The 121840-nt window shown below is 39.2% G+C and overlaps 2 protein-coding genes and 3 pseudogenes across 5 annotated transcripts; 2 read left to right on the plus strand and 3 right to left on the minus strand.

Annotated features, from left to right (window-relative positions):
* Positions 1-21687: 21687 nt before the first annotated feature.
* LOC114053575 lies at positions 21688-26377 on the minus strand (annotated as a pseudogene).
* LOC114053576 lies at positions 26376-30425 on the plus strand (annotated as a pseudogene).
* A 6143-nt stretch (positions 30426-36568) lies between these two features.
* On the minus strand, positions 36569-41126 carry LOC114053577 (annotated as a pseudogene).
* Positions 41127-47983: 6857 nt separating this feature from the next.
* Positions 47984-65001, plus strand: LOC114053278 (antigen peptide transporter 2-like). The gene is given in 14 exon segments (XM_027876201.1): positions 47984-48128; positions 48131-48309; positions 48312-48398; positions 48400-48490; positions 48586-48700; positions 61313-61443; positions 61728-61933; positions 62157-62351; positions 62619-62747; positions 62907-63095; positions 63289-63462; positions 63646-63805; positions 64201-64337; positions 64785-65001. Coding segments are annotated over 14 exon segments (2127 nt in total). The 3' UTR covers positions 64974-65001.
* A 21254-nt stretch (positions 65002-86255) lies between these two features.
* LOC114053280 (BOLA class I histocompatibility antigen, alpha chain BL3-7-like) lies at positions 86256-107358 on the minus strand. 4 transcript variants are annotated; one of them, XM_027876202.1, is made up of 8 exons: positions 107277-107358; positions 106812-107081; positions 106285-106563; positions 105679-105954; positions 105409-105516; positions 104897-104929; positions 104677-104721; positions 86256-86329 (listed from the first exon to the last, which is right to left on the minus strand). In XM_027876202.1, exons 1-8 carry the CDS (start codon positions 107338-107340, stop codon positions 86301-86303), a joined length of 1104 nt encoding a protein of 367 aa, XP_027732003.1. In that variant the 5' UTR covers positions 107341-107358; the 3' UTR covers positions 86256-86300. The 4 variants fall into 4 exon arrangements, with proteins under 4 accessions (XP_027732003.1, XP_027732006.1, XP_027732004.1 ...); XM_027876203.1 differs by lacking the exon at positions 86256-86329 and adding an exon at positions 104087-104475; XM_027876205.1 differs by lacking the exon at positions 104897-104929.
* Positions 107359-121840: the final 14482 nt, after the last annotated feature.

The following is a 121840-nucleotide window of genomic DNA, read 5'->3' on the forward strand; positions in this document are numbered from 1 at the left end:
AGGTGTGATGTGGTACCTCAGAGTTGTTTTGATTTGCATTTCTCTAATCAATAGTGATTTAGAGCATTTTTTCATATGACTGTAGATGGCTTTAATTTCTTCTTCTGAGAATTGCCTGTTCATATCCTTTGACCATTTATCAGTTGAGGAATGGCTTGTATTCTTATAGATTTGACTTAATTCTCTATATATTTTAGAAATGAGGCCCTTATCAGAGAAACTGGTTGTAAAAATTCTTTCCCAATTTTCTACCTTCCTTCTAATCTTAGTTGCACTGGCTTTGTTTGTGCAAAAACTTTTCAATTTAATGTAATCAAAGTTATCCATTGTGTTTTTCATAATGTTCTCTATCTCCTGTTTGGTCATGAATTCTTCTGTTCTCCATAGATCTGATAGGTAAACTATTCCTTGCTCTTCCAGTTAGAAGCAAACACTTCTAAAGAGGGACAGGGTCAAAAGAGAGAATAGAATAAATGGGGGGTGTGATAGGATGAAGGGAAATATACTTAGTTTTTCACAACATGACTACTATGGAAGTGTTTTGCATGACTACACATGTATAAACTGTATCAAGTTGCTTGCCTCCTTAATGAGGGTGGGTGGGGAGGGAGAAAGGGAGAAAATTTAGAACTCAAAATTTTAAAAACAAAAGTAAAAAAAAATGTTTTCACATGCAACTGGGAAATAAGATATACAGAAAATGGATTATAGAAATCTATCCTGCCCTACAGGAAAACTGAAGGAGAAGGGGATAAGAGAAGGGTGGAGAGATAGAAGGGAGGGCAGATTAGGAGAAGGGGTACTCAGAATGCATGCCATCTTGGGGGGGGTAGGGAAGAGATGTGGAGAAAATTTGGAACTCAAAATCTTGTGGAAGTGAAAGTTGAAAATTAAAAATATATAAATTAATTTTTAAAAAAGAGGTAAGATGTGAACCCACATCTTATGCTCTACCACAGGGGTGGGGAACCTGCCACACATGTGGCCCTCTGGGTCCTCAAGTGTCACCCTTTGACTAATCCAAACTTCACAGAACAAATCTAAATCAGAAGAGGGGATGAATGTGAAAGAAGGTGTGGAAACCACAGTAACAAAAGGACATATTAAGTAGCATTTGTATAGCAGTTAAAGGATTACAAAGTGCTTTGCATGTGCTAATTCATAGTTAGATTTGAGACAGGGAGAAGGAAACATCAAAGGTAACACTCTGTTTACAAACGTGGGAGATGGTGGCAGTCCATACAAAGAGACTAAAGACAGAAAAAGGAGTAAGTATTGGAGAGGAAAAAGGAAAAAAAACAGCAGAGTGGGAAAAGCTTGAAGCTCAGAACAATGCCCCACTGCTGTCAAGAAATAGGCTGGAAAAATGAGCAAACAACAACAACCAAAAAAAAAAAACCACCTAGCCATAAAAGCATATTATGGCAAAAGGGAAGATCAAGACACAAATTCAGAAGAAGACAATGATGTAAAAAGCAGCTACAAGCAAAGCCTCAAAAAATACAGACCCAAAAGAATTCCTGGAGGAGCTAAAAAAAAGAAGAAGAAGAAGAAGAAGAAGAAATAAATTGCTTAGACAAAAAAAAAGAGTGGTAGAGGAAAAATTGGGAAAAGAAATGAGAGCAATACAAGAAAATTATGAAAAGAGAATCAACAGCTTGGTAAAAGAGGCACAAAAAATATACTGAAGAAAAGAATACCTTAAAATCAGAATTGGCTAAATGGCAAGAGAGGTTAAAAAAATTCACTGATAAAAACAACTCCTTAAAAAGCAGAATTGGCAAATGGAAAAAAAAAGGTATAAAAGTTCATTTTTTAAAATTCCTTAAAAATTAGAATTGGGCAAGTGGAATCTAATAACTCCGTGAGACATTAACACAATAGAGCAAAAACAAAAGCACAAGCAAATAGGAGAAAATACAAAATATGACTTTAGAAAAATAAGTGACTAGGAAAATAGATTGAGGACAGATGAATTATTTGACTCCCTGAAAGCCATGATAAAAGAAAAGAAAAAAACCAACATATCATATTCAAAGAAACTATAAAGGAAAACTGCCCCAATATTTTAAAACCAGAGGACAAAAGGGAAATTGAAAGTATCTACCAATCAATCACCTCCTAAAAGAGATCCCTAAATGGAAACTTTTAGGAAAATTCCAGAGCTCCCAGATCAAGAAGAAAATACTACAAACAGCCAGAGAGTAATCATTCAAATACAGTCAGGATGACACAAGATTTAGCCAACTACAATGTAAAAGAAGCAGAGGACTTGGAATATAATAATCCAAAAGGCAAGGGAGCTAGAATTACAAACAAGAATCATGTACCCAGCAAAATTTAACATACTCTTTCACGGGGAAAATGAATATTTAATGAAATAGAGGGTTTTCCAGCATTCCTGATGGAAAGACCAGAGCTGAGTAGAAAATTTGACATTCAAACACAAGACCCAAGAGAAGCGTAAAAAGGGAAATATGAAAAAAAAAACCATAAAGGACTTAATAATATTAAACTGTTTACATTCTTATATGGGAAGATGATAAATCTAACTCCTCAAAACTTTATCATTAGAAGGGCAGTTAGAAGACATCTATAGGCAGGAGGCCCAAGTATGAGTCAATTATGTTGGGATAATCTAAAAAAAAGGGAGTAAGAAAAAGAGGTGCACTAGGAGAAGGAAGAAGGGAAAAGAAGAAGAGGAAGAAGAAGAAGAAGAAGAAGAAGAGAGAAACAGAATGGAGAGAAATACCCAGTTAATAATCATAACTGTGAATGTAAATGGGATGAGTGCAACCACAAAATGGAAGCAGATATTAAAATGGATTAGAAACCAGAATCCAATACTGTGTTGTTTATAAGAGATACACTTACAACAGAAAGATACACATGGTGTTAAAATAAAGGGCCAGAGCAGAAGCTAATATGCTTCAACTGAACTAAAAGAGATAAGGGTAATCTCACGTAAACCAAAAGCAAAAATAGATCAAATATAAAAAATAATCAGAGAAACTACTTTATGGTAAAAGGCAATGAAGGGGGGCAGGTAGGTGGCACAGTGGATAGAGCACCAGCCCTGGACTCAGGAGGACCTGAGTTCAAATCCAGTCTCAAACACATAACACTTACGAGCTGTGTGACTCTGGGCAAGTCACTTAATCCCAACTGCCTTACCAATAATAATAATAATAATAATGGTAAAAGATAATGAAGTATGGTAAAAGACAATAAAATAATATAAAAAAATTTTGCAGTAAGTTTCTCTGATAAAGTCCTCATTTCTCAGATATACACTGAGTATAGAACTGAGTCAAATTTATAAAAATAAGACCCATTCCTCAATTGATGGATGGTCAAAGGCTAAAAACAGTTTTCAAAGAAGGAATCAAGGTCATTTATTATAGTCACATGGAAAAATATTCTAAATCAGTATTCATTAGAGAAAGGCAAATTGAAACAACTCTGAGGTACCACCTCACACCTATAAGAAATGACAAATGTTGGAGGGGGTGAGAGAAAAATAAGTACACTAATGAACTGTTGGTGGAGTCCCTGAAGAACAATTTGGAACTATGCCCAAAGGTCTATAAAATTATAAAACTGTGCATATCCTTTGATGCAGCAATACCATTACTTGGTCTGTATACCAAAGCAATCAAAGAAAAAGGAAAAGGACCAAAAGGTACAAAATTATTTATAGCAGCTCTTTTTGTGCCATAAGAAATGATGACGGGGATGGTTACACAAGAACATGGCAAGACTTATGTAACTGATGCAAAGTGAAGTGACAAGAACAAGGAAATCATTACTGTGTACAGTAACAGCAATGTTGTAATGATGATCAGCTGTGAAAGAGTTGGCTACTCTGAGCAATACAATGATCCAAAATGATTCTAAAGCACTCATGGTGAAAACCTATTCCAGAGAAGGAACTGATGAACTCTGAGTACAAATTGAAGTATAATTTTTTCACTTTCTTTATTTTTTGTTCTTTTTGTGATATGACTAATATGAAAATGTATTTTGTGTGATTTTGCATGTATAACTGATATTGTATTGCTTGCCTTCTCAGTGGATATGAAAAGGGGTGTGGAGGAAGGAGAGAATTTGGAACTCAAATTTTAAAAGAAAAGAACATTAAGGGAAAAAAAGTACACTGGGACTTCTGCTTCTAGGAGCCAAGATGGTGGAATAAAAAGGTAGTTGCTCTCACCCTCCCCTATCAACCTCTGAAAGCCCAGAGAATATCAACCCAGAAAAAAAAAATCCTGGAACAGCTGAACCAGAAGAAAGATGGGGAGCAGCAGTGCAGCAGCCCAGGTAGATTGAGGGCTTAATGGGAAAGGCCCCTCTTACCCTGGGGGAAGGGGAGCAGTATGGAATGGGAGGCATCCCAGCCAGCTAGTGGAAAGTCCCACTTTAGCATACCAAGAGGAGATGCTGGTGCCTTGGCATTCTACAGCAAACAGGTCTCCCAGTGCTTCAGCAAAAATAAGGGAAGCAGCACTACAAAGGGCCCCAGGTGGATAAACATCCTGCAGCAGTCATCTGAAATGAGCTGAAGAAAGCAACCTAGAGTTGCCTGAAAGTTCCAGCCTTGCTGATTCCAGCCCAACACCAGGTAAGCTGTCAGAACCCTACAGCCTCCAACTGCCAACCAGGAAGAGATCCTGATGCCCAGGTGGTAGAGCAGGCAAACACCAACACCTGGACCTCTGAGTGCCTCAGTGAGAGCAGGGGAACCCATGGAAAATAGCTCAGGAAACCACCAGGTGCCTTGGCATTCTACAGCAAAGGAGTTTCCCAGTGACTCAGCAGAACTAAGGGAGGTAGCACCGCAAGGGGCCCCAGGCAGATAAACACCCTGCAGCAACCATCTAAAAAGAGATGAAGAAAGTTAAAGGAAAGGAAAAGCAGGCAATCTAGAACTGCCTGAAAGTTCCAGCCTTGCTGATTCCAGCCCAACACCAGGTAAACTGCCAGAACCCTACAGCCTCCAATTGCCAGCATAAGAGGCCCCAGCACACAAAGCCAGTGACCAAGACCTAGGCTCCCAATACAAGAAGTTTGGGTCAGTGCCCTCTGCTCTCCAGTAGGAGAGCTCAATCTCTTTAAAGGCCAGGGAATAAAGAAACACCATGAGGAAAAAGAAACATACCATAGATTCATATAATGAGAAGAGTGAAGATCAAGACAGAAATTCTGAAGAGGACAACATTGTCAACAAACTCACATCTGCAACATCAAAAGGCAATATGAACTGGTCTGAAGCCCAAAAAGCTTTCTTAGAAGAACTCAAGAAGGATTTTAAAAGTCAAATGAGAGAGGTAGAAGAGTACTTAAAAAATACAATTGGCCAATTGAAAAAAAAAAGTACACTGAACAAACCAAGTCCCTAAAAAACACAATTGGCCAACTGGAAAAAAAGTATACTGGAGAAAACAAATCCCTTAAAAATGCAATTGACCAATTGGAGAAGGAAGTAAAAATCTAACAGAAGAAAACAATTTGTTAAAAATTAGAATTGGAAAAATGGAAACTAATGACTCTATGAGAGAGCAAGAATCAAGTCAAACAGAAACAAAAAAATGAAAAAACAGATGAAAACATGAAATACTTCATGGGTAAAACAACTGACCTGGAAAATCAATCCAGGAGAGAAAGTTTAAAAATTATCAGTCTACTGGAAAGTCATGATGAAAAACAGAGCCTGGACAGTATCTTTCAGGAAATCATAAAGGAAAACTGAAGTCCTAGAACCAGAAGGTAAAATAACCATAGAAAGAATCCACTGCTCACTGCCTGAAAGAGATCCCAAATTGAAAACACCAAGAATATAATAGCCAAATTCCAAAATTACCAGTTCAAAGAGAAAATACTGCAAGTAGCTAGAAAGAAGCAATTTAAATATCATGGAACCACAGTCAGGATTACACAGGACCTTGCAGATTCTACATTAAAAGACTGTAGGGCATGGAACATGATATTCCGTAAGGCAAAGGAGCTTGGATTGCAGCCAAGTATCAACTACCCAGAGAAAATAAGCATGATCTTTCAGGGGAGGAGATGGATATTCAATGAAATGGGGGACTTTCAAACCTTCCTGATAAAAAGACCAGAGCTCAACAAAAAATTTGATCTTCAAGTACAAGATTCAAGAGAGACTAAAAAGTAAATGGGATAGAAAGATACAATATGTTGTTAATAAGGGCAAACTGTTTACATCTCTATAAGGGAAGATGACATTTGCAACTCTTGAGAACTGTATTGTTATTACACCATGTTAAAGGAGTATACATAAAGGGGGTGGATATAAGCTGACTTTGATGTAATGATGAAAAAAAATCTAATCAAGTGGGTTAAATGGATCCAAGTAAGTGGATTATTCTGATCTCAGAAAATGTACTGAGAAAGGAGGAGGCAGACAAGGGTAAATCACATTACAAGAAAAGACACAAAAACCTATTAGAGCAGAGGTAAAAAGGGAGGGGGACGAGCATTGTTTGAACCTTACTCTCATCAGATTTGGCTCAAGAAGAGAATAACATAATCAGTTAGGTATAGAAATCTGACTTGCCCTATAAACAGTAGGAGGGAAAAGGGGAAAGAAAAGGGAGGGGGGATAGAAGGGAGGGAAGAAGCAGTAAGGGTAAAGGGGAAAAAAAAGGAAAGGGCTAATAGAAGGGAGGAGGGACTGAAGGAAGCAGTGGTCAAAAGCAAAACACTAGTGAGGGGAGGAAAGGAGAAAGGAGAAAGAAAAGCATAAACGGGGGGGGGGGGAAGGATGGAGAAAAAGACACAGATAGTAATCATAACTGTGAATGTGAATGGGATTAACTCTCCCATAAAATGGAAGTTGACATCAGAATGGATTAAAAACCATAATCCTACAATATGTTGTTTACAGGAAACACATCTGAAAAAGAGTGACACATACAGGATAAAGGTAAAAGGTTGGAACAGAATATATTTTGCTTCAGCTGAAGTAAAAAAAAAAGCAGGAGTGGCAATCCTGATCTCAGACAAAGCAAAAGCGAAAACAGATCTTATCAAAGAGGTAAGGAAGGAAACTACTTCCTGCTAAAAGGCACCATAGACAATGAAGTAATACCATTACTAAACATACGTGCACCGAATGGTATAGCATCCAAATTCTTAGAGGAGAAGTTCACAGAGTTACAGGAAGAAATAGACAGCAAAACTATACTAGTGGGAGACCTCAACCTCCCCCTCTATGAACTAGATAAATCTGACAACAAAATAAACCAAAAAGAAGTTAAGGAGGTGAATAGAACATTAGAAAAGTTAGGTATGATAGACCTCTGGAGAAAACTGAATGGGGATAGAAAGGAATATACTTTTTTCTAGGCAGTACATGGCACATACACAAAAACTGACCATGTACGAGGGCATAAAAACCTCACAATCCAATGCAGAATGGTAGAAATATTAAATGTATCCTTTTCAGATCATGATGCAATAAAAATTATATGTAATAAAGGGCCATGGAAAGATAGACTAAAAAATAATTGAAACTAAATAATATAATCGTAAAAAATGATTGGGTCAAACAACAAATCATAGAAACAATCAATAACTTCATTCAAGAGAATGACAATAATGAGATAACATACCAAAACTTATGGGATGCAGCAAAAGTAGTTCTTAGGGGAAGTTTTATATCTCTAAATGCTTACATAAATAAAATAGTAAAAGAGGAGATCAATGAATTGGGCATACAACCAAAAAAAGTAGAAAAAGAACAAATTAAAAATCCTCTATTAAACAGCAAATTAGAAATACTGAAAACCAAAGGAAAAATTAAGAAAATTGAAATTAAGAAAACAATTGATCTAAGAGCTGGTTTTATGAAAAAATCAATAAAATAGATAAACCTTTGATCAATTTAATTAAAAAAAAGAAAGAAGAAAACCAAATTACTAGTATCAAGAATGAAAAGGGTGAAGTCACGACCAAGGAAGAGTAAATTAAAACAATAATTAGGAATTATTTTGCCCAATTATATCCTAACAAATTTGACAATTTTAATGAAATGGATACATATTTACAAAATATAAATTGCCCAGATTAACAGAAGAGGAAGTCATATACTTAAATAACCCCATCTCAGAAAAAGAAATGGAACAAGCCATTGATGAACTCCCTAGGAAAAAATCTCCAGGGCCAGATGGATTTACATGCAAATTCTATCAAACATTTAAAGAACAATTAATTCCAATACTATATGGACTATTTGGGAAAATAGGTGAAGAAGGAGTCTTACCAAATTCTTTTTATGATACAAATATGGTGCTGATACCTAAACCAGGAAGAGTCAAGACAGAGAAAGAAAATTATAGACCAATTTCTCTAATGAATATAGATGCAAAAATTTTAAACAAAATATTAGCAAATACATTACAGCAACTTATCACAAGAATAATACACTATGACCAGGTAGGATTTATACCAGCAATGCAGGGCTGGTTTAATATTAGGAAAACTATCAGCATAATTGAGCATATCATAACCAAAACTAACAGAAACCACATGATCATCTCAATAGATGCTGAAAAAGTTTTTGACAAAATACAACACCCATTCCTATTAAAAACACTAGAGAGCATAGGTATAAATGGAGTCTTCCTTAAAATAATAAATAGCATCTATCTAAGACCTTCAGCAAGCATAATATGTAATGGGGACAAGCTAGAAGTATTTCCAATAAGATCGGGGGTGAAACAAGGATGTCCATTATCACCACCGTTATTCAATATCATACTGAAACGTTAGCTTTAGCAATATGAGAAGATAAATAAATTGAAGGTATTAGAATAGGCAAAGAAGAAACAAATCTATCACTCTTTTCAGATGACATGATGACATACTTAGAGAATCCTGGAGAATCAAGCAAAAAACTACTTGAAATAATAAACAACTTTAGCAAAGTTGCAGGCTATAAAATAAACCCACATAAATCATCAGCATTTCCATACATTACCAACAAAGCCCAACAGCAAGAGATAGAAAGAGAAATTCCATTTAAACTTACTGTAGACATTGTAAAATATTTAGGAGTCTACCTCCCAAAACAAACCCAGGAACTCTATGAACACAATTACAAAGCACTTTTCACACAAATAAAGTCAGATCTAAATAATTGGAAAAACATCAGTTGTTCATGGGTAGGCCAAGCTAACATAATAAAAATGATAATTCTACCTACGCTAATTTGTTCATTCAGTGCCATACCAGTCAAACTACCAAAAAATTATTTTATAGTTAGAAAAAATATTAAAAAGATTCATTTGGAAGAACAAAAGGTCCAGAATATCAAGGGAACTAATGAAAAGAAATGCGGGGGAAGGTGGCCTAGCAATTCTAGATCTAAAATTGTATTATAAAGCAGCAATTATCAAAACTGCTTTGTACTGGCTAAGAAATAGAATGGTGGATCAGTGGAATAGGTTAAATATGCAAGACACAGTAGTCAGTGGCTATAGTAATCTATTATTTGATAAACCCAAAGACCCCAGCTTCTGGGATAATAACCCACTCTTTGAAAAAAAAAACTACTGAGAAAACTGGAAAAGAGTATGGCAGAAACTAGGCATAGACCAAAATCTCATACCATATACCAAAATAAAGTTAAAATGGGTTCATGATTTAGATATAAAGACTGATATGATAAGCAAATATCGAGAGCAAGGAATAGTTTATCTGTCAGATCTATGGAGAACAGAAGAATTCCTGACCAAACAGGAGATAGAGAACATTACAAAAAGCAAAATGGATAATTTTGATTACGTTAAATTGAAAAGTTTTTGCACAAACAAAGCCAATGTAACCAAGGTTAGAAGGAAAGTAGAAAATTGGGAAAGAATTTTTACAACCAATCTCTCTGATAAGAGCCTCATTTCTAAAATATATAGAGAATTAAGTCAAATTTATAAGAATAGAAGTCATTCCCCAATTGATAAATGGTCAAAGGATATGAACAAACAGTTCTCAGAAGAAGAAATTAAAGCCATTTATAGTCACATGAAAAAATGCTCTAAATCACTATTGATTAGAGAAATGCAAATCAAAACAACTCTGACGTCCCACATCACACCTATCAGATTGGCCAACATGACAAAACAGGAAAATGATAAGTGTTGGAGAAGATATGGGAAAATTGGAACACTAATGCATTGTTGGTGGAGTTGTGAAATGATCCAACCTTTTTGGAGAGCAATTTGGAACTATGCCCAAAGGGCTATCAAAATGTGCATACCCTTTGACCCAGCAATAGCACTGCTAGGACTATATCTGAAAGAGATCATACAAATAGGAAAAGGACCCACATGTACAAAAATGTTCATAGCAGCTCTTTTTGTGGTGGCAAAGAATTGGAAATTGAGAGGATGCCCATCAATTGGGGAATGGTTGAACAAGTTGTGGTATATGAATGTAATGGAATACTATTGTGCTATAAGAAATGATGAACAAGTTGACTTCAGAAAAACCTGGAAAGACTTGTATGGTCTGATGCTGAGTGAAGTGAGCAGAACCAACAGAACATCGTATGCAATAACAGCAATGTTGTGCGATGACTAATATGATAAACTTAACCCTTCCCAGCAATACAAGGATCTAAGACATCTCCAGAGGCCTCATGATGGAAAATGCTATCCACATCCAAAGAAAGAACTATGCAGGTTTAATTGCTATTTTTTGTTCTCTTCTGTTGAGTTTTGTTTCCTCTTTCTGATGGTTCCTCCTATTGGTTTTAATTTTTACTTGCAACATCACTAATGTGAAAATATCTTTAATAGGAATGTAAATGTGTAGCCTATCTCAGATTGTGCACCATTTTGGGGAGGGTGGTGGAGAGGAAGGGGGAGAAAAATTTTAGACTCAAAAGCATATGGAAGTGATTATTGATAAATCAAAATAAATTAATAAAAAATAAAATAAATAATGTTTAAAATAAGTAATAAATTTAAATGTTTAAAAAAATGAACCTTTTTAAATGTGTTTTCCCAAAATCTAAGGTGCACGTCAAACTATGCCCAACTTTCTCCTCCTCTATCAAAAACCCTAGGAGGAAGTATTCATTCCCTCCCCCAATGCTTCCACCTTTTCCACTGAAGCAATGAGCCATTTTCTCTTAATGAGAATCAGATTCCAATAATCTCCCCCTTGTTGGTTCTTCTACTTTTCAAAGGACATTAACAATTTACTGTTCTTCTCTATCACATGGTTGTGGTCTGTCTGACTGACTTATAATCCAAGACTCCCTTCATTACTATATTATGGGATAGTCTTGTGATCTGTTTTATGGACTCCACCTCTTTTCACTTTTTGTCCAGTTGTTCTGTAGACTATTTTAAGGAACATCTTCCTTCTGTATATCCATCCATCAAACCTAACCCAAATGTTCTTAATTGTTTCTCCACTCTGGTTCTTATATTTCTTGACATAAGGATAAGTTCTCCAGAGCATTGCTTACTTACTCTTTCCTCCTCTTTAGCTATTCTGTTTGTTTTGAATAAAGTATAGAACACAGCATCACTCTTGGTCTGGTAGAAGCCTCGATCCCTCCCAGAATCCACTCTCTAGATTTGTTTATTAGATTAGGCTTCCTAAATACTTTCCTTAGTCCAAGTTATGTGGTTAACCTGCCCTACTACTAGCCAGATATCCTGACCCTTTGGGGCTCACCTTGATCCCAGACCTGCTAAATAAAGAAGGAACTTTCTTCCCCCTCCCTTTTTTTTTTAGCCATCAGAACACACACGACATTTATCAATTAAGTTCACTGTCATATGGACAGCATTTGTGGCACATCAAGGATTACTGATCCCAGATCTCCATAACAGATATGTTGATGATGATGATGATGATGATAGTAACCATAATAATAAAATTTGAAATATTGAAACCAAAATGTTACCAAAATATAACACAGAGGCACAATGTGAGCACACGTGGTTGGAATAATGGCATTGAAAGACTTGCTTCATGTAGGATTGCCACAAGCTTCCAATTTGTAAAAAAGTACAATACCTGAAAAGCACAATAAAGTGAAGCATGACAAAACAAGGTACACCTGTATGTAAAAAATACAACTTGTGATTTAAACATAGTTGCATAAAATCATTGGGGGGGGAAATCCCTAAATCAAAAAGAGTTGTGGTACTCTTATTTTATCCTTCTTTTTTACTTCCCCTCCCCCACTTAATAGTATTTCATTTTTTTCCAATTACATGTAAAGATTCAAAATTCACCTTTATAAGATTTTGAGAGGAACTTCCTTTCCACCTTGGTTCCCAAAGACTCTTCCTTATATTTCAGTTCTGAAAGATTTTTCCCTTTAATTTCAGGCCAAATTGAACTAACTGGTTAGTTGCTTCCTTGGACAATTTTAGAGATACCCAGAAGCACAAGCTTCAACTTATAACCCATTTTTTTCTTTGCTCAGTTTGGCTGGTCTATTTGTGCTAGCTATGTGTTAAGATTATAATTTTCCTTTAAATATTGGCTAGTGCTAAGATTGGGAGTGTATCACTAAAAGAGCAAAATGAAAGGCCAAGACTGAGGTTGAGGCTGGAGTTGGAAGATAAAATGCTTATTTTGCAATCTTGGCTAAGTAAGCCCTGTGGAGGATGACTACTTCCTAATAAAAATAGAAAGAATAGGAGGATTAGAATAGAGGATTACAAGTGAATACTGTGGGCATGATAAAATGGGGAAGGGAAACTCACATCCTTTCAAGTTACTTGCAAGTCTCTCAGATGTCAACTTTTCCCTGCCCTACTTCCCTTCCTTGTTATCTTCATTTGGGGAACTATATTTGCATCAACAATCCTCCCACACACTGCAGAACCAGTTATGACCAAAGCTTGAAACTACCTTTCTCTTCAAACAATTCCAATTTTTTTTAAAAAAGCATCTGTAACAGAGAATCCAAAGTTGAAATGAAGACATAAAAAATATCAAAAGGTAGAGTTTGCAGAACAATTTTTTTTTAATTTCCAGGAGCTAATTGAAGTGTACGACTCTGTTACAGACCTGAAGTGGCTAAACAAGGACATACCATAACATGAGGATGAGCAGAGGAACTACTGGCTTTAGGTTGAAATTGGTAAGGTGCTGATTTTTAGAAAAATCCTTTGATTTTAAAAATTTATTTATTTTCTTGAAGCAAGGAAATGGTGGTTGACAGAGACATTGAAATCCAAGAGACATAGATTCAGACTGCAAGAAGAAGTATAACACACAAAAAAATAACAAAAAAAAAAGAAGTATACACATGAAGGGCTATATCAAACATAACACAGGAAATAATACTTAGGAGTATTAGAGTCAGTCATATTTAGTCTAATACTTAGATGATTAGATCTGGAAATAATGTAAGTTGATGTGGAACTGATTGTAAATTATCAGGATTTTATTTTTATGTTAAGTCTGAATTTATGTACATTGAGCTTATAACAAGCAAACTACTTGTGTACCACCACTGCCACCATCAACAATCCCATCTTGTATTCAGAATTGTCTTTCTAATCCCTCATCCCATCTCACTTTCTATGGGCCAAAGTCAAGGTAGATCTTCTTCTCCCTCTCTCTCCCTTCTTCCCTCCCTCCATTCCTTATTCCTTCATTGTCCCTCTCTCCCCATCAACTCCATGCATAGACCATATCGATCTTAAAATAACATTTAGGATCTATAGGTAGATGAATTATCAAACAACTAAGGAATAGAATAAATTACACTAGCTAAAATAGATAATTTTGATTACACAAAATTGAAAGGCTTTTTGAACAAACAAAATTGATACAACTAGGATAAGAAAGGAAACCACTGACTGGGAAAAAGTCTACCAAATGTCTCTGATTAATATTTGATATACAAGATATATAGATGACTCCGAGAAATATGTAAAGCCAAAAACCTTTCCAATAAAGAGGTGGTTAAAGGATATGAACAATATTCAAATGAAGAATTGTGAACTATTAATGACCATATGAAAGAATGCTCCAAATCAGTAATAATCAGAGAAATATAAACCAAAGTAATCCTGGGGGTTAACCTGACACAACAATTTAGCAAAGATAATAAAGATAAAAAGATGCAAATTGGACACAAGGCCTACAAGAATTCCTAGAAGAGTTAAAAAAAGAAATGAAAATGGAGCAGCTAAGTGGCACAATGGATAGAGCTCCAGCCTTGGAGTCAGGAGGATCTGAGTTCAAATTTGGCCTCAGACACTTGACACTTACTAGCTGTGTGACCCTGGGCAAGTCACTTAACCCCATTGCCTAGCCAAAGAAAAAGAAAGAAATAAAAATAAAGCAAAAATGATTTTGAATGAAAAATAAATGAGAAGTATGCAAAAAAGTTATGAAAAGAGAAGTAACAGCTTGGTATAAGAGATAGAAAACATTTCTGAAGAAAATAACTCCTTAAAAATTATAACTGGCTGCATGGAAGTTAATGGCTGCATGAGAAATCATGAAATAATAAAACAAAGTCAAAAGACTGAAAAAACAGAAGACAATGTGCAATATCTTATAGGATATACAATAGACTGGAAAAATAGATGGAGGAAAGATAATTTAAGAAAAATTAGACTACCTGAAAGCCAAAAACAAACAAAGAAGAACTTAGACATCATACTTCAAGGAATTATAAAGAAATCTGACCAGATATCTTAGAACTGGAGGGCAAAGTAGAAATGAAAACAATCTACTGGTCACCACCTGGAAGAAATTCCAAAGTGAAAACTCCCAGGAATATCATAGCCAAAATCCAGAGCTAGATCAAAGAGAAAAATCCTGCAAGCAGCCAGAAAGAAATCATTCAAGTACCATGGAACCACAGAGAAGATCACACAAGATTTAGCAATTACTACTTTAAAGAAACAGAGGGCTTGGAATATAAAATTCCAGGAAGCAAAGGAGCCAAGATTGCAACCAAGAATAATGTAACAAAACTGAGTATAATCTTACGGGGGGAAAGTGAACATTTAATGACATAGAGGAGTTTCAAGCATTCCTGGTGAAAAGACCAGAGGTGAATAAAAAAGTTCACCTTCAAACACAGGATTTATAAGAAGCATAAAAAGGTAAACATGAGAGAGAAGTAAGAAGAGACTAAACATGGTTAAGAGGTTTATATTCTTATATGAGGGGATGATACATGTAACCATTCAGAAATTTATCATCACTAGGGGTTTTAGAGTGAGTCTAATTAGACAGAAGGTAGCTTGGGAATGATTTTATTGTGTATGAAAGATATCCAAAGAAGAAGAGGAGGGTGGGGAAGAGGAATGTCTGGAAGAGAGGAGAACAGAGAGGGAGAATGGAGAAAATTATCGCACATAAATAGGGCACACAAGAAAGAGTATACAGTATACAATGATTATACAGAGGAGGTAGTAGAAGGAGCAAGCAAGCCACACTTGAACCTCACTCTTATCTGAACTGGTTCAAGAAGGGAAGAATTTGTATACAGACAGTGAGGTACAAAAAATTCATCTTACCTAACAAAGAAGTTGAAGAAAAAGGTGTTAAGAAAAAAGGGGAGGGAATAAGAGGAAATGTAGATTAAGTGAGTCAGTAGTTTAAAGAGGGGCCAATGTGAAAAAGAGGGTAAGTATAAGAAAACAAGATGGATTAAAATTCACAGTTATCAATTATAACTGTGAATATGAATAGAATGAATTCATCTATAAAATGGAAGAGGATAGCAAAATGGATTAGAAACCAGAATCCAAAAATATATTGTTTGGAAGAAATATATTTGGAACAGGAAGATACATATAGAGTTAAAATAAGAAGCTGGAACAGGATCTACTATGCATCAGGTGAAATTTTTTTAAAAGGCAAGGACAGCAATCATAATCTCAGACAAAGCAAAAGCAAAAATAGTTCTAATTTTAAAAGTGAAATAAGGAAACTACATTTTCCTAAAAAAAAAATACTAAAGACAATGAATTAATATTACTACTGAATATATGTGTACCAAATGATATAACAGAAAGAAATAGACAGTAAAACTAGTGGAACCCCTCAATTTACCCTTCTTAGACCAAGATAAGTCTAGTCATAAAATAAACAAGAAGTAAAGGGGATTAATATAATTTTAGAAAAATTAAATATGATAGGCCTCAGGGAATATCAAATGGGAATAGAAGAGATTATACCTATTTTTTAACTTTCACAAAAATTGACAATGCAATTAATAAGACAGAAATATCAAAATCACTACCTGCAGATTGCAAAAAGGCCACATAACTCCTGAAACTTTCCAGAGCTAGATCAAAATGTAACTGGGAAATTTTTGACAAAATAAATAAAAATATAATACAGCATAGATAATGTTAATTTATGTTAATTTTCTAAGTCAATATGTGACCCACAGAGATTCATATCTACTTGAATTTGACATCACCATATTAGCACATTAAAAACTTCAAAAACAAATGCAGAACAGTAGATATATTAAATGCATCTGTTTCTTACCATGTTGCAATAAAAATTTCATTTAATTAAAGACCTTAGCAGCCTATTCAAAGACCTTCAAATTGAAAGAAAGGCAATTTGAATATTCCAGTATTATTACATATTCAGGAGAAATCAAAGAAGAGAGTGTATTTTAAAAAGCAGAAAAGTTCAAGGTGCACCCCAAGAGCACACATCATGCAAACCTGAGCTTTATTACCAGTTTAAAAAGAGTGATGTCCAACAGAGAGGCATTTGAGGCACTTTTACAAGAACAAAAACAAGAATGGAGATGAGTGGAATTTTTTCACTTGTCAATATCCTCCCAAACAACAAAAGCATCCTAATGATAAATACGCACAATAATCAAGAAGATACTAAATAATGAAACAAATTATCTTATGTCTATATGTGACTATTTGTCTTTAAAGAGACAAATATTGATGTTTGAGGTTTAAAAGAACAAAGTAGAAAGGGTTTGCTTTTTGTTTTTTTTTTTTGCCGATGGGGAAGGAAGGAGTGAAAATAAATGTTTTTCATTAAAAAAATGAAAATAAAGAACAAAAAAAGACCAGTAAAAGGTCAAAAAGAATGTAAGGTGCTAAAAATTTAGGGGGATTTTAAAGTCAGAAATGCAAGTTAAAGAAACTGGAAAGGGTGGATGAAAGTGTGCCACTAAAGAACATTCCCATGGAGGAGGAAGTATAGGTCTGCAGTTGGAGCTGGTAATCTTATAGTGGATTTAGTGTGTTGGAACTCTTTGTGAATGCTATGACTCCGTGGATAGTATTCACCCCAAAAGAGGGGAAGTGTGAGTTTCTAGTGGCCACTAACATGTAGAATTGTGGTAATGAGGGCATACAGAGCCAGAAATGTAATGGTAGTGCCTTAGGAAAGGAGACTGCCTATAGAGAAGCCAACTTATGGTATAGTCTTTGCATCATAAAATGACATTTGGAATATCTTGGTGGGAAATATAAATGGTTATGAAGTCAAAGAAAAGGAAAATTTTAAATAGAGCACAGTGAAAGAAAATGATTAAAAAGAGGACGGACAGGAGAAAGAGGGAAAATTCTGAACTTCTTGCTAAACTGTGGGAACAAGAGCAAGGACAAAAGAGAGAAAGAAATACATAACTAAATGAAAGATAAATGAACAATTTAAGTTAACTGAAAGATCCTGGGATAACATGGACAAATGGATTGAAGAAGGGGAGGAGAGCATCAAAGTAATAGTAGCTAAGCTAATAAGGAAAACATATTGGGACAATGAGGTGGTGCAGTAGCAGGCCTAGATTCAGGAGGACCTGAGTTCAAATTCAGCCTCAGCCACTTACTTGCTGTGTGACCCTAAGCAAGTCACTTAACCCTGTTATTCATCTATAAAATGAGCTGGAGAAGGAGATGTCAAAACACTCCAATATCATTGCCAAGAAAACTCCACGTGGGGTCACGGAGAGTCTGAAACAGCTCAACAAATTAATATCTTATATTTATATGAGGGTTAAAGTTTTGCAAAGAGCCCCCTGATCTCATAATTCCATTTAATCCTCACAACAACCCTGCTAGGTAGGTGCTACAGTAGAAAGTACAGTTAGGAGCCTGCAGACTTAAAAGAAGAAGAGAATAAAATATTGATAAAATGGAGAAAATCCAATTGCCTATTAGATATTTCAAACTGGATGTCCTACAGACATCTTAAAATCAACATATACAAACTGAACTCATATTTCCCTCCAAAACTTCCCCCTTTCCAAAATTCCTTTTAATGTTGAAGGCACCATCATCCTCCCAGTGTCCCACCTTTGTAACCTAGGTGTCATCTTCAACTCCTCACTATCTCTTACTCCCCATGTCCAATTTGTTGCCAAGGCCTGTCTATTTCACCTTTGCAACATCTCTTAAATATGCCCCCTTCTCTCTTCTGACACTGTCACCACTCTATTGCAGACCCTCATCACCTTGTGCCTGGACTACTGCAATAACGTGCTGGTTGGTCTGCCTGTGACAAGTCTCTCTCCATTCCAGTCCATCCTTAACTCAGCTGCCAATGTAATTTTCTTAAAGTACAAGTCTAGTCATTTCACTGTCACTACCATCTCCTCCTCAGTAAACTCCAGTGACTTCCTATTACCCCCAGGATCAAATATGCAATATTCTGTTTGGTGTTCAAAGACAATCGTGACCTAAGCTATTTTTCTGGACTTCTTAACCTTACACCTCCTTCACTGCCACCGTGTTCTTTTTGATTCAGTGACAATGTACTCCTTGCTGTTCCTTGGACGAGACACTAACTCTCGACACTGGACAGTTTCACTGGCTGTCTCACGTGCTTGGGTGTTTTCCCTCCTCATCTCTATCTCCTGGATTCCTTAACTTCCTGCAAGTCCCAGCTTAAATTCTAACTTTTATGAGAAACTTTCCAGATCCTCAATTCTAGTGTCTTTTCTCTATTGATTATTTTTAATTAATCCTATATGTGTATATATATATATACACATGCTATATATGTTTATATGTATATATATATATATATATATATCTGTCTTCTCTCTCTCTCTCCTTGTATGTCTGTATGTATTCAGTATGTAGTTGGTTGCATATTATCTCCACCATTAGATTGTGGGCTCCTTGAGGACAGGGACTATCTTTTGCCTTTCCTTGCATTCCTAGCACCTAGCACAGTGCCTGACACATAGGAGGCACTTAATAAATCTTTATTAACTGAGTGATTGAAAGGAGTGGGATGGATACAAGAGATATAATAGAGGTAACATTTATAAGACTGGTCAACTGACTGAATGTGAATATTAGTGAAGAGTTGAGGATGATTCTGAGACTGTGAACCTGATTGACTAGAAAAGTGATGGTATCCTCCTCCTCCTCACCCACCCCAGTAATAGAGAAATTTGGAAGGGAGGGGAAGATAATGAATTCTGGTTTAGACATATTGTGGTTGTGTTTGATCATTTGGTTGAACATCCAGAAGAGATTGAGAGGTTGGTAGCCACTTGGTGATAAAGAACTAGAGCTTAGGAGAAAGACTGTGGAAGAGTATAGAGATAGATAGATAGACAGACAGGTATACACATACATGCATATTGAGGAACCATTTACTTAGAAGTTATAATTGAACATATGCAATTATGTAAGATCACCAAGAAAGAGTATACAAAGAGATTAAAATAGGACCTGGAATGAAAACTAGGAAAGCACCTGTGGTTAGGGGATAGGACAAGGATGATGATTCAGAAAAGGAACTTGAGAAGAAGCAGAGATCTGGGTGGAGAACCAGGAAAACTCAGGGTAAAGGGAATATTCAAAAGGAGATGGTCAGTGGTATCAAATGCTACAGAGTAATAAAGAAAGATAAATACTAGGGGGAAAGTCATTATCTTTAGTAAAAAGGAAATTTGTGTACCTTTGGAAAGGCCAGCTTCAGTATAGCAGTAAGGTAAAAAGAGAGGAAGTGAAGACAATGAAAAATGTATATTTAAGAAGTTTGGCTACAAAGGGAAGAGAGAGATAGGGACTCCAAGGACAGGTAACATTTCAGATTATTTAAAGGAACAGTGGAGAGATGAGGTATGTTTGTAAGTAGCAGGGAAGGAGCCAGTACATAAGAAGAAAGGGAAGATAAAAGGAAAAGGTTCTCTTCTTAACTCAGTCATCAAACATCTTTGAAATAACCCCTCTCTCCCTTCATGGACACCAGTCAAGAAGACTGACAGGTGAAACTGCAGGAGATATTGAGGAATGGAGAAAAAAGACAAGAGTATAAGTGGCAAATACTAAGTAGAATAATGTCTTGTATGAGAGTGGAACAAAGGAGGAATGAGCAGGGGGTGGGGTAGGGTGGGAGGATGGGTATCACAATGGAAGAATGTAAATGATGGAGAAGCTAGGATTGAAATGAAGAATGTTCTGGAGCACATTTCAGCTCCCTCTGTTCACCAACATGATATTTCATTTAGATCATATCCAAGACTCATAATGATTCCTGTGTTCATTTATGTTTAATATTCCTCTTTTTACTCTCCTTAAGTCTCCCCATGCTAGAAATACAACAATTAAAAAAAAAAATCCTTCTCCTGACCCAACACGGCCCATAATCTCTCATCCTATAAAGAGCTTGTCATCTAGGAAAGGGCATACAGTTAAAGAAATGGCTATGGCATCAGGACCCACAAAAATAGGCTGCAGACAGCACTAGGATTTTGGACTGGAGGACTGACTTCCTGTAGAACAACTCCTGGGTCTTCCTGTAGCAAGGAGGCAAAGTATCCTGAGTGTCCAGAAGGCCAAGGCATTGCTTACTTCAAGAGAGAAAATATTGGGACATAATACTGACAGCAGAACTATCTGATCTAAGAAATCCTAGTAAAAATATCCCATAGAACTTTCCCAACTGCTTTCTCTATCTGATTGAACACTCCTTAGACTCAGGGCTAGAAAAATCATGTTTCCTTTTCCAATGCAACCAGAAATAATACCTGACAAGTAGGTCCCAGGATGACCTGGGAAAGAGAGAAAGCAAGAAAGAGAAAGAAATATGTAGCCTCAGTTGCGTTCTTTGCCTTTATAGGAAAGAAAGAAGAGTTGCTACCTTGGAAAGTTGGATCACCTCCCCTATCCCTGGATACCATTCAGTCTTGGCTCTCCTCAATAAAATGACCATTGAAGTCAATAACTATATGCCAGAAAGAGAAGTTGCTGTTCAATCAATTAGTTGTGTTTAACTCTTCATGACCCCATGGACCATAGATGTTCATGAGGTTTTCTTGGCAAAGATACTGGAGTAGTTGGCCATTTCCTTCTCCAATGGATCCAGTGGGTCCTTTTATCAGGCAATGGAAGAGTAAGTGACTTGCCCAGCGTCATGCACCTAGGAAGTATCTGAGGTTGGATTTGAACTCAGGTCTTCCTGACTCTAGGCCCAGTGCTTTATCCACTGAGTTAGCAGCTGCCTCAGAAAGGGAAGAGAAGCAAATAAAAATTGAGGTTCTTACTAAGGAAAGGTATCAGCTGGAGGACAGGGAGGTTATATATCCATATCTGGCCTAGAGTTCCAGCAAAAGGTCTCACCTTTACCTCTAGGACTGTCTCTATATTGAGATTGAAAAAAATACCAATTTCCCCTGTGTCCTGAGGTTTGACTGTCCCAGTTATGTTCTCACAGTGAGGTCAGAGTTAAGGCTCAGTGCCCAAATACATCTCCTGAATGAATAAAGGTCTTGGGGAACCTCAACCACCTCCTCAGAGGATAATTACTTTTTTGACTCCTGAGATGGGCAATGAGCCCTAACCCAAGGAAGAACAGTCCCAGGGTGAAGCCCCCAAATCCACAAAGCCTCTTCCTCTGGGCAGATTCTGACTGAGCCCCTGGGAAAACACGTGCAAAGAATTAATATTTTCCCTTCCCACAATGCCCCTCCCTGACTTCTATACTCAACCCAAACATACTGAAATGTGAAAGATGAGAGACTAAGAAGGAACTGAATCTCTGAGGTAGAGGTTAACATGGAAATGACTCCTCAGAACCCCAGCTCAAGAGATGAATGTTCTTCTGGCTCACTTCTGTCTATACCTTCATAGATCCATTTTGAAAACCCATAAGGATTACTCCTAAAGGTCAAATGAACAGGCTCAGATAGCAATCTAGCCCTAGTTTAGAGGCCAGCCAAGAAGGTTCCTAGGTCCTCATAAAGAGTACTTGGAGATTGGACTTCCCAGATCTTCCTTACTCTAGGATAGGAATATCTCAAGAACTTCAGTTCTCTGTGGTTCTCACTCAGTTCAATAATGTCATGAAGGGAGAAGGGGTATATGGCCTTAGGAAAGGAGGAAAGGAGATACTGGACACACTGAGGCATTCCCAGATGCTGTGATTGGGGGAAGGAGAGGTGAAGGCATGACAAGAGGATGCCTCTCACTCCACTCCACTATGATGGGACTCAGAAGGCTTGCAAGTTTCACTTGACAGGTGTAGACATCTCTCTGCTGGAGGATTATTTCCAGCATGACCAGAATCTGGCATGTCCAGTTGCCTTTCTGTATGAGTTCTGAGGACATAAGCCCATATGTTTCCTCTTTCCCATTCCAGAACCACCTGACTTTAATCTTGCCAGGATAGAAACCTGTCACTGAGCAGGTAAGCAGGTTGTGATGTTGCAAGGGCTGTGATTTTCTAGGAGAGATGGACACTTTGGGCCTAACTTGAGGAAGAAATGAACACAGAAGAACAATAAATATAGGATAGTGAAACAAGTCTTTTCTTTCTTATAGTTCCCAGTTAGGTATTTTTTTCTTCTCATAAATATTTAGTGAAATAAAGAACATCAGGCAACCCTGGCTTAAAGCCTTTAGTGAATGCCCTGAAGCCAGGCTTCATTTGTATTCCTCCTGGCTATCATGGTAATATTCCTCTTTCTATCACAGTTGCATCCCATAATTTTGGCTGTGACCTTCACAATGGGGGAGTAATTTTCTTCAAACTGTGTTCCATAACACCACGGGGTTCAAGGAGGCAGTCCAATACATGGTTATGAAGAAAGGAACTTTAATGATAAAATAGAAAATGAAACAAATTCCTCTTCTTTGTCATCTGTGATAAGCTAAGTTAATTCAGAAAACCCTCAAAGATCTGTCAAGATCATGGAACTGAAAAGTTGGGAGAAAATCATAACTTTCCTTTGGCCACAGTAAGGGCTTTTCCCTTCTAACTCTTTTCTTTTAAATTTCCATTACAACTTATAATTTTTCTATTATATTTGTATTCAAAAGATGTCTCTTTACTATGCTAAGAGTTATCCTTCCACTTTCCCAGGAGTTTCACATACCAGTCAAACAACATGTATTCATTGAACACCTAGTATTAAGCAGATACTGTGTTACATGATGAGCTCACAGATAAAAAAATAAAAGAATTTCTGCCCCTAAGGAGCTTATATTCTTTTTTTCTTTTTTTAAATTAATTTATTTTGATTTATCAACAATCACTTCCATAAGCTTTTGAGTTTTAAATTTTTCTCCCCTTCCCTCCCCACCTCCCCCCCAAGACAGCATGCAATCTGATATAGGCTATACATATACATTCCTATTAAACATATTTTTACATTAGTGATGTGGTAAGGAAGAATTAGAATTAATAGAAGGAACCACCAGAAAGAGGAAACAAAACACAACTGAAGAAAAAAATAGCAAATAGAATGTTTTGATCTGCATTCAAACTCCATAGTTCTTTCTCTGGATGTGGATAGCATTTCCATCATGAGGTCTTTGGAGATGTCTTTAATCCTTGCATTGCTGATAAGGGTTAAGTCTATCAATATTAGTCATTTCACAATGTGGCTGTTACTGTATATAATGTTCTCCTGGTTCTGCTCACTTTACTTAACATCAGACCATACAAGTCTTTCCGGGTTTTTCTGAAGTCTGCTTGTTTATCATTTCTTATAACACAATAGTATTCCATTACATTCATATACCACAACTTGTTCAGCCATTCCCCAATTGATGGGCATCCTCTCAATTTCCAATTCTTTGCCACCACAGAAGAACTGCCATAAATATTTTTGTACATGTGGGTCCTTTTCCCATTTGTATGATCTCTTTGGGATACAGCCCTAGAAGTGCTTGTGCTGGCTAAAAGGGCATGTACATTTTTAGAGCATTTGGGCATAGTTCCAAATTACTCTCCAAAATGGTTGGATTGTTTCACAGCTCCACCAACAATGCATTAGTGTTCCAGTTTTCCCACATCTTCTCCAACATTTATCATCTTCCTGTTTTGTCATGTTGGCCAATCTGATAGGTATGATGTGGTACCTCAGAGTAGTTTTGATTTGCATTTCTCTAATCAATAGTGATTTAGAGCATTTTTTTTTCATTTGACTATAGATGGCTTTAATTTCTTCATCTGAGAACTCCCTGTTCATATCCTTTGACCATTTATCAATTGGAGAATGACTTGTATTCTTATAAATTTGACTTAATTCTCTACATAATTTAGAAATGAGGCCCTTATCAGAGACACTGGTTGTAAAATTTCTTTCCCTATTTTCTACTTTCCTTCTAATCTTAGTTGCATTGGCTTTGTTTGTGCAAAAACTCTTCAATTTAATGTAATCAAAGTTATCCATTTTGCATTTTGTAATGTTCTCTATCTCCCGTTTGGTCATGAATTCTTCTGTTCTCCGTAAATCTGAGAGGTAAACTATTCCTTGCTCTCCAGTTTGTTTACAGTATCAGCCTTTATATCTAAATCATGAACACATTTTGACTTTATTTTGGTATAGGTTGTGAGATTTTGGTCTATGCCTAGTTTCTGCCACACTCATTTCCAGTTTAAGGAGCTTATATTCTGATGGGGCAGGGAGAACAATTTATTTCATAGTGGGGAGGGAAAGCACTGGATTTGGAATTAGGAGACCTGGGTTCAAGTCCTATGTCTGCTTCTTGCTACCTATATGATCTTGAGCAATAATTTTACTTATCTGGATCTCAGTTTCCTTTTCTGTAAAATGAGGGGGTCAGACTAGATGACTCCCAAAATTGCTTCCAACTCTAAATCTATGATTCTCTCATCCTTTGACTTGTCCAGGGTCCCAATGCTACTAAGCAGCAGAACTGGGTCTATGACTCAGGTCTCCTGGTTCTATAAAGTATTCTTTCCACTTGTAACAGGTGGTTCCTCTGATATCAAAAGACTTTGTTCTCTTTTCTTTATTGGTATTTACAGGATTGTAGTGTAACATGCCCTTCTCAACTACCTCCCCAGGTCACGATTACATTCGTACGTTAGATTGTTGTTCTTTGTCCTTTGTTTTTGAAGAGGACCAATTTTATTACAGGTAATGTCTTGACTTGAGCATGAATTGTATCTAAATGAAGGTGAAGTCTTCAACCTCATTCTCTCTTCTAGAGGCATGCTGATGATCTTGCCTTCTCACATAAATTTAATTATTGTTCAATTTCATTTGCATGCCACTTAGAGAGATTATTGGGAATAGAGATGATTTTTATAGCTCCAGTCATAAAACACAGAGAAAATTTGTAGGAGTATTTACCTCATATTTTCTTGGTGCAGAGAGCACATAACTTTTTCTTGATATTTTATTGTTATGCTATTTGACTAAATGTTTCTTGTTTGAACTAATGTGTTCTCTGGAGGGCAAGTAAACATAGACATACTGGTGGGTGTTGATGAGGTATGTTTTCTTATGCATTTGGATGCAAAGAGTGCCTCAAAAATAGACCAGCTTTCTGGGGTTACACATATGAGAAGAGCATCTTAGGTTCTATGGATAGATTTTTATCATATGTGCAGAGGCAATATGGTGTAGTGACAGAACACTGGCCTTTGAGTCAATGTGATATCAAGAGAGGTCCCTGCTTCTCTCTTTGCTGAACCGTAAAGGTGTCAATCAACTTGTAGTTGTGTCTGCACTGGGTCTATGTAGCCTGAGTACTGCTCCAGGAGATTATTTTGATTATTCCAGTTCTTTGGTGATTGACTGACCCAGCTTCCTCACCACTAAAATCCCCCACATCACTGTCAAAGTGGAGAATCTCCTCCTGGTTATAGAGGAATCTGGTCACATGGCATAACTGATCTGTCCCATTGATGAAGTAACACAAACTCTGGATCTGGAGCATGAAATCCTCTGCAGGGAGAGAGCTCACGATGAGGGCTAGGACAGTGGTGACAAAAGGCTATGTGACACATTCCAGGTATTAAGCAACTCTGATGCTTTGATTATTTTCCTTATTCACTTTACCAAGCACCACAGGATTATCGAAATAGCACTCCTTTGAACAGACTCTTGTATGTGGACATTCACCCATGCACCTGTACACAGTTAGGGACCATCTGGGTCCAGTGGCATGACGTAGGCTGTTGTTGCTGTTTTCCCTCCTGTATGGTCTAGACTAGGTCCTTTCCCACTCTGAGATCCTGTGATTCTATGTAGGAGCTATGTACACTCCAGTATGGGCAAAGCCAGTTGCCTCTTTCTTGGCTCCCTGCTTAGTACTTGTATCTGCACGCTTTCTTGGCTTCCTGACTCTGCTTCTGTTCCAGGCTTTATTACTGTTTATACTCCTTAGATACTATTTATCACATCAGTTTGTGATTTGTTTGCTGCCTACCATTTCAAGACTTTGCTACATGTTTGAGTTTCTAGTTATATGGTAGCGTCCCAGATTACGCAGCCCATGTCTTCTTTTGCAGGGGCAGCTGAGTGCTGCAGTGGATAGAGCCTTGGGCCTGGAGTCAAGAAGACTTATCTTCCTGAGTTCTAATCTGGTCTCAGACACTTACTAGCTGTGTGACCCTGGGCAAGTCACTTAACTGTGATTGCCTCAGTTTCTTTATCTATAAAATGGGTTTGAGAAGGAAATGGCAAACTGCTCTAGTATCTCTGCCAAGAAAACTCCAAATGGAGTCAAGAGGAGTCACACACAATGGAAAACAACTGAGCAACAAAAATCTTCTCTTCCCGCATGGTTGGGTATGCTTGTGTATAGCTTGTTAAATGAATAGCCACTAGTAAAGTCTGACAAGTTCTTGCCATTTCATTCCAAATGTAGTGTTAAAAAAGGTCACTTGAGAGTGACTCCCGCTTCTGGAAGCCAAGATGGTGGAATAAGAGATGAGTTGCTCTTACCCTCCCTTATTAACCTCTGGAAGCCCAGAAAACATCACCCCAGGAAAAACTCTGGAACAGCTAAACCAGAAGAAAGATGGGGTGCAGCAGTCCAGTAGCCCAGGTAGCTTTATGGATTAATGGGAAAGGCCCCTCTTATCCTGGGGGAAGGGGAGTAGTACAGAACAGGAGGTATCCCAGCAAGCTAGCAGAAAACCCCACCTCAGCATACCAGGAAGAGATCCTGAAGCCCAGGTGGTAGAACAGGCAAACACCAATACCTGGACCCCCGAGTGCCTCACTGAGGGCAGGGGAACCAGTGGAAACCAGCTTGGAAAACCACCAGGGAACCAGGCATTCTACAGTGAGAATGTTGTACACAGTAACAGCCACATTGTGCAATGACTAATATTGATAGGCTTAACCCTTCTCAGCAATACAAGAATCTAAGACATCTCCAAAGGCCTCCTGGTGGAAAATGCTATCCACATCCAAAGAAAGAACTGTGGAGTTTGAATGCAGATCAAAGCATACTATTTGCTATTTTTTCTTCTGTTGTGTTTTGTTTCCACTTTCTGGTGGTTCCTCCTACTAGTTCTAATTCTTCCTTACAACATCACTAATGTGAAAATATGTTTAATAGGAAAATATGTATAGCTGATATCAGATTGCATGCCATGTTGGAGAGGGAGGTACAGAGGAAGGGGGAGAAAAATTTAAAACTCAAAAGCTTATGGAAGTGATTGTTGATAAATCAAAATAAACTAATTTAAAAAATAAAATGGTCACTTGAGATCCACTATCTAGGATAGCTGAAGTCAACATCCTCAAGGTTCACCCTCATATTTGAGGGTCTTATAAATCCAGAGAGATGTATGAATTCAGCCATCCTAAACTCACAGCTCAAATGCCTGACAACCCTTTTATATTTCAGGTGTATATAAAGTCCAGATCTCTCTTGAGTCTTCCCCAGGAGAACAAGTCTTTTCCCAAGAAGATTCCTAACTTGGATCTACCACATCCCTCTGCAATCCAGAATCATCTCTAGCCACAGAAAAGATTTCTCTTTCTCCTGTAGAACTTCTAGCTTTGACCCTCACCATGGGTGAGACTACTTTTTCTGCCACAGTGGATCTAGTTTAGGTTCTTTTCATAGATGAGGTTTTCCTTTCTGGTGCAGGGGACTTCATTTTGGTCTTGCCCATAGGTAAGCTTTTTCTTCCTGGTAAAAGTACTAGGGGAAGGGGGGCTTTTTAAAGTCTCTATAGTCAACTTTGTGGCTCAGGGGATAGAGGGCTGGGCCTGGAGTCAGGAGACCTGAATTCAAATGTGACATCAGTGTGACCTTGGGTAAGTCACTCTGTGCCGGTCGGGCCGTGCACTCTCCTTCTGACAGCAGCAGGCTACCAGGGTCATACTTACCAGTCCTCGGAGCCCACCCGGATGAACACAGAGACGAGCCGATCAGGAGGTGCAAGAACTCGAACTTTATACAGAGGCCATCACAGCAAGGCCAAGCAGGAAAGCAAGAGCAGGAGCAAGAGCAAGAGAGAGCGAGCTCCGTCCCCTACCGCCCCTTATATACCTTCCTAGCCCCTCCTCCTCAGCCCACCTACTAGTCATTGATTGTAGGATCAGATACCGGAAGGGGATGTCTGGGGTTAGCACTGCACCAAGGCAGAGGATGTGACAAAGGAAGCTAGGCCCAGATGCCAGAAGGAGGCATCTGGGGTTAGCGCTGCACCTAGGGAGAGGACTAGACAAAGGGAGCTCGTTCTCTGCCGTCCCACTCCCACGTGGCACAGCCCCCTGCGTCAGGAGCCCGTGCTTCGGCTACTTGCTTGTATCCTGTTCCTTCCCCAGTTCATCACAACTCCACATGGCACCTCCCCCTGCCTCGGGAGCGTGAGCTCCGGTTACTTCCTAATATCTTGTCCCTGCCCCATCCTGCCATAACCCCCACGTGGCACGTAGCCAACATCAGACAATCTCCCACATCACTCAATCTCTGTTGGTCCTACTTGCCTCAAATATAAAATGGAGATAGTAATAGCAACTACCTCCCAGAGTTATTGTAAGGATCAAATAAGATAACATTTGTAAAGCACTTTGCACAGTGCCTGGAACATAATGTTGTTGTTGTTGATGATGATGATGTTAATCTGTACTGTCAAGCCTCATTTACTCATTAAGGCCTACTCTCCTTTAAGACCTACTAACTTCTCCTACCCAGGAGGGACTTTGGAGAGTGATTCCTGGGTGCTGTTTCCTACCCTCAGTAGATTTGGTATTTTGAATGATCACAAATATTGTGACATGTGAGTAGTTTTTCTAATCCTTACCTTATCGTGAATTACCTTGCAATTCCTCAATGCTTTCACCTTCATTTTTAATGTATTTATTTTTAATCTGTGAGTCTATTTTCAAAATCACAAAAATCATCTAAATTTCCCTATCAAAAATATCACAATATATTCTAAGTTATACCCCATTTGTTCAATAGATTTATCCCTGGTGACAATATTTAACAAATCAGTAATGCTGAATTAATTGCTAAACTTGCAAAACTATACCATAGAAAAAGCAAAGCAACTCCAGGTCTCTTTCTGCAGCCATCTTGGATCTGTGTTCCTCTCACAAAATACCTGGGCGAAGAGACGGAAACCATCCCAGCCACAGAGCAAGAGTTGCCACAGCCCCAGGCTGAGACAGGGTCTGGAACAGAATCTGACAGTGATGAATCAGTACCAGAGCCTGAGGAACAGGATTCTACACAGGCAACCACGCAACAGGCCCAGCTGGCAGAAGCTGCTGAGATCAATGAGGAACCAGTCAGTAAAGCAAAACAGAGTCAGAGTGAAAAGAAAGCACGAAAGGCTAAGTCCAAACTGGCACTTTGACAAGTGACAGGGGTTACTAGAGCCACCATCCAGAAATCTAAGAATATCTTCTTTGTAATCACAAAGCCAGATGTCTACAAGAGTCTAGCCTCAGATATGTACGTCGTCTTTGGGGAAGCCAAGATTGAGGATCTCTCTCAGTAGGCACAGCTAACTGCCGCTGAAAAATTCAAAGTACAGGGTGAAGCTGTTTCAAACATACAGGAAAGCACACAAACTCCAACTGTACAAGAAGAAAGTGAAGAAGAGGAGGTTGATGAAATAGGTGTGGAAGTTAAGGACAGAGAAATGGTCACGTCCAAGCAAATGTATCCAGAGCAAAGGCTGTCCGAGCACTAAAGAACAACAGTAATGATATTGTAAATGCTATTACAGAATTAATAATGTGACAATTTGGAGAAAAATACTTTTTCAGTGTTTCAGAGAAGATTAAATGCAACCTGATTTGAAATTTTTACTGTTTCTATCAATAAAGTTGTGGCTTCTTGTTGGATGAAAAAAAAAAGCAAAGCAAGTGATACTTAAAATAGATAAACAATAAAGCAAATTTTGTTATTCAGTTGTGTCTGACTCTGTGACCTAATCTGAGGTTTTCTTGGCAAAAATACTGAAGTGGTTTGCCATTTCCTTCTCCAGCTCCTTTTGCAATGAGGAAACTGAGGTAAACAGGGTTAAGTGACTTGTCTAGGGTCACACAGCTAGTAAGTGTCTAAAGCCAGATTTGAACTCAAGTCTTCCTGACCCCAGGCCCAGTGCTCTATTCACTTTACCACCTAGCTGGCCCCTAGTAAAGTAAATACTAAAACTATTAATAAAATAACAGCAACAGGAACTTTTTAATAAGAAAATAAATAAATAGATGGCATATCCACTCAATCAAAACTATTGCACATACCATTACTATTAGCAAAACATATGCTTGATGCAACCCTGAGCATTATTGAAATAGGTGCTTTGCATGATAAGCAATTTATATGATTTAAGCAAATTATGAGAGAGAAACAGAGACAAAAAGACTGAAACAGAGAGACACAGAGACAGAAGGAAAGAAACAGAGAGGGGGGAGAATAAAAGAGGAGAGAAGAGAGTAAGAGAGAGAAAGAGAGAAACTTAGGTGAGAATTAATAAAACATAAAACAAAATCAAAACTAGTATCCAAAATATCAAAAATGAGAAAAATTGAAACAAAATTAAACAAAATATAGAAAGCTGACGTGTTCATAAAATTTAGGAATAAAAGAAAGATTCAGTGACTAAACACAAAATTAACATATAAACAAATGAAAATAAAAGATAAAAAGGAGAAAAACTATTTCCAAAAAATGTCTAGAAACTCTGGACTAATGATATAGTGAAATTTGAAAGAAAAAAAAACCCAAATTTTTGACAAAATAAGGTATACTCAATTTGCCCCTGCACAAGTCTTCCTAACATAAGGTAACCTGGAGGGGAAAGATCTTCATACTTCTAAACTCAGCTCCCACATATAATGACCAGGTGAGCTGAGTGCCTGAGGGACTGACCATGAATGTCTGGGAAACTATTCCCTTCAATTCCCTCCCTTTAGAGGAATAGGTGGAGCTTCTCTGGCAACTCACTTCTCTTCTGGAGCATGTTTTTGTTTTTAAAATCATCTTGATTTGCCTTCTAGAGTAAAGGAAAATGTCTAAAGTTTACCAGCTTCATGTTTATTAAAAGTAGCTTGTACGGGCATTCTTTGCTTGGCATGTAGAATCTTTGCTCTATGTCAGAACTTAGATTAACTCCTGTTGAACAAATAACTTCCCATCTTTGACCCCAACCCCCAGCACTTATCTTCAGATCAAATGTGTCACATTTAGTGTTTTAGATGTGAAACTGACCATTTAGAACAGGGAAGTGAACAGCATGTCTCTGTCCCTTGTCTTGGCCTGTACCTGATCATCAGTGCAGATTTCACCCAGAATATAGTTCAAACTCCTTACTATCCATGTACCTTCAAGGTCTCATTACAACTGCTAATGATAGTGAGATCTCTGCAATTCACTCTCTAGGGCTCCTCCCTCATATCAGCATCATCTTTCTTGTGATGGTGTCCTCCTGTTCATATCTGCCTGACTTTTTGTTGCTTCTCCCCATAATCCTACTTAACCAGCACCCCCTCCAAGGACAGAGTCATTGACTATTTAGCAGATGAATTTCTTCTCCTGAGTCTTTTTGCCCTCTGAGGTCATGACCAAATATGGAGTTATGTGATAAATTCTCTCCATAACCATAACTATGAAGAATACATCCTTCCATTCTCCATCATCCTCCTCCCCATGCAATGATGTGGCCTTTTGTACATGAGTCACATCTATTTGGTGATTGTGGTGTAAAATATAAGATTCTGTGAAAATATTTTCTGTTAAACTACTTTCCTATTTTCCCAACAATTCTTGTTCACCTAAAAGTTGCATTTGTACAGGACTTCACTGCTGTATCTTAATATGCGGTACTAATAGTTTCTACAATATGAAGTTGGTAATACTAGCTGTGCAACTTTGGGCAAATCACTTTATTTCTCTGTGCTTTGAGTTCAAGAATGAGGATATGGAAGAGGAAGTTAATTTCTAAAGTTCTTCCCACTGCTAATGTTCAATGGTTCTATGAATATATATGTATATATGTACACACATATATACATATATGTTGAAATAATTTATTCATATTTCAGGGAGGGGAGGATTTTTAATACATGATCAAATTCATTTTAGTTCTGAATGACTCTTAAACTTGTCTCCTCTCCCTCCTGTCATCATCAGCCTGTTACTCCATCAGAATAAGGGCTATGTTTTTTCCCTTTTTTCATTACACCTCACAGGACCTAGCAAAGGAGCTTTTTCCAAGCCTGGAACCATTCCCCTCCCCCCTCTTCTACTTTGTGAAATTAGGGACTGTGACTGGAAGCAACAAAAAAGAAAGGAACGGGCTGGTGTTTCGTTATAGAAAAAAAAATCTCCCTCAGCATTCCCAGGCTCATAGAGTATTGGAGCTGGAAGGCACCTTAGAGATCATCAAATCCACCCTTCTCAATTGTTAGATGAGGAAAATGAGGCACAGAGAAAGGGATTACTTGACTCAGTCTTATAGCAAATTTCTGGATAAGAAGGGACTAGAACCCCATTTTCCTAAATTTTTGCCCTGTTTTCTCAGATTGTTTTCTTCTCTCCCCAACTTCTACAAACTCTACTCAATAGTGACACCAGTTTCTGGGTCCAGGGATTGTATTCTGAAATGAAGAATAGGGGAAGGATGTGAAGATAGGTACTTATCATAAGAATGGTACAGTTCATGTTCCAGGATGATTTTCTGTAGGAGCAGCACCAGGTCTACAGTGAACATGATATTTACTGCAGTCACAGATCAGCATCATCTCTACTTAGGTAGCTAAGAGGTCATTATTCTCTTCATGTAGCCTGTCCCAGAGTCAGCATCAATGCCAAGAATCACCCTGTACCACCACCTACTTGATATTTTCCAGTTCACCATCCAAGACTTTCTGCTCCCTAGGAGCTCCATGCCCCAGAAAGGTAGACAATTTCACCTTCCCTTTCTCCCAGAAAGCAAGTCATGTCACAAAAGCTAACCATTAGTTCTCTAAGCCCTCTTCATGAATGTTGCTCAGTGATCACAGGGTGTTGTGCTGGCAGCAATGTGGAGCTCCATCAACCTGAGATTACAATAAACAAAGGGAGGCGCTGGTCCTGCCTTTGTCACTGCCCATGTCAATGCCCTTCCTTCTGTAGCTTGGCCCTGCACCACTGCTACTGTCCTTGCCACTAGGGTCCCTACCTCTCTTTGCTATGATCTCACTGGAGCCCAAGCCTGTAAGCCTGAGGCAAATATGACAAGAAAATGGCAAGAGAATATTTAAAGAGTAGCATGAAGTAGAACCATTTAAAGAGATGATATTGATATTAGGACTGTCAGTTAGTCACCCAGTGTAATGGAAAGAATACTGTCTCTATAGGCAGAAGACCTGGGTTATAAAAATCCACTTCTGACACTTACTTGCCTGGAACTCTGAACGTCACTTTTAAACCTCCCTGGGTTTGGTTTTGTCATTTGGTAAATGAGTGGGTTAGACTATATAGCCTCTGGGGGTCTTTCTGGCTTTAGGGATATGTTCAATTTTATGCTTTATGATCTATCAAGCTATCTATCTGAATTACTGTAATAAGTTTATGCCATATATGCAAACCAGCAGACTGTATGGGGAGATATATCCAAATCAAAAATAAATATTTGAGGACTTCCTATGTAAAAGCACTGTCTTCATTCTCATTCTGTCTCATCTCTTCCTTAAGCCAGTCTCTACACATCTATAACCATAGGCTCAACATGGTAAATGACAATTCTTAAAAGTCTTCAAGTCTTTATTGTCTTTTCCTTTCCATATTTTTACTTGTTTCATTAGGTATTTTACAAATACTTTTTTTTATTTTTAAGATTCGTTTTTAAAATTCTGAGTTCCAAATTCTCTTTCTCTTTCCAGATTTCCCCCCACCCTTTGAGAAGGCAAACAACATATGAATTATACATGTGAAGTCATGCCAAACATATTTCCTTATTAGCCATGTTATTTAAAAAAAAAGACAAAAAAGCAAGAAACATCAAGAAAGTTAAAAAAAACTTCAATCTACATTCAGACTTCATCAGTTCTCTGTAGGTGGATAGCATTTTTCAACATGGGTCCTTTGGAATTGTCTTGGATCATTGTCTTGATCACAGTAGCCAAGTCTTTTACTTTTGATCATCATTACAATATTCCTGTTACTGTGTACAACATTCTCCTGGATCTGCTGACCTCACTTTGCATCAGTTAATATAAATTGTCTCAGGTTTTTTTCTGAAACCATCCTCATTATTTCTTTTTTTGTTTGTTTGTTTATTTTTTGTTTTTTTTTAATCCTCATTATTTCTTACAACACAATAATATCCTATCACAATTATATACCATAACCTGTTAGGCCATTTTAAAATTGATGAACATCCCCTCAATTTCCAATTCTTTGCTTCAACAAAAAGAGCTACTATAAATATTTTTGTACAAATATGTCCTTTCCTCTTTTCTTTGATCTCTTTGGGATATAGACCTAATAGTGGTATTACTGGCTCAAAGAGTATGCACAGCTTTATAACCCTTTAGGCATAGTTCCTAAATGCTCACCAGAATGGTTGAACCAGTTCACAACTCCACCAACAGTGTATTAGCATCCCTGTTTTTCAACATCCTCTTCAGAATTTATCATTTTCTTTTTTTATCATGTTAGGCAATTTGATAGGTGTGAGGTGGTAGTTTGGAGTTGTTTTAATTTGCCCTTCTTTAATCAATAATGATTTAAAGCATTTTTTTCAAATGGCTAGAGATAGCTTTGATTTCTTTGAAAACTGCCTGTTCATATCCTTTGACCACTTATCAATTGAGGAGTGGCTCTTAGTTTTATAAATTTGTCTGGGTACTCCATATATTTAAGAAATGGGGCCTTTATCAGAGAAACTTGCTGTAAAAATTTTCCCAGTTTCCTGCTTTCCTTTTAATTTTGGCTGCATTAGTTTCATTTGTACAAAAACCTTTTAACTTCATGCAAACCATTTTACTTCCCATAATCCTCTCTATCTCTTGTTTGGTCATAAGATCTTCTCTTGTCCACAGATCTGACAGATACATTTTTCCATGTGGCCTTAATTTACTTGTGGTATTGCCCTTTATACCAACATCATTTATCCATTTTGATCATATTTTGGTATACAGTGTGAGATGTTGATCTATGCCTAGTTTTTGTCCAATTGCTTTCCAGTTTTCCTAGTAATTTTTCTCAAATGGTGAATTAATGTTCCCAAAGCTTGGGTTTGGGAATTTATCAAACACTAGATTACCATGGTCATACACTTCTGTGCATTGTGAACCTAATGTATTCCACTGTTCCACAATCTATTTCTTAGCCAGTAGTAGATTGTTTTGATGATTATCACTTTATAATAATGTTTGAAATCTGGTACTGAAGAAAAAACAATTCCGTAGATATTTTTCCCCATTAAAGAAACCATAAGAAAAAGATCAGAGTTCAGTGCAACATCAAATTGAGAGGAGGAATTCTCAAACTTTTCTGCCACCACTCTAGTTTCTGACAGAAAGAAGGCAAATGAAGGAGGAAGACAGCAAGCATATTATAGGATGAGGGCACTGATGCTCTCAATGAAGCTTGACTAGTAGAGGTATAGTCATGATGAGAGGGACCCATGTCGGGGAGAGAATTTGGAGACAAGAGGAGATCGAGAGAAATGGTTCAAGAAAAAGAGTAAATATCTTGGTTTCTTTCTCCATTCCACACAGGGCAGCTTCCTCAGGCTGAAGAAGGGAAACAAAAATTAACGTGATGTCTCTAGCCTCAAGCCTGCTCATTATCTCAGATAGTCTACTTTATCTCCACTCTGAGAATGAGGGTCCTCCTCAACCCAATGACTCTCATACTCATCTTCACTGCATTTGCAGCCACACCAAGATTCACTAATAAGTCTCACCTCCTGCTGTAAGAGAGACATCTGATCCCTGAATACTGTCACTCTCTAGAGAGATAAGATGAAGAGAATCCATTCAGGGATCTCTTACTTAAAACAGGATTTTGGTAACAGATGAGGCCAAAGAGAGATAGCCTCTCCTTTCAGTTGACATCTTTTGTGCTTCAAGGGTTATTTTTGACCAGCTTTTTCCCTATACCCCCATGAAAAGTCTTCACTTACCTGAAGTCAAAGCATAATTCCCCCCTTTTCCACCTGAAAAAGAAAAAATGTGTGTGTTTATATGTATGTGTATACATACATACATACATGTTGAGGCTTCAAAGGTTTATTTGTCTGTTTTTACAGCCATTGTATCCAAGACAAGTTCCTAGAATTGTGATCTACCCCTGCCCCAAAATTCTCCCTTCAACTTGTACAGTATCAGAATCCAGCAAGAGTTAATCAACAATATTTATTTAGTACTTATTATTTTAGAAGAAAGGTAAAAATGGCCCCTACCCTCAAGGAATGGCTGGAGGCAACATGCAAATAAATAGGTACATACAACATGTATACAGAGGGGACTGAGAGAGGCCTCTTGCATGAAGTGTCACTTTAACTGAGTCTTGAAGGAAGCCAGAAATGTTAGGAGGGTGGGGAGAGGATGGAGAGCATTCCAAGAATGAAAAAACAGCCAGTGAAAAGGCATAGGAACAGGAGGTGTAATATACATGCATGAGGAACAGAAAGTAGAACTTGCTGGATCCCAGAGTGCTTGGAGGGGAAGAAAATGTAAGAAGATTGGAAAGGTAGTAAGAGATCATATTCTAAAGAGTTTTAAACACCAAGTGGGTGGCTTTATATTGTATCCTGAAGGTAAAAGGGAGCCCCTGGAGTTTATCAAGAAAGACATAGATATGGTCAGATCTATCCTTTGGGAAAATCACTTTGGCACCTATGTAGAAGATGGGTTGGAGTGGGATGAGATTTGAGGCAAGACCAACCAGCTATTGCAATTTTGGGGCAAGAGATTTTAAGGGTCCAAACTAGGATGGTGGACATTTGGTTGAAGAGAAGGAGATATGCAAGAGAAATGTAAAGGTAGAAATCACAAGATTTTTTAAAACATGATTGGATATGTGGTTTGAGAGTGAAAAGTCAAAGAAGAAATTGAGGTTGAGAACCTGAGTGATAGGGAAGGTGGTGCCCTCAACAGTCATAGGGAGATTTGGAAGAGGGTATGGTTTGGAGAGAAACATAATGAGTTCTGATTTGGAACCATTGAGCTTGAAATACCTATTGGACATCAGAGGCATTGGAGTTGGGTTCCTCTATGTGAAGACTGATAACAATGAGTTTCCGATTCTACTAAATAAACTCCTAGTTGCTGAATAAACTCCATTTCCTTTGACCTAAATTGCTACAAATATTTCTGCTCTGAAATGAAGCAGTTACTCCCCTCATCCAGTCTATGGTACCACTAAAGGACATAATCCATTTTTTAAAAAAGTATTCATTTTCTGGTTTGTTCATCTACAATCCTAGAGGCTATTATTCTCAATGTCTTATATGTAGCATAGAGGAATTGATGCAGAAGGGCAGATTAGGCTGAAGAAACTCAGAATTCCTATCCTGCCTCTTTCTTATTATGCCCCTTTCAGTCTTCTCTACCTGAAGCATATTTCTTCCAGATCATAACTCCAGCCACAACTGCAGTGAGGAAGACAACAGTGATAATTCCCACAATAAGCCCAGTGGATGCTGACTGTGGCTCTAAAATAAAAAAGAGAAAGGAAAGACCCTGACTCCTTTCTGGGCTGGGGCCTGACATCCCTAACTCTCTTCTACCTTCCCCAAATAGCTCCAGTCCCCCTCATTGTCAGGTGGAGAGCTTCCCCCAGGCACACTTCACTGTCCTTACCCTATTTCAAGGAGAGCAGCTCAGGCAATCCTTCGTGCTGCACTCCGCAGGTATATTTCTCTTCATTTCCACAGAGCATCCTAAAAGCTGCCCGTTTTTGAAAGGTCCCATCTTCCCTAGTTCTGGTGTCCATGTTCTCTGTGTCCTGGATCTGTTCTTCAAAATCTCTCAGCCAAATTAATTATATTTCTGCAGGCTAAAAGCTCCATGCTCAGCACCTTAGGGTCACTTCCCAGTCAGAGCTAATGTGAAGGGTCACTTGTACAGGAGGGTCTATGAGGCAAGGGTAAGAAGAATGTACAGATTCATTCTTTGTGGAAGTCTTAAGTGCCAGAGCCCCTGCAGTATCACACAGAAAGACAGAGCAATGGGGGAAAGTCGTACAGCCTTGGCCTGGGCTGACACTTAACCAGCCCAGACATCCAGGGGAGTCAAGAGCCAGAGGCTGCTACTACTATAGGTGAGACTGAGAAAGCCTGAGGCCCCATCTCAAGGACACCGAAACTGAGATCTGGTCTTGGCTTCTGAACACATAGCCTGGGTTTGCAGGCTCCGAAAGAGGCAGCAGGTCAGGCCCATTAGAGAGCGCGGGAGGTCTGGGCTGCACCTGTCTGCAGCAGCGTCTTCTTCCCTTTCTCCAGATGTCTCAGCAGCCACCGCACGCAAGTCTCCTACAGATGGACCTTCCATCTCTTCTCGGGACTCCGATCAGCGTCCAGCTTGAGTTTGACGTTTAGAGCCACGTTATCCGATGAGAGTTTGTCCTGTCCTTCTTAGCCGACGTAATGTACGAAAAAAGTGCTGAAGCTCGTGTTGGAGAAAACCTCTCAGCCGTACATGCGATGTAACATGTGAACCCCTAATCCGTGCAATCAGCCCCGCACAAGGGCAGGGTACCTGTCAGGATGGAGAGGGCCACCTCCGCTTTAGGGACCAGCCTAGCAGGATTTGCTGGTGTCCGGCATCCTGCCGGGGCCCCACCCCTCCTCTCTGTTGGAAAAAAGCTTTAGAGCAGCCCCTGCCTTTCCCTCCCTGTACCGTACCTCTTCGGATTGTGGTCCAGGCCACGTTAGACTGGAGGGGTGATCCAGGGTCCTCCTGGTCACTCACCACTGTCATTGCTCTGATTGTAATTGAAGTGCAGATTGTGTGGGCTCATCCCACAGTGCTGTGTGTCTTTTAGGTGTTTCCCGCTCCCAGTAGTCTGGCGTCTCCAGCTCTATTCACTGCGCCCGGGGCTCTGGGCGTTGACTCCTGCTGTCTCTGTGGAAGCGCACGAACTGCTGTTCTTCCATGTAACCTACATTCATGAACCACCGCTCCTCCAACCCCAGTCTGGGCACGGTCACCACGTTGTCGAAATACTTCATGGAGTGGCAGCCTGAAAGAATTGGGGGTATTGGAGGAATCTGCTCAGGCTCAGGATTGGGCTTAGGCCCGGCAGTGACTGTGCACCCCCAAACTCCGGCCCCACACGGCTTCTGCTGCCAATACCGAGGAGTCCCAGAGCAAACTCGTACAGGCTCAAACCAGCCTCCCTGCCCTTCTCTGCCAAGCGACCTCCTGTTCCGGTTCAGGCATCCAGGGACTCCCTGCACAGCTTCCAAAACTGGCTTCCCCAGCATTCCTTCTAGACCTCAGTCTGGTCCAATGATAATAATAAAAAAAATCCACATTTATAAAAATCTTTAAGATTTATAAAGAACTTTCTTCAAAGTCATCTTGTGGGATTCCCAGTTCTCTGCTCCCCCCACCCCCCGTGACTATTAGTTCCCCTCCTATCCCCTCCCCAGAGGTCTCCCTTTCAAATGATTCAGGCCTTAGAACACCCAAACTTCCTTCTCCCCTGTGTCCACCAGTACACACACACACACACACACACACACACACACACACATTTTCCTTTGACCCCCCCTTCCTAACAAGGCTTCATTCTCCTTCTTTCCTCCATTTTAAACTCCTCTTGTCTCTCCCACTTCCCCAGGAATGTTTCTCTTTCTGTATTCTAGCACTCTTCAGTGCCCTGTCACTTTTCATCCCTTTCCCTCAAACTTAGCAAAACCACATCAGAGCTCCCCACAATTATTCCCAACACATCAGGAGGATTCAGGGCACATATGTTTGTTTATTTATTACCACCTACAGTCACCACTACCACTACCAGCCCAGTCATACTGCATTTGAGGATAACAACTCTTTTCCCTAGAGCCTCTTTTTTGAGTTGGGGGATAAGGAACTTTTGGCAGCAGGGACTTATCCCACTCAATAATCTGCTCCTGGTCACTGTACAATCCATTCTCCAGACAGCTGATTAACATTATTCTCCACTCACCTGCCAAGGTCTCAGTCAGGGCCAGGGCCACCAAGAAAAAGAGAATGAGCACATAATGCTCCGTGATGGACACTCACTAAGTGCTGAAACCAACTTAACTGGCCTTATATACAGAGAGATTCTTAGCTTCCTGGCTGGCTGTAGAGAAGCCCTGCCACCCAGTGGCAACTGGGAATACAAAAATGTCATCAGTAGATGGGCAGAATAAAAAGATAATCCCAGAATTTGAGAGTTGAAAGAAAATCAGTAGCCATCAAGTCTAATTCATACCCCAGAGAAGTAGACACTGCAGCATACCTGACAGAAGTTCATCCAGCTTCTGCTCTCCAATTAAGGAGAACCCACCAAGTCCATTGCACTGGTGGACACCTCTAATCATTAGGAAGTTTTCATTGATATCGAGTCTAAATTTGTCTCTTTACAACTTCCATCTATTATTCTTGATACTGCCCTTTTAGTTCAAATTATTCCAATTCCTCTACCACATGGATATACCATAGACCTTCATACCTTACTCCACTTGGTCTGAATTAGGCACCAGGCAAAGGGACTGTTAACCCCTTAATATGTCTCTCTTAATGCAGCCCAAGATTGCATTAGCTCTGGCTGCTAATACTTTGAGAATAAAGGATGAACAACAACAATTTTATTGTCACATATTGAGTTTGCAAAGCCCTGGTCTTTTTTATAAACTGCTTTCCAATCTTGCCTGCAGATCTTGTACTTAGAAAGTTGATTTTTGTGAACCCAAGTGTAACACTTTGAGTTTATCCTTATTGCATTTCTTCTTATTAGATTCAGCCTAAATACTCTAGCCCAGGGGTTCTTAATTTTTTTTTTTTTGGTGATATATCCTTGCCAATACAAAGAATACAATGAATTTCTTCTCAAAATAATGTTTTTAAAAATAGGATTACAAAGAAAATCAATTATATTGAAATACAGTTATCAAAACATACATGAAAAAAGCTCAGTGCCACTCCCCATTAAGAACCTTTGCTTTAACATATCACAAATTTCTTGGATCCTGACTCTTCCATCAAATGTGTTGGCTATTCCCCTCCATTTTTGTGTCATCTGAAAATTTGGTAAGCATGTCTCCTATCACTTTATCTGAGGTATCCAAATCAGCTTGTAAATCAGTAAGAAAATAGGCTAAGACTAGTAGTCTCAATTTATCTTTATCCTATACCTTTTGTATCCAAGTCATAGATATAGATAGATAGATACAGATAGAAAATGTTAAACAGCACAGATACCCAAGACTCTCCACTTTCTCTTGACATTGACTCTTTAAACACTGTTCTTTGTGTCCATTTGACAAGTCTAAATCCATCAAGTGTATTATTGTTTATTCCATATCCATCTTCTCCACAAGGATAACAATTAGAACTGCTCCTGGACCCAGGAGGCTAGGCCTGTGTCCTCTTCCTCTCCAGTAAGGGACTCCTACTCTGGACCAATGCACAAAATGATTGGGTTCAGTCCTGGGAAGATCTATTCTCTAATGACAGGGATTAAACTCTTTCTTACATTCTTTAGCTCATTAATGGGATATTGGGGTTTTTTTAAATGCTTAGCACAGTGCCTGGCACAGAGTAGGTTCTACATAAATATTTCCTCATTTCCTCTCTTCCTCATTAAATTTCCACCCTGGAAAAACTGCTGAAATCTTAGGTTTGGGTTTTTCATTAAGGTTTCCTCAAAGGGCAGTGAAGAAATGGATTCATTTTGCAGTGTAAATCAGGTATGAGACAGGAAATCAAAAGAAATGCTTAACACAAAATGTATTAAATGCACACAAACATGCACATAAAATGAGATACAGTAACTTCTAACTATTGCTATATCCTGCAAGGAGATTGAGACAAACATTAGAATATGAAGCAGTTTTCAAACAGTTGAACAAGAATTTTACCTTGGCTCTTCACTGTCCCCTTCATGGTACAAGTCTTCTGGGAAATTCTGCCAGGAGTTGAGATGGCCCTCTGGTCAGTGCTATCCTCTTCCATGAAAAAAAAATTCTCCCTGATGCCATTCAGCTCTGACCAAGAGACCCAGAATCTCCAACTTCTCAAACTCTCAAGGTTGCCTGCAAGACTAGGTAGGTCCTTCTCAGAATCTCTGAATTTACCCAGGAAAGGAAAACTAAATGGAAAACAAAATGACCAGTAGTCACAAAGGTCAGTCTCTGATAACCCATCTGAACATTTGCTCTAGAGGTAGCTTGGGAGAAGCTACCCTTCCTGACATGATGGAGGGAAGGGAAGCCAACTTCTCTCCAACCCCTCCATAGATAGATTGACAGAATCATGGAATTTGAGAATTCAAAGGAATTTTAATAATTATCTAATCCAACCCATATGAAATATGAGTTCCTATTACACAACAACTATACTACATAACAATTATACTGTATAACCTAACTATATCTGACAAGATCTAGAGCTAAGGAGAAATCAATAAGGATGAGGATTTCTTTTCTAAAAATCCACTTAGTAAGCAGCTCTTCCTATTCAATGGCCAGTAAGGGGATTGCTTCATCATCCCCAAAAAGTCTGAGTCCTTCAGTGCGGTGTTACGTGTGGCAGACAGGAATTTCATCATTCCCAAAGTGTCCAAGCATTGATCCAATGTATTTGGTCATCCAGAAGCAGGTGGGGGAACTCTGTTCATGCCCTGTTACAGTAGCATGAGATACTTTGCTAAAATCTAGGTAAACTGCTTCTACCTCACTCCCTTCATGTATCAGTTGAGCAATCCTGTCAAAAAAAAAAAAAGGAAATGCAATTAGACTGGCATGACCAGTTTGTGATGATGCCAGGCTGGCTTTTTTGAAATGACCACTTTCCTTTCTGGATGTTCATTATTTCTTTGACAATCTATGCAGAGGGCCTATCCGTTTTTGATATTTTTTTCTACCAATATTTTTTAAAAATAGCAACTTTCCTTTCCTTAGTTCCCCTAAGCAGATCCTACTCATTCTGAGCTTTAGCACTCCTACCATTTTATATTGGACTGCACCTTATTCTTCTTTTCAACCTCCCACTTTCTTATACCCTTCTCCCCTATTCTCCTGTAGGGTAAGATAGATTTCTATAACCAATTGAGTGTGTATATTATTCCCTTCTTAAGCCAAATTTAATGAGAATAAGATTCACTCATTCCCTCTCACCCTTCCCCACTTCCTCTCCACTGTAAAAGGTTTCTCTTGTCTGTCTACCTCTCCCTTTCTCCTTCTCTCAGTGTAATCCTCTCTCAACCCTTAATTTTACTTATTTATTATTTAATATTTATTTTTTAGGTATCACCCCTTCATCTTCAGCTCACCCTGTGCCATCTATCTATCTATCTATACATACAAACATATAATTATTTTCCTTCCCACTACCCTAATACTGACAAAGGACTCAGGAATTACAAATATCATCTTTCCATGTAGGAATGTAAACAGTTCAAGTTTAATAAGTCCCTTATGATTTCTCTTTCCTGTTTACCTTTTCATGCTTCTCTTGAGCCTTGTATTTGAAAGCCAAATTTTCTTTTTTTTTCTTTTTTTTGAAAGTCAATTTTTGTATTCAGCTCTGATCTTTTCATCAAGAATGATTGAAAGTCCTCTATTTCACTAAATATCCATTTTCCCCCCAAAGGATTATACTCAGTTTTGCTGGGTAGGTGATTCTTGGTTGTAATCCTATCTCCTTTGACCTCCAGATATTATATTCCATGCCCTGTGGTCCCTTAATGTAGAAGCTGCGAAATCTTGTGTTATCCTGATTCTATTTCCGTAATACTTGAATTGTTTCTTTCTGGCTGCTTGCAATATTTTCTCCTTGACCTGAGAACTCTGGAATTTAGCTATAATATTTCTAGGAATTTTCCTTTGAGAATCTCTTTCAGGAGGTGATCAGTGGATTCTTTTCATTTCTATTTTACCCTCTGCTTCTAAATATCAGGGCAGTTTTCCTTGATAATTTCTTGAAAGATAATGTCTAGGGTCTGTTTTTTTTTTTATCATGCCTTTCAAGTAGTCCAATATTTTAAAATTATCTCTCCTGGATCTATTTTCCAGTTCGGTTGTTTTTCCAATGAGATATTTCACATTGTCTTTTATTTTTCAAAATTCTTTTGGTTTTGTTTTACAATGTCTTGATTTCTCATAAAGTCACTAGCTTCCATTTGCTCCATTCTAATTTTTTTTATGAGGCAATTTGGGTAAGTGACTTGCCCAAAGTCACACAGCTAGTGAGTGTTATATGTCTGAGGCTGAGTTTGAATTTAGGTCTTCCTGACTCCAGGACTGGTGTTCTATCCACTGTGCCACCTAGATGCCCCACTCCACTCTAATTTTTAAGGAAGTATTTTCCTCAGTGAGCATTTGGACTTCTTTTTCCATTTGGCCAATTCTGCTTTTGCAGGCATTCTTCTAATTGACTTTTTGAACCTCTTTTGTCATTTGGATTAGGCTATTTTTTAAGGTGTTATTTTCTTAAGTATTTTTTTGGATCTCCTTTAGCAAGCTGTTGACTTGTTTTTCATGATTTTCTTGCATCACTCTCATTTCTCTTCCCAGTTTTTCCTCTACTTCTCTTACTTGCTTCTCAAAATCCTTTTTGAGCTCTTCCATGACCTAGGACTGATTCATAAGTTTTCAGTTCTTCCAAGGTGGTATGATCAAGGACAAGGTACTGGCCTGTACTCTGGTCTATGAGTGACCACAAGCACTGTTTTCTTCCATGGAACTGTGAGGTGGATTCCTTTTCCACCACCACCACAAGTTGTACCATGCCAGTGCTCCTCCTCACCCGAGGACTGCCACCCAGAACTGTGACCGAGATCCAAGCATGGGTAAAGCAAAAGAACGCTGCCTCAGCACCAGCAAAGAGATCCCTGCAATCCCTTTCTGATCAGCCACTTGATTCCCCCTCCATCTCTGGGCGGAGAGCTCTGGAAGCAGTCACTACCCTTGGGCTGTGCCAGGACCGGGGCCAGACCAAGCTCCTCTCTCACCATGGTCCAGACCTTTCCTACTGACCTTCTAAGTTGTCTTTGGTGTTTGTGAGTTGAGAAGTCTGGAAAATGCATTTTCCATTGTTTCCAAGTTATTTCAATTTTTCTGAAGTTAAAGTTTTTTGTAATCCAGATTATTTTAATTATACTACACAAAATGAATGATGTTGAGAAATATAACAGATGATACAACAGATGTTTTAGTACATTTAACTTTAATGCAAAGATTAACTTCATGTTTACACAGGACAAGTTCAAGCAGCAAGGACTGGAAAAGACAGTCTATGTATGTCAAGAGCCAATGCTGATTGAGAGTGAGGTGATTGGACTGAATTCATTGTCAGTGAGAGCAATTTTCTTTGTTAGCCTCAATTTTGGTGATCAATCGGAAATTCACTTTTATATTTAAAAGTTGGATTTATCTATGTCAGAGTTCTACTGGATAGCATCCAATAAATTTGGTAATCACCTCCCTTCCTACAATCCCTCCTTTCCCAAAGAAAAGAGTCTTACACTCTTCCTTCCCAGGGTAGACACATCCCTCCACTTAGTTTGGAAAGTCATATACATCTAAAATCAGTGGTCTAGAATTAGGGGTGATTCATAAAGGGAAGAGAGAGGAGAAGCATCTTAGGAGGACTAGTGAGTGGAAAAGAATGCTTCTCTATAGGTTCCTCCTTCCTCTTCCCCAGCTGATTTTCCATCCCCTGATGTACTGTCCTAGTATTGGTTGGCTCTAGACATTATCTCAGGATTCAGTGTTATCCCTGTACTGCCTCTAGGCCCAACTCACCACTATACCAGTCCATATTCTCTGTACCTCCTTTCAAAGGTTGATGCCCTTGTTCACTATCTCCACCTCCTTTCCAAAACTCCCTAAAACTATGTAGTATCCTCTCACCTCAGTCACTCACCCTACAGTATCAGTTTCCCTGGGCTTGACCATACCCCAGCCTTTTGGTCTCCTTTAGACACTCCACATCTATTCATTATTTTTAAAAAATTATTTAATTTTTTAATATCGTGTACATTCCCATTGCATCCCTCCTCCTCCCCCTTCCCAGAAAGTTATCCCTTACATTAAAGAAGAAAAAAGAAGAAAAAAACCCTTCAGCAAATTTGATTGCCATATAGAACAAGTCTGATAATATTTACTGTTCTACAGACCTATTTGCCCACCTCTGCCGAAAAGCAAAAGGTGTCTTTTGTATCTTCTTGGGGGCTAAGCTTGAGAACTATAATTTAGCAGTATCAGGTTAAAACCTCGCAGTAGCTGCCATCAAAGTGTTTCCGGGGTGGGATAGACAGAGGTGACCAACACAAGAATAAAGTTAGATTTTCAGTAAAAGAATTTCCGATTATTTGACTTAAAGGTTTTGGGCGTCCACTTGCGGGAGACTCGGGCAGGGGAATCCTCGGTTTGGGGACTCGGCACTGGGAAGCTAAAGTGAAACCTCAGGCTCTGGGGCTGGGGACTGAGGCAGAAAGGAAAGGAATAAAGAGGAGTGGAGACCCAGAGCAGACGCTGGAGACACACTTGGACGCTGCTCAACACCTGGACGGTGCGGCGAGCTCCGCTCCAGCTGCAGCCCCGGAGTCCGCGCTGCAAGCAGGCAAGTGCTCGCAGGGGCAGCCCGGTGGAGTTAGGAACTGGGAAGGTGGGGAGGACGATCATATTTGGAGGTTTTATGAGGTGCCCTCACCCTCCCTTTCATCATCACCAAATGTTAAAGGACTTCTCTGCCCCTCCCTCTCGAGAAGCAGCGCCAACCCCTGAGCCCTGGGGAAGTGGAAAGAGCTCTGACGGTGGGGGCTCATACCTGAACCCCTGCTCTGCCACATCCTCTTTGTCTGACCCTGGGCAAGCCGCTTCATTTCTCTGAGACTCAATTTCCTCATCTGTAGAAACGCTGGGGTTGGACTAGAATGGTCTCTACGGCCCCTAACAACCCTAATTCCAAGAACCCGTCAATCAAACTTTCTGGGAGGGAGGGAAGCGACCTTGGGTAAGGGGTAAATGGTGGACTTGATTGGAAGTGTTGCTTCTTATAATAATATCTCTCATTGTTATATTGGAATTATATTATAATTTGTTACAATAATAATAAGAATATAATTATAATATAATAATAATCTCTTTTTCTTTCACAGGCCCCAACATGCAGCTCCCTGTCCTGAGGCCCTGGGCTCCCCTCCTTCTGACTGACCTGATCTTGCTTTGGTTCTTGCAGTGGCTGCTGGGAACTCTCTTTCCTCCAGGGCTCCTTGCCCTTTGGCTGGAGGGGGCTTTTCGGGTGAGAGTCTTGTAGGGTTGCTAAGTTTGTTGGGGAAACTTGGAAAGGTGGGGCAACTACTGCCTACCCTGTGCCCGAGCACCCCTCTGTTCTTGTCCCTGAGCGCCCTGGTTCCAGGAGCTTTGAGTGCTGCCCCTGTGCTCCTAGCCTCAGCCCCATGGGCCTGGATGCGGCTGGCTTATGGAGCAGTGGGACTGGACTGGGCTGGGCTGTGTGGAAGGTGCTGAGTCCCTCAGAAGCCCCTCCTTCATCACAGGAGAAGGAGCAAAATCAGGAGAACAAAAGATATGATGTGGAGGCTGCTGAGGCTGTCCTGGCCTGACTTCCCCTTCCCTGTTGCTGCTTTTGTCTTCTTGGCTGCTGCAGTCATAGGTAAAGAGTGTGTGGGGGAGAGCTTGAATCTAAATGAACATGGAAAAGGATCCTTGATGTTGCTCCCTGTCCATCCTACTCATGCCCTACTCCAGGTGAGATGTTAATCCCCCACTACATTGGTCGTGTGATTGACATTCTGGGCCAAGACTTTGACCCTGATTCCTTCATCACTGCCATCTGCTTCATGTTCCTGTTCTCCTTTGGAAGGTTAGTGACTTGGTAGGGGCAGGAAGAAATCATGTCCATACCCATATCCTTTAAGGCTCTGCCACTTACTGTCTGTGTGACCTTGAAACAATTACTTCATATTTCTGGGCCTTAGTTTTCTTATCAATAAAATGAAGGGGGTTGGACCAGATACTAATAATTCCAAATCCTATGACCCTGAGGAGATTTTTCATCATTTAAACCAATGTAATATCCATTGTCCAGCTGCTCCTAGATACAGAATCTGCCCTACTGAAAGACAGGAAAAACATCTATCCCACAAAACTTGGATCTGGGAATGCTACTTTTTCAGATGCTCCTACTCTGAGGTAGGAGACGTGGACCCTCCCCCCCATCCTCCCAGGGAGCACCCAATCTAATGTCAGACAGTGGAAACATTATTTTGTCCTAGTAGTCTCCTGCCTTCTCTGCCAGGAGAGGGGAGGTATGGTGCATTATCTATTCTCAGGGACCTTTCTGGCTTTTTTAGATATGCAGTTTCATTTTCTTTCAGTGATCTTTTCACATACATTGTAATAGTTGTATATATTTTTCTTTTCGTTCTACTTATTTCATCTTGCATCAGTTTTCAAAAATCTTTGCATGATTCTCAGAATTGTATTTGTCATTTATTACTACACAATCACGTTCCATTAGATTTATATAACTTCATTTTTCAGTCATTTCCCAGTCAATGCATCCTTATAGTATTTCCAGTTCTTTGTTAGTGCTGATGTGAATATTTTTGTATATTTTGGTATTTTTGGACCATTGTTTCTTAGGGTATAAGCCCAATCATGAAATTGCTAAGTCAAAAGGTTTAGATAGCATAGTCACTTTACTTGTATAATTCAGAACTGTTGGGCCAATCTATAGCTTCACCTATACGGTGTTAGTGTGCCTGCCTTCACACAGACCCTTTAATATTTTGCCGTTCTCATTTTTTGTCATTTTGGCCAGTTGTATTGCATGACCTCCATTTCCAAACATGCGCAGCCTTCCCACGTCAATGCTCGTTCCCTCTAATTGTTGCCCTTCCATTGCTAATCTTTAAGGATGATCTACATTTACTGCCTCCATTTCCTCATCTTTCTTAACTCTTTGTCTTCTGTCTGTTGTCCCATTATTCTACTAAAACACTGTTCTCAAAGGTCATTAATGACCTTTCCAAATCCAAGCCCATTTCTAAAGTTTAATGCTTTAATTTCTGTAGCATTTGTCATTATTTGATTGCCTCCTCCACCTTTAACTTCTTTTTCACTGCACTACACTGATATTCTTTTTACATTTCTGACTATGCTCTTGCCTTGTTTATGGGCATGATCTCCAGACATTTTAATGTGGGGATTTCCTAAAGTTCAATTTTCATCTTCAGGCCTCCAATTTGTCTTATTTTGTACTTTTGGGGCTGATTTATGCTTATGGATTCACACTTACCTCCATTCTGATGATTCCTAAAGCTATGTCTCTGGTTCTGATGCCTCACCTAAGTTCCAGGCCTACATCTTCAAATGCCTGCTAGACATCTCCATAGGATGTCCCTGTATCTCCTCAACTCAATATATACCAAATCAATCTCCTTATAAAAACTTATTTTTTATTTATTTCATTAAATATTTTTACAATTATATTTAAGAAATTTTAAGTTCTGAATTCTCTCCTTCCTTTCCAAACCTTCCCCTCCATGAGAAGTCAAACAATTTGATATCAATTTTAAATGTGTTGTCATGAAAACATATTTCCATATTAGCTATGTTGCAAAGGAAAATACTAATAAAATAAAACAAAAATAAAGTTTAAAAAGTATATTTCAATCTGCATGCAGAGTTTATCAGTTTTCTCTCTGGAAGTGGATAGCATCTTTCATCATGGATCTTTTGGAATTTTCTTGGATCATTGTTTTGGTCAGAGTAGCTAAGTCTGTCATAGTTGATCATCCTTACATTATTGTAGTTACTGTGTATGATGTTCTCCTGGTTCTGCTCTCTTCACTTTATATAAGTTTGTATGAGTCTTTCCAGGTTTTTCTGAAACTATCCTGCTCATCATTTCTTATAGCATAGTCATATCACAATCATATCACAACAATCCTATGCCACAAATTCATTCAGTCATTTCCTCAAACTGATGGATATCCCCTTGATTTCCAATTGTTTGCTACCACAAAAAAGAGCTGCTAGAAATATTTTTATACAAATAGGTCTTTTTGCCTTTTCTTTGATCTCTTTGGGATACAGAGTTAGTAGTGGTGTTGCTGTATCAATGGATATACACAGTTTCATAGCTCTTTGTGTATAGTTCCAAATTGTTCTCCAGAATGTCTGGACTAGTTCATAACTGCACCAACAATGCATTAGTGTCTCAATTTTTCCACTTCCCCTCCAGCATTTTCCATTTTTTTATTCTCATGTTAGCCAATCTAATAGGTGTGAGGTGTTACCTCAGAGTTGTTTTAATTTGCATCTCTCTAATTATAAGTAATTTACCACATTTTTTTCCATGTGACTATTCATACTATTGGTAGTTTTGTTTTCTTCTTTTATAAATTACCTGTTCATATCCTTTGACTATCTATCAACTAGGGAATGACTCTTATTTTTATAAATTGGGTGTAGTTCCCTATATATTTGAGAAATGAGGCCATTATCAGAGAAACTTGCTATAAAATTTCTGAGTTTCCTGTTTTCCTTCTATTTTTAGCTGCATTAGTTTTATTTGTGCAAAAGCTTTTTAATTTCAGGTAATCAAAATTATTTATTTTACTTCCTATAATCTTTTCTATCTCTTGTTTAGTCATACACATTTCTCTTATCCATAGTTCTGACAAGTATAAATTTCCATGCTTCCCTAATTTACTTATGATATCACCCTTTAGGTCTAAATCATTTATCCATGTTGACCTTATCTTTGTGTATGGTGTGAGATGTTGGTCTTTGCCTAGTTTCTTCCAAACTGATTTCCAGTTTTTCCAGCAATTTTTGTCAAATGGTGAGTTCTTACCCCCAAAGTTTAGCTGTTTACATTATCAAACACCAGATTACTATGACCCTTTCCTACTGTGTATCATGTACCTAATCTATTCTACTGATTCATCATTCTATTTCTTAGCCAGTAATAGATTGTTTTGAGGATTATTGCTTTGTAATATAGTTTGAAATCTGGAACTTGACATTTTCCCCATTGATTTCCTTGATATTCTTGACCTTTTGTTCACCCAGATGATTTTTGTTACTATTTGTCCTACCTCTATAAACTAATTCTTTGGTAGTTTGGTATGGCACTGAATAAATTAATTTAGGTAGAATTTTTTTTTATTATATTGGCTTGGCCTACCCATGGGCAACTAATATTTCCCCAATTGTTTAGGTGTGTCTTTATTTTGAAAAATGTTTTGTAATTATGCCCATATAATCCTTGGGTTTGTCTTGGCAAGTAGATTCTCAAGTATTTTATATTGTCTCCAATTATTTTAAATAGAATTTTTCTTTCTATTTCTTCCTAATAGGTTTTGTTTATAGTATATAGAAATGCTGATGATTTATTTGGGTTTATTTAATATCCTGCAATTTTGCTGAAGTTGTTCATTGTTTCAACTAGTATTTAGTTGATTCTCTACAATTGATTCTCTAAGTATGTCATCATATCATCCACAAAAGTGATAGTTTTGTTTCCTCATTGTTTATTTTTATGCCTTGGATTTCTTTTTCTTGTCTTATTACTAAAATGAGCATTTCTAGTATGATATTGAACAGTAGTAGTGATAATGGACATCCTTGCTTTACCTCTCATCTTACTGGAAAGGCTTCTAATGTATACCTATCACAGATAATGCTTGCTCTTGGTTTTAGATAAATCCTACTTATTGTTCTAAGAGAAGCTCCTTTGATTTCTATACTTTCTAATGTTTATGATGGGAATAGGTGTTATATTTTGTTCAAGGCTTTTTTTTTTTGCATCTCTGTGCAGCTAGGTGGTGTAGTGGATAAAGCATTGGGCTTGGAATCAGGAAGGCTCATCTTCATGAATTCAAATGCACCTGCAGACACTTCTTAGCTGTGTGACCCTGGGCAAGTCACTTAACCCTGTGTGCCTCAGTTTCCTCATATGTAAAATGAGTTGGAGGACAAAATGATAAACCATTCCAGTATCTTTTCCAAGAAAATCCAAAATAGGATCATGAAGAGTTAGACATGACTGAAGTGAATGAACAACAAAATTGACATAATCATGTGATTTTTGTTGTTTTTGTTATTGATGTGGTCAGTTATTCTTATTTCCCAATTGTGATCCAGCCTTGCATTCCTGGCCTAAATTCCACCTGGTCATATTATATAATCTTTGTGATATATTGCTATAATCTCCTTGCTAGCATTTTATTTAAAATTTTTGCAGCAATATTCATTAAGGAAATGGGTCTATAGTTTTCTTTCTCCATTTTTGATTTCTCTGGTTTAGCTATCAAGACCATATTTGTGATAGAGAAGCAATTTGGTGGGACTTTTTCTTTACCTATTTTTTTCTAATAGCTCATACAGTATTGAAATTAATTCCTCCTTAAGTGTTTGGTAGAATTCACTTCTAAATCCATCTGATCCTTGGGATTTTTTCTTAGGGAGCTCTTTGATTACTCGTTCAATTTCTTTTTCTAAGATAGAGTGATTTAAGCATTCTTTTTTCTCTTCTATTAATCTGGGCAGTTTCTATTTTTGTAAATATCCATTTTACTTAGATTGTCAGTTTTAGGGCAATATAATTGGGCAAAATAATTCCTAATAATTACTTTCATTTCATCTTCATTGGTGGTGAATTTACCCCTCTTTTCATTTTTGATACTAGTAATTTGGTTTTCTTCCTTATTTTTTAAAAATCATATTAATTAATAAAGTAGTGATAAATTAATTAATCATTTATCTATTTTATTGGCTTTTTCATAAATCCAGCTCCTAGTTTTATTTATTAGTTGAATAGTTTTCTTTGTTACTTTCAATTTTATTTATCTCTCCTTTGAGTTTCAGAATTTCCATTTTGGTATTTAATTGGGGATTTTTAATTTGTTCTTTTTCTAGTTTTCCTAATTGCATGCTCAATTCATTGATCTGCTCTTTCTCTCTTTTATTGATGTACACACTTGGAGATACAAACTTTCCTTTAAGTACTGCTTTAACTGTATCTTGCAAATTTTGGAATGTTGTCTCATTGTTGTCTGTTTATTATTTCTCTAATTTGTTCTTTGACCTACTTATTTTTAGGATTAGATTATTTAGTTTCCTACTACCTTTTAATTTATGCTTCCATGGCCTTTCATTAAATGTAATTTTGTAATCTTTTAGCAAGATGTAGTTTACCTACTTACCCTTTTAAATTAGGTCTATTTTTGTTTTTGCCTTGTCTGAGATCATGGTTGCTACTCCTGCCTTTTCTTGCTTCCACTGAAACATAATCGATTCTGCTCTGGCCCCATATTTTAACTCTCTGTGTATGTCTCTCTGTTTAAAGTATGTTTCTTGTAAATAACATATTGTCAGATTCTGGTATTTAATCTGTTCTGCTATCCACTTCCATTTCAAGAGTAAGTTCATCTCATTCACATTAACAGTTATGATTATTAACTGTGCATTCAGCCCTCATCCTATTTTCTTCTATTTCTCTTTCTCTTTCTCTTTCTCTCTTTTTATCCTGATTCACTTCTAAAGCCTTTTTTGCTTCTGACCACTGCCTTCTTTTATCTGCCCTTCCTTGTATCACCCCCCTCTTGTTCCCTTCCTCTTTTACTTCCCCATCGGGTAAGAGAGATTTCTATTGCCTATTATTCACCTACACACACACTCCACACATACACACATGTGTATACATACTTACTATGTGTGTGTGTATATTCCCTCTTTGAACTACTTTAGATGTAAGTAAGATTCAAGTGTCGGCTGTCCCCCCCCCCCCATTTTCTTTCCACTGTAAAAACTTTTCCTTGGGTACCTTTTTTATGTGACATAATTTGTCCCATTCTTCCTCTCACTTCCCCTTTGTCCCAGGGCATTCCTTTTTCTCATTCATTCATTTTTTTTTAGATCATCCCACCATTATCAAATCACTCCAGGACTCTCTTCCTATGTAAATTCCTTATATCTGCCTTAATAATGATAAAGTTCTTAGAAGTTACAGATATCACCTTCCTATTTGTTGTTGGGTTTTTTTCCTTTTTTTTTTTGGTGAGGTAATTGGGGTTAAGTGACCTGCCCAGGGTCACACAGCTAGTAAGTGTCAAGTGTCTGAGGTTGGATTTGAACTCAGTCCTCCTGACTCCAAGACCGGAGCTCTATGCACTGTGCCACCTAGCTGCCCCCACCTTCCTATTTGGTTTCTGTTTGACTGATTCTTGCTCTCTCATAGAGTCATTAGTTTCCATTTGTCCAATTCTAATTTTTAACATATTGTTTTCTTCTGTTAGATTTTGTACTTTCTTCTCCCATTGGCCAATTATATTTTTAAGGGATTTGTTTTCTTCAGTATACTTTTTTTCCAGTTAGCCAATTGTGTTTTTTAGGGACTTGTTTTCTTCAATGTACTTTTTTTCCAAATGGTCAATTGCATTTTTAAGGACTCCTCTACCTCTCTTGTTTGACTTTTAAAATCTTCTTGAGCTCTTCTAAGAAGGTTTTTTGGGCTTCAGACCAGTTCATATTCCCTTTTGATGTTGCAGGTGTGGGTTTGTTGACAATGTTGTCCTCTTCAGAATTTCTGTCTTGATCTTCACTCTTCTCATACTATGAATCTATGGTTCGTTTCTTTTTACTCATGGTGTTTCTTTATTCCCTGACCTTTAAAGAGATTGAGCTCTCCTGCTGGGGAGCAGAGGGCACTGACCCAAGCTTCTTGTGTTGGGAGCCTAGGTCTTGGTCACTGGCTTTGTATGCTTGGGCCAGTTATGTTGCCAATTGGAGGCTGTAGGGTTCTCTGTCAGCTTACCTGGTGTTGGGCTGGAATCAGCAAGGCTGGAACTTTCAAGCAATTCTAGGTTGCCTGCTTTTCCTTTCCTTTAGCTTTCTTCAGCTCCTTTTAGATGAGTGCTTCAGAGTGTTTATTTGCCTGGGGCCCCTTGCAGTGCTGCCTCCCTTAGTTCTGCTGAGTCACTGGGAAACTCCTTTGCTCTAGAATGCTGAGGCACCTGGTGGTTTTCTGAGCTGGTTTCCACCAGTTCCTCCACCCTCACTGAGGCACTCAGGGTTCCAGGTGTTGGTGTTTGCCTGCTCTACTGCCTGGGCTTCAGGATCTCCTCCTGCTTGGCAGTTGGGGACTGTAGGCTTCTGGCAGCTTACCTGGTGTTGGACTGGAATCAGCAAGGCTAGAACTTTCAGGCAACTCTAGGTTGCTTTCTTCATCTCCTTTCAGATGAATGCTGCAAGGTGTTTATCCACCTGGGGTCCTTTGTAGTGCTGCTTCCCTTATTTTTGCTGAGGCACTGGGAGACCTGTTTGCTGTAGAATGCCGAGGCCTCCTGGTGTGCTAAAGTGGGTCTTTCCACTAGATGGCTGGGATGCCTCCCATTCTGTACTTCTCTCCTTCCCCCAGGGCAAGAGGGGCCTTTCCCTATTGCCCAGTAGCTACCTGGGCTACTGCACTGCTGCTCCCCATCTTTCTTCTGGTTCAACTGTTCCAGGGTTTTTTCTGGGGTGATATTTTCTGTGCTTTCAGAGGTTGATAGGGGAGGGTGAGAGCAACTACCTTTTTACTCCACCATCTTGGCTCCTGGAAGCGGAAGTCCTACCTTTCTATTTGGAAGGCAAACAATTTAACTTTATTGAATCCCTTATGATTTTTCTCACATGTTTACCTTTTTGTGCTTCTCTTGAGTCTTGTATTTGAAAGTTAAATTTTCTATTCAATTCTGATCTTTTCATCAGGAATACTTGAAAGTTCTCTATTTCATTAAACTTCTTTTTATTCTCTTGAAGGATTATACTCAGTTTTGTTGGGTAGTTTATTCTTGGTTATAATCACAGCTCTTTTGACTTCCAGGATATAATTTTCCAAGCCCTCTGTTCCTTTAATGTGGTAGGCTACTAAATCTTCTGTGATCCTGACTGTGGCTCTATGGTACTTTAATGGTTTCTTTCTGGCTACTTGAAGTATTTTCTCTTTGGCCTGCAAACTCTGGAATTTGGTTATAATATTGCTAGGAGTTTTCATTTTAGGATCTCTTTCAGGTGGTGATTGGTGGATTCTTTCAATTTCTATTTTACCCTCAGGATCAAGGTAGTTTTCCCTGATAACTTCTTGAAATATGATGCATAGGTTCTTTCTTTGATCATGGCTTTCAAATAATCCAATAATTCTTAAACTATCTCCCCTCAATCTATTTTCTAGGTCAATTGTTTGTCCAATGAGGTATATCATATTTCCTTCTATTTTTTTCTATTCTTTTGACTTTGTATTATTGTTTCTTGATGTCTCACAAAGTCATTAGCTTCTGCTTGTCCAATTCTAATTTTTAAGAAATTACTTTCTTTGCTGAACTTCTGTACCTCTTTTTCCTTTTGGTCAATTTTGCTTTTTGAGGAGTTATTTTCATCAGTCAGTTTTTGTATCTCTTTTTTCCCTTTGGTCAGTTCTATTTTTAAACTGTTATTTTCTTCAGTATTTTTTGTGCCTATTTTACCAATGTGTTATTTGTCTTTTCATATTTTTCTTCCTTTGCTTTCATTTTTAACCAAATTTTTCCTCTCCCTCTCCTATTTGATTTTTAACATGATTTTAAAAACACTTCTAGGAATTCTTATTGGGTTTGTGTCCAATTCACATTTTTCTTTGAAGCTTTGCTTGTAGATATTTTGTATTCATTGTTTTCTTCTGAGTTTGTGTCTTGATCTTCCCTGTCACCAAAGTAGATTTTTATGATTAGGCTCTTTTTTGTTGTTTGCTCATCTTCCCACTCTATTTTCTTGATTTGGAATTTTACGTTAATATTGGCTCTGTACCATAGGTGGGGACAGGAGAGATTCCCTCTTAAGCTTCAGTCCTTCCCCCACTGCTGTTTTCAGAGCTAGTTCTGGGTATTTGGAAGTTTTTGGTGCTTCCAAGGTGGTATAATCTTGGTAAAGGTGTGATCACTCTTCTTCTGGTCTGTACTCTGGTTCTTACCTAGAAAGGGCCTCTGATCCCTTGGGTTACAGTTAATACTGCTCTTCAGGGCCCTCTGCTCCCCTGGCATCAGAAACAATACTGTTCCTCAGGGTTCCCAGTCCCTTGGTACCAGAAGTGATACTGCCTCTCAGGACTTCTACTCCCTTTTGACTAAAAGTGCTCCTTTCTATTCTTGAACCCAGAAATGGGTATAGGCAATGGAGGTGCCAAACAGCATCTGGTCCTATGTCCAGTGCTAGTACAGGGGTCTCCTGTAATCTCTTTCTCACCAGTTGCCAGATTCGTTTACTGTCACTGACTGGAGGGTTCCCAAACCTGCTAATGTTTCTATAATCATCTCCTAGTCCCACCACTGGTGTCTCATGCACATGAGTTCTGAGCCAGCCTCCTCCCCCATGTCACAGATCTCTCTGACCTCATATGTTGTCTTGGGCTGGAAGAATGTCTCATTCTGACCTTTTGTTGATTTTGCCACTCCAGAATTTGATTTTAGGTGTTATTTTGAAGTTGTTCAGAGGAGGATGTTGGGAGGGCTCAGCTGAGTGCTTTCTCTATTCCACCATTTTAGCTTTACCCCTAGAAGTCCTCCCCAAATTAATCTCATCACATTTATTCTCAACAGACTTATTCAACAACAGACTTATTACCTCCCCCCACCCACCCACCACACCAACCTAATTCAACCCCTACTTCCTTGTCTATGGCATCATAATTCCAAGTACTGAATATCAAAACCTCAGGACATTTTTGACTTCTCTGATTATATTCAGATTCCTTCCATTTCTCTCTTTAAAATTTCTGGTTTGTATTCCTTCTTTCTATCCTCACTCCCACTACCCTAGCCTAGGATTTTATCACTTCATGTCTGAATTGCATTAAGACTCCTACCTGGTCTCTCTATTTCTAGTAACTCTCTTAACTCTCTTAAAAAAATTTCATCCTCCCTTTGCCTAGAGGACTATATCAGCTAACAGTGTGGCCCCATTTTACCTATTCTTATCTCTCACTTCTTCCCACTGCAAACTCTCTGCTCTAACCAGGCCAGTTTCCTTACCATCCCTTAAAAATGCTTTGTTCCTTCTCACCTCTGTGCCTTTCAATGAATTGATTAATTAATTACTTAACTATTTATTAAGGGCTTATTATGTGAGTAGAACTGTTCTAAGCAATGGGGATACACATAGAAGAGTAAGAATCCTTTCACTCAAAGAACTCACATTCTAATGGGAGAGACCAGAGGCATAGAAGGTTTCAGCTGCAAATCAGATGGAAAGGTCCTTAGGGTACAGCTATAAAGCAGATAGTAATGTCTCTTCTTTATGTCATTTCCACTGAATCTCAACTTCTGTTGAACCATTTGAGAGTGCCAAGGACTTTGGGAGCAAGGGTGTTTGTTCTTTAGTCTTTATTAGATGTGGATATAGGACCTGCAGGAGCAGTTGCCAGGCTGCATCTCCACAGGAGTGCTACCCAGGATAACCTGAGGGCACTCAATGAGAAGTATTGCTATTCCCAACACTCTTGTGTTCAAGATTATCTTCATCAGGGTCTGAGTGGAAATAGTTGTAATATGATGGTGTTTTGACTTCCCTAGCACATACTGTCATCTGTATTTCTCTCATAGTGTGTCTTGCTGCCTCAGCAAGGTTAGCTTGGTCTGTGAGCGGCAGTTGTTTCTGACCCCTTCTCTTCAGGAGTTGCCTCCCCAAATGATGACCATGATGACTCACCTAGAAGCAGGGATGGTGGTCAGGGGTCTGATGCCAATTCCACAACTTCTGTGCTTATCTAATTGCAGTTGGTCAGCCATCATTGCTAGTTGTGATGAGAAAGATGATTTCTCTCTTCATTAATGCCTTCAGGGAAGCTGGTCTTGTGTTGAGAGATAAAGCTCTTCCCAAGGCTCTTAGGTTCTTTGTTCATGCTACTCTTTTTTCCCTGCCTTAGATGCCCTCACACCTCCTCTTAGCCTGTGTAAATCCTAGCCATCTTAAGACAAAATTGTTTCCTATAAAATGGTTCCTGACTACCCTGATCACCCTCTTCTCTTAGTTCCTACATCACTTTTATCTATTCCATGAATTTTTATATTACTTTGTATATGATTTGTACTATATTAGAACTGTTTGCCAAGTTGATAAGTTCTTCAAGGTGGGAACAACTCTCTGGTGGTAGCATGACCCTTTGCCTTTCAGAAGAGAGAAGAAAGTCCCTGTTTGGTGTGAGTATCATTTCTGGGGAATTATTCATGAAAGTGTGTAGCTCTTGGTGTGTGAAGGTTTCCATATTGGTGTGAGGTTGACCCATTAGCCAGAAAATAGTCTAATGCTGTCACTTGACTGTTCTGCTCATAAGAGGGGAAAAAACCTACATTCTGCAAAGAGGCCTTTGGGTAGGGTTTCAATCTCTCAAGCAAGATTGAGGTGAAAGAATGACACTTGGAGATGCATGTCTTCTTAGCTCTATCAACCAGGCTAGTTTTGTGGTGGGACTTGAATTGAGGAGTTCATAGGAGTTCCATTTCACAGAACTCATCCCATTCTGTTCTTTCTTTCTTGCTTGCTTTCTTTGGCATTTAGTTTTGTTTTCTTTTAGCATCTTAATAAAGGCTGAGAGACAGCTAGGTAGTGCAATGAACAGAGAAATGAACCTGGAGTCAGGAAATTCAAATGCAGTTCAAATGCAGCCTCATATACTCACTAGCTGTATCATCTTGGGCAAGTCACTTAACCTTTGTTTGCCTCAGTTTCCTCAACTGTAAAATGGAGATAATAAGAATATATTTCCTAGAGTTGTGTTGAGGATCAAATGAGATAATATTTGTTAAATTACTTAACATAGTTCCTGACTCAAAGGAAGTGCTATATAAATACTTGCTTTTATTATCATTACTTCCTGTGAAAATCTTCCATGTCTTTGCTGAACTAATGGGAAAAGGGATTTGCTCCCCTTGTGTGGATAGAGAGGAATCCTTAGGGACATGCTGGCAGTGAATCAACCAACTCTGGAATTCAAAGAGCACCAGAAAAATTGGGGCAGAGAGTAAGAAGCTAGGTGAGATAATCAGATAGGTTGTGGGGGGGAGGCAGAGTCCGTATTCCCTTTCTGATGGTGCTATCTCATCACACCATGCCCTTCACTTCTCCTATAGCCCCAATAGTCTATGGCAGAGAGCTGCACACAAAACAAGTCCTCACTGTGTCTGTGGAATTGAATTCTACTACCCTCCCTCTTCCACTTGGGTTTCTCCTGTCATGTTTCCCCTCCATCCATCCATTCTGCCACCTATTCTTTCTGGTGGCATTTTTCCTCTGTATCCCTCTCCTGTGTCCTCTTTATGTCTCTCCCTCACCCATATCTCTCTTTCTCCATTGACTTTCTCCTCTCTTCCTCATCCATTCTTCCTATGACTCCTCAGGCTGACTCTTCTCCAACTATATTCCTCCTTATGCTTTTGTCTTTCTCATTCCCCAGCTCATTATCTGCTGGCTGCCTAGGAGGCCTCTTCACTCTCCTCCAGTCCCAAATCAACCTGCATATTCAGTGTATGCTCTTTTCCTCTCTGCTACACCAGGACCTCACTTTCTTCCAGGAGACCAAAACAGGTGGGGTTCACAGCCTGGATCTTTGGTTCTTGTGGGCTTTCCTAACCCCTCAGGGTCCCTTTCATGCCCTACCCCCCTCCTTCCATAGTTGAATGTACATTGAGCTGAGTCCCTGTCAGGGTGGGTTGTGGTGACCTCATCTGTCTCTCCCAAGTAGAGGGGAGGAGGCAGAGACATAGAGGCTGTTCTTTGAGTTTTGATGACCCTGAGGGTGACTGCCCCAACTGTGCTTTCTGGGTCTATCTGTCCCATTCTGGAGCATAGCCTCATTCTTTCTTCCCCAGGAAAGTTAAACTCATGCCTATCTTTGGACACCAACTTAATGAGCTGTTGGCTCCCTTTAAATGTCAATGTATTCCTTTGGAGCCTGGTAAAGGTGATAAGGCTGTATGGCTTCATGTTCAGTCTCTCACCTCGACTCACCTTCCTCTCCATGCTTGAAGTGCCCCTTTCAATGGCTGCTGAGAGGGTCTACAATGTCCAACACCAGGTATATGTGGGCAGGAGCACAGCTTAGGGGAGAGGTATAGACTGGTGCTGGTGGGATGGCCTGCAGGAGGATCCTTGGGACAAAGGATGGGTATAAAGATTGGGAAAGGAGAGAGCTGGGATTGAGGTGGGAAGTGTGGTTCCAATATGGGAGATAGGATGCAGGGGTGTGTGGAGGGTTCTCCTTTGCCTTAGTCACCTTTACTCTGATACCTTCTCCTCAGGCAGTGCTTCAGAAGATCCAGGATGCAGAGGCAGAGGCTGGTCAGATAGTGTGGGAGGCAGTAGGAAGCCTGAAAACTGTGAGGAGTTTTGGAGCAGAAGATGAGACCCAGCACTATGAGAGAGCCTTGGAGCACAAGTGTCAACTAGAGTGGTGCCGAGACTGGGAGTGGGCAGTATATCAGCTCTTTGGGCAGGTGAGCCAGGCCTAACAGCTTAGTGGGACATGGCCAAAGGGGTTCAAGGATACTAAGTATATCCCTAGGTGATGCTGCTCTCAGCCTCTGATCTCTGATATGTGACCTTCTCTCTTCAACTCCTAACCCCTTGGTCCCTTCTTTCCCAATGACTATCATCCCCACTGATCTCTGCTTATAGTAAGAGGAATAGGTTTAAGAGTTGGAGAGGGGCCACTGGTGAGGTGACCAGCCCCATCCTCAGCCCATTTTCCTCTTCTCCCTCAGGGACTTCAGCTGGGGATGCAAGTGTTAATGCTGAATTGTGGGCTAAGGCAGATCTTGGCTGGGGAGCTCACAAGGGGAAGCCTCATCTCCTTCCTGCTCTATCAGGGGGATGTGGGGAGTTATATGCAGGTAAGACAACAGTCTCTTGCTCCATCTTTCTTTCAGTTTCAGACTTTGCTGGGGGTGTGATGCCAAGTTTTGAAAGATTGGTTTTCCATACACCTGATTCTGTGTGAGGAAACTCTCAGTGGTTCTAGTTTATGACTCAGCATCATCATATTTCTCTAGGATCTTGTGTACATCTGTGGGGACATGGTGAGCAATGTGGGTGCTGCAGAGAAAGTTTTCCGATACCTGGACCGTGAGCCACAGATGCCTCCTCCTGGGACACTGGCCCCTTCTTCCCTACAGGGCCTCGTGGAATTCCAAGATGTCTCCTTTGCTTATCCCACCCAGCCAACCAAGCCTGTCCTCAAGGTGCCTGGGAGGAAACCCAGGATCCAGTTTTGTGGCCCTCAGCTTTCTTCTATGAGAAAGGGGTGGTGGGGCTGACCCTGGTCTTTAATCCTGATTTTCCTGAGTCACAAGATGATGATTACCTCAAGGTGAGGGAGGAGGTCTTCATCCATTTCTCTCATTGACTATTGCCTCCTTTCCCTTTCCCCTCCAGGGAGTGACATTTACTCTGTACCCTGGGAAGGTTACAGCCCTGGTAGGGCCCAATGGGGCTGGGAAGAGCTCAGTGGCTGCATTGCTACAGAATCTGTATCAGCCCACAGGGGGCCGGCTGCTGCTGGATGGGGAGCCCTTGACCCAGTACCAGCACCAGTATCTGCACTCACAGGTGATCAGGGATAAGGAGGAGGAGAGGGAGATGAAGTTGAGGAAGGAAATACTTGGAGAAGTAGGGTGGGCAGGGCTAGGGAAGAGAGAAAGAGATTTCTTCTCCTAAAGGCCTATGGAGTAGGGAAGGGTGCCTTGGGTTCCTGTCCTGGTTTAGCTCATCCAGGGTCCCCTTCTTGCATAGGTGTCTGTGGTTGGGCAGAAGCCTGTGCTATTCTCAGGGTCTGTGAGAGACAACATTGCCTATGGACTGGAGAACTGTGGGGATGATGAGGTGAAGGCTGCTGCCCAGGCAGCCCATGCTGATGGATTCATTGCCAATATGGAGCATGGACTGGACACAGGTAAATTCACCAATCTTCAAGACTGGGACAATGAGTTTCTAGATAAAAGAGAACTTGACCATTCCTGGTCGAGGTCATCAGGGTGCCAGTGGGTATACTAGCTCTAAAATTGGCATTGTTCCCTATTTTTCCTTCTACCCTGGGTATTCAATTTTATATAAAAGTACTTTGGGCCTACTCACCCAGGCTTTTTGCCTAGGAGACCATGTGATTTGTGTGAAATGTGATGCCACCTCTCCCTGGATGGTATCCTTGGGCATACGTCCCTATGATTCTCTTAATCTGATCTGGGGGGAAATGGTGGAGGGTAAGGTTGGAGACAGAAGAGTGTTTCCTCTACTGGAATAGTCACAGGACCCTGCCTCTGAACAAGGGTATATTCTCTGTCTCTTAAGCTGTGGGGGAAAAGGGAAGCCAGTTGTCTGTGGGACAGAAGCAGTGTGTGGCCATCGCTCGGGCCCTGGTGAGGAACCCCCGTGTCCTCATCCTGGATGAGGCCACTAGTGCCCTGCACATGGAGTGTGAGCAGGAGGTAAGGGCAAGGTGCTGGGAAGAGTCAGAACTCTGGAGGCAAATGATGTCAGGGCCTGAGCCACATATGACAATGGTGTTAGGGATAGCTGACAGGGGTTGTGTGGGACAAGGGAGATGGAGGAAAGCATTCCTAGGCCAGGTGTCTCCAGGATTTGGGATGATTATGGACCCTCAGAATGAAAAGAATAGTAGGGAAATTCTGTGCGTACCTCTTCTCAGTATTCTACATACCACTTGATAGAGAATGAGGGAGTCTTCTCAGTGGATATTAGGTATTGGTGGTAGTGGTGGGTTTCAATGGTTCCCTTCTTTTTTTCCTTCAAATCCTGCCCTACCCACTAACATGCCACATTTCCATTATTATCTTAGGTGCAGTAAGCAGTGCTGGGGTAAGCATGGAGGTTTTAGTGTTTGTTTCTCTAATGCCCAGTCTTCTCACCCTCAGCTTCAGGAGAAGATGCTGCAGGGGGGTCGGACAGTGCTGGTGATTGCATGCTGCCTGCAGACAGTACAGGCTACTGACCACATCCTGGTGCTGGAGCAAGGGAAGGTGGTGCAGCAGGGGACCCACACTGAGCTCATGGCCCAGAGAGGCCTCTATCATCGCCTGGTGCAGCGACAGCTTGAAGACTGAGTCCCTGGAGGAAGGAGGAGAGCTTTTTATGTAGAGTTGGGTTTGGGTTTGGGTCAGGGGCTCTACGATCCAGGGTAATCTTTGCTCTGAGTGCCTCTAGTCTGGGCTCCTGTGCAATAGACACTATAGCTAGGGAGATGATGGGGCCTTGGACAAGAGGTACCCCCAGGGATGTCCCTTTCAAGAGACTATGTTGTTTCCCTGCTTCTGTTCAGAGTTATGCATACCTGAGTGTGGGCATGCCAGTCAATAAATCATTTTTTCTAAGGATGAACATGATGGTGAGAAAAGAGTACTAACTTGATGCTAATTGTAGGCTCTGCACACTTCTGCATAAAAGGGCTGAGCTGGTCTTGCTGGAACTTTCTTACGGTATTAAGTGCTGTTTTTATTCCAGGTTCTAAGGGCCAACTCAAGACAGGGTCCTGCAAGCTCTCAGTGCTCTCAGAGTGGTCTGATCAAGGGCAAAAACTTACTTTTGCCCCCTCATCTTGGCTATGCAATTTCCTAACATGAGGTTGAATCTGAGCCATATAGACAAAATTCGGCTGCAGAAATAAAAGCTCAAGAACCTCTTGGGAAATAATCAAGGAAGTGGGAAGGAAGTAAGCCTAGTAGCAACAGATCTCAAACTATACTACAAAGCCTTAATCATCAAAGGTTATTTTGTACTGGCTCCATCAAAGAACAGATTAGGTACACAACATGTAGAAGCAATGAACAGTATAGCAGAGTGTTTGATAAACCTAAAGACCCCAGCTACTGGAAGGAGAACTAATTTTTCAACAAACAGTGGGAAGCAGTCTGGCAGAAACTAGGTCAAAACCAACATCTCACTGTACAACAAAATAAGCTCTGGATGAGTCCATGGCTTAGACATAAAGGGTGGCATTACAAACAATGAGAGGAGCAAGGAAGAAATTAGCTTCCTGATCTACAGAAAGGGGAAGGTTTCCTGATTAAAGAGTGGATAGAGAGGATCCCAGAAGGTTAAACAGACAATTTTCATTACATAAAATTAAGAAATTTTTGTACATATGAAATCTATGCAGCTAAAAATAGAAAGGGAAGGAGGTAACTGGGGGAAATTGTCATGTCATCTTTCTGATGGGTCTTATTTCCAAGATATGTAAAGAATTGATTCAAATTTATAAAGTTAAGAGCCATCTCCACCTGATAAATGGTCAATGGATATGAATGAGTAATCTTTAAAGGAAGAAATTCTTGCTATCAATAGACATGAAAAATACTCCTATTTATTATTAATTGGAACAATTAAAATTAAAGCAATTCTGTGGTTCCATTGCTCAAATCCCACTGGCAAAGTTGGCAGGAAAGGAAAATGACAAATGTTGGAGGGGTTGCAGCAAAGTAGGCACATGAATGTATTGCTGATGTAGCTGAATGTTATATAGCCACTATGGAAAGCCATTTGGAACTTTGATGAAAAAACCGTGCATTCCTTTTGAACCAGCAACACCACTCCTAGACAGATACCCTAAAGGGTTCAAAGAAAAAGGAATAGATCTTATACCTACATAAACATTTGTGACAACTCTTTTTTTTTGTAGTAGCAAGAACTTAAAAGAGATACCCATCAGTTGGGGAATGGTTGAAAAAATTGCAACATGTTAATGTAATGGAATACTCTATCATAATTACAATGCATTTATATATATATGTAGCTATAATTGCAATATAATTACAAAGTATTAAAATGTATTTACGACAAGAAGATAAGAAAACTTAGGCCTGAAGAGGTGACTAATTCGCTAGTCACCCAGCAAGGTGGCAGAAAGGGCACTAGACCTCAGATTTCCTGAATACCAACCCAGAAATCTTGCATTTACAACATGCGGTCTCTCTTTGGTCCTTTTTAAACAGCCAGCAAAACAAGGAGGTAGAGCTGACATCCAGCCATGGGGAAAGGAGGTGTTTCTAATTTTACAATGTTTGATCTATTCCAGAGTTTGTACCCGCGCATAAGCCTCACTCAATAAGATTCCGAGCTGCTGAAACATCACTGGTTACTGACCAGTATGGTTTCCTATTCTAGGAAAAAGAAACTTCTGCTTTCCTTTAAACCTGGGGATTTCCCAGTCCATGGCTGGTCCTGTGACCATAGCCTGACCTGAGATCCCGCTGGTCTTGGAATTTTCTTAGCCCTGAGCTACAAGAGTCAGGGATAGGAGGGAAAGTGTAGGGAAGGGGTGCTTAACCTTTTTTGTGTCCTTGTGGTTGTGGCAGTCTGATGACGACTAGGGACCCCTTCTGGAAATAATGCTTTTAAATACAGAAATACAGAGAATTATTTACATTAAATTAAATTAAAATACAAATAAATCCAACTATACATAAAGATGTGATTTCCCACCCCACCCTCATTCAAGTTCAAGGACTCCCTGAAATCCATCCATGGACCCTTGGGGAGAGGGAGAGGATCTTGGACTTCAGGTTAAGAACCTTTGCATGAGTGATAGATAAGCACCTGTTAACTCCAACTGGTTTCTGGTAACAGCGCCCCTCATTGAGGGGTAAGACATTTATCTCCAGGCGTCTTCTCTAGTCCAACCTTACGAGATCGAGCCCTGTCTACACGGGATGTGGTCTGTGAAAAGGTTCCGAGGCCCTCGGAACTAGCCTTGGAAGTTAAGGGAGAGGGCAGTGGCTTCGGCATCTTCAGGGTGGAGGTAAACTCGTGGGAGTGAAACTGGGGGAAGGGGACAAAACATCTTCATTAGGCAGGAAAGGTTCAGGTGTAAGGTTTCTTTATCCAGCCCCCTTCCCACCCTCCCTACTTCCATTCTTCCACTTCCCCTGGAGTCTCGTGCTTAGTGTCTTCTGGGACAAAATGTACAAATCAAACGGTTTGTCTTTATTTCCCTACTCTGATTCACTCACAGAATCACAGCCTGTTAGATCCTGTTCTACAGATGAGGGAACTGAGGCTCCGAAAAAGGAAGTAACCTGCGCGAGGTCACACAGCAATGACCTAGGGTCTCCTGCCTCCACGTGCTCTGTGCTTTTCTCTCGAATTCGCTTCGCCTCTTTGTAACCTTTTCCTGTTAGAAGAGGGAGCCTTTTCAGTTAGATGAAGGAGGGTGGGAGGTGGGGAGAAGGAGGTGAATGCTTTCCAGCTAATGACTTTACCGAACTTCCACTCCTTAGAGAAAGCAAAAGTTTGAATTCTTGACCTTTCTTGTCCTGCGCTAGGGTAAGAAGAGAGCTAAGCTCTCTAGAAAAACTGAGGCAAACTTGTACTGTGCTCACAGAGACAAAGCATTTGGGAAGGGAGGAGGGATGGCTCTGTTGTCCTCTGCCCTGGCCAGACTTCATCTGTCTTACTACATCTAACTTTAGACACCACATTTAGGATGGACATACGTAAGCTGGAGATTACTGAGCCAAGAGTGACCAGCCTGGTGAAGGACATTGAGTTCATGCCATGTGAAGCCTAGTTTGAAGGGCTGTTTTGTTGTCCTTCCACATTGTCCACATTCCACATTGCTCCTAGTACAGGATCGAGTTGTCAACCTCATGATTCCACCCAAGAATAAGTGGTTAGAAAAGAGATCTTGGACTAATGCTGGAAGAGGCTCTTGAAACATCAGTTTCAAAATAATGGTTTTGTTTTTATGCTCCTGATTACCAGTCTCTTCCCCCCAGTACCAACTTCCATAAATAGATGCCTAAGGAGGGAATGGGAGTAAGCATTTATATAGCACTTAATATATGCCAGGCTCTGTGCAAAGTGCTCTTAAATAAAAAAAAATTTATCTTGTTTGATCCTCACAACAACCCTGAGGGCAGGTGATATTGTTGTCCCCATTTTACAATTGAGGTAACTGAGACAGAGTGAGGTTAAGTGACTTGTGAATGCCCAGATCTTTATGATTCCATGCCCAGGTCTTTATCCACTGCACCATCAGCTGCCTAGGAAGAGAGACAGGGCTCTCTGATCCAGCAGTTTCTTGGATCTCACCTCCAAGACTCATTCAGTGAGGTCAAACTGTTTTTAGGTACTTTCTTATTTTATCACTTGTCTGGAATCACCCAGGCCTTTAGCTACCTCCATGATCTGGACAATACCTTCCCAAGGACACCTAGGGGAAATAAAGGGTAGAATTTTGGGAAGTGTTCTGCTCTTCTTTTCTTTTTTAAGACATATACATACTCACATGGAATCTGTGTTTTTTTATCTGTATTTATTTATTTCTAACATTCTTTTTTAAAGTTTTGAGCTCCAAATTCTCTCCCTTGGCCATGCAAAGACAAGCAATATGTAAAATCATACAAGACATATTTTTATATTATCCATTTTGCCAAAAAAAGGCAAGACAAAATAAATGAGAAAATTATACTTCAATTTGTGCTTAAAGTTCATCAGTTGTCTCTCTGGAGGTGGATAACATTTTTTCATCATGAGTCCTTTGGAATTGACTTGGATCATTGTATTGAACAGAGCAGCTAAGTCTTTCACAGTTGATTGTCATTACATTACTGCTGTTACTGTGCATAATAATCTCCTAGGTCTACTCATTTCTCTATGCATATAGGTCTTCTGTTCACATGAGTCTTCCTATGTCTTTTTCTGAAACCATTCCACTTTGTCATTTCTTACATCACAATATTACTCCATCACAACCATGTGCTATAACATGTTTAGTCATCCCCTTTTGATGAGCATAACCTCAATCCAACTCTTTGCTACCACAAGTAGAACTGCAAAAATATGTTTGTACATAGAGGTCTTTTTCCTTTTTCTTTGATCTCTTTGGAATACAGACCTAGGGGTGGTATTGCTGAATCAAAGGGTATGCAGTTTTATAGCCCTTTGGACACAGTTCCAAATTGTTCTCCAGAATGGTTGTACCAGTTCACAATTTGACCAACAGTTCATTAGTGTTCTCTCATCCTCCCTGGCATTTGTCATTTCTGATAAGATGTGAGATGGTACTTCAGAATTATTTTAATTTACATCTCTCTGAGATTTAGTATGTGATTTAGTGATTTAGTATGACTATAGATAGCTTTGATTTCTTCTCGTGAAATCTGCCTGTTTATATTTTTGACCATTTATCAATTGGAAAATAGCTCTTGTTTTTTACAAATCTGACTCAGTTACCTATATCTTTTTCCAACATATTTGAATAATGAGAACTTTATCAGAGTAACTTGCTGTAAAAGTTTTTTATATTACTTCATTCTCTATGGTACCTTTTATCAAAATGTAGTTTTCCTGATTATCTCTCTTAATTAGGTATATTTTTGCTTTTGCTTTGACTAAGATCTTGATTGCTACTCCTGCCTTTTTTCTCTGTTTTGCTTATGACCACTGCCTTCTTTTATCCATCTTCCTTTTTCTCACCCTCCAACCCCTTTCTCTTATCTCCTTCCCTCTTACTTCCCTGTTGGGTAAGTTAGATTTCTATACCAAATTGAGTGTGTATGCATAGTTTTCCCTCTTTGAACCAATTTAGATGTGAATGAGGTTCAAGCATTGCCTGTTCCTCCTTCACCTCCCACCCCTACCACCATCTTTCCCTCCCTGTAAAAGTTTTTCCCTGCAAGCCTCTTTTATGTGAAGAAATTTTCACTATTCTACCTTTCTTTTCCCCCTTCTCCCAGTGCATCCCTCTTTTTCACCTCTTCATTTTTTTTAAGGTCATTGCAACATAATCGACTCACATTCATGCCCTCTGTCTATGTAGACTCTTTCTAACTGTTCAAATAATGATAAAGTTTTTAGGAGTTAATATCATCTTCCCATAGGGGAAGGTAAACAGTTTAACTTTGAGTCCTTTATGATAGAGTCTGAGTCAGAGGTAAGAATTTAGAGTTGGAGGCATTTAGGGTTAGAGTCAGAGGCATGGCACCCCAAATTCATGTTTCCACCTCCACCTCTGCCTCCGATTCTAACTCTAACCCTCCAACTCCAACTCTAACCTTAACCCTAAATTTAGACTTTCAACTCCAACTCCAACTCTATAATGTCCATTTCCCTGCTGAAGGATTTTACTCAGTTTTGACTCTTGGTTGTAATCCTTTGCTTTCCAGAATATCATATTCCAAGCCTTCCACTCCTTTGTTGTTTTCTTCTGAGTTTATGTCCTGGCCTGCCCTGCCACTGTAGTAGTTTTTTTTATGGCAAAGTTCTTCTCTTTTTTTTTTTTTTATAGTTTGCTTATTTTTCCAGCCTATTTCTTGACTTTGAACTTTATGTTAAAATTGGGCTTTGCTCACCTAGTCTTTGGGGCTAGTTATGGTAGTCTGCAAGTTTTTGGAGCTTCTAAGGTGGTATGATCCAGAGAGAACTGCTTTCCTGGTCTGTGCTCTGGTCTTTACCTAAGAAGGTCCCCTCCTCCCCTAAAGCCACAAGTGCTAGTGTTCTTCTCTCCCTTGAAACTGCGGCCAGGGTCTCTCCCTTCATGTGACCAATGATAAGTGCTCCTCTGGAGCTGGAACTGCATAGGGGCCATAGAGCTGTCAATCAGCATTTGCTGCAACCCACATCAGCAAAAGATCCATTGTAATCTCTTTCCAACCAATTGTCTGACCCACTTACTGTCTCTGGGCTGAGAATTCCCAAAGCTGCTGGTGCCACTGTCTCAGGCACCTCTAATCCCTGGTGCTGACACAGAGGGCTTTGGGTGTACCTTCAGGTAGGCCTGTACCCCATATCACAGACCTCTCCTGATAACCTCTTAAGTTGTCTTGGCCTGGAAAAGTGTCTCACTTTTACCTTTTGTTGGCTCTACTGCCTCAAAATTTGATTTGAAGTGTTATTTTAAAGTTGTTTGGAGGGAGATATTGAATAAGTTCAGCTGGGTTTCTGCCCCTCCTCAGCCATCTTGGCTCTGCCCCAGTGCTCTGCTCTTTAATGATGTGGAAGAGGTAAGATAGTCACTAGATAAGTATGGTGAGTATGAATTAACTTGGAAGAAAGAAAAGGGATCCCTAAGCTAACTTGGTGTCCATCTTGAGTCTCTGATTGAAGGTGAGAGAAAATCTTTGTTCAGCTCTCATAGAAAGGGTCAGTACCTCAGAAAGGCTTGTAAAGGGGCCAATATTTAGCATCAATCCAATGTTGGGACTTTAGGGGTGGAGGCAAGTTCTAGCCAGAGATCACCAAGGGGATTGTGGGATGGGGCTAATTTTGGCAGCAAATCAGGCCCTGGTCTAGGTTTTAAGTAAGGGTACCATAGTTTCTTAGTACCATGACCATCTTACTAGAAATGATCTTGAAATATGATGAGTACATGTCACTGTGTTGAAAGTGCCAGGGAATATATAGAGTGCTGGACTTGGAGTCAGGAAGAACTGAGTTTGAATCCTGCCTCAAGATACTAACTAGCTGTGTGACCCTGGATAAGTCACTTTATCATTCTCAATCTCCTCATTTGTAAAATGGGGATAAGAATAGCACCTCCTTCCTAGGGTGTTATGAGGATAAAATGAAGTAATATAAATCAAACTCTTTGCAAACCCTGGAGCAATATCTAAATGCCACAAACTCTTGTTATTGTTGGTACCATGGCCCCGATGTTCCTGGTGAGACTTCTGCTCATCATCACTGCTTTTCATCTTCAGATGCCCTGAACCTGACCCTGATATTATCTAGTCCCACCACATGGACAAAATCAAGATCCATCTTGTGACTCAATTCTAGAGGTAGCTCAGTTCCCTTTCTAGTCAGTTATGTGTCTAGTCCAAATTCTGTCCTGTGAGAAAAATTGATTCAATTGTGAGAATTAGGAGAAAGACCTTATTGTGTTGTTTAAACCTAGCCCTGCTAGGGAAATTGGACCTGCTGCTCAGAGATCCTTAACCGTGGACCTAGGTTATGCTGACCTGAAACCCAGTCACATCCAAAGATTGATGCAAGGACTTTTCTATTTCAATCAACCCCTATGTCTTAACTGAAAACTGGCCCCATCCTGATCAATCAGTTTTTGTTTCCATGTTTCTTTGATTGTTTACAGAAACTTTGGGGAGTGGGATCATGTCTAGTACTTTCTAGTACTAAAGACTTAGTACTATGACCATCTTACTAGAAATGATCCTTGTGTATATCTCATATTTCCCATCCCTCCTGACTCTTCTACTTTTCTTCTACCTGCTACCTTGCCCTTCTATTACTTAATCTACCCCTCTCCAAAGATCCCTCCCTCATCCTCTCCCCTTTCCTCTTACCCTTACCCTCCTGTTTCTATCTGAATTTAGAAGGCTTTTATAGCCTTCCAAATGTATATGTTATTCCCTCTTTATCCCATTCCTGTTAATTTAGACATAGATTCTATACCCCCCATCCTATTTCCTCACCCTCTTATTTCTTTATAAATTTAGAAGACTTTTATTCCCTTCCAAATGTATGTATTGTTCTCTCTTTAACCCACATCTGATGTTAATAGAATTCCCTCCAAAAATCCCTCCCTTATCCTCTCCCTCCTCCCTATCCCCTTAGTCTTGTATTTCTTTTTGAATTTAGAAGACTTTCATACTCTCTTGAACCCATTCCTGATGAGAGTAGTACCAGCCCTCTTCCTCCATCTTATTCTTCTTTGTCAGTTCTTCCTCTCACACCTCATTTGTATAAGATAGTTACTCTTTTTACCTTTTCCTAAGTGGTTTTACTTTTTAGAATCACATCATAATCAGATCTACCCCAATCTTTCTTTCAAACTGCCCAATTACTAATAACAATCTTAGACATACATATTAGATATTCTTGTTTTCTTCTTTAAGATTCTTGTTCTTCTTTCTCAGTTGACTGACTTTCTTTTCATACTCTTCTTGTTCTTATTAAAAAAAATTTTTTTCCCTCAATCTCTCTCATTTGATTCTCAGTCTTTTAAAAGTTCTTCTATAAATTCTTTTTAGGCAAGTGACCATTTGATGTTCCTCTATAGGATAGGAGAGGCATTTTTTTTGCTTCAGTTTCCTCCTCTGAAGATGAACCCTGGTCTTCTCTATTTCCATAACAACTTTCTATAGTTGGGTTCTTTCTCCTTTGCCTGCTTACTTTTTTTTTTAATTAATAGCAGCTTATTATCATAATCACCTCTAGTCCTGAGGTATTGGGAATGGTTCCTCTGGCCTCAGATCCTCCTTCAGTTCTTCCCCCTGGCCAGAGCTACCTCTAGCCTCAGAGCTTGCCTTGCTGTTTCAGCAGTACTATTCTGAAGGTGTTTGCTCTTCAGAGGGACCAAACCTTGGTCCTGAGATTTTTCTTCAGATCTTCACCAGTTGTCGCAGTAGGACCACTGTTCTGCCTCAACTCTTGTTTATTTTTACCACTCTATGTTGACTGCTAGGTGCTATTTTGTCTTGTTTGTGGGGAAAAATCTGGAGAAAATCTGGAGAAAATCTGGAATTTTCTGACCTACTCCGCCATCTTCCCAGAATCCTCTCCCCAAAATAAAATATTATTAAAAAATAAAATCAATGCACAATTTTAAAACTTTATTTATCTACCCTCTGGTTAGTGGATCAGAAAGTCCAAATAGGGAGAGGAGTTATATTAGGCAGAAACCAACATATATATGTGTGTGTGTGTGTATGCTGTGGGTATTCATAAAGCATATATATATATATATACACACATATATATATAATATATATTCATAAAGCTTGGGCTTTGATGGCCCCTGTCACCATCCTCACTTTCATTTTTAAAAATTGTCATTCTCCTTAAATTAATTGAGGTGCATTTTGAACACCTTATCCACATTCTCCATCCACAATAGTTCTCTTGGGTCTTAGAGAGGCACAAACTTGCCCAGTCAATTGCTTCAGGGTTCCCTATAGTAAAGAGTCTCAAAATACTCATTATGGCACAGATCTCACAATCTCATATGTGCAACCAAAAGTCACAACTATCCCCAGATACAGAGTTATGCAAAATTAATGACCAAAAAGCATTTTACAAATTTCATCAACTACTGTTTATTTGGTATTTAACAAGTACCTACCTTGGTACTTGAAATGGCCTTCCCCAACACAAAGGCAATAAAGAAAAAAAACACTTCAGATGCCTTTATCTTTTTTTGTTAGGAAATTGGGGTTCAGTGACTTGCCTAGGGTCACTCAGCTAGTAAGTGTCAAGTGCCTGAGGCTGGAATTGAACTCAGGTCCTCCTGACTCCAGAGACAGTGCTCTATCCACTACACCACCTAGCTGCCTCCAGATTCCTTTATTAAGAGGAAGCCTGATCTCTACAGAAATTCCCACACAATGTGGAACTCTTCCTCATGAGGAGATAAGACCCAGAATCAACTGGCTGTCACTCTCCTCACCCTTAGGTGACAAACAAAATCTCTTTTGTTTTGCTAATGCCTTCTCTTCCATGGTCTCTTCTCATTTACCGTACTCTGTAGTTATTTTGCATGTGCCAATTTATGTATAAAGTGATACCCCTTTCATCTGTGGACAATTTTGCTGAGGGAAGGGAGATGAATTGGGAACATTTGTGAGAAGGACACTCAGAGAAAAAACACTAAGACTAAAGATGAGTGAAGTGTCCATTTTCCAGCATTTATTTTGTGGACTAATATTAGGACTCTATGGTTGATAGTTTGGAAACCCTGATACCTAGAAGTGTTTGGAGAATGTGGGACAATTGCATATCACGTACTTGTGGTTTGATGGAAAGAACTGTAGATTTTGATTTCTCTTCAAAGATAAATTTGAGTCATTTCACACAAGACCCTATTTTAGAGTCACAGAGTTGGTCAAGACGAGAACTTTGAGGGTGAGACCAGTTCTCTGAATGGATCTGAGGAAAGTTCTAAAAGCTGGGTCTAAGAATTGACTGCAAAACTGAGTCACAGCAAGCCCCCAGAGCATGCACTGCCACCTCTTGCTTTGAAGAACATACTGAGGAAAATCTTTGCTGCTTGGACAAGATAATTGAAAGGAATGCTTTGCAGTTTGGCAGAGTTGATTGGAAGCAAAAGGTTCTGCCCTATATTTCCCTACACTGTCATCCATTTTGTAGAATTTGGAAACCACTGAGAGCCTAGCCAAGGTATCTTTCTGAAAAACCTCTGCATTTCCCAGGCTGAGGGAATATTTTGCTGAAGGAACTTGACAATGCCTCAACAATGAAGAAGAAGAGTTTGGAATAGTAGTCAGGAGAGAAGTGGCTTAATTCATCAGCGAACTGTTGTGAAGACTGTTCCTGAAATGGATCAAGGACATCAAGACCCACACTCTGGAGTCATGAATTGTCCCCAGACTTATGTATTCTCTATTCATCAATAGCCTGGATATACTTCTGTAAGTTTGTTCCTATTCTCCCATACAGATACTGTATGTGTTGGGAGGAGAGTGTATATGGGTGAAATGTTATTGCAAAGTACAATGCCTCTATAAATTCCTTTTTATAAGCAGTAGTTAATTATGAAAAGGATAGAAAAAGTATTTTGTGTAAAGAAAGAGATGACAAAGGCTGTAAGATTTTGTCTGTGCTATAGATGAACATTTTGATACCTAATAGAAAAAAATGGTTTTGATATGCATTGCTAATATTTATGTGTAAAGAAATAGCCTTCAGATGGGATTGGGGCAGTTTTGCAGAGGCAATAATCTATGTCATAAACTTGGGGAATTAGATCTCTTTGTTAATAATGTGATGCCTTGTGTGAGAACAGATTAGTATTATAAAGAGGCAGAGAAAGAGCTTCTACTTTTAAAAATGTAAAAACATGGGGCAGCTAGGTGGCACAGTGAATAAAGCACCGGCCCTGAAGTCAGGAGGACCTGAGTTCAAATCTGGCCTCAGACCAAACACTTGACACTTACTAGCTGTGTGACCCTGGGCAAGTCACTTAACCCCAATTACCCAACAACAAAAAAACAAAAAACAAAAATGTAGAAACGTGAATGTAAAGAAATATAATTTCAAGGGCACCAAAAAAATTGTGAACCTTACTAGAGATTTCAGAACTATGGCAGAATGGACATCTCCCTTAATTTGTACATATGTATTTTATGACTAAGGGGAGCAAAACTAAGGGAGAAATCACAAGTATTTGGAGACTGAGGTATGATTAAAAAGGACTATCAATTTGATAGTGGAAATTTAGAGAACTGTGACTTTTAAGTGAAAGACAAGTTACCGAGCATTAAGAAGCTTTCATTTAAACTACTGAGCACAATCACAGCAGTATCAAGAGAGAGAGAGAAAAGTTAGAAAAGTTCAAGAAACAGAAGAAATCTGGGGAAAACAACAACAACAACAACAACCCTTCTCTGTCAATTGGAAGCTGTCAGCCTATAGAAGGCTTCGGTAAATTGATTCCTGATTGGTCAGGGAGAGTTGACTTCATTGGCCAATAGCTCATAGCTGTTGTCCTTTGGCACCACCTAGTGTTGGAGAAAGGAAAAACAATGGAGCTTTGCAGAGATTTTTGTGTCCTCAGGACATCTGCTGTGAAAGCTTTCTTCTGAATGAACAGCTCAGCATTCAAGTGAGTGAATACATGGTTGTATAGGCTATCGGTAGCCAGTTTGATGTACTTTGCAGTTCTTTCGCTTGAAGAAAGTTGCTATTTATATTAAGAACTAAGACATTCTGAAGACTCCTTTAAGTGTTGATGGTTAACTGAAAGAAGCTATAAAAAGGTTATGTTCTGGGGCAGCTACATGGCATAGTGGATAGAGCAACTGAGTTCAAATCCGGCCTCAGACACATAACAATTTCTAGCTGTGTGACCCTGGGCAAGTCACTTAACCCCATTGCCTAGCCAAAAAAACAAAACAAAACAAAACAAAACAAAAACAAAAACAAAAACAAACCAAAAAAAAAAAACCAAAGAAGGTTATGTTCAAGTTGAGAAGAGGATTTCCTGAACTAAAGAGTGTTCAATGTTGTTTTTCTGGGTACTACTCCCTGCTGTTTTATGAAGTTATGCAGTTCATAATATTATACCATCCTTTCATGTATTTTTATCCTTTTAAAATATAAATTATTTCACCTTTGTTTATAATCTGAACCTCCCCCTTCCCAGTTAGATAACAAAAACTACCCCCCCAAATAAATCCCTTATCTAAAACACACATAGTCCAGCAAAACAACTTCTTACATCACCATGTCCAAAGTGCATCTTTTTCTGTGGAATTGAAGTTCATCACCTCTCTAGCAAGAGATGAGTGGCATGTTTCATTTCTAGTCCTATTTACTCATGATCATTACATTAATCAGAGATTTAGAGTCTTTCAAAATTGTCCAACATCTAGGGACTCTTTTGAGCCTCTATTTTGGACTTCCTATAGTGGTAAGGAGGTATGCTTTTCCTCCCCATATCCCTTCGGTGATAGCTGCTTTCACATGACAGAAGACACATGAGCTGCCTGGGAGCAAGGGGCTGAATGGGGCCTGGGTCTCTTGGCAGCTTCTGCTCTTGTGTCTCTTTCTCTAAGCAGAGGCAGGTTGGATTTTTGTGGAGGGGACACCTAGTATAGAAGTGAACAGAGCTGCCAGTGAATACTTGCTTATTAACATGAGGCTTCGGCATGCTTGTAAGTTTGCATGCAAAACAACAAAACTATGTTTTCTGAAAGCCATAATTTCATCTTTCTAAAACAAAACATGTTTATCTTTAATATAATTGGTTATTATACTGTTGAAAACAGTATAAAGACCAGAGAGGCTGGCTATCCCAATTGCCGCTTAAGGTGTCCTGACTAACATATCCCATTCCATTACCTTGGAATTCTGACAAAGGCCTTAGTGGTCATACACTCTCACTTGAAGACCTGCTCCCATTGGAGACCAGCTCCCAGCCTGGAACTTCTCACAGCTTGCCTTTCCCAGTATCAACAGGATCAGGTTGTATGCCTGTCTTCCTTCACTTAATCTCCTTTGTGACTGAAACTTTGACTTTTGCCAATAATTTACACTTCATTTCAGAATCATAAAAACAGAAGCAAGCCCATGACCTCAGCAGGTCTAGAGTTGCTGTGTTCCTGTGTCAGTTCTGACTGCACCTTTAGAGAAACCTCTGAAATGAGTCCAATCTTTTTTGGAGAAATTGATCAGCCACCCTTGAGATGAGTGGTCAAACACTCACAGGTCTTGCTAGGTGACATGGGCTTTAAATGCATTCTTTAGTTGTACAATTAGGAGTCTTTGTGTTGTAATCTTTTATTTTGTGCAAAAGAAACAATGTCATTCATCAGATCAACATCGTACACTGAAAACTTTTCTGATCTCTTTTGAAGAAACCCTTTATTTATGGAAGACCGTCAGAGGAAAAAAACAACAACGGGTTAATGCAGAAAGGGTAGCAGTGTAACTAAGAAGGAGTCTGTATAGGGAGAGTAGGAGCAGAATTCCTTCTCCCTGAGGCCCTGTACCAATAGAGTAGAGAAAACATCCAGAACAGAAGGTGGAAACTACAGGGTCTTTTGAAGGATGGCAAACAGCCTCCAGGCACAGGAGAAAACTGGCTCCAGGACAATGACTGACTTGCTCCTCCCTACTGGATGACTGGGGACCCTGGACAGGAGAGCAGAGATGAGAGTCACTCTCTCTGAAGGATGCAATGCTAAGGTTTACCTCAGCAGGCCTGAAGAGGGGAAGAGAGTCATTACGGGTTATAGACTCTTCAAGCAGCATCTCTTCTTCTCCAAGTGGAGGGAAAGCCTGATGATCTCTTAGAGGGAGAGTCCCCATTAATCCTCCCTCTGCCCTCAAATTACCACCCACTTTTCTCAAGATATAAAAAAGCCTCCTTTTTGAATTCTCCCCTTCAGTGATATGCAGAAGCAACATCCATATATCCCACACCATCATGAGTCTTTTGGAGTTTTCTTAGAACTTTGCATTGCCGAGAAGAGCTAAGTCTATCAAAGTTAGGCATCATACAATGCAGCTGTTTCTGTGTATAATGTTCTCCTGGTTCTGCTCACTTCACTCAGCATCAGTTCATATAAGTCTTTCCAGGTTTTTCTGAAGTCCTCCTGCTCATCATTTTTGGATGGTTCGCCCATTTTTCTTATTAAAACACAATTTTTTTTTCTCTTATCCTGCCCCTTGGAATCCTGAGTGTGTCTCTGAAAATTCTGATCCCAAAGGGAAGGGATACTGAAGCAGGATTTCTGCTGAATCATAGGATATTTGGAGAATAGTCCTGGAAACTTCTTGTAGCAATAGGACAAAATATCACCCATTTGAACACTCACCTTCCGGTCCTAAGGAATCTTTGATGCCTTAACTACGGAGCAGAAGGGGGACAGTTAGGTAGGGACAGAACCAAAATCACACCCATTCCTATAGTCTGTGAGCTCAGGGATGGAGAATTATGGTCTTTGGCCACAAAGGAAAAGGGATATTACCTGCAGGCTAAGGCCCAGTGCATCCTGAGGTGGGAGTGGAAGAATGAGAAAAGAAAGAGATCAATACCAAGTCATAGTCATATCCTAGAAGTGGGGAGGATTTCTACCCTAGAGAGTCCTCTGACTCAAGCAGCTTATCATAGAGTCCATGTGTTGGATTCCTGTGAAATACATTAAATCAGTCAACTCCCTCTCCCACAACAAATGCATAGCTCACAATTTAGGTTATAAAACAGAAGATGTTTTAATCAGGAACATATAGTTAAAGGAGAATTCAAAAAGGAGGCTTTTTTATACCTTGAGAAAAAAACAAAAACAAAAACTTAATCTTTGAAGGTTTTTGCACCTGACATTAAAATCATAGCAGGAAAACTTACTTCTTTTTGTGATTAGTCCTTGGAAGGAGCAAGAATAGAACAACTTGTTTCTCTCTGTGATTAGTCTTGCAAATAGACTAAGATGAAGATAAGTCTGATATAGGGAAATCAATGAGATTTGCTCACTTTAATCGGAAATGGAGGCTAGTTCTAAGATGGAGTAATTTGGGTCAATGGGAGAGGAATTTAGGCTCCTACTGTTTGAGGCTCCACAGAAGGAATATTGGTTGGTAGTGAGTGATATTCTCTTGCTCCAACTTCTCCTTCCCTCAGATTGAGCTATGAACAAATAAATAGGTGGTTATATCTGTGAGTTTTTGCCGTTTATCTCTAACCCCTGGGAATTCTAAAGATGCAAAGAAAAACAATTGTGATGAGAAAAAAAGGGAAACTTTCTAAAGAGACCAATATGGATGTACAATTAACTAACTTAGATTTTTTTAATGAAAGGAATAGGTATCATTGTGGTTGGCAGCTGCTTGGGTGTTACCTCTTGCCTGCAGTCTCATTTTTTCCAAGTAGAAAGTGGGAAGGGACAGAATCGCCTCACACCACACCTATGTCTTTCACTTGGGCAAGCACAGAGAGGGGTTTTCCTAGCCACAGTCCTCTCCACTCACCAGGGTCAGTATGGAAGAGGATTTAGTTTCAGGGGACTCATGTCATTCTCTCCTTGTGAGCCACACACAGGCTTGTAAGGTATACAGGAAAGAAAGACAGTCTCACTTAGTAGCAGGTGGGGTGGAATAGGAAGAAAAGCCACATGTTCCTAAGGTTCTAACTTTGGGGAGAATTATGAAATTATTAATAGAAATGGAATAATTAGTGGTATATGAATGTAATGGAATACTATTGTGCTATAAGAAATGATGAGCGGGAGGACTTCAGAAAAACCTGGAAAGACTTATATGAACTGATGCTGAATGAAGTGAGCAGAACCAGGAGAACATTATACACAGTAACAGCTGCATTGTGTGATGCCTAACTTTGATAGACTTAGCTCTTCTCAGCAATGCAAAGTTCTAAGAAAACTCCAAAAGACTCATGATGGTGTGGGATATATGGACGTTGCTTCTGCATATCACTGAAGCAGAGTTTGGAGTCAGTAAAATAGTTTTTTCACAAAAAGCCAAGTGGAAACCTTAAGGAATGCAGTGTGGGGTCCAGTGGAGGTTGAAAAAAAGGGAGTTACATTAGAATAAGAAAACATTATTGGTGGTGAATAGACTAATAAGTGGAAAACCAGTTCTGAGGAGATGTAATTAGAGGTGGAGACTCAACATCTGAAAATTAGGCATGAATGGGGAGACAGGGGAAGGAAATTCAAATGAGGAATAAGGAATAAAAAGGTATGCATTTGTCCATATGTGTGCTTCTACATGTGTGCTCTTACATACGTGGGACGCCCGGCCTTCCCAGGTCACTAATGAAGTTTCTTCCTAATTCAACAATGGCTTCATGGAATATGTAATATTGATATAGATAACAATGGAAAATGTTATCCACATCTAGAGAAATAACTATGGAGTCTGAATGCAGATCAAAGCACACTATTTGCTCTCTCTCTCTCTCTCTTTCTCAGGGGGGGTTGTTTTGTTTCTTCTTTCTCATGGTTCCTCTCATTGGTTCTAATTATTTTTACAATCTGACTAATGTGAAAATATGTTTAATATGAAAGTATATATAGAGCTTATAACAGATTGCAAATGCCATCTTGGGGAGGGGGAAGGGGAGGAAGGTGGAGAAAATTTGAAACTCAAAAGCTTATGGGCTCCTAGAGGGGGCGGAGCCAAGATGGCACAGGGAAAGCAGTGATTTGCTGGAGCTCTCTCCCAAAGCCCTCCAAATACCTAAAAAAATGGCTCTAAACAAATTCTAAAGCAGCAGAACCCACAAAAAGACTGAGTGAAACAAATTTCCAGCCAAAGACAGCCTGGATGGTTGATCAGAAAGGTATATTGTACCGGGCTGGGAGAGGAGCACAGTTGGTGTGGGCGCACCGGCCTCAGTGACCCTGGAGCAGGCCTCTGAGGACTGAATCATGGGCAGCTGTGGTGGTTTCCAGACTTCTCAACCCCTGAACGCCAAAGACAACTTCAAAGGTCAGTGGGAAAAGTCTGTGACTTTGGTGAGAGAGGAGCTAGGTCTCAGCCGCTCCCCACCCCCCCACCCGCCCCCCGCCATCTACAGAGGCTGCTTCCTGAGCTTCCGGCCCACAGACTGAGGGGGAATCAAGTGGCTGATTAGAGGGGGATTGCAGGGTTCTCTTTGCCAGTGCTGAGGCAGGAATCTCTTGCTTTACTGGTGCTTGGATCTGGGTCACAGTTCTGAGGAGTGCTGGTGCAGTAGAGCTTGTTGTGGTGGCCTAGAGAAAACACCTCGCCCCTTATCATACTACCTTGGAAGAACTGAAAATTTACAGGTCCCTAGAAATACCTCTGAAAACAGCTGTACAAACCCCCAAAGCTTGGGACAGTACACCCTTCACATTGGAAGCAGACTTTTACTTAACAAAGAGTTTAAAACTCAAGTAATTGGCCGGGATCATGAGTAAGCAGAGCAAAAAGAGTCAGACTATATTATCTCACTCTGGTGACAAAGAAGATCAAAATATACAACCAGAAGAAGACAACAAAGCCAAAACTCCTACATCCAAAGCCTCCAAGAAAAATGTGAATCAGTCCCAGGCCTTGGAAGAGCTCAAAAGGGATTTTGAGAAGCAAGTAAGAGAAGTAGAGGAAAAACTGAGAGTGATGCAAGAAAATCATGAAAAACAAGTCAACAGCTTGCTAAAGGAGACCCAAAAAAATGCTGAAGAAAATAACACCTTAAAAAATAGCCTACCCAAATGGCAAAAGAGGTCCAAAAAGCCAATGAGGAGAAGAATGCCCTAAAAAACAAAATTGGCCAAATGGAAAAGGAAGTCCAAAAGATTACTGAAGAAAATACTTCCTTAAAAATTAGAATAGAGCAATTGGAAGCTAATGACTTTGTGAGAAATCAAGACACTGTAAAACAAATCCAAAAGAATGAAAAATTAGAAAACAATGTGAAATATCTCATTGGAAAAACAACTGACCTGGAAAAGAGATCCAGGAGAGAGTCTGAAAGCCATGATCAAAAAAAGAGCCTAGACATCATCTTTCAAGAAATTATCAAGGAAAACTGTCCTGATGTTTTAGAACCAGAGGGCAAAATAGAAATTGAAAGAATCCACCAATTTTCTCCTGAAAGAGATCCCCAAAGGAAAACTCCTAGGAATATTATAGCCAAATTCCAGAGTTCCCAGGTCAAGGAGAAAATATTACAAGCAGCCAGAAAGAAACAATTCAAGTCTTGTGGAAACACAATCAGGATAACACAAGATTTATCTGCTTCTACATTAAGGGACCGCAGGGCATGGAATATAATATTCCAGAGAGCAAAGGAGATAAGATTACAACCAAGAATCACCTACCCAGTAAAACTGAGTATAATCCTGCAGGGGAAAAATGGTCATTCAGTGAAATAGAGGACTTTCAAGCATTTTTAATGGAAAGACCAGAGTTGAATAGAAAATTTGATTTTCAAATACAAGACTCAAGTGGAACATGAAAAGGTAAACAGGAAAGAGAAAATCATAAGAGACTTATTAAGGTTGAACTGTTCACATTCCTGCATGGAAAGATGATATTTGTAACTCATGAGACCTTTGTCAGTATTAGGGTAGTTAGAGGGGAAAAAATTATGTGCATGTATATATAGATATAGATAGATAGATAGATGGCACGGGGTGAGTTGAAAATGAAGAGGTCATATCTAGAGAATAAAATTAAGAGGTGAGAGAGGAATATACTAGGAAAAGGAAAAAGGGAGAAATAGAATGGAGTAAATCATCCCACAAAAAAAAAAAACAGAAAAGAAAAGGCTCTTACAGTGGAGGGGAAACAGGGGGAAGGTGAGAGGGAATGAGTGAATCTTATTTTCATAGGATTTGACTTAAGGAGGGAATAACATACACACTCAATTGGGTGTAGAAATCTTTCTTACCATACAGAAAAATAGAGGGGGAAGGGGACAAGAGAGTAGGGGAATGATAGAGAGGAGGGCAGATTGGGAAAGGCAGTAATCAGAAGCAAATACTTCTGAGGAGGGACAGGGTCAAAAGAAAGAATAGAATAAATGGGTGGGTGGGATAGGATTAAGGGAAATAGAGTTAGTTTTTCACAGCATGTCTACTATGGAAGTGTTTTGCATAACTGCACATATATAACCTATATTTAGTCACTTGCCTTATCAATGAGTGTGGGTGGGGAGGGTGGAAGGGAGAAAATTTGGAACCCAAAGTTTTAAAAACACATGTTTAAAAAAATGTTTTCACATGCAACTGGGAAATAAGAAATACAGGAAATGGGGTACAAAAATCCATCCTGCCCTACAGGAAAATTGAAGGGGAAGGGGATAAGAGAAGGGGGGGAAAGATAGAAGGGGAGGCAGACTAGGGGAAGGGGTATTTAGAATGCATGCCATCTTGGGGTGGGGGAGGGGCAAGATGGGGTGAAAATTTGGAACTCAAAAGCTTGTGGAAGTAAATGTTGAAAACAAAAAAATAAATAAAAATTACCACAAAAAAAAGCTTATACAAGTGTTGAAAACTAAAAATAAATAAATTAATTTCAAAAAAAGAAATGGAATAATTACTAAATATTGGCTTGATTTGCCCCAGTGACCTTTAGCCACCAAGTTGAGAGCAGGCAACTACCTGTGAATTATATATAGCTGCTACAAACCCTAACTCCACTTCACCCAAGTAAAGATATACCCATGAAACAATAGTGAGCAATCTCAACTAAGAGATCTGGCTTAACAAAATTAAATATCACTGCAACAGTAACATATCAACATTAAGGGAACAGGAAGCTTTGAGTTTAAATCTCCAACTGAAAGGAAGAGGGTGGAGAGGGAAGTGAAAGTAGAACAGGAAAAGACTCATCCACTGCCCAGATGGTTTGGCCAGCAATTCATTAACACTTTGTCTTGCCTCCCAGTCCAGTCCCTACTATTGACTCTGCCAGCAGTGAATGGAGACAAGTAAGGCTAGGATGCACATATCATCAGGCTACTATGGCTGCTGTCACTGCTCCTACTTTGCCCATGCTTTCCACCATCTCAGTTGCTATTGCTGCTACTGCTACTGAGATACCACCTTCCATTAGGAAAAGCAAAACAAAACAAAACTTATTAACAGTTCTTTCTATCCAAAAGTGGAAAGGGTTTTCTTGGGAAGTAATGAATTACTCCTCACTAGAGGTCTTCAAATCTGGATCACCAGCTGTTGGATATTATGTAAAAGGCACTCATATTCATGTAAGGCAGTGCCCTCTTTCAAATTTAACAATTTTATTTGTGGAAATGGGTAGAAACATGGAGAGTTCTGAGTGAGCTTCTGAGAAAGTAGTCCTTCAGAGAAAAAAACCTAGAAAGAATTAAGACTTGAAAGAAAGAAACTCTGAGAGAGAAAAAAAAGACTTACTGAAGACAAACATAGTGGAATTGTCTTGTTGCCCATCCAATGATTTACTTATGAATATTATGCGTATTTTGAGGTTGATATCTGGGAAATGTTTGATAACTAGTGATGAGATGATGGGTCCTGGACTCCTGAAAGGAAAAGATCATGTCTTTGAATGCAGCCCAGTCCCTGAACTTTCACATACACAACCCAGTCCCTGAACTTTCACACACAACCCAGTCCGTGGCATTTCACCTGAGGCATCTGGCCTAACTCAACCCACCTAGATACTCAATAATCCTTTTAACTGCCCTTTCACTGTGGCTCTTGACCACTTAACTCCTTTCATTATCAGCACCTGGCCCACCTCAGGCTATTTGCCACTCCTTAATCCCATCCAGATTTTATCACTGTCTTTTCTTGTATGTAAGTACCAGTCTTACCCCATCAAATTGCTCAGATTCACTTAGAATCTAACCCACTTCTATTCCCATCACAAATAAAACTCATTACTTTGACTGAAAGAAGGCTTGAGTGGTTGAATTTTTTGGAGGCAGACCTCATGTACCCTTGCATTTTGGGGTTCCCAGCACCCCAAACCACAACTTAGTACTTTTGATCGGTATGGGACTAGTAGTAAATCTAACAGAAAAGGAATTTTGATTTCCCACCCTAAGGTAGAAATGAGTAGCTTTACACAAGGAGATACCACTTTGAGGCAAGAGAAAGACAGGAGTAGAGGAAGAAGGGAGAAGAAGAAAAAGCACAAGAGAAAGATAACAAAGTGAGAAACAAAAGAAAACAAGACAGAATGTGTGGAGATTGCCCCCTGCTGCTTGAAAGGAGCTAACTCCTGCCTGACCACATGGCTAGTGACTCAGAAAAGGATGACCACATGGCTAGTGACTCAGAAAAGTAGACAAAAAAAGAACAGAGAGTTTAGAGCTTGCATTCTCCAACCTCTTTCTGCTGGTGACCTAAAAGAGGAAAACAGGTTTTGCATGTGTTGCTGGGAGCTGAGTTGTTTGGAAAAAAACTTCACTGCTAGGAGCTTAGGAGCTACTTGACAGAGCTGCCTAGGAAAAGATGAGGTTTTTCTGGATTTCTCTTTTACTACCACCTGTGGTTTGAATAAATCAAAGCCCCTCAGAGGTTTCTCTGCCTTGTTCTTTCCTGCCACTTATAGTTTTAAAGGTGGGAGCTCCTCAGAGCCCATTCAAGAGAGTAGTCTGGAATACCTTTAGAGATCTTAGGCTTAGGAAAACTGCATTTTTTTTTTTTGGTGGGGAAAAGCATAATATTTCCTGAGACTCCAACCCAGGAGTTTTTTGAGTGAAATAGCCAGTGGGGAAGTGGCCTGCCCAGGAGATGAACTGTGATGCACACTATTTCCAAAGGAGATGAAGGATATCAGGGGCTAAAGCCTACAGTTGTAAGTTGCCCCAGGAATGTGAGTTTTTATTAATATGCCTCCTTGATAGTTTTCTGTAATTTTGTGCCTACTCTTTCCCATAGGCATTGTAGAAATTGGTGGAAGAGTATGACTTAGGTTTATGAGTGGAATGTTATGTTGTAATTGTTCTCTCTCTCTCTCTTCATTTGATTTAGTATGTTTTTCATGATTAAAAGTTAACTGTCATTTTGGTTGATTTGTTTAAATGGGGAAAAACATAGGTAAGGAATGGGAAAAAAAAGCATTTATTTAGTGATTACTATGTTCTAGGTAGTATACTAAAGTACTTGATAAATAAATACAAGTAAAAGAAAGTCTTAACCCTCAAGGAGTTTACATTCTAATAGGTGAAAACACAGAAAAACACTGAAGAACAAGGGAAGATGATATGGTTTTGAAGTCCAGAAGCCAGGAACAGGGTCAAAAGAAGAAAGGGCAGCCTGAACTCCTCCACAAAATGGGGTCCCCAGCAGGAACTCATCAATAAGAGAAAGGAATGGGTCTTACAGAGGAATATTTCAAGTAGAGAAAGTCACAGGGATAATTGAATGTTCCAAGGTGAGGAGTTGCTAAAGGAAATTCCAGGATAAGATAGCTGTAGAGGCATGGTTTTGAAGGCCAGAAAGCAGGAACAGGGCTTAGGAAGATGAGAGCTCAGGGGCTTCACTTATACATAGTAGATATAAAGTTTCACCATATTCCAGTTACCCTATACTCTACAAGTATGATGTAGCTGTGTGTCTTTCCTTTCTGGGGAACCACTCTAACCTGCCAGTATCCCTGCCAGTATAGGTACAGGTGAGATAAGTGGGCCAATCCGAGCTCAGAGAGAGAGTCTAGAGAGAAGAAGGGTCAAGCATAATGCTATGCCCATGCTACACTGTCGGATCACCTGAGATTTATTGGGATGTCATTTGCATTGCCAGGAACTCCCTGGAGAGATTCTCTGTATGAGATTTCTTCTTAGATACCTTAGATTTTTAGGGATCCACTTGAGGAGGAAAGACCCAGTATTTTTTTTTTTAGAAATGCAAGCAGGATCACCAGGAAAAGCCTCCTGCAGAAGTTGATATTTGAGTTGAGACTTGAAAGAAGCAAGAAAAAGTAAGAGGAGAAAGTGAGGAAAAGACAGCCTTCCAGACATGAGGAATAGCCAGTGAAAAGGCATGGAAATGGGAGATGAGATATCATGCTCAAGCAATAGAAAGCAGGCTGGTGTCACTGAATCATGTGCATGGAGGGGAGTGAAGTGTAAGAAGACTGGAAAGAGAGGGAGGATCTAGGTTATGAGGAGCTTTCAATGCCAGAGTACTTTCTATTTGACCCTAAGAGGGAGTCATTGGAGTTCATTAAATGGGGGAGGGGATGGACAGATACACACTATAGGAAAATCAATTTGGCAGCTTAATAAAGGATGGATTAGAGTAGTGAGAGACTTGAGGCAATGAGACTTCAAATAGAAGGCTACTGCAACAGTCCAGTCAGGAGATAAGAAGATCCTGAACTAGGGTGATGGCTGCATGGCTGGAAAGGAGGAGGAGGAGGAGGAGGAGGAGGAAGAGGAGGAGAAAGAGATAGATAGAGAGAAATATATTAAAGATGCTTTAAGGTAGAAACAAGATTTTACATCTTGTATGTGATACGTGAGGTGAATGAGATTGAAGAGTAGAAGGTGACATCAATGTTTTGAGCCTGGGCAACTGGAAGGATGATAATTCCTTAATGGTAATAAAGAAATTTGGACAATGGAAGGGTTTAGGGACTAGAACAGATAATGAGTTCTCTTTTGTACCTATTGCATTTAAGATGCCTATGGGACATCCAATATGAGATGTACGAAAGGCACTTTTTGATTTGAGACTGTAGCTTGAGAGAGAGTAGGGCTAGAGTCATTTGCATAAAAATATTAATTGAACCCAGGGAGCTAATAAGATCACAAAGTGAATTAGTATGGGAGGAAAGAGTAGAAGGCCTTCCACAGAGATGTGGGGGAGATCCGCAGTTAATGAGTATGACATAGAAAAAGAAGCAACAAAGGAAACTGAGAAGGATCATTCAGCCAAGTAGGAAGAAAACTAGAAGTAAGCAGTGTTGTGAAAATCTAGAGGGGTGAGAGTAATTAAAAGAAGGTGATCAATCCAAAGAGATCATAAAAATGGGAAAAGGACTCACGTGCACAAAAATATTTATAGCAGCTCTTTTTTGTAGTGGCCAAGACTTGGAAACTGAGGGGATGCCTATCAACTAGGGAATGGCAGAACAAGTTGTGGTATATAAATGTAATGGAATACTATTTTTCTATAAGAAAAGATGAGCAGGCAGACTTCAGAAAAATGTGGAAAGACTTGTATGGACTGATGCTGAGTGAAGTGAGCAAACCAGGAAAACACTGTACATAGTAATAGCAACATTGTGTGATGACCAGCATTGATAGACTTAATTCGCCTCAGCAATGCAATGAACTAAGACAATTCCAAAAGACTCATGATTGAAAATGCTATCCATAACCAGACAAAGAACTATGGAGTCTGAATGCAGGTCGAAGCACACTATTTTCTCTCTCTTTTTTTCCTGTTTTTTTTTTCTCTCTCATGGTTTTTTCCTTTGGTTCTAATTGTTCTTTACAACATGACTAATGTGGAAATATGTTTATTTTGATTGTATATGTATAGCCTATATCAGATTACATGCCATCTTGGTTGGGGGGAAGAAGGGGAGAAAATGTAAAACTCAAAATCTTATAAAAGTTAATGTTGAAACTAAAACTAACTAAAAAATAAACATTTTAAAATATTTTTTAAAAGGTGATCAATAGTATCAAATGCTGCCAATCTGCTGTGGTGATTGCAAAAGCTGATTGGAGGAAAAGTGTTGCTGCTGGGTGATAATTGAAGGAAGAAGAATATTCTGCTTAACAGAACTGACTGAAGAAAGAAGATTCATCTGCCTTGCCATTTACTACCATCTCTGGTTTGAAAAGGAGGGAATTTCTTAGGGCGTGCATGAACAAGAAGTCAAATAACAACATAAAATGATATGTACAAGTATATACATGCAAAATAAAGAGAGGATATAGAAGGTCAGAGAAGGGAAAGATCAATATGAAAAAGAAAACTTTAACAGATAGGGCGAGGTTTGTACTAGCCCTTAAAAATGGGTCAAATTTAGATAAATAAGGAATAATGAAGTTGCCAAGTATGAAAAGTCGCTGAGTGCAGATATTGTGTCTAATCCTACTTTTTATCTGCTTAGAGTTCAAATATTGTTATTTGATTCAGTATTATGCTGGGAAGCAGTAAGAAAACTAGATAGATAGATTTTTAAATTAATATTTAATAATTTACTATTTAAATTACGATAATATTTTAAAGAGAAGCAATACATTAACAATGCAAAGAGTACTGAGTTTAGAGTAAAGATAATTACCTATCTCACAGGGCCGAGGGAAAAGTGCTTTTTACATCATAAAAACTAACATGCAAACACGAACTCTTATTATCATTGGTGGAAAATGGCAAACATTCCTCACTAGCCTAAGTCTTATCAATCACTCCTCACTTTCCACGCAGCACTTGCTGCCCGCATCTCCCAAAATCTTGTCACCATCATCACCTAGACTTTGTACCATTGCTCCCTTATCTGATTTAAAAAAGTGTCACAGAAGGTAGGAGAAAGTTAAGTAGCTACCTAGAGACACTGGGGGCCATAAGAGCATCAGACAGAAATGTGAATACTAAGAAAAGCAGAAAAGAGTAACTTGGCCTAGAAAAATGTTTGTGTATAACTTAGCTCTTGCTACTATTTTCATTTCCATGATGCCAAAAGCCAAGGGATAAAAAATAACAGAAAAGGAAAATCCAAGCTGGGCAGAAACATGAATTGCAGCATGGGTGCTGTGTGTTGTGCATATTAATTCAAAGTGGTAAAATCTCAAACACTGCTGCAATTAAAGTGGTCTGGGATTTTTCCCTTCCTGCCTGTCCATCTGTATAGCCTTTATCTGTGCCACTTTGGCCCAGACCCAGAGGAGAATGTCCTGTATGTGTGTGCCTAATAAAGGACGTATATTGGTCTGAAGTCAAGGGAATAAGAATCAAGGAAGTGACCAGAGCTGGTCAAATCTTGGCAAGCACAAATTGGGGATGAAACCTGGCCCCATATTCTTCTGGTCCCATAGTCTTATGTCTAATACTGTGCTTCTGGGAATTTCCCTAGCCACACTTCAGAAAATTCTTCCCCAAGGAAGTAAATACTTCCCCTTGCATGAGGTGTAGAAACATCTACCTCCACATAAGTGACTCAAAGTCTTTAAAATGCCATTTTACTAAGAAACAAAAGTAAGCATAACAAAGTAAACAGACACAGAAAAAAGAATGGCTTACTTAAAAGATGGATGGAGCTATAACTGTTTTATTCATTCCTTACAGAGAGAAATACTTTTGTGCAAGTATCCAGAATGCAGCACAAAAAGGCAGTGATAAACAAAGCACAGGAAGAGATAAACAGAAGAAACAAGGAGCTCCCACATTCCCCCCACTCCCACCCACCCCGTACTCCCAGAGTGGGGCATAGTTTAGAAGCCCATTTTAGTCTTCAACTAGCCCAGCCTCTGAGATGTGGACAGAGCATGAGGGAGATAATGAGGATGCTTCACCGAATTTCCTTTACAATTTAAGATGAGGAAGGGAGGAGTTATGATGAGAAGTAAGAGATATTTCTGAACATAATTCATATGAACATAATTCACCCTCTGGGTTTGGACATACATCAAAGCTCCGTCCTGTACCCCTTCTCTCTTTAAACATTCTCTCAGTGATGTCAGCAGTTCCATAAGTTTAATCTGTTTCCTCTCTATATAAATGACTACCATAGGTATATGTCCAGCCCTAGTCATTGTTCTGAGCCCCAGACTGCTATCTGCTTACTGTATGAATTAGATAACTGACAGGTTTCTTAAATTCAACGTTACAAAAAAAATTGCCCTCAAATTACCCATCACCACCTCCACCCCCAAACCATGTGGTAAGGTGGGAGGAGCATTTCATATAGAGTCACAGGACCTGGATTCACATCTCACCTCTGATGCTACTTGTGTGAATTTAGGCTAAGTGTCCTTCCTGAGTCTGTCTCTTCCTCTATAAAATGATAAGAATAAACGAGATGTCATCTGAAATCACTTTCAGTTCTAGAACATCTATCCAATGCTCCTATGATATTTTGAACTTTCTCATTTCTTTCAAGAACATCCTTTCAGGTTTATACACACTAAGTTGTCCTCAACTTCTCACCCATAGACATTCCATATGTCCAATGATCATTTTTGCTTTCCATTTTTATAACTGTCCCTTTCTGCACACATAGCAACCACTTATTTCAAGCCCTCATCACTCCTACCTGCACTATTGCAATAACCTCCTAATTGATCTCCCGGCCCAAGGACTCTTCTCTCTCCAATCCATTATCCACTCAGCTGCCAAAGTGATTTTTCTAGAGCACCTGTGAACCCTCTACTCAGTAAACTATAATGGTTCACTATCACCTCTGAGATCAAATAGGACTCCTCTGTGTTGCATTGAAAATCCTTCGATTTGGCTCCAAATTACCCTCATTATACATTTATTATACAGCCATTATATATGTTATATATATATATTATATATTTATACATATTATACCTATGCATATTACACAAACATATGCATTATACATTTATTATATATCCATTATATATATGCATTACACACATGCATGCATTATATATTATTTTCCTTCAGTTATTCTACAGTCCATACAAACTGGCCTAATTTTTATTTCTCACACATAACTCTACCTCTCACATCACTGTACTTTTGCACTAGTTGTCCCCCATACCTAAAAAGCACCCCTTGCTCACTTAAGATCTACCACCTTTTACATGAAATTTTTTTTAATTGTCCAGTTGCTAGTGCTTTTCTTCTCAGCTTCTCCAGTACTTTAGGAAAATGTGACAAAGGAGTGACAGCACTTATACCCCCATCTACCCTCTTTCCAATAGGATCCTTAGATATGCATATGATTATTGATCTTGACATCCTCCTCATACTTAGAGCAGGCAATAGTTCATTCTTGTCCTTTGATGATTGTTCCATGTCTTGAATATTACACATAGTCTTCTGTTTGAGCTAATAGTAACTCAGAAGGGGGAACATCCTGGTGTTCTTGACCTCCATCCTTCTCTAGGATGCTTTCTTTCTGTTGGTCTTTGAAATCTTCTTTCTCGACTTGATGTGATTTGTATAGCAACTCCAGTTTTGTTAGATCTTCTTAGATTTGTTGGGTCTTCAAACCCTTTGTCGTAAGCCTCCCAGGGAAACAACTATGTTGATGCCATTGAAATTGTATCTCCAGTGTATGGAACGAAATTGTCTCTGCATAACTAACTTCATAAGGCTTCTTTACTGCATTGGCATAGGGATATTCTCATCCAACAACAAACAAACAAACAAACAAAACAACAACAACAACAACAAAAAACCTCAATGAACACCTGCAGCAACCACATTCCTATCACGAAGCCCTGCTATGACTACACTTTTTGTCACTAGGCAAACTTGCCTCATTGTTGCTGTTACATTTCACTGCCTTCTTCTTTGTCTAGCCACAACTATATATCAAAGCTTAGCCTGGCTACTTTGCATCTCCTCAGACTTACAGGACAACCTGGATCATGCCTAACTTCTGTCCTCCAACAGAATAAAGAAGTCCTTTTGCTTATAACCTCTGTGAGCTCTTTGGCACTTGAATTTGTTTTATTTTATTTTTCAGAGTTACCAGTTCATGTATAACCTCTGTGAGCTCTTTGGTATTTTCAGGGTTAACAGCAGGTGGTGGAATAACCCTGTGTGTGAGACCTAAGAAACTGCTGAGTGCACTCTGTCATTTGATCAAGGAAATAACTGAGGATTAGACAAGTGACACCAACCAGGTAGGAAGTGGCGTAAGCTAGTCTGTACCTCCTCTGACTCCAGAACCAGGGTTGTTCCCATGGGGCCATACTTCAAGGACACAAAAGTAAACCCAAAGTTATGTCAAGAAGTAAGGAACATTAACCAGTGTGTGAGTACAGCAGCATGGCAGGACAGGATTTGGAGAAGACATATAGTACCTGAACTGTCCTTGGAAAGAAGCCAGAGAGTTCAGGCAGTAGAAATGGAAGGGGAATGTATCTCATATCTGGGCAAAAACTTGAGTGAGGACAAGAAGGCAAAAGGGAGAAAACATGTACTAGAGGAGACCCTAGCACACATGTCTGGTTTCCCTCCTCCAACAGCCCAAAGGGGGCTCTTCGGTATTTTCATAGTTAACAATTGATGTATAACCTCTGTGGCTCTTTGGTAATTTATTGTCAGAGTTGATATTCCCTATGTGGAAGAGGCTGAGGAGTTCACTTCTGGGATAGTCATGATGGCATATAATGGCAGTGATTTGGAGGGACTTTGGAACATGTATAGACATTCTGTTACTGGTCCCAGTCTGCTAATAATATACTGAATAGGAGCCTCTTTGATTGGCTCCAGTTGCAGAACTGGAATTGGGGATATTTTCTTTTTTTCTTTTTTTTATTTTTAGGCACTTGGGGTTAAATGACTTGCCCAGGGTCACACAGCTGGTAAGTGTCAAGTGTTTGGTCAGAGGCCGGATTTGACTCAGGTCCTCCTGACTTCAGGGCCAGTGCTCTATCCACTGCGCCACCTAGCTGCTTCCTGGAACTGGGGATATTTTCAAAAGACCTTATTTGGCCTTGACCCCTTTCTCTTGGTTAGAGCTCTTCCATTGGCTTTATTCCTTCCCTGATGGCATTCAGTAAGAAAGAAGGATGTAAGTGGAGAGGCTTTGGGTTTCTTTCCCTCTGAGGCTGACATGTGACTTTCTGATTACTGGCCTCAGTTCTTCATCTGCCTTGGTGATTGTTCTTTTACATTTTTCAGTGAAAGATGTTGGAGGTTATGACCTTATAAGTTTCCAAAGGTCAGGAGAGCAAGCTGTTCAGGAATCTGGGAACCTGGGAGCCCATGTCAGGTTTTGTCCTGACATTGTCCACTAATTGATGTACCTGGGATGGAAGGAAAACATTTGGGACCCAGACCAGTAGGAACTGAAATGAAGACTCATCTGGCAGTGATGCTGCATTTAGATGTAAATTTGGTGGGACCAATATTATATAGAAACTGTGTTAAGTCTGAGCTCACTCTCCCCACAGAATGAGGAAGTATCAGGAGAGAGTGAGCTCCAAATGTGTTGGGGAGAAATTATTTGTACTTTTGTCCTTGTTATATCTTCCAATAACTATTTATTTGTATAAAGCTAATTGGTGCTAACTGATTGAGTAGAACTAGGGCTCTAGTCACTGGTAAGTGATGGGGGGGAGTATCCTGAATGGAGGAGGGTTTGAGCTAATGCCACTCAAGAAGAAACATGCCAGTCCATTGGGGATATCACTAGCACCCTGATCAGTAGAAGATGTAATAGTTTGACTCCGGAATAGTGAATCCAGAGCAGTACTTGCTACATTTTATTTACATTTGACCAACTTGAAAAGGGTATAGTTAAAGAGGAAAATTAGTTTGAGAAAGATATTTCTAAAAGAGTTAAATGCCCTAAATTTAAACTGCACTTTTGTTTTACTTTGCTGTAGAATTTTGTGTTTTCTTCATACTCACTATAACCTGTAAATGAAAACTTGAGTCAGAGGGGATTCTGATCAGGAAGGAAAATTCTGGAATTTGAACCTCTCTCAAAGCAGACATACTTAAATTGTAATAATGAATTGTCTATGACAGAGTGTAACTTAAAATTAAAGAGTTTTTCCTTTACACTTATATTGTGGTGGTGATTATAATCATAGGTCACAGGCTCTAGGCTATGCACTAAAGACATCTCTCTGGAGCAATGGAGTGACTAACTGATGCTATACCCCAGCAGATACTTAGCGTGTTAGGAACTTAAAGAACAGATACCTGATTTCAGAGGGTTAAGGAGAGAGTGGATAGTATAGAGGGGTAAATCTGGAGTGTAGACAACTTTTCAAAGTTTAGCACTGAATCAGAGGAAAGAACTGAGATAAAAAGGGACTTAAGAAAGCTATGATCAGGATGACCCTTTGACAATCTAATGAGCCACTCTTTCCACTGATCCACCACTCTATTTCTTAGCCAATATCAAGTAGTTTTTGATGATTGCTTCTTCATAATACAATTTAAGATCTGGTATGGTTAGGCCACCTTCCCTAGCATTTCTTTTCATTAATCCCCTTGATATTCTGGACCTTTTGTTATTCCAGATGAATTTTGTTATTATTTTTTCTAGCTCTATAAAATACTTTTTGTTAGTTTGGTATGGCACTGAATAATAAAATTAATTTAGGTAGAATTGTCATTTTTATTATATTAGTTGAGCCTACCCATGAGCAACTGATGTTTTTCTAATTATTTAGATCTGACTTTGTGTGAAAAGTGTTTTGGGTTTGTTTTGGCAGATAGGCTCCCAAATATTTTAAAATGTCTATAGTAACTTTAAATGGAATTTCTTTTTCTATCTTTTGTTGTTGGGCTTTGTTAGTAATAAATAGAAATGCTGGTGACTTATGTGGGTTTATTTTATATCCTGCCACTTTGCTAAAATTATTAATTATTTTGAGTAGTTTTTTAATTGATTCTCTAAGTATATCATCATATCATCTGCAAAGAGTGCTAGCCTTGTTCCTTCCTTGCCTATTCTAATTCCTTCAATTTCTTTTTCTTCTCTTATTGCTAAAGCTAATGTTTCCAGTACCATATTGAACAACAGTGGTTATAATGAATATCCTTGTTTCCCCTTCATACATATTGGAAATGCTTCTAGCTTATCCCCATTACTTGTAATGCTTGCTGAAAGTTTTAGGTAGATGCTACTTATCATTTTAAGGAAGCCTCCATTGATTGCTCTGGTGTTTTCAATAGGAATGGGAGTTGTATTTTGTTAAAAGGTTTTTCTTCATCTATTGAGATAATGCTATGGTTTCTATTAGTTTTGTTGTCAATATGGTTAATTATGCTGATAGTGTTCCTAATATTGAGTTAACCCTGTATTCCTGGTATAAATCCTGCCTGGTCATAGTGTATTATTCTCATGATAAGTTGCTGTAATCTTTTTGCTAATATCTTATTTAAAATTTTTGCATCTCTATTCATTAGGGAAATTTGTCTATAATTTTCTTTCTCTGTTTTCACTCTTACTGGTTTAGGTGTCAGTACCGTATTTGTATCATAAAAAGAATTTGGTAAGAATCCTTCTTTGCCTATTTTCCCAAATAGTCCAAATAACATTGGAATTAATTGTTCTTTAAATGTTTGATAGAATTCCCTTGCAAATACATCTGGCCTGGAGATATTTTTCCTAGGGATTTCATTGATGGCTTGTTTAATTTCTTTTTCAGAGATGGGGTTATTTAAGTATTTTACTTCCTTTTCTGTTAATCTGGGCAATTTATGTTTTTGTAAATATTTATCCATTTCACTAAGATTCTCAAATTTATTGGCATACAGTTGGGCAAAATAGTTCCTAATTATTGTTTTAATTTCCTCTTCATTGGTGCTGAATTTGTTCTTTTCATTTTTGATACTGGTAATTTGGTTTTCTTCTTTCTTTTTTAAAATCAACTTCATGAAAGGTTTGTCTATTCTATTGCTTTTTTTCATAAAACCAGCTCTTAGTTTTATTTGTTAGTTCAATAGTTTTCTTAATTTCAATATGGTTTACAGTATTTCTAATTTGGCATTTTATTGGAGATTTTTAATTTGTTTTTTTTTCTAGCTTTTTTAGCTGCATGCCCAATTCATTGATCTCCTCTTTCTCTATTTTATTCATGTAAGCATATAGAGATATAAAACTTCCCCTAAGAACTGCTTTTGCTGCATCCTATAAGTTTCAGTATGTTGTCTCATTGTTGTCATTCTCTTGAATGAAGTTATTGAGTGATTCTATGATTTGTTGTTTGACCTACTCATTCTTTAGGATTAAATTATTTAGTTTCCAATTAATTTTTAGTCTATCTTTCTATGGCCTTTCATTATCTATAATTTTTATTGGATCATGATCTGAAAAGGAAACATTTAATATTTCTGCCTTTCTGTATTGGATTGTGAGGTTTTATGCCCTAATATATGGTCAATTTTTGTATAGGTGCCATGTACCCCCAAGAAAAATGTATATTCTTTTCTGTCCCCATTCAATTTTCTCCAGAAGTCTACCATGTCTAACTTTTTAAAAATTCTATTCACCTCCTTAACTTCTTTCTTGTTTATTTTGTGGTTAGATTTATCTAGTTCAGAGAGGGGGAGGTTGAGGTCCCCCACTAGTATAGTTTTGCTTTCTATTTCTTCCTGTAACTCTCTTAACTTCTCCTCTTTTGTCTTCAATAGACTTCATTATCTATGGTACCTTTTAGTAGGATGTAGTTTCCTTCCTTATCTCTTTTAATTAGATCTATTTTTGCTTTTGCTTTGTCTGAGATTAGGATTGCTACTCCTGCTTTTTTTTTACTTTAGCTGAAGCATAATATAGTCTACTCCAGCCTTTTACCTTTACCCTGTTTATATCCTTCTGTCCCTCTGTTTCAAGTATGTTTCTTGTAAACAACATATTGTAGGATTATGGTTTTTGATCTATTCTGCTATCCACTTCCATTTTTGGGGAGATTATATCCCATTCACATTCTTAATTATAATTACTAACTGCGTCTTTCTCTCCACCCTATTTTCCCATCCATTTATGCTTTTCTTTCTCTTCCTCCCTTCCTCTCCTTACTAGAGTTTTGCTTTGGGTCACTGCCTCCTTCAATCTGTCCTCCCTGTTATCAGCCCCCTTCCTTTAATATAAGTTCTTTAAGAAGGACATTGTACAAGACCTACAATGACAATAATCTTCTTTCCCCAAGGAACACACTGCACCAAGAAATCCTCTTTCCTCTCTAGAAGGTCAAATCCCTGAATTCTTAAACTTTTGCTGAGGAGGAGGGAGAGGCAGAGGGAGACTTAGGAATTTCTGGGTTATGTCAGTTATATTTCAGATGCAGACTAACAGAGCAGATGGCATGGGGAAGAAATGACTAAATGAAAAAACAAAAATTTGAGTAGTTACTATGTACAAGACATTGTCCTCAGTCTCCCCTACCTCCTTGATTCTGACAAACAACAGATCTTTAAAGTTGTTCTGCCTTCTATTCTGCCTATTCTATGGGGCAATAGTGCTAATAATCATCCACTATCCTTCTCTATGACATTATACAAATTAATTTATAGCTTAAACTGATGATGTTCTTAATTGCCATTTCTTCTTGGCAAGAAGATTACAGTTAGTGACTAAAGCAATTTTTAGACTCTCTTATCATAACAACCATTTGACTTCCTTACAGAATTGTTACAATTGTTCTACAGATTATTCTAAAATTCTCTAGGGAACTGTTACAAACTATTTTCCATTTTTTGTGTCAATAATCAATTTACATAACTCTGATGAAGGGAGAAAAACGAGGATGAGGAGGAAGAGGAAATGTATTACAGAACAGCTGTATTGTAGGTTTAGTGATCTTGAGTATAGAATGTGAGATAATTATTCATCAGATATATTAAGCATATTTGAAAGCAAAATATTTATCCTTCAATCTGTAAGTCAGGAGGAAATCAGTAGGAAAAGGAGAAGAGTGACATAAGACTTTTATGTCAGGTTAATAATCAAGATGGATTAGGAATGTGTTAAAACAGCTCCCTTCCCAGGTGGGGTCATTCACCTATTCACTCTTGTTATGGTGTTAAACTCTTTATCATCTCTTTGGGATCAAGCCTTGAAGAGTTTTCCTTATCCCTTTGTTGCAAAAAATATGTTCTATTCTGACCAAAGGGCTATAAAGTGGCATGTACCCTATGATCCAGCAATACCACTTCTAGTGCTGTTTCCCAAAGAGACCATAAAAATGGGAAAAGGACCCACATGTACAAAAATATTTATAGCAGCTCTTTTTGTGGGGGCAAAGAATTGGAAATTGAGGGGATGTCCATCAATTGGGAAATGGCTGAACAAGTTGTGGTATATGAATGTAATGGAATGCTATTGTTATGTAAGAAATGATGAGCAGGTGGATGTCAGAAAAACCTGGAAAGACTTACCTGAACTGATGCTGAGTGAAGTGAGCAGAACCAGTAGAACACTGTGCACAGTAACAGCAACATTGTATAGTGATCTAAGACAACTCCAAGAGACTTATGATGAAAAATGCTGTCCACATCCAGAAAAAAATAACTATGGAGTCTGAATGCAGATAGAAGCACACTATTTGCTCTCTCTCTCTCTCTCTCTCTCTCTCTCTCTCTCTCTCTCTCCTTTTTCTTCTTTCTCATGGTTCTTCCCCTTGGTTCTAATTCTTCTTTACAACATGACTAATGTGAAAATATGTTTAATAGGAATGTATATGTATAGCTTATATCAGAATACATGCCATTTGGGGGTGGGAGAAGAGAAAGTTTGGAACTCAAAGTCTTATGGAAGTGCATGTTGAAAACTAAAACTAAATAAATAAATGAATTAATTAATGAATGCAATATGTTTAGCCATTGGACATTTGGCATGAAGGACAAATGAATGAAATAAAAATGTATTTATTAATTGTTTGCTGTGTATCAAGCATTATTCTAAGAGAGTTCTTATTCTTAAGCTGGCACAATTTATAGGAGGAACAGAGAGAGGGAGGGAGGAAGAAGGAGGAAAGAAGAGAGAAAGTGAGGAAGGAAGGGAAAGAAAGGAAAGAAATGAGTATTTATTAAATGGCCACTGTGTGCTAAGTACACAACAATCCAGGAAGGTAGGTCTCCATTTTACAGTTTAGGAAACTGAGGCAAACAGATGTTAACTGACTTGGTCACATAGCAAGTGTCAGAGGCCAAATATGGACTCTGTCGTCCTGACTCCAGGTGCAGCACTCTATCCTCCTTGCCATCTAATCCTAGAGTATGAAACAAATGTCACCCAACTAACTCCAGGGTGTGAGTCAACTCAGATTTTTAACTAAAAATGTTCCTCTAAAATGTTTCCACATGCAACCGGGAAATAAGAAATACAGGAAATGGGGTACAGAAATCCATCTTGCCCTACAGGAAAATTGAAGGGGAAGGGGATGGGGGGGAGAGATAGAAGGGAAGGCAGACTAGGGGAAGGGGTATTTAGAATGCATGCCATCTTGGGGTGGGGGGAGGGGCGAGATGGGGTGAAAATTTGGAACTCAAAATCTTGTGGAAGTAAATGTTGAAAATTTAAAAAAAAATAAAAATTATAAAAAAATAAAATAAAAATGTTTCTGTAGTTAATTTGCACACATGAACAATAGGGCCTAAATTTTAGTCTGCTCCCACCACAATTTAACTGGCTACTTTGAATGAATTACTAATTATAATATAAGTGGAATATAACAAATCATACAATTAAAATAATATAACTCATCCACATAGATTTCTGATCAAGTGAAAACTTGTGGGTGCACCTGAAATATGGGGAAGAACAACTCTCTAATGCCAATTCTCAGAGATACCATATCAGTCCTTGGAGGAAACAAAATACAGAAATTTAAGAAATTAAAATGTATTTCTATTTGGAAAGAAATGCTGAGGGCAGTTTAAAAAGTAGAAAGCACTTTTTTTTCTCTAACAGGATGGATCAAACAACAGAAACTTCTTTTATGCTTAGGATCCAGTAGGTCCCTCTTTGCTGATTCCAAATTTAGACCACTTGCAGAAAATTATGGAGTAAACATAAAGAAGAACTGTCAACCCTAAAACAGCCCAAAATGTGAACAAGAGGCAGTAGATAGAGTATTGGACTTGGTAGGAAGACCTGGGTTCAAATCTTACCTCCTACACTCATATAGACACATACTAGATATGTGATCCTCAGCAAGTTACTTAACCTCTTATTACCTCAGTATCCTCATCTGTAAAATGGAGGTGATAATAATAGCACCTAAGATACAATGAGACAACATTTTAAAGAACTTTGCAAACCTTAAAGCATGAATTATTATCATTAGTATTATTATTGATATCATCATCATCATCATCATCATCATCATCATCATCCCCCAAGTACTGAATCCTGTAATGGTCTATGCATGGAGGACACTGAAGTTCCTGGATTAAGGGGTAGAGCCAGAACACACATACACACACACACACACACACACACACAAGAACATGAAAACAAAATTGATATTGATGGTAGGACTACAAGTTAAAAACCTGGGATAGTGGAAAGAGGAGTAGCTCTGAAGTCAAAGGACCTGGATTTTAAACCTACCTGACATTTGCTACCTGCACAAAATTAACCTCTCTGGGCCTCAGTTACCTGTAAAATGCTAGCTAGTTAGAATTTATATGGCACTCTTGGGTTTGCAAAGCACTGACATATATTATTTCATTTGATTCTCACAACAACCCTATGAAGTAGGTGCTATTACTATACTGGTTTTACAGGTGATGAAACTGAGGCCAAGGTTGGTTAAATGATTTGCCCAGGATCATACAAGCAGTAAGAGTTTGAGCTGACACTTCTACTCAAGTTTCTCCTAAAGCCAAGTCCATTATGCCACTTGCCTGTCTCAACGAAATAAAAGGGAATGATGATATAACCTTCAACCTTCTAGCTGTAGATCACTCAAAGTTGTTGTGCAGTCATGTCCAACTCTTTGTGTCCCCATTTAGGGTTCTTTTGGCAAAGATACTGGAGCAGTTTGCCGTTTCTTTTTCAAGCTCATTTTGTAGATGAGGAAATGAAAGCAAACAGTTTTAAGTGACTTGCTTCAGGTCATACAGCTAGTAAATGTCTGAGGCCAGATTTGAACTCATGAAGATGAGTCTTCCTGACTCCAGGTCCAGCACTCTATCCCCTTTGCCACTGAAGTATTTATGACCTTATAAGGCTGTCATGGCATGCTTACAGTAACCTAGGATCTTTCTAAATTTCTAGAAAATACCAGTTATACCACATATGCAAACTAACAGAACAAACTGCATGGGGGAGAAATGACTAAATAAAAAAAAAAACAAATATGTGAGTAGTTACTATGTACAAATTGTCATCCTCTATGTTCCCCTACCTCCTTAACCCAGCCCCCACTCCCATCTGCAACCACAGACTCAGCACAGCCAACAAGACAATTATTAAAAGTCTTCAAGTCTTTAATTTCTTTTCCTTTTTGTATTGCCATAATGTGTCATGGGAAATCCCATGAGTTTGATTTAAAAGGGGGGGGAGGATTGAGGCATCAAGAAAAAATATTCAGAATGCATTTCCTTTCAGTAAGCAAACATCAAGAAAAAGAACAACAATCCTAAAGAATGAGTGGGTCAAAGAACAAATCATAGAAACAATCAATAATTTCATTAAAGTGAATGACAACAATGAGACAGCATACCAAAATTTATGGAATGCAACCAAAGCAGGACTTAGGGAAAAAATTATTTCTCTAAAGAAAAAGATCTCTAAAGAAAAAGTTGTTCGGTGTAACAACTGGGGAGAAAGGGAAAGTGTAAAATCTTTCTGCCTCCCAATCTAATTTTCTCCCTGTGAAATCTGGCAAAACAGAGAGAAAACAGGTGGATGAAGAGAAGGCAGAAAATAATAGGGTGAGGGCACCGATGCTCCCTACTATAAGGTTTGTCTGGTAGGCATATGGGCTTGATCACAGAAACCAGTATAGGGAGAGAATTGGGGGGCAGGGTAACAGAAATGAGAAAGGAAATGGAGAAATAGGTGCCTCTGGTTTGTTGTAGCTCCCTTAGGCTGAAAAAGGAAACAGATTAAGGAAAAACATGAAAAAAGTCAATTTTACCATCAAGCCACTCATTGCTTTGATCAGTCTGTCTCACCACCCCTCCAAAAATCAGGGACTCCCTTAACCCCAACCACTGACATACTCATCTTTATTGCATTTGCCACCTTTACGCTAGGCCCTCTCTAACTCTAGAATCACCAGACTCTCACCTTTTGCTGTAAGAGAGACATCTGATCCTTGGGCACTATCACTACCTGGAGAAACAGGAGAAAGATAACCTAATCAGGAATATATTGTTCAGAACAGGAGAATGGGAAAGGATGAGGAGAGGTGAAGAGAGAGGAGGGATTTTGGGTTCCCATTTCCCATGTCCCAAGGTTTAAATGAATCAGCTCCTCTCATCTATCCCCATGTTGACCTTTTACTTACTTTCAGTTGTAATATAGCTCCCTCTGTTTTCATCTAGAAGTAAAATAATGATAATGATAATAATAATAATAATAATAATAATGCAGCGGGAAAGTTCAGGAGAAGCAAGTATGTTTGAGGTTCAATTGGCGGGCCATTTACCTAGGACAAATTCCTGTAACTGTGACCCTTTAATTTGTACAGAATTATAATCCAAAAGTAAGAGAAGAGAGACATTAGGCCTGGTCACCTCTGGGCAGGCACTCAATTGTTTTGACCTAAACTGCTAGATCTATTTGTGATCTGCGTCTGAATTACCCTGCTCACTCACCCTCTTATACCGGAAATGTACCATCTGTAAAAATGGTGTTCCTTTATTAGTTTGTTCATCTATAGCCCCATGGGGGTCTTATTCTCAGTCTTAATATGAAGAATAGGAGGCTTGTTGGGTGGAATAGATACAAACCAGGATGGGAAAACCCAGAATCCCCACCATGCCTTCCGCCTACTGAGCCCCTTTCTCCTTTCCCTACCTGAAGTATTTTTCCTCCAGATCACAACCCCGACAATGACTGCAGCGAGGAGGAGAAGGAGAGCAGTGATGACCCCTGCAGAGAGTCCTACGGATGAGGACTGTGGCTCTAAAAGGAAAACGCAAAGTGAGAAACCTTGCCCCCTCTTTGGGCTGTCTCAAACACAGTCCCACTCCCCCACTCAAGAATAGCTCCAGATCCCTCTGTCATTGGGAGTGGGGAGGTGAGGACAGCCTGTCCGCCCACACAGCCCCACCTCACTGTCCTTACCCCATTTCAGGAAGAGCCTCTCAGGCAGTCCCTCATGCTGTACTCGGCAGGTGTATTTCTGTTCATTTCCAGAGAGCATCCCCACAGCTGCCCACTTCTGGAAGGTCCCATCTCCCGCAGGTCTGGTCTCAATGAGCTCCGTCTCCTGGAGCTGTTCCTCCCCATCCCTCAGCCAAGTCAGAGAGATCTCCGCAGGGTAAAAGTCCTGGGCCCGGCACCGCAGGGTCACTTTCCCGTCAGAACTTGTGTGTCTGGTCACTTGCACATAGGGCGGATCTGCGGGGCCAAGGTCAGAGGTATAGTCAGGGTCGCCTTTTGCTTGTTGTCTGAGAGGCTGATCTTCTTCCAGATAGAAAAGGATAGCCTGGACACAGGGAGAGGGCTCACAGTCCAGGCTTGGCCAGATTCCTAGGAGACCGGACCCTAAGACTGTGGCTTCAGGGGAGACAGAGAAGGGTTAGAGACCCCCGCCTCATTCAGGGAGAGGGAAGCTGAGCCCCACTTCAGACCACAGCACACGCAGGCTGGGTCCATGGCCTTTGGGTGAGGAAGCTGAATAGGTCAGGTAGGGAGGGGGTGTGGCAGGGCGGGAAGGTAGGAAGGTACCTGTCTTAAGGAGTGTCTGCTTTCCGTTCTCCAGGTATCTGTGAAGCCAGTACACGCACTCCTCCTGCATATATCCCTTCCAATATTTCGCAACGCTTTGATCTGCTTCCCACTTGAGCTTATTGTTCAGAGCCCCGGTGTTCCCCGCGATCCAACGCAGAGTCTCGGTATCCAGCGCCAGGTAGTCCTGCCCGTCGTAGGCATATTGCACGAAGCCACGGCTGAAGCTCCCGTTGGAGAATACCTCGCAGCCCGACAGTCGCTGGTATGTGTGAACCCCTGAGACCCCCAAGAAAATTCAGCATGCCCCAGAGGGCGGCGTCGCACCAAGATCACACAGCGTCTCGACCCCAAAAACCATTCCTACAGGGTCAGAAATCTTGCTCCTTTCTCTCTGAGGCCACACCCCCTCCTCTCCATGTTCTCCCCCCTCTCCCCCCTCTCCCCCATGCCACAACCCAACTCTTTGTGTAGGCGGTAACTGTACTGACCAGACAGGTAACCCACGGTCCCCTCTGGTCACTCACCTCCCTCACTGTGGTTATAGTATGAGGACACTTTCTGCAGGCACATTCGATAACGCTGCGTGGCTTCTCTGGAGATCTGCGTCTCACGCTCCCAGTAATCCGGGATCTCCTGCTTGATCCATGGCGTCCTGGGCTCCGTGCTCTGGCTCTCACGGTCGCTGTCGAAGCTCAAGACCTGCTGATCGTCCACGTAGGTTACGGAGATGAACCTTGGTTTTGCTAGCCCGGGTTGAGACATGGCGGCGTAGAAATACTTCAGGGAGTGAGAGCCTGAGCCAGAAACATAGGAGACCTTGACCAGGGCTCAGGGTGGGGACTTGGTCCCGAGAGTATCAGTGCACTCCCCTGTCCCAGTTCAGTCTCTCCTCAGTATCTGTGGCAAAGGCCTAGGTGCCATGGAGCAAATCTGTCCCAGCCCTCTGGACTTTGTCTCCAGGCAGATATTTAACCTTACGCTACACTTACCAGCCCAGGTCTCTGTAAGGACCAGGACACCCAACAAAAGTAGAGACAGCACGTAAATTTCCATGGTCAATAATCATAAAACATTGACATCGACATTATATAATAGCAGAGCCTTAATTCTAATTGGCTGCAGACAGATTTTGTCACCCAATGGCAAATGAAAATAGAAAAGTGTCATGAGTGGATGGTCAGAATAAAGACAGGCTGTAGGAAGAAAACTGGATTCTGAGGGAATCCACAGCGTTAGGATCAGTCACCACTCTCTAGTGTCCACTGACTACACCCAACTTTCTTCTAACACCCTTCACACACAGCTCCTGTGCTCTGAGCTTGAAAGAATTATCCCCTCAGTTCTTCAAACCTTTCCCCAATGTCTGCTCGTTTTTCCTACCTTCTTTCTTCCTCAGCTTGTCCCTCTGTGAATGACTTAGCTACTCTCAGCAATACAATAATCCAAAACAATTCTGCAGGATTTAGGATGAAAAAATGCTGTATATCTCTAGAGAAAGAGATGGAATCTGAATGCGATTGAAGCATAATTTTTCTTTACTTCCTGTATTTTTCTTGTTTTTTTCTTTTGTTTTCTTTCATAACATGACTAACATGAAAATATGTTTTGCATATTTGCACATGTATAATCTATATCTAATTACTTGCCTTCTCAATGAGAGGGGGAGGGAAGGCAGGGAGGGAGAGATTTTGGAACTCAAAAATTTTAAAAATAAATGTTAAAAATTGTTTTTACCTGTAATGGGGGAAAATAATTTTTTTTCTTAACTGTAAAATGGGGATAATAACAGCACCTACCTCAAAGGTTTGTTGTGAGGATCAAATGAAATAATATTAGTAAAGTGCTTAGCACAATGCTTACCACAAAGTAGGTGCTATATAAATGCTTATTCTCTTCCCTTCCCTATTCACCCCAAGCAATGGTCCTATCCTATCTTTGATCTTTCTCTTGATCACAATATAACTTTAAAAAAAAATCTCCTCACCCTCTTCTGCTGGAGGCAGTGTCCAGAGGTCTGGGCTAGGTTTGCTGCTTAGCACTTTGGCCTTTGCTGTATATGCTGAGGATAGACTGAACTGGGACAGGGTTACACTGATACTGAAAAATTAAGACAAATCTCTAGTTGTCCAAACTTCCAGTGCCATTGACACTGTGAAAGATGAGGATGAAGTATCCTGAATCCTTGTCTTATTCTCCTCTTTGATTCTTTCAATTTTTATTTCTTTGCTTATTTGTTTGTTTGCTGTTGTTTTGCCAGTCTCCTGCAAATGATAGTTCTACTCCACTCTGTCTTGATCAGGCAATGTGTAAAGTAACATGTTCAGTTTGGAACATTTTAGAAACACCCAGAACATTCTGGAGTATATTTAGAACAGAGAGATCAGGTGATGAGAGGACTAGAGGACAAACTGAAGAGAATCAATAGAAGGAAATAGGGGTGTTTAAGGTGGATAAGTTAAGGCACAGTGAGGACATGAAAGGTGTCTTCAAGTGTTTGAAAGGCTCCCATTTGGAAGCAGAACTAGATCTCTGTTCAAGAGAACACAACTAGAAATAATGAATGAAAGCTATAGAACGACCAATTTCCTCTTGATGTAGGGGGAAGTTTCCTAACAACTAGAGCTATCCAAAATAGGCTTTCTCTGTAAACAATGGATTCTCCTTCTTTGGAAGTCTTCAAACTGAGATTAAATCATGACTTGGGGGCCATTATATAAGGGATTGTTGTTCAAATACAGGTTGGAGGAGATGTAATCTAAGATTCCTTTCAGGTCTTAGAGACTGTGACTCTGAATTAACAACTCTAGCTATTGGCATCCATGCTTTCAGATGAAAACATGATTTATTCTACCCACTCATTCAAATGGGAGAGGAGTGGAGAAAGGGAAGCTATTCCAGTACCTAGTACATACACACACACACACACACACACACACTCACATACACACACATGCATATACATACGTACACATATCATGTGTAATAACAGTCACAGGGCTAAGACAGAAGGTAGTGTTCAATGGCTTTAGCTAAAGGAACTAGAGGGACGCAGGGAGCTAAGCCAATCATTGTTATCCCTGGGGCCTCTAAAAACCTAGGGATGGCACTATTAGAAAGAAAAAAGTAATGAACTGAGTCCAGAAAATGTTGGGAGGGAAATAATTCAAGTCTTTCTATCTAGGAAAAAATACTTAGAGAATACAGTCATTCTGGAAAGCAATTGGGAACTATACCTCAAAAGTCACTAACTGTGCATAGTTTTTTAACCCAGAGTCACCAATACTTGATTTATACTCCTAAAGAGCTCAAACAAAGAGGAAAAGGCCCATATACACAAAAAATATTTATAGCAACTCTTTCAGTAATAGAAAAAAAAGACTCTAGGAAGTAAATTATTTGTGTAATTTTGAAAAGAGCTGTTATAAATATATAACAACCAAAAATAACTCCACAGGACTGACAATGAAGGAGGTTACCTCCTGCCAGAGAGGTATCAGATACACAATGAAGAATGAGACCTACATTTTGTTGCATGGCCAATGTGAAAATTCATTTTGCCTGACTTGCTATTTGTTAAATTTCTCTTCCTTCCCTTCCCTTCCTTTCCTTTCTTTTCCCTTCCCTTCCTTTCTCTTCCCTTCCCTTTCCTTTCAATTTAGGTGGAGAGGCATAAGAAGGAAAGAAAAAAAATGCTTCTTAATTTGAACATGAAACAATTTTTTTGAAAAATTCTGACAAAAAAAACTAGTAAAAAGAAAATATACTTTCAGAGAAAAGGAGCTGAAAAACATCTGGCTGAGGAAAACAAAAGACAGGGAGAGTCAGTGAATTGACTCCCTAAGAAAAAAGAACCTAGAGATCGTAACATGTCCAAATCCTACTAAAAAAAGCTTCAAAAATTGTCTTGCCTACAAGATAAAGTTTAATTCAATTCAATAAGTGTATATTGCTCACCTCCTCTGTGCAGGGCACTGTATATCAAGGAAAGGGTATTTCAGGAAGATGAACATTATGCTAAGCCCAAGGTGTCAGAGCCTTTATTTTATCTCAAGATGCCTCTTTTTAAGTGTTCTTTTTGTTATGGTCTCTGGGTTCCTTCTCTTTAGGAAGCCAATTCATTTACTCTCCCAGACTTTTTTCCCCAGCCAGATGTTTTCCAGCTCTTTCTTTCTTCAAGTATTTTGCTATTTTTAAAAGTAGATTTTTTTTGTTTGTTAAAGAACATTGTATATAGTAACAGCAATATTGTTTTAAGAACAATTTTGAGTAAATAGGTTATTTTGACTGTTAAAAATACCCAAATTAACACTAAAGGACATATGAAGAAAGATGCTATCTGCATCCAGAGAAATGACTGATAAATAGAAGTAGGTGTATAGAATAATTTTACATATGTATATTCATACACACACATGCATATATGTATATGTATATATATACATATGTGTATATATATGTGTGTGTGTGTATATATATATATATATACACCTATTTTTTTCTAATGCTAGCCATCTCTAGGATGGGGGTGAAGGGAAGAAAAAAAAGAAATTTACATGATAATTTTGTTGAATATTTGAAAGGAATAGAAAGTTATGCATAGTAGATTTACAGTTTCATGTGTAATCATCTTTTTTTGTGATATAATGTTATGGAAATGCTTGTTTTATTCCATAAATTAAAAACAAAATAAAATACTTTTATTTTTTCAATTAGGTAGTTAGATTCTGGGGATATAAAAATGAAAAAGCTATACATTTCCTTCCTTCCAGAAGGTCACATTCCCAATAAAGCTATTTAACATGTAAAAACCAGGTATGATAATAAGGCAGAAGGTGGTAGGGGCAAAGAAAATGCCTAAGGAAAGTTTTCCAGGAAAATTGGAAATGGGAAAGATTATATTCAATTGTGAGAATCAGAGATAACTTTCTGAAGAAGGTCAAATCTAAGTTGAGCCTTGAATGAAGCAAGGATTTCAGTAGGTAGAGATAGAGAGAAGTTCCTTCTAGGAATACAGAAAATAGCACGTGCAAAAGTAAGGAGACAAAAGTGAGGATACTATTTGGAGAAGAGCTAGTAATCTAGATTGGGTAAAACATGGTGAACACTCAGTCTGGCTTTCAAGGACATTTACATTCTGGCCCCAATCAACTTTTCTAACCTCAACATTTATTTTTCATAAGATTATAGATTTAAAGTTGGAAGAGATCACAAAGATCATCTAGCCCAACTCCCTCACTGTACACATGAGGAAAGTGAGGCTCAAAGACACTAAGTTACTTCCTCAGGGTTGCATACCTTAGAAGTACAAGAGGTAGGATTTAGACTTGGGTCCTTGGACTGCAAATATAGCATTCTTTTTCACTATGCCCTACTGTCTCCTCTGTATGAATTGCCTACAATAACTATAGAAAAATACTTTATCTATCATAAAAATCAGTGGCTTCAACCTTATTCCTCCACTTATCCAGGGTCCTGGTGCTTGTCTTGTCACTGCCAATCCTATACATAGTTCCTAGCTCATTACTCCTTTATCTGAGTTGTCATAGAAAGTTAAGCAATTGCCCACAGAGGCAGTTAGAGCCATACAGACCATACAGACATCAAGCATAACTGACAATACTAAAGAAAAAGGAAGGATAAATAGGCATAGAACTTTGCTGTGTATAGGAAGGAAGAGGAAAAGTATTTATGTCCGTCCTATATGCCAGGCCCCGTACTAAGTGCTTTACAAGTAATATCTCATTTGATCCTTAATATAACCCTCAGAGGTAAGTGCTATTATTGTTACTATTTTAAAGTTGAGGAAACTGAGGCAGACAGAGGTTATGTGATTTGTCTGGGGTCATGCAACTAATAAACATCTGAGGACAAATTTGAACTTAAGTCTTCTTGGCTCTAGGTCTTGTGTTCTATCCACTGTGCCAAATAGGCCAGTTTTTCTTACTTTTCATTTACCATTTTTATTCATATTATTTATAAATAAGTGATAAAAACTAGAAGAAAGGGAAATATCAAAATAGTAAGTTGTTACCCAGAAGTTTATTTCCCTATAATGCCAAGGGAAATTACTACAGTGTGGGTACAGAGCATAGATCAGGCATTCACAGTAGCCTAACCACAGACATTTTTTCACACCTAGCATGGTCTAGGATTTCCCTTTTTGCCTGCTCATATATACAAGCTTAATCTGTTCCACTTTGGCCCAGATTCAGGGCAGGATGTCCCATCTTTATGTACCTTGTAAAGGCTCCATTGCTACATGTCCAATTGAAGTCAAGGAGAAAAGAATCAGGGAAGTGGCCAGAGCTGGTTAACATTTCTGACAAGATCAAACTGGAATTGGGAGTGAAACCTGTTCTTAGATTCCTCTGGATGATTACATGTCTGATGACGTGTTTTTGGGAATTTCCCTAGCCACCCTTTGGAAAATCCCTATTCAAGGAAAGCAACACTTCTCTTCCATGAGATGTTGAAATACTTACTTCCGCATAAGTGATCTAGAATCTTGAAAACGCCATTTTACTAACCACAAAACTAGAAAAAGAATTACTTAAAAGATGGATGGAGTTACAACTATTTTATTCATGTATTTGTGGAGATAATCAAATGCTTTTTATGTGGTCCAGAATGTAGCACAAAATATAATAAGTAACAAAAAACAGAAAACAAAAATTAACAGAAAACACCTGGAAAAGTGGAGCAAAGTTTACCAATTCTTTTTGGTCTTTACCATCCAGCCCAGCCTCTGTGATTTGCATAGAACTTGAGGAGCATTAAGGGGGTTTAAAAGCAATCTCCCCATTATAATTCTACTCTGCTCCTTTGCAGTCTGGGGTAGGGTAAGAAGATGGATTATGATGAGGGCTAAACTTTATTTTTGAGTATCTTAGATAAAAGTTCACCCTTGACTCTGGACATATTCTCTCTCTTCCTCCTTCTCTCTTCTGTCTTTCACCCTCTGCCTCTCTCCCTCTCCCTTCTGTCTCCTCTCTCTCTCTCTTTTTCTCTTCCTCCCTCTTCCTTTCTCCCTCTCTTTCTCCTTCTCTCTCCTTCTCTTCTTTTTCTTATTTTGAATGACCTTAGAAGTCATCTAATCTAATCTCTTCCTGGTCAAATTATAAGCCAGTCTCTCATTCAAATTCTAATTCTAGACTTCTGTCCATGGTGGAAAAAAGTGATTGTGGTCACTCACAAAGCAGTGCACAGTACAGGAGAGTAGTAAACACACTCTCCCTAGATCATACTACCTTGGAAGAACTGAAAACATAGAAATCCCCAGAGTTACCCCTGAAAAGAGCTGCACAAAAAAACCCTGAAGCTTGGGATGATGCTCCCTCTATACCAGAAGCAGAGCCCCATGTGGCATAGAGTTAAAATTCAAGAAATAGCCTGGAAAATGAGCAAACAGCAGAAAAAGATCCTGACTATAGAAAGTTATTATGGTGACAGGGAAGATCAAAACACACATTCAGGAGAAGACAACAAAATAAAAACTACTACATCCAAAGCCTCAAAGAAAAATATGAATTGGCACCAAGTCATGGAAGAACTCAAAAAGGATTTTAAAAATCAAGTAATAGAGGTAGCAGAAAAATTGAGAAGAGACAAAAAAATCATGAAAAAAGAGTCATCAGCTTGGTAAAGGAGGCACAAAAAAGTACAGAAGAAAACAACAACTTAAAAATGGAATTGGCCAAATGGTAAAAGAGGCACAAAAATTCATTGAAGAGAACTCCTTAAAAAGCAGAATTGATCAAATGGAAAAAGAGGTTCAAAAACCACTGAAGAAGAGAACTCCTTAAAAAGTAGAATTGACAAAATGGAAAAGGATGTACAAAAGCTCACTGAAGAAAACAATTCCTTAAAATTAAAATTGGGCAAGTAGAAGCTTATGACTCTATGAGACATCAAGAAACAATCAAACAAAATCAAAAGAATGAAAAAATAGAAGAAAATGTGAAATATCTTTATCAGGAAAAACAAGTGATCTTCAAAATAGATCCAAGATAGATAATTTAAAAATTATTGAACTACCTGAAAGCCAAGATAAAAAAAAGAGCCTAGACATAATTTTTCAAGAAATTATCATGGAAAAATGCCCCAATATTCTAGAACTTGAAGGTAAAATAGAAATTGAAAGAATCCACCAATCATCTCCTGAAAGATCCTAAAAAGAAAACTCCCAAGAATATTATAGTCAAATTCTAGAGCTGTTAGTCAAAGAGAAAATATTGCAAGCAACCAGGAAGTATTGTGGAGTCACAGTCAGGATAACACAAGATTTAGCAGCTTCTACATTAAAGAAACATAGTGCTTGGAATATGATATTCTGGAGGGCAAAAGAGCTAGGATTACAAATAAGAATTACCTACCCAGCAAAACTGAGTATAATTCTTCAGGTGAAAAATTAGATATTCAATGAAATAGAGGACTTTCAAGCATTCCTGATGAAAAGACCAGAGCTGAATCAAAAATTTGACTTTCAAATACAAGACTCAAAAGAAGCACAAAAAGGTAAACAGGAGAGAGAAATCATAAGGGATTCAATAAGGTTAAACTGTTTACATTCCCACATGGGAAAATGATACTTGTAAATACTAAAAAGGTTCTCATTATTAGGGCAGTTAGAAGGACTATACATAGACAGAATGTACAGGTGTGAGTTGAATATAATGGGATGATTACCTAAAAAAAAAATTTAATTAAAAGGTGAGAAGAAGAATGCACTGGGAGAAGGAGAAAGGGTGAGGTAGAATGGAGTAAATTATCTGACATAAAAGAGGCTCAAGAGATTTTATAGTGGAGGGGAAGATGGGGAAAAGGAGGAGGGGTGAGTGAACCTTACTCTCACTGGAATTGTCTCAAAGAGGGAGTAACACACATTCAGTTGAGTGTGGAAATCTATCTTATCAAGCAGGAAAGTAGGATGGGAAGGGGATAAGAGAAGGGAATTGAGGCTGATAGAAGAGAGGGCCAACTGGAGAAGGTAAAAATCAGAAGTAAACACTTTTGAGAATAGGGTGAAAGGAGAGAGAAAAGGACAAATAGGGAAAATAGGATGGAGGGAAATACGTAGCTGGTAATCATTACCGTGAAAAAAAATACAGCAACTTTCTCTGATAAAGACCTCATTTCTGAAATATATAGAGAACTGACTCAAATTTATAGAAACAAGAGCCACCCCTCAAATGAGAAATGGTCAAAGGATATCAAGAGGCAGTTTTCAGATGGAGTAATCAAAGTTTTCTATAGTCATATAAAAATGTTCTATATCACTATCGATTAGGGAAATGCAAATTAAAACAATGCTGAGCTACTATCACATTGATTCTACCAGTCTGAGATACTGAGATGCTTTCAGATTGGCTAATGTGACAAAAAAGGAAAATGACCAATGTTAGAGGACATATGCGGAGATTAAAATACTAATGCCCTGTTGTTCAAGTTGTACACAGATTCAACCAGTCTGGAGAGCAATTTGGAACTATGTCCAAAGGGCTATAAAACCATGTATACCCTTTCATTGAGCAATATCACTACTAGGTCTTTATCCCAAAGATATAAAAAAACAAAAAGGGAAAATGCCTATATGTACAAAAATCTTTATAGCAACTCTTATAGTGGTGGCAAAGAATTGGAAATTAAGGGGATGTTTATCAATCAGGAATGACTAAACAAATTGTTGTATGTGATTGTGATAGAATACTATTGTGCTATAAGAAATGATGAGTAGGATGCTCTCAGAAAAACCTGGAAAGACTTACATGAGCTGGTGTAAAGCAAAATGAGCAGAACAAGGAGAGCATTGTGCACAGGAACAGCAATATTGTATGATGATGATCTACTCTAAATAACTTAGCTATTCTCAACAATGCTGTGATCCAAGAAAATTCTGAAGGACTTATGAAGAAGATGGTGTCCATCTCCAGAAAAAGAACTGCTGGAGCCTGAATGCAAATCTTTTACTTTATTTTTCTTTTTTTTGTCTGTGTTTTCTTTCACAGCATGACTTACATGGAGATGTTTTGCATAACTACACATGTATAACCTATGTCAAACTGCTTGCCTTCTCAATGAGGGAGGAAGGTAAGGGAGGGAGAGAATTTGGAACTCAATATTTGAAAAGAGAATATTAAACTTGTTTTTACATGTGACTGGGAAAATATTAAACTTGAAAAATTTAAAAATTAGAAAAAGAACTGGTTGAATGACTAAACCCAAGGAGTAGGTTCAGCCATCCCTGAGCAATCATCAATTTGGAGGGAGGTGTCCACAAAAGAGAACCAAGGAACTGTTCAAGACTCTGTGCTAGTCAGCATTTTTATCAATAACTTGGTGCCCACCAAATTTGTAAATGACACAGTGCTTGGAGAGATAGACAACATATTGAATGAGAATGTCATTCTGAAGGGATATCAACTGACTAGGACAATGTGTCAAGTTAATTAAACTTAAATTTAATTGAGATCAATTACAGGTTCTGTATTTGGGTTTAAAGAGCCAACTTCATAAGTAGCAGGATGGGGAAGGTGTGCCTCATCTATTATCACTATGAAAAGCATCTCAAGACTTTAGTGGACTAAATGATGCCATTTACCAAGAAAGTGAAAGTTTCTCTATAAACTGCCATGGTAGGCCACATCTTAGCTTCTTTTAGAAAAGACCTAGAAAAAATTGGAGTTTGTTCAGGAGGTGGTGACCCAAATTGTAAAACCATTGGCAATCACTTTATATGAAGATCAGTTGAAGGAACTCTAGCTGTTAGTCTGGCTTAACCAAGATTTATAGGGGCCATGAATCTCATCTGTAATTATGTAATAGTCTGTTATATGAAAAATGTTTGTTCTTCTTGGCCCCAGAAGGAAGAATTAGGAATAACAACTGGAGAGGCAGTTTTAGACTTGATATAAGAAAAAATTTCTTATCAGTTTTAGAGGTCACAAAATTGGGCTGCTTCATAAGGGAAGGAGGTCCCTCCTCATGAGAGGTCTTCAATTTAAGTCAGATAACCACTGGTTGTGGATATTGTAGCAGGGATTCCTGATCTGATTGAATGAATTAGCTTGTGAAACCTGTTCCACCTCTTTGAGTCTGTCGTTCTGCTGGATTTCAAAGTCAATACAAGTTACTGGCATAACTGGCATAATATGAGTTAACGGAAGTTTAAAAGGCTAATTTATTTTCTCTAAGCAATGGTTTCACCAGAATAGGGAACTCCTGTTGAGGAAACCCCCTTTACTAGAGTAGATCAGTAATTCTGTAACTCATTATCATTTTTTTTAGGTCTCTGGGACCCTGAGAAGTTAAATTACTAGCCCAGTGCCATCTAGCCAGGTTTTACCATAGGCAGGACTTGAACCCAGTTGTTCCTGGCTCTGAAATCATCCACTACACTACCCTGTAAGCTTAAGCTGTGTTAATGTAACACAGGAAATAAAGGAAATAATAGTGTCTCTGTCCTCTGCCTTGAATTCACCACATTGAGAGTTCCTTGAAACCACATTTGGGGAAATAGTATCATCCTTCTCCACAAGTCACAAGCTGGAGTACATCCTGATGTACTGGTGAGAGTTACTAGATATTGAAAAGGCTTAAAGCCACATCATATTAGTATTGTTTGAAGGATCTAGAAGTGTTTAACTATAGAATAAAAGATTTAGGGGGAAGGATCAATATTGTCAAATAGTTTAAGGCTATTGTGTAGAAGAAGACTTAGATTTACTTTCCTTCCATTCCTCCCTACCCCCATCATGGTATAACTACGAGCAGTATGTGGTAGTTGAAGGTCCCTAGATTTCAATTCAATATAAGTACAGCTTTCCAAGTATATGGTTACTGTTACAGAAAAGTGGGTCCATTCCAAGGCAATCTTCAAGTGAAGGTTGTGTGACCACTTGCCAGGGATACTGTGGAGGGAATGCTTCATGGAAGAGTTGAACTAGACTCCTGAGGTCCCTTTCAATTCTAGGACTTTATGATTCTAAGAATGTGGCCTTTTCCTCCCCACTCCCAACTCCAGGAATTCCCATTCATTCACCATGGTGCAATTTCTCCATTTTCCCAGGCCATCACACTGATCAGGATTATAGCCCTGACTAATTTCCACATTGTGACCTTATTCTACATTATACTATACATTATGCAGAGGGTACTTGCAGTGGAGACTCAGGTTTTCTAAACCATCTGAAGCCCCTGTATCAGAGATTATTTCCTATTTCTCCCCCTAAACACATTCTGATTCCAAACTTCCCTCTTAATATCAAAGGCACCACAATCTTTCCACCCACTGAGGTTTGAAATCTCAGCATCATCTTTAACTTCTTATACTCACTCACCCAACATATAAAGTCAATTGTCAAATCTTGTAATTTCTCTCTCCACATCTCTTGCACATGACCTCTTCTTTCTGTTTTTTAAAATTAATTTATTTTTAGTTTTCAATAATCACTTCCATAAGATTTTGAGTTCCAAATTTTATTCCCCTCTCCACCTCCCTTCCACCCTAAGATGGCATGTAATCTGATATAGACTCTATATATACATTCCTATTAAATATATTTTCACATTAGTCATGTTGTAAAGAAGAATTAGACCCAAATAGGAGGAACCACAAGAAAGAGGAAACAAAACAGACCAGAAGGAAAAAAAAGAACAATAGTATGCTTCGATCGGCATTCAAACTCCATAGTTCTTTCTCTGGATGTGTATGGCATTTTCCTTCATGAGTCTTTGGAATTGTCTTGGATCATTTGTTTAGAAGTGCTAAGTCTATCATAGTTGATCATCACACAACTTTGCTGTTACTGTGTACAATGTTCTCCTGTTTCTGCTTACTTCACTCAACTTCAATTCATGTAAGTCTTTCCAGGTTTTTTTTCTTCTTCTGAAATTCACCTGCTTATCATTTGTTATAGCACAATAGTATTCCAATGCAAACATATACCACAATTATTCAACCATTCCGCAATTGATGGATTTTTCCTCAATTCCCAATTCTTTGCCACCACTAAAAGAGCTGCTAAATATTTTTGAATATGTAGGTCAATTTCCCATTTTATGATCTCTTTAAGATAGAAATCACAAAATATTGCTGGTATTACTGGATCAAAGTGTATGCACAGTTTAATAGCCCTTTGGACATAGCTCCAAATTGCTCTTCAGAATGGTTGGATTGGATCAGAGGGTATGCAGTTTTACAACCATTTGGGCATAGTTCAAAATTGTTCTACAGAATCTTTGGATCAGTTCACAACTCCACCAACAACGCCTAAGTGTACCAATTTTCCCACATCTTTTCCAACATTTACCATTTTTCTTCTCTGTCATAAGAGCCAGTCTAATACATGTGAGGTGGCAACTCAGAATTGTTTTAACTTACATTTCTGTAATCAATAGATATGTAGAGCATGTTTTCATATAACTATAGATACCTTTAATTTCTTTATCTGAAAACTGCTTGTTTATATCCTTGTATCATTTATCAATTGAAATATGACTTATATCCCTGTAACTTTGACTCAGTTCTTTATATATTTGATAAATGAGACCTTTATCAAAAACAGTCGTAAAATTGTTTCAAAGCTTTCTACTTCCTTTCTAATCTTGGATAGATTGGTTTTGTTTGTGCAAAAGCTTTTTTTTAATATGGTAATTTTACTTATTTATTTTTTTGTTTTCAACATTTACTTCCACAAGCTTTTGAGTTCCAAATTTTCACCCCATCTCACCCCTCCCCCACCCCAAGATGGCATGCATTCTGAATACCCCTTACCCTAGTCTGCCTTCTCTTCTATCTCTTCCCCCCTTCTCTTATCCCCTTCCCCTTCAATTTTCCTGTAGGGCAGGATGGATTTCTGTACCCCATTTCCTGTATTTCTTATTTCTCAGTTGCATGTGAGAACTTTTTTTAAACATGTGTTTTTAAAACTTTGGGTTCCAAATTTTCTCCTTTCCTCCCTCCCCACCCACCCTCATTCATAAAGCAAGCAACTAAATATAGGTTATATATGTGCAGTTATGCAAAACATTTCCATAGTAGACTTGCTGTGAAAAACTAACTCTATTTCCCTCAGTCCTATCCTGCCCCCCCCATTTATTCTATTCTTTCTTTTGACCTGTCCCTCCTCAGAATTATTTGCTTCTGATTAGCCCCCTTACCAATCTGCCTTCCTCTCTATCATCCCCCCTACTCTCCTGTCCCCTTCCCCTCCCCCATTTTCCCATACAGTAAGACAGATTTCCATACCCAATTGAGTGTGCATGTTATTCCCTCCTTAAGTCAAATCCTATAAGAATAAGATTCACTCATTCCCTCTCACCTTCCCCCTTTCCCCCTCCACTGTAAGAACCTTTCTTTTCTGGTTTTTTTTTTTTGAGAAATTTGCCTCATGCTACCTCTCCCTTTCTCTTTCTCTTAGTATAATCCTCTCTCACCCCTTAATTTTATTCTCCAGATATGACCCCTTCATTTTCAACTCACCCTGTGCCTTCTATCTATCTATCTATCTATCTATATCTATATATACCTACATATAATTTTTTCCTCTCCAACTACCCTAATACTGACAAAGGTCTCATGAGTTACAAATATCATCTTTCCATGAAGGAATGTAAACAGTTCAACCTTAATAAGTCTCTTATGATTTTCTCTTTCCTGTTTACCTCTTCATGTTCCACTTGAGTCTTGTATTTGAAAATCAAATTTTCTATTCAGCTCTGGTCTTTTCATCAGGAATGCTTGAAAGTCCTCTATTTCACTGAATGACCATTTTTTCCCCTGAAGGATTATACTCAGTTTTACTGGGTAGGTGATTCTTGGTTGTAATCCTATCTCCTTTGCTCTCTGGAATATTATATTCCATGCCCTGCAGTCCCTTAATGTAGAAGCAGATAAATCTTGTGTTATCCTGATTGTGTTTCCACAAGACTTGAATTGTTTCTTTCTGGCTGCTTGTAATATCTTCTCCTTGACCTGGGAACTCTGGAATTTGGCTACAATATTCCTAGGAGTTTTCCTTTGAGGATCTCTTTCAGGAGAAGATTGGTGGGTTCTTTCAATTTCTATTTTGCCCTCTGGTTCTAAAACATCAGGACAGTTTTCCTTGATAATTTCTTGAAAGATGATGTCTAGGCTCTTTTTTTGATCATGGCTTTCAGCTAGTCCAATAATTTTAAAATTCTCTCTCCTGGATCTCTTTTCCAGGTCAGTTGTTTTTCCAATGAGATATTTCACATTGTTTTCTAATTTTTCATTCTTTTGGATTTGTTTTACAGTGTCTTGATTTCTCATAAAGTCACTAGCTTCCAATTGCTCTATTCTAATTTTTAAGGAAATATTTTCTTCAGTAATCTTTTGGACTTCCTTTTCCATTTGTCTTATTTTGCTTTGGTGATTGTTCTTTTACATTTTTCAGTGAAAGATGTTGGAGGTTGTGACCTTATACATTTCCAAAGGTCAGGAGAGCAAGCTATTCATGAATCTGGGAGTCGGGGAGCCCATCTCAGGTTTTGCAACCAGTTCACTATTGATGTACCAAGGATAGAAGAAAAACAT

Source organism: Vombatus ursinus, unplaced genomic scaffold (genome assembly GCF_900497805.2).
Source record: "Vombatus ursinus unplaced genomic scaffold, bare-nosed wombat genome assembly UNPS02014811.1, whole genome shotgun sequence".
NCBI classification, from domain to species: domain Eukaryota; kingdom Metazoa; phylum Chordata; class Mammalia; order Diprotodontia; family Vombatidae; genus Vombatus; species Vombatus ursinus.

What these genes read in the sequence shown, in the direction of transcription:
- LOC114053280 (XM_027876202.1), bottom strand. Translation starts at nt 107,340, where the DNA reads ATGGAAATTTACGTGCTGTCTCTACTTTTGTTGGGTGTCCTGGTCCTT. An exon ending in CCTTACAGAGACCTGGGCTG is followed by an intron (nt 107,082 to 107,276) that starts GTAAGTGTAGCG and finishes TTTCTGGCTCAG; the next exon opens with GCTCTCACTCCCTGAAGTAT. An exon ending in CTATAACCACAGTGAGGGAG is followed by an intron (nt 106,564 to 106,811) that starts GTGAGTGACCAG and finishes TGGGGGTCTCAG; the next exon opens with GGGTTCACACATACCAGCGA.